Here is a 123,639-nt window from a genome sequence, read left to right as displayed (position 1 = left end):
CACATACCAATGTGTAAAACCCCAGGGGAAGCCAAAAGGACTATTCAAAAGTTGATGTCTGCAGTGAGAAAATAAATTACTTAAATGAATTGATATTACATTTCTTCACAAATCCAATTCTTCATTGTCATCAAAATTGACAGGTGCTGCACAAATTGGGTTATAAAAAAAGAGAATATGTGGGTTGGGGGAGTCCAGGAGCTGCCGTAAGGAAGGCTAGTGGATAAGATCTATATACAATGTATACATGTATGAAACTCACAAAGGATACAATTTAAAGACTGAAGGAAGATCTGTCAGCTGGCAGATCATTGAAACTGCTCCACTCATGACTCCTTGGGAATATGCTCCTGAAAGAAGTATATTAAATAAGTAGTTTTGCTATTACTCAACTTCTATTCCATCTATATCTATATCTATATCAGGTATTTCTTGCAACCGGCTCCCCTCTGCCTGGCTTGAGACAAAAGACTTAACAATGCCTGAATAGTTACTATGTTGCGGCCTGCTCCGCTATGCCTGGCTTGGCCTTTCAAGGGCTGTGATTAAAGGCGTACACCACCACTGCATAGCGTCAAACTGCCTCTCTGGTCTTCGGGTCAGGGTCTAGAGAGAGAGAGAGAGTGGGGATAAGGGGAAGAGATGCAAGGAATGGAGACAATACAGAGGTTCTGATCAACTCTCAAGTCTCTTTTTATTGAAGGGAAATCTGTGGTATTTATACACTTTTGCCACGCCCCTTGTAGGTGTGGGGATATGACATAAGCCTTGGAGGCATGGCTAGTATGTGGATAGCTGCTTTCTAGCCGCTTTCTGCTAAAAGTTGGCTCCCAACAGGTATTTATATCTGCATAATATGTTATATTTTAGAAGGTTAAAGCAGTATACACTTACTGTCTGGTCCTATGGTGTCCAGGCACTGGTCCTCTACAAAAGCAAGACTCCCTTAGGAAAGAAGAATCATTCCCTCACAGGGTGTCAGCATTCGTTGCCTGTAGACCATGGGGCTGGAGGTCTCGGTCTCTTGCTGCCTGTCAGCTAGAGGCCCTCTCAGGTACTCTACAGCAGTGGTTCTCAATCTGTGGGTCACAACCCCTTCGAGAGTCACCCTCATTTTCACAGGGGTCACATATCAGATATCATGCATATGAGATATTTACATTACGATTCATAACAGCAAAATTACAGTTATGAAGTAGCAACAAAAATAATTCTATGGTCGGGGGAGGGGGCACCACAACATGAGAAACACTATTATAGGAAGGTTGAGAAACACTGCTCCAGAAGAAGCTTTCAGAAGCTTCAGAGCCAGCTAATAGGAGTTGCATCAAGGTTATATTATTATGTTTTTTTCTCTCTCCCTTGGAACTCCTCCATGTGTGCGTGTGTGTGTGTGTGTATGTTCGTGTTCCTACCTGGAGTGTGCATGTGTGTATATCAGAGCGTGGTTGTTTGGGGGTCAGAAACCAGTGTCTTCCTCTGTCAAATTCCACATTATTATTGTTTTGAGATAGAGTCTCTCACTGAACCTGGAGCTCAGAGATTTGGCTCAACTGACTGTCTACTGGGTTCTAGGGATCCTCTTCTCGCTGCCTCCCCGGTGCTAGGATTACAGACATGCGCCAGCACACGTGGAGTTTTAACACCAGTGCTAGGCATTGAACCCAGACCCTCCACAGCCACAACATTATTTCTCTCTTAAAGAGATGTTACCAAAGCTGACCCCTGGCCTCAAGTGAACCTCCTGCCTCAGCCTCCTTAGAGTGGGGACCACTAACACCTGGCTTGGCTATGGTCTTATGTGACATCATCACATACACAGAATCAGACAGGACCTAAAACAAAGCACTGCTTTTTAAAGGGAGAAGGACCACAGGGCATGAACACTAGGAGGTGCGGGCCATGTAGGATGAGGACCGTGTGGATCTAGGAATATTTAGTCTCTTCTTCACATTCCCCTTCAGGTGCCCTTTGCTTTTTTGCTTAAGGGAAACTTGACTATCCCCTGGGACACTGCTTCTCTCCATCTCTCAAGCAGTGGGAAGTGTATTTTCTGCCATGAGCTCCTTGTACTGTATCTTCCCCAGGGATAAGTCTCTTAAGTGGTTATTCGATACTAAGTGATCAGTCCTGAAATCATATACATTCAAGTAATACTAAATAGACTGGTCAAGTTGTACTTATTTATTTAGGTGTATATATTATATATTTATTTTATTATATTATTTATTTCATATTATTTATATTATTTTATTTATTAATTTAGGTATATATATTATATTTTATTTTTTATTTTATGATTATATTATTTATTTTTATATTATTTATATCATTTCATTTTTTATTATTTATTTAGGTATGTATATTATATGTATATGATATCTAGATATAGATGTATAATGTATATGTGTATGTATATATTATATTATACTATATATATATGTATATATATATATATATATATATATATATATATATATGTATCAAAAGGATGCCATGAATTCTATCTAGAGGGAACAAGAAAGGGCATGTGAGAACGGTTGAAAGGAGAAAAGAGAAGAGAAAATGATGTAACTATATTTTAATTTTTTAAAATAAATCATCCAAGTTTCCACTTTCCCAGACATGTGACTTTTATTTTACCATCTGAGTCTCGTGAGCCTCGCCCTCCCTCCTAGAGGGAGTGACTGAATTCTAAGGAAGCCGCTCACACACTGGCTGAAGCTAGCTGAGCTCTGAAGGCGGTCCCAACCCTTCTTACCAGGTCGACAGCTACACAGACCAGTGTTCCCTTCTTTCTGTGACATCAGTGTTCCCTCTCCACCAGTCATTCTGTATGCCTACCCACAGCTGTTGTCTCTCCACTCCTACAAAGCCTTCTCTCTGCCCCATTTGCAAACCTTCTACAAGAGTGTTCCACAGGATAATACTTCTTTTTAGTTCCCCCATCCAGAAGTGGCATACATAGGGTATAATACAATACTGTTTCTAGAAAGTCCCAAAGCAAGTGAGGTAATATGTTAAGACTATCACATATTAGCCAGTGATAAGCTTGAGAACCCAGCACCTACATAAAAGCTAGGCATGGTTGCACCTTCTTGTAATTTATCACTGGGAAGTGGGAAACAAAACTATCCCTAGAGCTCACTGGCCAGCCAAACTAACCTAATTATTGAACCCCAGATCCCACTGAGAGGCCTTTTCTCGGGAAAAAAAAAAAAAAAGTACCTCAGGAAAGTCACCAAGATTCCACATACATGTTCACAAATATGCACATATAGCTGCATACACATACGTCTGCAGACACATAAACACACACACATGACTGCACACATGAAGTCATAGATGTACCGTATTTCCGCTTGTCAGCTGAAGTGGTAGCTCCTCCACCCCCTCCACAACTCCTCCCATCATGATTCACAATACAATGCTCTACCTAAGCGACTTTGGAAGGGTTGATAATGAGCTTCATTTTGCCTAAATGCAATGGTTGGGTCCCACCCTGATAGACTTCTTTATGACAGCGGACAGAGCTAATCACTGGGTAGAGGGGGTTTTGGGTTATTATTTGTTTATTTCTTCCAGCCTATTGGTTTCCTTGGTCTCTTTGTCCCTGCCATTTTGCTGGCTCCACCTCTTCTCTCAAACTTTTTAACCTTGCACTGAGTGGCCCCAGGCTTATTCCTTAAATCTCCTCTTTTTTTTTTTTTCAATCTATACATATTTTCTCAGTGATCTCATCCAGTCTTGTGACTCTGAGTACCATCGGAGATATATGATATCATCACACGATGACAACGGTCAAACTTATCTCACCAGCTCAGCCCTTCTCTCTGAATCCCGGACTGTGGTTATCTGCCACATCTCAAACATCACAGGTCACAAAGTGAGCCTCATTCTCCCCTACACCATGACATCATGCCTGAGTCAGGCTCCATGCTGTGCTTTCCTGTTTCCAACATAACAGCTAGAAACAGATCGCTGCCAGTCAGGCATGGTGGCAGACCCTGGATAATCGCACCAATCAGAAGGCTGGAGAGCTTAAACCCAGTTCCTCATTTTGTTGGGAGTGAAGCTCTCCGTAGTTATGAGTTCTAAGTCAAGCACTGCCCCTCCTACCTCTCCTCACCTTTCCCTTTCTCATCTTTCACTCACCTGTCAGTCTGCTCCAGCCTTCCAGGTAGAAGATGCCACACTTGTTCCCCCTGCACAGGTTGTGCCTGGTACACATTTCCCCAGAGACCTGCATTCAAACTCCTTACCTCCCTTGGACAGAAGTCACCTTTTCAATGAGGCCCACCATGACCTTTCTAAAACCACAACCCATCCTTTTCCTTCCTCTCTTCTGGCAAGCTGGGGTTCAGACCCAGGGCTTTGTAAATGCTAGGTAAGCACTTAGACACGGGGCTGTATCCCCAACCTTAAGCCTGCTGTCACTTTGCTCTCCCTTTTCCCATACCACCTATAAAGAAGGTAAAGCTAAATGGCATTGTGTATTGGCATAAGCCCCATAAGACAGGCGCGTCCTTAGCTGTAGTACTTGCTAGTGTATTAAAGTGCCACGGTGCGTTCAAGGACCTGCACGCTCACACCATTGCATGAGTATAGAGGTCAAGGTCAGCTCAGGCTGTTGGGCTTGGTGCAACCTTTCCAGTAACTCTAGACTCTAATTTTAAGCCTATGCCAAAATTTGTTAACCTTACATGATAACAGATGCCTGTAATCCCAGAATTTAGGAGGTTGAGTCTGGAGCTTCGTAAGCTTGAGGCCATCTTGGGCTACATAGCTAGTTTCGGGTTACACAGAGAGACCACGTTGCTTTGTATTTATGTAGTATCATATATTGTTTGTATCAATTAGGTATTAGTGGTGATTTGAATGATGAAGGTCCGACATAGGCTCATGTATCTGAAAATGCAGTCGATACTTATGGTGCCGTCTAGGGAGGTTATGAAACCTTTAGCTGGGGCAGCCTTGCTAGAGGAAGGATGTCACAGTGGGCAAGCTTTGAGAGTTTGTAGCTCACCCCAGTCCCAGTTTCCTCTGCTTCCTCTATGGGGCTAAAGATGTGATCTCTAAGCTTTCTGCTGTGGCAACTGCTGCCACGCCTACCCCACCACTAGGGCCTCTCCTTCTGAAACTCTAAGCCAAAAGAAAATCTTTCTTCCCTAAGTTGCTTTTTGTCATAGTGTTTTATCACAGCAACAGAAAAGTGACCAATATACATTGTACTCATTATGCAATCAAAATGGATTTTCTCGATGGGCATGATGGCTCACGTCTTTTATCTTAGCATTTGGAAGCCAGAGGGAGGTGGGTCTCTGTGAGTTGGAGGCCATCCTGATCTACATGAGCTCTAGGACAGCCTGGGCTACATAGAGAGACCCTGTCTCAAGAAAGAAACAGCACCAATAACAACAATGATGACAATGGGTTTTCTTAACCTTAAAAAACTCTGAGACTCCATTTTATAAATTTTTTTCAAATCAAAGAGAAATACTATAGGTGGATTAGTAAAAAAGCCTTTTCAGCTTGAAATATTACACTAAAATGCTCAGAAACAAGTGTAATAGAAATCCAAGACCAGAGACCAGAGAATGATATAAAATTTCCTTTAAAGAAAAGCTTGTTCCTGTATTTTTAATGGATGATAGATGGGTTGTTCTATTTAGATCCCCCTGGATATACTTAAGGAATGATGTAACAATCTTATTTTAAAATGCCAATACTTAACAATGTGATAGAAATAATAAAGCTCACCATCATTTAAAGTTAAAAAATGAAACATTTCAGATATGACCTTTAAAAGTACAAGAAACATGGTTTCTCAAATTTCTTTTATGAGGCAAGCAAGGAAGTCATTTTCAAGACACTGTCACAGAGAGCCAAGCCACCACTTTGCAGGGCTTTCCTGGATTAGCCACCTCCATCCACATCTCTGACCTGTGCAGACAGAGGCTTCAAAGGGTTGTGCCTCTGCTCTCTCTTAGGGGTCCTCCACCCTAGGAACAGTCCCCTCCCATGAGAACCACGGACTCCAGCCCCTGTGAGGACAAAAACAGTCCCAACACAAGTGTCAGCAGACAGAGCAAGGAGCAAAAGTGAAGGACCACATGAAACAGCCTAATGACTGCCAGCTCCACTGACACATTTTAGTGTTAGCCCATTGTGGTTTTGAGGCAGGAGGCAGGGTCTAGCTGTGTAGCCCAGGCTGGCACTGTGCTTGAGATCCTCCATCTCTGCCCCTCACAAGTGCTGGGATAATGGATACATAATGCCATGTCCCGCCGTTTAACCCAATGTCTTTTGAAAGATGAACCCGTTTGCCCTTCGGTGATTTAACAGTGATTTACCTAAGTGAGAAGTGTTTTAGTAATCTTTAGCTTCGTGTCCAGGACAGTATTTTTGAGGGTGACTTGAATGTACATTTGACTGCCAAGCCTTTTGTTCTTTTAGTTTGAGAGGAGAAAAGAAACTGAGAAGTGGGTGGAGTGAAGGTTCCGTCTTTGCGTTTCCTTCTAAAAGTCTGTAATAGCTGCTATCCAAGCTGGATGGAGTAGGACCTTCATAGGCAGCTGTGGACAGAGTCCCAAGCGAGGAAGGGGGTGGGGCAGGAAGGAAGGAATTAGGAGGGGAGGGGAAAGCCCACAGTCCATCTTTGTCCTGGCAGCAACCCTCAAAATCCACAAGCTCCGCTGGCATCACTGACAGGGAGAGACGGCAGCACAGCATTGCTTCGGGGCCCCTGTCCCTCTTCAGTGCACTGGATGTCATACTTGGTGCCTACTACGTGCCGAATATTGAGAGGTTTGGAGATGAATGTACCAACCAACATTCTGGGACAACTCCCAATCATGTGGGTGACAGTGGAATGCTGGGATAATTCTGAAGGTGTAGGAGTGAATTCTAAATGGAGAGGTGGGGGGAGAGAAATCGAGAAGGCTTCAGAAAAAAAACAAACAAACAAAAAAAAAAAACGATTCTCCAGCTGAGTCTTGTGAAGCAGTCATTGACTGGGAGAAAAGAGGGGGTTTTTCAAGGCAAAAGAAACAGACTTTGAAACATGAAACTGTTTGGTGTGTTTGTGGAATGGTTTTTTAAAATCAATATGTAGCCATAGATATGCTTGCCCATGTTTAAAAAACAAAACAGCCAGAAAACTATTCATAAAAGATTATATAATGGATTACTTGCTATAGTAAGTAGAGACTGATTTTATCAAAGAAAAAAAAAGAAAGAAAGAAAAGAAAAGACTTGAATAAATTATGGTTTATCCAATCAACAGAAAGTGTCAGACCTTAGATCCCAGAGGTGTGACAGCCACTGAAGCAGAGTGACAACAAGGAGACTAGCATGCTGGCATTTAGGCTGTAGGGAGGAGAAATAAGTTTGTCTCGGGGTAAGAGCAGAGCCCATGTAAGTTAGATGGGAGGGCAATCTCACTGTACATTTTCTTTTTGAAACCACGTAAATAGATTACCAGCTCAAAAACTTAAATGTAAACCTGATTCAAACTTGAAATTCAGCACAACCAGAACCTAGACTCTCTGGGACTCTGTGCGTCAATCCTGTCCTTTGGTGGTTCACCTAACTGGGAATCCTCTGTGCTGCAGACAGACCAAGCTGCAGGTTCCCTGCGGCGCCAGCTTCTCAGGTCCTGACATCAGCTTTGAATACAGCAAGTGTCCCACAGTATTTGAGCACAAAGATGTGTGTGAGGTGGGAGATGCACCTAGGGAAATAGATTTGCAGCAGAAAATATGAGAAAAGGCATGCTCATTAACTAAACATTAAACATATGTTGGAGTTTTTATACTTTTATTGAGATATAACTTAGATATTGAAAACTTTTTCAGTAGGCAACTTAATGCATTTCTGTAAATGTCATGCAGCTGCCACCATCTCAAGCAAGTTTTAGAACACTGCATCCTTCTAGATGGTCCCTCATGCCATCCTTACCCTTGGGCCCTTTTGATAAGTTATGTGTTTTTCTAGAAGTTCATGTAAGTAGAATCTCATGTATGCAGCCCTTTATATCTAGAGTCTTTCTCTTAACATGTTTTGTGATCCGAAATGTTACTGTGTGTATGAATGAACAATCAGATCCTTTCATTGTTCAGTATACTCCACTGACACAAATCCAGAGATGACAAAGTAGGTTAGTAGGTTAGTGGTCATCAGGCAATGGGAGGGAGCCAAGGAACATTAGGGTCTCTTGTGGGGAATGGTAGAAACATTCTAGAATTAGATAATGCTGATGATTTTATACTGAATTGACTACTCTAAAGGGTTAAAATGGTAAACTCTGTGTTATATAAATTTTGTCTGAAAATTACATTTTAAGAAGTACCACAAGAGTACTTACTAAGCAAATCATCTCTGAAGGCCAGCTGGCCTGGGTTCAAGTAAGAATTTCCTTCCAGAGTAGCTTCAAGAACTCGGACAAAGAGTCCGTGTCGGTTCCTCCTCAAATTCATCTCACAGAGCTGTGGTAAAACCCACGTGATAGACTTCAGGTAAAGCACCTCACTTGGGGACTACCACGGGCCTAATCAGTGGTGGCTCCTTGTTCAACTACGCACACCTACCATATGCTAGGCTCTACCTTGATTCAGCACTGCAGTCCATCAGCAAGGAATGGTGCTGAGCCATTAAAAAGTTAAGAAGTAGGCCAGGCCTGGAGGTACAGGCTTCTTAATCCCTGCAATTTGGAAGCAGGAAGACCACAGATTTGAGGCGGACATTAGCTACAGAATAAGTCTAATGCAAGCCTCTCATTAATCTATTGAGACATTGTATTCAAGGGAATGATAAAGGCTAGGGTAGAGCATGGTGGCGCTGCTTGTAATCACAGCACTTAGAGGAGACAGAGACGGAGGTTTACTGTGAATTTGAGGCTAGCCTGGTGTACATATTGAGTTTGAACTTATAGCAAGTTCTAGGCCAGCCAGGGTTACATAGCCCCTCCTCAAAGACAAACCTAAAATGAACAAGGTCCTCCTCAGTTCAATCCTCAGTACTGGGTGTGTGTGTGTGGAGAGGGAACTTGTCCCCCTACTGGGGACATGTTGTAAAATAAACTGATTTTAAAATATATATCAATATCATAAAAGACAAAGACCAAAGAAAGGCTCCTTTACTTCCAGATTAAAGAGACTAACAGACACGCCTCTTCTTTTGCTACAGAAGATATTATGGGATAGAGATTAAATAATGATCTTGAACAGATTTTATTTTGGTTTTGTGTGTGTAACCAAGGATTGAACTCAGGACTTCAATATATCCTGAGCACATGCAGAACTACTGAGCTCATATGCCAGCTGTAAGATTTCAACCCTCTATAGCTTCAACATTCTACAGTGTGTGTGTGTGTGTGTGTGTGTGTGTGTGTGTGTGTGTGGTGCCACCCTTTGCCCCAAACAGCTGTAGCCTGAAGCCTGATCCTCACATGACCCAAAAGAGGTCTTAAGAAATGTTTCTGCATCCTTAATCTGTGCACACACAGTTTGAGAACCTTAGAGAAGGGTTTGATTCAATGACTGCAGGGCCAGGCTAGATAAAGACCTTGCTAACAAACTCTCTAATGAGGCTGACACTTCTGGTCCCTAGACTTTGGAGCTCAAGAAGCAAAAGTCCCACACTTTGTGGCCCAGACCTGCAGGGATCCAAGCACCGATTTCATCAAGGGAACAGCAGGATGAAAAGAAACGACAAGATTTCGGAGCCATGTACAGTCATCAACCTGCCCACTCCAAATGCTTTCTGGGAAGTTGAGCTGCCTTCTTTCAAACATGCTTTCATTCACAGACCATGCAGAGTGTACCCACTGGGTGCTTCACTTGAGAATTCAGAGCTGAATGGGATGGACATTCACTCAGTACCCTTCATCTGGTCCATTCTGTCTCCCAAAAGACTCTGAGTCAGCCTTAAATCTAAGCAGTGTTGAGTGCAAGAGGTAAACTTGACATCCGAGTCTCAATGTCACAGGCACAGGGACGACATTCCAGGGAGTGCCAGAAATGTCAAGTTTATCAAAAGCAGGAAAAATAAAACAAGAGCTGGCAGTCTTTTTTTTTTCCCTCTGAGACTCGAGCAGAGTCACACTGGGAAAGTGGGATTCGAACCAGGAGAGAGAGCAAAGGGCAAGGGTTCACCCTCTGTAGCCCGGCACCTAAGCTGTTGTGCCACCACTGGCTTGCTGAGGAGTTGGCAGTCTTACTGTGACATTTTGGTGCTAAAAGTCTCTTCTAATTACTATTTGTGTTGTATGTTTAGCTCTGAATCTTAAACTGCACTACCTAAACAATGCCAGATTCTTCTCATGTTTAACATTTTCATTTTTAATTAACTGTTTGGGGGTGTGTGCATGTGAGGACCAGAGACACTGAATACCACGGGAACTGGAGTTACAAGTGGTTACAAACCCTGACATGGGTATTGGGATTCAGACATGGGTCCTCTCCAAGAGCAGTGGGCGTTCTTATCCACTGAACCATCTTTCCAGCCCTATTCTCTTCATATTTTTCAAACATTATTCTTGAAATAGATGCTTGAGGAAAATAATCACTTTTACATAGGGCCAGCATCAGCTACTGTTTTTAAAGATCCTGGGTTAGGGTGATGTCACTTTCAGAAGTGGGAATTGAACTCAGCACATAGGTGCTGGAGAACAGGATGCTAAGTGCATTTGAGCAGATGGTGCTTTATGTTTCCTCATGAACAATCTGGAAGAATGGTGAACGGGTCTCCCTGCAGAACCCTCACCTCCCTGTAGTCTCCTGGACACACCCACCAGCACCCTGAAATCTTCCTGTCCCATTATCTTTGCAAGTGTCAACTGTTGCCTGTCTGCCTCTGTCTTCTCCTTGTTTCCCAGGACTGACTTTGATTTCCCTGGTACTTCTGAGTAGTTTCATCCAGCTGCTGCCTGGGAACTGCCCCTTTACCCCTCTGCCTCTGGTGGCTACTGCCCTCACCATGGAGGCAGCTTCCTGGGCAGGGCACACATCTTCAATAAAGGGGACACCTCCAGGCAGGTGACCCCTCCTGCAGCAGGCTACCAGCCAGAACTATTCACTTCCTTTCAGAAAAGCTGGTTCCTAGGTCATCTCCTACCTGAATCAAAAGTATCATTGATCATCTTTTGAAGAGATGCCCTTGGAGTCTGGGGAGATGGCTTAGAGGGTAAAGCCCTTGAGCATGAGGATCTGAGCCCATGTAAAGCCAGATACAATCCCAGAGCCCCACCAACAGATGGAAGGTAGAGACAGAAGAACCCCAGGAAGGCTCGTGGGCCATTTAGACTGACTATAAAGTGATAAACAAGAGACCCTGTCTCAAATGAGGTAGAAGGTGAGACACCTACAATCACTGTAGTATATGTGCCCGACCCACACACATGAAAACACACATACAACACACAACACATGAAAACACAACACATGAAAATACAACTCATGAAAACACAACACACACAGAAACACACAACTCATGTGAAAACACACTACAACACACATACCCGTTTTTTTAAAGGAAGAAAGATGCTCTGGGCAAAATCTTCTCTGAGGCTTGCCCTCCTTGTTCAGCAGTCAGACAAGTAGCTTTGCCTGAGAGTTCTGAAGTTCATCTGAACTTGCTTGAACTTGTCCAAAGCTATACCTGTTAGTTAGAATGTGGTCAAGACTCAGTTAACCAGGGTCTAATACAGCTATTTGGAAAATGTTCTTTCCTTACTGCTGTCCTGGAAAGGGAAAACCCAAACAAGATTCTTCAGCCAAGGCCAAGAACACAGTGGACCTTCAATAGCCTACAAGGTCCCGGATGAAGCAGAGCGCGGATGAAGCAGAGCGCTGCCTCCCTCCCTTCCTTCCCCCACCTTCCCAAGTCTCATCTGTCTGAAAGGCCCAGCTCGCCTCCTCCCAATGACTCTTCTCCACTGATCTCATCTACGCAGCCACAAGCTGCTCTTGACTTTTACTGTCCTGCGTGTTTACGTTCTCCTTAATTAGGAGCCAGTAGCACAGCATCTTGGATTATAAATGATCTTTAAAGTCAAATGGACAAGGCATTAAAAATTCTGGGCAAGTTACTAGACAGTTAAATCCTCTACATTAAAAAAAGCTTAAAGAAGGAAAAAGCTTATATGGGGATATTTGTATGTGAGGGGAGGTGTGTTTTTTGTATTTACAGATGTCCCTTGAACTCCTCCTGATCCTCCTGCACCCATTTCCCAGGGGCTGGGATTATAAAGGTTCCATATCTTGCCCTATCAAGTAAAGTATTCTTTTTTTCTTTCTTTTTTCTCTCTTTCTTTTTTCTCTCTTCTTTCCTTCCTTCCTTCCTTCCTTCCTTCCTTCCTTTTCTTTCTCTCTTTTTCTTTCTTTTCACCTTTCTTTCTTTTTTGGTATTGTAACACTGTTTAATTTTTCCCCAAGAATTAAATGAAAATAAAATTTTAATAAAAACGTACCCAGTGTCCACCATCTTTCAGGCACATCCCCGGATGGGATCACACTGGCAGACAAGGCAAGGTCTTTCCCCTTAAAGAGCTCACATTCTAGTGCACGCTACATCTGATGAATGTGTAGCCGAGGGAGGCTGCCGGTGTAATTAAACTGCTTTTTGTTTCCTTCATGATCACAATGCACAAAGAGAAGGCAAGTGCAGTTTCGCATGAGAAGATGGGGAGGCTCCCTGAGGAGCTGACACATAAGCAGGGACCTGAATGATGCTGGGAAGGGAGCTCCGAGCTGGGCATTGTGGCACTACACCTTTAATCCCCCGCACCCTGGGAGGCAGGTCTGCAGGAGTTCAAGGCTAGTCTGGCCCATATATCAAGTTTCAGGCAAGGCAAGGCTATATAGGGGTACTGTGTCTAAAGTGGGGCGGGGAGGAGCAAGTAATAGTGACACTAAAACAAGAAGTGAGCAGTGCACAAATATGAGGAGAGCAGACAGCAAGGGCCTGAAGCCGAAGGAAGCCCAGTCTATTCACAAGACAATCAGGTCAACCCAGGGCAAGGCACAAAAAGCTTTGAATCTGCAGAGGAAACCAGAGAGATGGTGGTGAAGAAGAGACTTGGAATGCAGTGCAAGCACCGGAAGTGACAGTTCTGGGAGGGCTGATGTTTTCCTACTGAAGTTTCACGCTCTGCCTTGGTTTTGTTTTGTTTTGTTTTGTTTGTTTTTGTTTTTTGAGAAGGGGTGCTTGTTTTGGTGTGTGTGTGTGTGTGTGTGTGTGTGTGTGTGTGTGTTTCATTTGTTTGTTCCTTTTGAGACTGTGTCTCCTTTGTTACCTACACAGGCCCTGAACTCCTGGTCTCAAGTGATCCTCCAGTCACAACCTCCCAGGTAGCTGGGACTATAAACACTGGGACTGAGTGAATGTTGTCTTAGCACATTCATTTATTGAGCAAATCTGTACAGAGTGCCTCCAGGTGCTGGGCGTTATGCTACAAGATAAATATGTCACAGTGAGTAGCATGGGTGTGAGGAAAGAAAACCTGTGAGCAGGCTGAGGTGACACAACTGGAGACTGCCGAGGCTGTCTACTGCAACTTCATAAACCAGACCTTGCGGCATTCTGTAGCATAACACCCCCAGAAAGTGCCCCACAAGTCATTACATGAACATCAGGAGGGGGAAAGCTGATGGGAAGTGGAGAAGGGCGTGAGGGTTTATGTTCAGAGCGAGCTTGGCAGGATTCAGAATCAGCCAAGAGAGAAACCTCAGGGCTTGTCTGTGAGGGTGTCTCCAGAGAGGAGCTGCAGGAAGACCCACATTGAGTTTGGGTGGCATGTGGGCTGGAGTCCCAGGTCTGGATAAAAAGGAAGGAGGGAGGGTGCTGGGCACCAGCATTCCTCTCTGAGCTTCCTGACTGCAGACAGAAGAAGGTAAGCAGCCCTCTACTGCCACACCTGCTGCCACACCTGCTGCCACACCTGCTGCCACACCTGCTGCCACATCTGCTGCCACACCTGCTGCCACACCTGCTGCCACACCTGCTGCCACACCTGCTGCCACACCTGTTGCCACACCTGCTGCCCAAGGGAACCACTCACACTGCCACTTTTCACTGGCTATCATCAGCTATATACCCTCAGAGTATGAGACAAAGCAAAGCCTTCCTTCAGTTGCTTTTGCCAGATGTTTTATAACAACTCCGAGAACAGTGAGTGATATACAGGGCGAATTCAGACCTAAAGAACCCAGGGCAGCACACTGCAACATTGTTCAGATTGGGCCTCAACAGAGAAACAACTGATAGAGAAAACTTCATTATACAAATTGATCCAAAAGGCTTAGGGAGTATAAACTGTATCTCTTAAATGATACAACTGTAAAATACACACCAATAGTAGATAGAAGGGTGGCCTGACATTAGTTTAATAAAGTCTCTTAGAAAACTGGTAGACCAGTAGCTCTCCTGGCACAGCTGACTGGAGTGTGGTACTTAAACAGAACTTGTAGTAAGACACTTTGGTATAGGACTGCACATGAAGTTTCTGAGATATAGTCTCATCATGTAACAGAGGCTAGCTTTGAACCTTTCTGCCTCAGTCCCCCAAGTGCTAGGATCACAAACATGTGTCCTTCAATAGTCTTTGTATGTAAATGTAGATAATAGGAACTAATTTCAACCCAGTAGTGAGCTTTATACCCACATCCCCTAATGAATATTCTGTCTTTTCGAGAACTTGTGGAGTAAGGGCTGGGGAATGTGGATCAGTTGGTAGAGTACTTGCCGGACAGGCAGGAGGCCTGGGTTGGATGTCCAGCACCTCAGAAGCCAGATGTGGCATAATCCCAGCACTTGGGAGGTAGAGGCAGGAGGATCAGGAGTTCAAAGGAGGTGAGGCTGGAATACAAGATACCCTTTCTCAAAAACAAGCAAACAGGCAAACACACAAGAAAGAACACACAAACCAACCACAATGCTCAACCAGTTACTTCCTGATCATTAATAAATTTATGAAATAAATTTCTAAGTATTTCTATCATATATACAATATTTACTGGATACAATGTAATAAATTTAAAAACTAATATAAAAGAAGGGATAGCTTAAATTTCCTTGAAGCTCAGGAATGTAAGAAATACTGTATTTTAGGGAGTTCATGTGTGTGTGTGTGTGTGTGTGTGTGTGTGTGTGTACACGTGCACACAGGCACATGCATGAGAGAGAGTGAGAGAGAGAGAGAGAGAGAGAGAGAGAGAGAGAGAGAGAGAGAGAGAGAGAGACAGAGAGAGAGAGACAGAGAGAGAGAGAGAGAGAGAGAAAGAGAGAGAGAGAGAGAGAGAGATTGTGCCTGTGGAGGCCAGACAGAAAAGACTGTCAGACTGTCTAGAACTGGAGTTACGGGTGGTTGTGAGTAGCCCCACTAGATGCTGGGAACCAAGATCCCGGAAAGAGCAGTAAATGCTCTTAACTGGGTTGAGCCATCTCTACACCCCTAATATTTAATTTGGAAATAAATTGGGAATAAATAAATTGAAATAAATTGAAATAAATAATAGTCAGCAGTAGAGTACTTACTCAGCATATGTGTGTGTGTGGGGGGAATAATGGAAAGTAAGAAAAAGCTTCTAACATGAAAACTCCACATGTTTAAAGTAGTACTGAAAGATGTATAGTGTCATATTCACTTACTTAATAAACAAGAAATATTAACAATTAAATGAGAAAGTATTCAGCACAAAAACCTAGAAGGAAAAAGGAAACAAATAATAAAAAGGAGGGCAGAGAAAAAGAATAAATAGGAGCGAAATCAAACACGTAACGAACGAACTAAGAAGGTGTTTGTCCCCTAGAAGAGAAGGGCGGGTGGGAGGCCGGACAAGTCAACAGCACAAAGCAAAAGGAAGAAAAGATTTACAGATAAAGTTTCCACTTTAAAATATCAAAAACCAATGCTTATTATTTGACTATATACATGAAAGAGGGCACTGGAGAGATGGCCTACTGGTTCAGAGGACCCAGGTTCGATTCCCAGTATTCACATGGTAGCTCACACCTGTCTATGACTTCACTTCCAGATTGGACACCCTCTTCTGACCTCCACACCAGGCACACAGGTGGAGCACAAACTCACAGGCAGGCAACATACCCATACAGAGATAAAATAATGTTTCAAGAAAATACAAATGAAAGAGAAGCTGGAGAAAATTTAACTACAGTACAGAAGTCATCAAGACGGCTCAGCAGGGAAAGGCACTCGATGCCAAGACTGACAACCTGAGCTCTGTCCCCAGGACCCACTTGATGTCAGAGGAGAACCAACTGCACAAGTGGAACTCTGTCCTCCACATGTGTACCATGGTGTGTGTGTGCACACAGACACACAGTCAAGCGCACACACAAATAAGTAAATACAAGAAATCGAATATGGCACAAAAGAAACAGATTTTAATGGAATATCAAACACTTTGAAATCTCCCCCATCAGATATAAAGTATACATTTGCTTATATTAAAACATGATGGGAGGAGTTCAGTCTGCAAAGAGGTTGCTGTGGCCTTTACTGAGTTCAATCCCCCAGAACCCACAAATGGAAAAACAAAGACAACAAAAACCAGCCATAGTAGCTGGGGAGCCTGCAGTCTCCTCTCTGGGGAGGCAGGGATAAGCTGCTCCCTGAAGCTCTCTGACCATCCAGCCTGGCCTAATTGGTAAGTTACAGGCCAGTGGGAGATATTGTCTCCCTGAGGAATAATACCCAAGGATAGCCTTACACACACACACACACACACACACACACACACACACACACACACGTGCGCATACCTATGTTCATACAAGTGCACCCACATGACCGTGTATGCTCATGCATGTGCACAAAATAGGCACATCACAGACGTGACACACAATAATGGAAAAAGGCTGGTGTAGTGGTGTGTGTGTGTATGTGTGTGTGTGTGTGTACCTCAGGGATGGAGTGCTAAAGTATAAATTAGTCATGGATGAGGCCTGTGTTTTATCCTTAACACAGAAAAGAAACTTAAAATTAATTATTTGATTCTAGGACATACTCAGGAACAACTCAAATGAATTGCAACCGACACATAAGAGGTAAATAGTAGGTAGGTTGGTAGGTAGACAGACAGACAGATAAGAATCTTAACTACTTTTGATAATATGCTGGTGAAATTAGGGTGTTGTTATTCTGGGACTGTTGTGTGCATAGGTGGATCCTACAAATAAGCATTTACATTGGTATTATTTAAACACTTGATAATATCCCATGTGCTCACTCAGATTAAGACGTCCACCCCAGGAGCTGGAGAGATGTCTCAGTGGTTATGAGCACTTGCTGTTCTTCCCAAGGACCCAAGTTCAGTTCCTAGCACCCATGTTGTGTGGTTCACACAAGGTATACTCCAGTTCCAAGAGATCTGACATCCTCTCTGGCCTTCTTAGGCACACACATTCATGCACACACGGGGCATACACCCAAACAGACACACATATACATAATTTAATTTAAAAAATACCTTTACCCCTGGAAATAGGGAAGCAGATATTCTAAAGTGTGATCCCTGGTCCCAGGCAGCAGAACACCAGCCCTGTGTGTATGTAGTAAATTCTAAGTAAAAGATCTAATTGACAGAGCATTGTAAGGGGATAAAAATCGCCTTTAAAATACAGTAACTTGGTGGCAGCTGCAACCTAATGACTTCTCTGCCTTAGCTGACAGATTGATTGTATTGTCTCTTTTTCCTAAGCAGTAAAATGCATAAATACATTCTGACCTATGTTGACTTGTTTCAAGCCTTATAAAAAGCCCTTCCTAGCAAGTAAGCCTTTATCTGAGGTCTTGAGAAGTTAAGTGTGATATATGGGTACCTTGCATGTCATCATCAGTGACCAGGGCACCCATATCACAGGACAAACTGTCCAGGATTGAGACCAAACACATAACCACCTGAGGTAGCAGGGTTGGAAGAAAGTCTTTTATAAAAGCAATAGACACAGACCTTAAGAGGCAACTCACCTTCCCTGACTGGGTTGTGGTCCTTAGAGAGAAATACCAGTAGATTTAAATACCAAGACAGATTTCCTCTCAGGAGTGCCTGGGGCTGCAGCCCTTGCCCTAACACGATCTATATCCCAGGTGTTCATCCAGGTTCGTCCTGCCAAAATTGACATATTAACAGAGAATTGACATGTGTCCTGAGAGGGAACAACACAGTGGGTGTCAGGTTGCTTATTGCTTGCAATGAATTGACTGTTTCTTGCCACAGTATATGTGTGCTTGTGTGGTACATGTATGTGTTTGTGCGTGCATGTCAACATATGTGTAGCTGTGCATTCGAGGTCAGACGCTGATGTCAGATGTCTTGCTCAGTTGCCCTCCACATTATTTTCAGAGAGGGGTGTCTCACTGAACTTGAGGCTTATCAGTTTGATAGGCTTGCTGGACAGTGAACCCCTGGAATCTACCTATCTCTGCCTCCCGGTACAGGGATGACAGACCTGTAATAACACACCCATTTTGGGGGTGGGGTGGGTAGTAGAACAAACTTAGGTCTTCATGCTTGTGTGGCAGACACTTTACCCTGTAAGCCATCTCCCCCAGTTGATCTTGTCAGCCTGACTAGTTGGCCTCACTTAGGAGACACACCTCTGTGCTTGTGTATGAGCCAGTTTTAGAAAGAAAGGTTTAACTGAAGAGGAAAGATCCACTCTGAACGTCAGCAGCATCGTTTCAGGCTGAATATGAGGGAGGAAGTCAGCTGGATGCCAACTCAAGGGCAGAGTCACAAGTCGAGGACCAGAGGCAGCCAATAGAAACTGAGAAAGGCAAAAAAAAAAAAAAAAAAAAAAAAAAAAAGGGGGGTTCTCTTAGGGAAAGAAGTCACCCTTTACAACACGTTGATTTTAGCCCAGTGAAATTCCTTTTGACTTCTGGCCTCCAGAACAATAAGATCATGAATTAAATAAGTCCATGTGGTTTTGAATTGAATGTATGGTAATTTGTGGCAATGGCTGTAGAAAACTGATATGCTAGGCATGGATGGTTGTTACTGGTTGCACAGGCCTGAGTTGGGAGCTCTCTCTCTTTCTTTCTTTTCTCTCTCTCTCTCTCTCTCTTTCTTTCTCTCTCTCTTTCTTCTTCTTTTTTTTTTTTCCAACCAAATTTCTCGCCACCAACCTTCAACCTTCTAGTAAGGCCCTTCTATCCCCCACCTGCTTCGAGTGTGGAGACTTAATGGAGGGATGACCAGCCCTAGCAATCCATTTCCCTAGTGCTCGAGCCTGGGTGAACTTAGTCCTCTGGGAATGCATACGTGAAGCCAGAAGATTCATTGTGCAGGGATTTGGTTGATGATCCAAAGCTGTAAACGAAGATGGAGCATCAGCCTGTGTGGCAAGCAGACATCTCTGAGTGGGTGGAGAAAGGATATCTGCATTAGGAAAGAAGAAACAGAACCGTGAGGAGAGTTGAGCACCGGGAGAGAAAGGACCCATGTATTCTTTGGAGCCTCGGAATCCAGTTGCTTCTGATGCTGGTGTCACACTTGTCCTTCACTTAATGACAAGTTGATACATCTTGTTATTGTTCATACTCACTGAGCAGGCTTTAGCTCCCTGAAATACAAAGACTTCATAATCACCTTCTGAGCTGTTACCTGCAGTGGCTGGAGAATGGGTCCTTTGTTCATCTGTCTTTCTCTTCATTTCTATGTCCAACACTGTCTCTGCCTTGTCTATTTCACTTTATCTAAGTCATACAATAACATACAAGTTACAAAGAGGTTTTAGTCATTCTTTGTCTACACCTTTTTACTAACACCTTTATGAAATAAGCAGTTCCTACTTCAAACAGAGTCCATTCCCAAAACATTGTATTCTTGCTGAATCTTCTATGTATCTATTTATCTATTTATCTATGTATCTATGTATCTATCTATGTATCTATGTATCTATCTATGTATCTATGTATCTATGTATCTATCTATCTATCCATCTATGTATCTATCTATCTATCTCTCATCTGTCTATGTTAAAACTTTTATTCATACTTTGAAAAATTCATACATGTATCCATTGAATCTTGACCACATTATCCTCTGTTCCCTCTTCCCACTCCCCTACTCTCTCAAACATGTCCTCTTCCCCTACCACTTTCATGGCCTCCTCCTTCTCCTCCTCTTTCTCTTCCTCCTCCTCCTCTCCCTCCTCCTCTTCTTCTTCATATTCTATGAACTGCAATTAGTGCTGATTGCATGAGTCTTACTCCACCTGACACTCCTTTCTCTGGTCCCTGCCCCGTCTCCTCCATTTAATGACAAAGGATCCTGATGCTGAAAACTCTATAGGAAGGACTGCTTTTTTTTTCTCCAGAGTTCCATGTCCAGAATTCCTTCTGCTCTACCACATGTGGCATTTTTTTTTCTGAGACAGAGTCTCACTATGTAGTCCCAGCTGACCTGGAATTCATGGAGATCCGCCTGCCTTTGCCTCCAGAGTGCTGGGATTAAAGGTGTGCATCACCGTGTCTGGCCTGATGTGGGGTTTTGTGGGCATCTTTAACTTAAACTTGTAAGCTTAGTTTTTTTCAAACCCTACTTTTAATAAGGGTTCTTAAATGCTTTAACCTCCCTTCTGGCCCACCACAAACCAGAGGTAGTGGAAAAGAAAAACTTATTAGGAAATGGGTGAAGTGGACCTGCTTAGAAATTGTTCTTTCAATAGGTAGTTTTACCAGATGAACCATCTCACCCACTCCCAGCCATGATTCTTGTCTTTTAATTCCAAAGTTTCTCAGTCCTAGAACATGGTAATAAATGCTATTATGTAAAAATATCAACATGCTGTAATTCCTCACTGCAATGGGGAATGGGACTATACCATTTACAAGGAGAGACAGAGCACAGACTTTGATAAAGGATGACAAGAGAGAGCCACTGACAGGCACTGCCCAGTCTTTCCTAAAATTGAGCTGTTAATCATGGTGAGAAGGTTGTGGGTGTGGCTTAGTTGGTACAGAGCTTGCCTGGCTTGTGTGAGGTCTTGGACTCAATTTCCAGCTCTCCCCAAATTAAAAAAAAAAAAAAAATTAGGGCTGTCAAGGTGGCTCTGAGTGAAGGTGCCCAACCTGATGACCTGAGTTCCGTCCCCAGGACCCACATAATAGAAGATGAGAACCAACTCCTGAAAGCTGTTCTCAGAGTTCCACAAGGCACCTGAACACATCTACACACACACACACACACACACACACACACACACAGAGAGAGAGAGAGAGAGAGAGAGAGAGAGAGAGAGAGAGAGAGAAACAGACAGACACACAGACAGACACACAGAGAGCGACAAACATATAATTTAAAATTAACTAATTAAAACAGAAAAAATTGTAGAAGGGAAAGATTCTTATCACTAACCTCTGTTAATAAAATGGAGAGCAGCAGGAGACCTGGGTGTGGTGTTAGCTGTGCCATTTACTACCATTTAATAAACTCAGGCAATTCAGTTCATTCCAATGTCTTCGTCAGTGAGGTGACATTCATGACATACATCTTCCTGTCTCATTGCCTGAGTGGTTTGGAAGCATTAAGCAAAATGGACCCATGCACAGTACAGATCACCAGATGAAGTCAGGACTGGACACCTTCGTTCAATCCCGGGACTGTGGGATCACGGCTGTTCTACCTACCCGTGATCAGGAAAGAGAATTGCATCTGATAAACCAATTTCTTTTATGAGTTGAGAGTTAAGTCTTCATACAGAATAGTACCAAATTTGAAACATAAGTAAGGCTGCTACTATATGCAAATGGTTAAAGACCCAACATCCGAATGCACATAACAATCTAAACAGACGCTGCACATTCTTGCAAAGCATGCCGAAAACGGTCTTCAACTGATGCTTTGAAACTCTGCCTGAATTATAGCTTTTCAACAAGACAAGAAAGCCAGTGGATTTGTATCGAAGATCTCTGCCCTGCCCCACCCCCACAGATGTCTTTCCTTAGTACTAAACTTAGAGCCCATGGAGGACCCAGCAAGTAAGACAAAGCCTGCCTGCGTCAGCTAATCAACCAATATGGTTGAGCCAGCAGGGAGAAAGCGCTCAAGTGGTCTGTACATCTTAGCAGGACTGGAAATAATTCATCCCTGGGCTCCTGCTTTTGAGGAATTCACCATTTATATAACTCAGACACAGCACTATTTGGTAACATTACTAGGTGATTCCTGGGTACCAGGCACTCAATCGTAAGGGTTTTAGTCTTATCGACTCATCTGAGCTTTTGATGACCCTGTGAAATAGAGATTATCCAGTTTTCTCAAAAGTTCAGCGAGTTGGTCCAAGAGTGCATGGCTAAGTAACCACACAGAGATTTCAGACCGTGTTCCTAAGCGTGATCTAAACCACTCTTCTAGAAAGACACGGGAAGGAGTAGAATACCTTTTGATTTCACTCATACTTAGTATACATTGTGAATTTTTAAAGATGTATTCTATCTTTAATTGCGTGTGTTTGCGCATATGTGTGTGTGTGTGTGTACGTGTGTGTGTGTGTGTGTGTGTGTGTGTGTGTGTGTGTGTACATGTGAATACAGGTGTCTGTGGAGGCCAGAAGAGGGCACTGTATCTCTTAGGCTGGAGTTACAGGCAGTTTTGAGCCACCCCAACCCCTTATCCTTTCTCATCCCCCAAGCCCTGTTACCAAAGTTACTCCTCCCCACAAATTCTCCTTCTCTCATGTCTTCTGGGTTGTGACCAACCTAGTTGAATTAGGGCCGTTTGCATGAACTTCAACAGGAAGTTATTTGCTGGATGGACAACTTATCAGTGGCTAGACCACTGAGGAATGGGAAACCGCTGTCCTCCAGCAACCATTAACAGTCGGTGACCTCCCCAGGACCAAACCTTACGGGGCTCTTGTATGAATAGTAACAGCTGTAGTGACTTCATGAGTATAAGGACCACATTGTGTCCAAAGACATATTTTCGTGGTGTCCCCCTTTTCCCCTGCCGATTATTTTCTTTTCTCCCCTCCTTCTTTCCCCATCACCTCCGAGTTGATGATGACACAGATGTCCCATTTAGGACCAAACACTTACCTTCAGTTTGCCAAATTACATGTTTCCGCATTAACTGCTGCGCCCATTGCAATCGGAGCCTCCCCTTACAAACGTTGAGTACATCATTAACCTATGAGTATAATCGTCAGTATTTAGAAGGTAGATCGACAACATGTCTACTTATAAAGCAATAGCAATAGTTTACCCCTCTTCTCTCACCAGGCCTTAAGGCTTTCTTAACCACAGGCTTTGGCCAGGTTTTCAGAAGCAGGCATGAATCCCCCCTTGTGGAGTAAACCTCAAATTCAAGCATAAAATAGTCAGTTAGCGCCATTACAGTCATGCCACGATTGCACCAGTGGGTACATATTGACTGGCAGCCTGTAACAGTTGCCCTCAGGATTCATAAGTAAGATTGTTGATGAATCTTCTCTTCCTCCTACCATGTGAGTCTCAGATATGAAACTCAGATCATCAGGCTAGACACACTTCTTTAGGCTGAGCTGTCTCACCAGCCCTTGAATGTTTTAAGACCATGAAAGAGCCAATGTTGAACTCTGAGGTGTGTACTTGTGTACTGATGCTGGGACAAGCCAGGAGGGGGAAAGGACTAGGGGTGGAGGTTGTTGCTCAGTGGTAGCACAGATTCAGGAGGCTCTAGATTCACTCTCCGGCACCCCAGGGGTGGGGAAGAAGGGGAGAAAGAGTGATAGGCAGTGAGGTCCAAGCAGGCAAATTGAAGGAAGCTTCGAGTATCCACGAGCTGGGTGGAGGCTCCTGAGAGCAGTATTGAGATTAGGGAGTTTGTGTCTCCAGCAACATGTCTGGCTGATCGCCTCAAGACATATCAGAATGCTGGAACCCGAATGAATGTTGAACATAGACCACTGGGGTCTATGTTCTCCTTTCATTAATGACCAAGTTCATCAGAAATCTGTATTGATTGTGGGGATGGGAAACATGGCTTTGATCACTCACATACGATCTAAGTACAGTTAGGCAAGACTTTTTCTTTCAGGTAAGTGCAATGTGTATCAGTGGGGGATTTTGAGCAGAGTAGTAACACAACCCAAACTGTATCTTTCAAGGACTCCATTCTCCTCTATACTGTATTACTGCCCTATTGTGATTCAAACGGTAATTGTGAATTTTTCTGTAGATGCACTAAACACTAAAAGAAGCTGAGCACAGTGTCCAATAATCTGAACAGTTGGGAGGCTGAGACAGGATAATTGCAAGTTTGAGACAAGCCTGGCTTCCATAGTGAGATCCTATCTCAAATACAACAGAACTATACAAAGATGGGTGAACTCAATAGTGTGTGTGTGTCTGTGTGTGTGTGTCTGTGTGTGTGTCTGTATGTGTCTGTGTGTGTGAGTGTGTGTGTGTGTCTGTGTGTGTGTATGCATGTGTGTGTGTGTCTGTGTGTGTATGCATCCATGTGCACTCAGGAGGAAGCCGAAGGAGGACACCAAGCATGTTCCTCTATCATTTTACACCTTACATCTTACACTTTCCTTGAGACAGGGTCTCACTAAGTCCAAGAAGCTCACAATTTCCACTGATCAGAGAGCTTTCAGAATCCACCTGTCTCTGCCCCCACAACACTAGGATTTCAGGCATGCCTGACATTTATATGGGTGCTGGAGAACAGCAAGCATCCTTACCCAGTGAACCATCTTCCTGGGCCTGAAGTCAATATTAATAATATAACATAACCTAATATGGCTAACACACCATTGTAATGTACAGTCAATACAAAAAATGAATTATATTACTTTTATAATGTCTTTGAATTTCAGTGCCTGTTTTCTACTTCCAGAATATCTTGACTGAACTAGCTATATCTCAAGTACTCAGGAGCCACGTCATGTGTGGCTGGAGGCTTTAACCCAAATGGAAAACAGTATGTCCTTCGTGGACCTCCTCCAGCTAGGGGCCTGTAGATGCTGTCTCCTGAACACTGCAGGCTGGTGGAATTCTCTGAGGCAGCCTCCAAAACGTCCTGAGAATAAGCATATAAAACCTCAGGTTCCACGTTGATAAAGTTGGGTCTCTATACAGCACTCTCTGTCCCAAGCACTTGTCATTGTCATCATGACAGCATACTCATCAGAACACTGCCGCTCCCCCACCCCGTCTTTATAGATGAAGGAACTGAGCCACGAGCGATGAAGTCATTTATCCAGAGCCGCACCACAGACTGCTGTCAACGCCTATGATTTCATACATCACACCAGTGACCCTCAAACTCTTGTTCATACGCCCTCTGAGAGCTTTGGAATAAGTAGACTTCACTTTTCACTCTAAGTCATAGCTGTTGCAAATGGGGCGGGTTTTTTTTCTTGTATCTGATACGTAAACTTTAGTTTCATTGTTAACTATGTTCAATAACCTGGGTAAAGTCATGTATTAATTCTTATAGATTATTTGTTTAATTCTTTCAGACTTTCTACCCATGTAATCAGATCATCTGCCATCAATGACCATTTTATTCTTTTCTTCTTAATTCTTATTTATTTATTTAGATCTTATTCTATTGCACTAGCTATGACATTTAAGGAACTACACTGTGGTGCATGCCAGGGTCATTTAGACACCAAACGAAGAGAGCTATCCCACTTAGAGACGCAGACCATGTGGAGGTCGCGAGCGCCACTTGTGGCATGGTTTCTGGTGTTGGCAGCAGGTGATATTGAGCGTGTCTACAGGTCCAGGCCACAGCGTGTGTACCATGGGGGTGTCCAGAGGCCCTGTCTTGGAGTCCTTTGTGCAGCGTGTACGCCTTTCCTCACTACTTGCAGTGGACACTGAGCTTGAAGCACCGTTCCCATGAGGCCTCTCTCTGTCTGCCACCCTGGTCGGAAGAAGACCAGTGGGTTCACTCTAGGGATTGTGGAACAGCAGCCTGCCAGCCTCCATGTGAAAATGGAGGAAGCTGAATCCATTCAGACCACCACCACTGCCCTGGGGGGTGTCAAGGAGATGCTTGCCACACAGCTGTGAACGAATGCAGCTCTGGAGAGGCCAGTTGTCCCTAGCAGTATGTCACTACTACGGACAACTACTGGTGCCAGTGTTGGAAGAGGCAATGCCCATCTACAGATGAGATGCTCTGCCCGCCCAGGGGAGCCCCCTCCCTGGTGACCCCAAACTGTACAACCGGAATGGACAGCGTGGTGAGGGAGTAGGCGCACAGGCTGTAGTTCTGGGTTGACAAGCTAGAGCAGAAGCTGCAGTTGGCACTGGCCCCACTGGCTACACAGCATGGCCCCTGGAAGCCTGCTGGCCCACTCCTTCCGGCAGCTGGACCATATCGTTCACTGAGAGAGCAAGTCTCCTTCTCGGAGGAGCAGCTGGGATCCTGCTCTTGAAAAGAAAAAAAGATCTGTGATAGTATCTCACCTCTCAGGTTGGACTGAGCTGTCACCCCTTACATCCCTTCCAGCCAGGGTACAGGTGATATCTGGTGGTGCCTGTGAGCAGAGGCCCTGCTTGTCTGTACCTTCCTCAGGGACCTGAGAATGGGGACTGGGGTCCTGTGTGACTCTCCCAGTGGGGCTTTCCAGAAACAAGAGCTCCCTGCCCAGGTGGGGATTGTCCCTATCTTTGTCATAATAAAGCTGGGACGAAGAAAATAAAAGGAGCTATACTATGTATATGGTACCAAGTGGGCATCCATAAATGTTTCTTAGAGACAAAGTTTTTATTAGTAGGTACAGCATTTCCAGATATTACTTATTAAGATAAGGGCATTCCTTAGTCTTAATGTGATCAAAATTCTCATTCTAAACGAGTGTTAAGTTCTGGGTCTGGGGAGACCGTCTTGCCATCCTCTCTCATCTTTTGTTGCTGTGAATACAAGTGATTTTTCTAAAGCCAAACAAACTTTGCATTCCTGGAATGAACTTCCCTTACGAAGATGTCTTTCTTAATATATGTCACTGGATTCAATTAGCTAATTATTTTCTTCAGGGTTTTATGGGGAAGATTAGCATGTAATTGACCTTTCTTTTAATGTCCTTCCATTTTGACATCATCTGGATTATACTGATCTCATAAAATGAGTTGGGACAGGATCGCTTTTTTCTACAATCTAGAAATATCTGTGGAAGGAAGGTGTGTTTCTTCCTTTAGACTAATTTGCTAATGGAAACCAGAAAAACTGGTAATGTTTTTCAACTTTTAAAAGTAATACTCTTATGAATTCTTTGAAATTTTCATACTATGTACTTTCAACTGTTTTTAAAGTAATGTATAAGTGTTGGTAAGCTGTGTTTTGGGTTGTTCTTTTTCCTTTTCTTTTTTTTTTTCTTTTTTTTAACTTTTGAGACAGGGTCTCACTATGTTGGCATTGCTGTCCTGAAACTCGTGGGCTCCAGACCTCCCCCAAGTAGTTGGGACTGCAGGCAAACACCACCACATTTATCTAACAGTTTGGGAAGGAAGGGGAGTTTGCTTTGGTCTGTGTTTTTGTTGATTGTTTTGTTTGGGCTTTTTTTGAGACAGGGTTTGACTATGTAGCACAAGCTGGCCCTGCTTCAGCCTCCCAAATGCCAGGAGCACCAAGATGCACCACCACAGTCAGCTCCCAACTTTTGTTTCCTTCAGAAGTTGCTTTAGTAATTTTACCTAATATAAAAATTATTTATGGGATTATTTTTTATCACATTAATATTTATACTGTCTGTACCAATATCCCCTTTTACATTCCTAATAGAGGTATTCTATAAAAACTATTTCAAAATAATCTATCCTTGATCTACTGAAGAACAGATAAATAAAATGCAGCATATCCACAAAGTATTATTTAGCCATAAAAATAATAAACTACTGATGGGATGCATGCTGAATACATGCTGAATGGAAGAAGCCATTTACAAAGCTTGTGCTTTACAAGTGTATTCATATGAGATGTTCAGAATTAGCCAGCAAACAGATCCAATGTCTCCCATAGCTTGGGGGCTGGGGAAGGTAAGGTGAAGAGTGGGGTTGACTGACTGACAGAATTATGGGATTATTCTGGAGGATAATAAAAATATCTTAAAACTGGTGGTAGTGATAGTTGTCCACTGAATTCTAGCTCAGTGAAGTTGTCCATCTTCAACATAGCACTATGAGTTTAATACCCAGCACAATAAAAATCAACCATCCAACCAAACCAAACCAACCAAAATCCAAACCTTTTAATACTGGACAAATTACATCCTCCCTCAATTTTTTTCTAATCACAAATTGAAAAGTACCCAATCATTTCACATTTGAGCCTCGGTACCAGTGCCTGTTTTCATTGTCTTTGGATACTTGCAAGGTCTCCATGCTGACAGTACCACAGCATTAACATGGCATTGCCTCTTCTGGTTCTCAGGAAGACTGATGCTAGAGTGTCTCAGAAGATGGGATGCCTGTGTATCTCAGGAATGTCTGCTAGTTCCAAGACCATTGTCCTAGGTAGCACTGCCTTGCTGGAGAAATGGATTATGTTCCAGTCTCTGCTAGCTGTACGCAGATGTATCAAGGCCCCTGGTGAGACAGGTCAGCATTTGGGTTGCTGACCCAGACCTGGATGCTTTGAGATGTTCAACTCCAGTCCAGACGTGTGGAAGAGATATAGTCAGACTGACCTATCATCACTGGAAGTCATAACAACGTAGAAAACAACCTGGACCAGATAACCTTGTTTAACTGGGTAACAGGGAACTAAACACTGCTTAGCTCTGCCTCTGGCTGTCTGCAGAGCTTCTGGCAGCTAAGGGGATTAATATTGCTGAAAAACTTGATCCCTCACTTTTCTCTGACACTTTTTTTGGTGTGTGGGTGAATTTAATCTTTGTACCTGCCATGTCTGCTGAGTGTATAATTAGCAGGCTGGATCTGAGCAGCAGGGCTTCTCAGTTAGCTTTATTTAGGGGTGGAATTATTTTTCTTTTCTTCCCCCCCCCCCTTGAGTAAACTTAGGCACCCCAACTTCCTTATAATCTTGACTATAACAGCCTTACTTAACCCTCAGAGTCCATCAAGAACACAGAAATACCCGAGTCTAGGTATCAGTTAGAGTTACCTTGTCCTTTAGATGTGAACGGAATTGGCCCGCTGTGTGAGTTAGTACCCCCTAACCTTCTGATCACTTACCTCTAACTACATGTGATGTAAACTGTTCTCCATCAGAAATTGTCTTGTTTCCCTGCTGCTGGCCATCTTCCCCAGGACATGGAATTAAGAATTTGCTCTCAATTAGTGCTGTGTAGCACTGAGGAGGAATCCACTGAACATGGACCTAGCAGACTCAGAAGTTTAGGATAACCTTTTGAGAAACAAGGCTAGAAATAAAACACACCACTCAAGGTAGCCTGTGTCAGCGCCAGCGTCGCCAGCTCACAACTACTACAAATTATTTTCTTGTTTCCTAAAACAAAACAAAACAACAACAACAACAACAACAAAAAAACAAAAACAAAAAAAAAAACCAAAACAACAACAACAACAAAAAAACCCAACTGGCTGAGGCGGGTAGACCGCTCCTCTACCCTGTGCAGTCTCCAGACTCCGCCTAAGGCTCCCCCTTCCCCCTTTCTTCCTTTGCTCTAATACCCTTATAGACAGCAGAAGCCAGTATCCAACTTTTTAGGTAGAGAAAATCTTTTTCTAATCTTTTCCCTGACTCTAGGGTTTTGTCTCCATACCTTAGAACACCAAACTAAAGTTTCAAACTGTTATTTAATCAGGATTTGCCCGCTGAAGCCATAGGCAGGCATTTGTTCCTCCTCCTCTGTGTCAGAGATTAGGTCTGTACATTTTGTGTGTTTTTAACATGAACCAGGAAAAAAAATCCATTGGATAACAAAGTTCTAAATATTAACAAAATCACAGGACAAGAAAATATGATCCAGTCAACACTCTTTATTGAATGCCTTTGATGTTCCAGGTACTGAGTTAGTCATAAAGGGGAACAGAAGCAGACAGTGCTCTGACCTTGGGTGGCTTACAGAGCTGGTGTGGAGGAGAAACATCACATACAGAGGCAAAACGAAGCTGTGACCGACAAGTGTCAGGAAGATGGGTTGAGGGGCTGAGAAAAGTACACGTCCTAGCAGGAGCTGGGCAGGCCGACTTCCATGAGGCCTGAAAGCAAAGCTAAGACCCAAAGGTTCACTGGGGAAATTTGGGGACTGGCAAATGCCATTTCAGGAGAAGGAAGCAGGCCACTGGGAGGCTCTGTATCATCAGAAGAGCTTGAGGCCAGTACAGCAAACCTGAGTAGCACTGGGGGGTAAGATTAGCTTAGAGAACTGGGTAAAGCCAGACCACTACCAAGTTTCAAGCCTGGGAAAGATGGCAAAAATTTACACTGTGGGAAAAAACTCACACTGGCTGCAGTATAGATGATGAACAGGAATATTACAGAGACTTGAACTGTCAGCTACCTGGAGTATCTATGTGGAGACGAGTTATCCAGGGTAGTTTATCTGTATGAATGTGCTATGATATAACCACTGTACTAAATGGTTAGTACTCAGTTGTACTAGTGATTCATAAAGCCACCACAGAAGCAGTAACCTGTCTTGCTTCCCCTAACTTCTTGCCCCTTCTCTCCCAAAGCTTCTTTCTCCACTTAAAAAAACAAACAAACTCATTAGTACACATTAACTGTACAGAAAGAGTTTCATCGTTACATTTTTAGACATTCTTATAATCTGAATCCACGCTTAACCATTCATGTTCCCTCTCTTCCCCCCTTGTTTTTCTAGGGTGGGGGGAGGGTCAATAGAGACACTGGGGACCAAGCCCAAGACCTTGCTCAGGCTAACCCACTGTTTTATCCTAAGCTACATTCCCAGCCACTTCTCTTGCTTTTTAAAATATAACATGCTTAAATAGTTGTTTTTCATTTTTGCACGTCAAAGAAAAGAAAACTTATACACTATTATCCCACAGTTTCCCCTTAGACTTAGTTCCTCTCTGTCAAGAAAGAATATTCAAAGGTGCACCCAGTGTTTCTTCCTTTTTAGTGTCCCCCTAAAAAAACAAACCAAACAAAAGCCCCACGTACTCAAGCTCTGGGATGCTTGGCAGGCATGGAGTCCTAGGCTCCATCCTCAGCACCATGTAAACCTAGTGTGGGCTCCATCCTCACTACCACATAAACCTAGTGTAGGCTCCATGCTCAGTATCACATAGACCTAGCATGGTGACATAAGATGGTTACCTCAGCATTCTGGAGGTGGAGGCAGAAGCATCACAAATTCAAGTCATCCTTGGCTACATGGCAAGTTCAAGGCTAGCCTGGGCTACATGAGACCCCAATCTTAAGGGAAACAAGAAGAAAGAGAAAGAAGGGGGTCAATACCCCTATTAATCTCCATTTCACTAGCCCTCAAATCTGTCAGTAAAGACAGATCTAGTACAGTTCACTGTAAGCATCTGCCTTTGTGAGATAAAGTACCATCATCATCCATTTACATTTGAGAAGGATTCTTAGTTCATTAATAAAAGGAACAGTAGCAAAATTTCAAGCTGACAGAATATTCAGAGAAAAAAAAAGAGTTGAATTATCTGTATTAAAGATATTTGCACCAGGAGGCAAAACTTATCTTTCCTTTTTATACTACAAATCAAAGTGAAGCAAGTGCTCTACCACCAGGCTGTACTCCCAGCCTAAAAATTATAACATTTTTTTGGGAAAGAAATATTCAAAACATTATGGGCAGATAATAAACACATGTTTATAACCCCAGCTCCCAAGCAGGAGAGCGTTAAGCTTCAGGCCAGTTTGGACTGCACAGTGAGACCTCGTTAAAAACAGGGAGAGATGAAAAAGAGGGTAGAACTTAGGTTTTTAAGTTGACAAAGTCATATCTTCACTAGAATAAAGCAGGACACTCCTGTGTGGCAGTGAAGAGTATGAATGAACATGAAAAATGTTACAAGTCACATTTTTTTCTGTCATTTTTCTTTTTAAAGATAAACCAGGCTTGGATTTTCCTGCCTTAGCCTTGCAAATGGCAAGGTGCCAGGCTTGTGCCACCATGCCTAACTAAGATGTTCTTTAACACAGAGAGAACTAGAAAGAGGAACTACTCGGAGATAGAGATTTGAACACAAGAACCTTGTGTCAGTTTTACTTCTACTCACAGAAAACAACCTCAGTGCTCCGAGATAAAGACATTATTAAGTGATACAACTCTAACATGACATTAAGTCCCGCACTTTGAGAGACTATGTGATTCGAATGAGAACGTGGGTCCGGCCTTGTCGGCAGGCCCTGCAGTCAGTGTCCCTCTGTAACACCCGTCTGGCGGGCCCTGCAGTCAGTGTACCTCTGTAACACCCGTCTGGCGGGCCCTGCAGTCAGTGTCCCTCTGTAACACCCGTCTCTTTGCCCCTTTATGGTTTCTCAACCTTCCAAAATTCTTTTTATTGTGCCAAAATAATGCCTCACAATTTCTTACAGAGGATTTTCTGATAATAAACTCCTAGCTTTTGTTTGTCCAATAAAATATCTTTATTTTGCTTTAGGAAAATAGTGGAGGGATGTCAGCCTTCATGTAAAAATATGCATGCATAAAGTATATAATACACAAACATATATATAAGAATCTATAAAATATATATATATATACCTTCAATTTAAATACATAGAAAAAAAACGACAATTTTTTTTCTCCTAGGCTAGTTCAGTACCCATGTCTTTCAGAATCACCCAGGCAGCTTAGCAAGGCAGCGTCAGGTCCACTCTGACCTCCTATCTTAGTCTCTGGAAGCAGAGGCAGCTGCTGCAGCTACGAGACCACTAGGCCTGAGGCAGGCTCTCCCTGGGGTGGAGGTGACTGCCTCTCACCACATCTATAAGAATCACTAGATGACTCATTTTTCCAAATAATACCTGATGTGGCATCTAATTCTAACATGCACATCCTTTACCTCCTATTGGAGGAGTTGGCTCATCTATTAATGCAATCATTATATTATTAACTTTGGCAGAGAATATTCACATTGGGAATAAAGGTTTTAATTTGTGTCTCTGAACAGGCCTAGAACTTTGAGGTAATTATTATTTAGTACTAGCGCAAACTGTGCAGCATAGATGGTGTTCCTGACCCCCACTGACTAAACTACTGTGCTGTCACCATCTCCCCTCTGTAGCGATGGAGGAAACAGGAAAAACAATCCCAATGTATCTAATTCGCAGTAAACTACCCAGGACCGTGTGTTGAAAGAAACCAGAATGTTGAAGAAAATGCCATAAGATAAAACTTAGTCCAAAGCTGCACTGACTGTTTCAGTGAAACACTACCACGTTATCAATATTGCATGTGCGTTGCCCCATACGTTTATCTCTGTGTCAGGAACACAAATTCTACACAAATCCTGCTACTGTTTTTGTAGCCAAGAGACCCAGTAATGGCAGCTAAGCTGGGCAAAGCTATATCCAACACTGCACAGAGTGTTGAACTCTAGCTGTAGCAATAGCCACAAAATAAGTACCCTGCACAATGGATTACTTTGTCACATCTGCACTTTAGGAAGGATTTTTCATATTTAAAATTTAAATCATTTAAGTTTTTTCATCTTTTAAAAATGACTCATCATTGAAAATCTTGTTCCCTCTCACTACTGAGTCAGCTCAGCAATCCAACTCCACCTTTAGGATTATTACGGCCAAAGTAATTTTAAGAAAAAAAAATCACTCAAAACCAACAACAAAAAAATCTGTAGTGCAGGTCTGGTGATACATCCATACCATGTTCACATTTATGCATTCAGGAGCGTGGTTTTCACTTCTTGATGGGAATGCCAATCACCATAAAATCCTCTGCTAGAGTCACTTCCTGGAGCTCTAACACGGACTCGGCTTGCTTCTTCAGTTCTGCGATGCCATCTGTCCCCCCTTCTCTAGCTAAGGTGGTTGGTTTGTACCTCTGACTGAAGTGAGTCAGAACTAGCCTCTTTGCATGGCACAGCTTTGCAAATGCCGCTGCCATCTGTGGTGTGCTGTGGCCATGCTCTTTCGCCTTGTCCATCTGGGAATCATCCAGAGTGGCCTCGTGGATCAACAGGTCTGCTTCAAAGCACAGCTTCACTCCCCCATCCCCCACAACCCCAGAACAGTCACCCAGGATGCAGATTTTTCTTCCAACCATAGGCTTTTTTAAGACATCTTGGGGAGAAATTGTAACTCCATTGTCCAAAACAACAGAAATTCCATTTTTCAGCTTCCCATAGGCAGGACCTGGTGGCACACCTGATGATAAAATGAATAACATCATATCAAGGATATGGAATTATGATGTGCCAAGAGACACCTTAAACAGCTCATAGCAAACGGCAAATGGCAAAGGCATCCAGGAGCCTGGAGCGAGCTGCTTAGCAGTTATCAGAGCATTTGCTGCTCTTCTGGAGGACATGGATTCAATGCCCAGCACCCACATGGCAAATCACAAATGTCTACAAGCCCAGTTCCAGGGCTTCTGAGGATGACAGGCATATGCATGGTATATAGACATAATGCAGACAAAACCCCCATACATATAAAATTTTTTTTAAAAATTTAAAGGCATCCAATCATTTTCAAAGCTGAAAAAAAAATGCTTTACTACTTGCAGACAACTGTGACATGGGACATTTAAACATTTTACAGGTTCAGTGTTGACTGTTGTTATCAACAGTGGCTTTATGCTTGCAAAACTTTCCAAGCACATCTGTAAGCTCACTTTTAAGCTCTGAAGTAACACTTAGACCTTACTACACTCAAGATACCAGCTAGGATTTTTCTGCTTTGCATGGGATTTTCTGCTTTCCAGTTTTTGAGGATCCTTTATTTATCATAACAGCAAAAAATAGATGTAAACAATTTTATAGTCAATATCTCTAGTCAGAACAAATGTCTCTGAACTGACTGATTAAGGAAGAAACAAGTTAAGGGAGGACTAGTGGGGTCATACGTTTGGGTGGGGAGATGGCAGCCAGTTGAGACACTTGCAGCCAAGCCTGACAACCTCATCTGATCCGTGAAACCCACATGGTGGAAGGAGAGAACTGACTCCTGCCCTTTGACCTCCAAGTGTACACACATGCAACACACACACAAGCATCCAACAAAACAAACACAAAAATAGAGCCAAGGGACATTTAATGCAATTCTGCATGCTTAATCATGGTGGTGGATGGTGGCAATTCCAGATTTTCAAGCTCGTGCTGTATTAGTATAGATTAACACTATAGAGCATTCTTACAATGTTTAAAGTTTCCAGATATAACAGCATTTAGATCACAGAAAATGTCTTTGGCCTCGTAATTTCCTCATTGTCTAGAACAGCATAATGTCTCAGTTGGGAAACAAACTGAATACCTAAAAATTAGACAGAGCCACCACCATTCTTCCAACAGGGATACCATACATAGCATGCCAAGCCAACTGTAGTGCTGAGGCTGGAAATGGGACAGACCTGTCCTCCATCTCTCCAGAAATGGAGAGGTCTCCTCACTGAAGCACCATGGCCTCATAAGGAGAACCACAAAGCCTTCTGGGAACAGTGCCCTTCTTTGTGTTTCTGTCCCACTATGATGAAGCATGGTTTGTAAAACTGGGTAAGGTGCAGTGTTGGGAAAACCAAACTAACTTCATCAAGATTGAATGAGTACGCAAGGTAAATAGAAAAGAAACTCTTGAGGTAGTTGGCTGCTATTATAAAGACCTATGGTAAAAATCTTTACTCCCAAGATGCCACTGAAGGACCAAGGAGATGGCTCAGTGGGTAAAGTGCTTACTTGAGCAAGCAAGCAAGAGGACCTGAGTTCAGATCCCCAGCACCCATGTGAAAAGCGAGGTGGTACTTGCATCTATAACCTCAGCACTGGGGGAACAGAGAGAGGTGGGTCCTCTGGGCTTGCTGAGTAGTCAGTCAGCCTAGGCAAAATAATGAGCTCTGAGTTCAGTGAGAGAGCCTGCATCAAAAAGGAAGGAAGACACCTCTGGCTTCTGCATGCGCACATATGGGTGAGAAGACACACACAGACACACACCTACAGCTCACACAAAGATGTCACTGAAAGCATACCTCAGGACTATGCACACTTCGAAGTCCAACCAATCTTGAGGCAGAGGCTGGAGGATCATGAGTTTGAATTTGAGCTATACAGTGAGTTGTAGGCCAGGCTGGGCTACAAAGTGAAACCCTGGATCAGACAAAAATAAAAACAGAAACAGATTTTAAAAAGTAACTTCAAAAATGAGACAAGAAGATGGGCAGCAGCTTAATGGTGGAGCACATGGGAGGCCATGGGCTTGAACCCCAGCGTGGCCCAAGTACAGCAAAAGGAAAGTTCAAAGATAAATCCTGGATGCATCATCCCAACTCAAACCAACTCATCCCAACTCCTGTCAACTAAGACAGGGCTGGGCCTGGTTGCACAGCCTGCACCCCAGCTCTCAGAATGATCACACATTCAAAGCCACCTTGGACAACTTGGATCAGGTAAAACAAGGTAAAGGGGGTGGAGCCAGCTCAGGGGTAGGTAGTGCTTGCTTAGTGTGCGTCCTAGGTTCAACTCTCAGTGTAGACAATAAGGAAAGAAAAAGGAGTGTGAATCCAAGGAGCTATCAAGAAAAGATTCAAATAGATTACAAATTTGAGTTTTGTTCTGAACAGCATCTTTGGGCCAAGGAAGTGAGCATAGGAAACAGGCTCCCGAGACACCCTCAGTGGCTTCCTGTTGGAAGGTAAAGAGAAGGAAGGGGTGCTTACCCAGATCTCTCAGCTTCTGTGCATTGAGTTTTCCAGCACGCTTCTTTTCCACGACTGAAAAGCCAAAAGATGGAATTCTATGAAAGAGGCGAAATGCTTTTACCACAAACTGTTCGTCATCAACCAGACAGTATGAGTTTTCTTCTGCATCTAGCAAGATAGTTCGTCCTTGTCCTTTGGGAGAGCTGTCTGCTTCATCCACATGTGCAAATTCTCTTAGTTCTTCCACAGGACACTGGTCAGCTGTAGGAACTAGCTCATGAACCACGTAAGGAAAAACCAACTCCGTGTGAGAGAGCTCCATGGTTCTCCAGATAAAGTCCCGAAGCCCGACAGGGCCGTAGATTTCAATAGGCTGCCTAGTGACCACAGAGCCACTCTGCAAGCTGATGGTACAGAGGAGGCCTGGAAGGCCAAAGAAGTGGTCTCCATGGAGATGTGTGATGAAGATCTTGGTAATTCTCCCTTTTGATTGAGGCGAAGAATATATTAGAAAAGTTTTCAGAAATAAAAACCAAGACAACTGTTTTATGGAGCATCCCACCCCAGCTGCATGCTGGATTCACCTTGTGCAGACTAACAGTTGCTCTACGACTGCGCTGCCACCAAGGAACATCCTCAGTCCCACAGACACTGACTTTAAACCAAGCCTAACAACTTACATAACGAGTAGTCAACTGAAATTACATATTCTGTATGTTACTATAAACTTATTTATTCATTTTGTTTTGCTGTATGACTTCAAAGAAGAGAAAAGAGACGTTATTATTTGGTTGATTGGTGGGTTCTGTGTATATGTGTGTGTGGAGGGTGTTCATGGTGTTGGACACGAGCATGCGAGAGCAGAGGAGGGGACTGGATGTCTACCTCTACTGCTCTCTACTTTAGTACCTTGAGACAGTGTCTCTCCTAAACCAGAAGCTCACCATTTTAGCGAGGCTGGCTGAGCACTGAGCTCCCAGGATCTGCCTCCCTGAGTATCCACTAATGCTAGGGTTACAGGCCCCACACAGCCATGCCCAGTGTTTTACACGGATGCTGTGGATTTGAATTCACGATCCTGTGCTTGCACAGTGGGCACTGCTACCCTTGAGACATCTCCCCAGCCCTACTTGGTTGCTCTCTGAGACGAGATCTCATGCTATAGCCCATGCTAGCCTGGAAAGCACTGTGTAAGCCAGGCAACCTTGAATTTGTGGCAATACTCATGCCTTAGCTTTCCAAATGATAGGATAATAGGTTTGAACTACCAAGCCTTGCTTTGGTGGCTGGTTTAAATAGGATAGTATCTTTTTTTTTCCCATAACTATCTTCAAATTACAGTGTTTTACAGCTTTCCAATTGTTTTCTTATATATTCCTTACTTTTTAAAAATAAAAATTTAAAGTATATCAAGATAACTCACCTAACTAAAAAGGCCTCAAGCATCTTTCAGATACACTGTCTCCCAAGGTTCCCTCTGAGACTAGAAACATGTGCCTAAAGCAAAAGGAAATGTTCTTCTGGCTCCAGTTGACTGGACCAGGTCTAAACCTAAAACTGCCGTTTAAGGTTTCCGTTCTGAGCAGGGATTCACCAACTAAGACTGAGATGTGTGTCCCAGGGAAGATGTGGGGGGAAGGGCAAATAGGACAAGGACAGAGGAAAGAAGAAGAAAAGGAGGAGGAGGACTAGGAGAGGCAGAAGGGAACACAGAAGGGCAGAGGGAAGGCAAGCACATCAGATACTGGCTGGCATGCAGCAGAGTAAAGGCAGATCCTGACCATACAATATGCGGGCCCATGGGCCCAGCTCTTGTCTCCAGTCTGAACCTACACGGTAGCCTTTTCAGTGCACACTGTTTTAAGTTACAACTCTATTTAACTGATGGTAAACCGAATTTACTGCTGGTAACTGGCAGGACGCCACATAAGCATTTTCTGAGATGCACCACAGGCATTTTGAAAGTAACAATCATAACCAGCACATTTCCAGTAGAACAGGCTCAAGGGCCACCCATCTGAACTATACGGTACCGTAAAAGTACAGGAGCAGTTTATTGATACCATAAAAGAACAGGAACAATCTATCACACTGTGATTTGTTCTGACAGCAAATGCTCTCAGAATAGTCTTCCCAGAATGACTACACCCAGGCTGCCTGGCCGAGAACAATGGTTAGCTCAGAGGCTGACTTGGGTCCCCCAAGGACCCACAGAGGGGATCTCTAATTTCACAAGATTCTTCTCTCCCTACAGATGACTCCTCACATGCTACTTTTGCTTTTCTCCTCCTCAGGTCTTGTTTGGTAACTTCTGTGTGCTGCTGAGAATTGGCTCCAGGGTGCCACACCCGCCTGGCAAGGCCCAATCACTGAGCTACCCCAGGCCTCTTCCTAGCCTTTTTTTTTTTTAAATTTTAAATGAAGGATGTTTCTTAAATTTCCCCCTTCCCCTTTCCAGGCAGCCTCTCAGTATGACCCAAGGCCTCTAGAGATAAAAGAACTACAGTAGCCACTGAGTCCAGATCCCATGTTGGCCTCAAAGCTGCCAACATCAGACTTTTGGGGCCTTCTCACTATCTCCTGTGATAGCCAAAGCTGAACACAAACAGCCTGGGAACCCAAAGCAAGCAACGCAAAGAAACACAGTTACCAGTGTCAAGGTGGCCAGACATTTCATTTTCGAGAAATGTGATTTCTGAGATACAAGGAATGGCAGCCACAGTTACTGAAGGTATGAGGAAGCTACCGATGAAGAGTAAAAATCACCCGGCTTCCTCTCCCCTAGGAGGAAGGAAGTGGTAGGAAGCACTGCCCACAACAGAGCAGAACACTGAGCATCCTCCTTGGTTGGACATGAGGATGAAATTTAACCTACTGCTCTATAGTATGTGGTGTGTGTGTGTGTGTGTGTGTGTGTGTGTGTGTGTGTGTGTGCGTGCGCTGTTTGGCTAACAAAAGCAGATAACGTCAAAGTGTGGTTCCATTCATCTAAAGTACACATACTTCTATATACACACTCATACCATTATCATGCCTGTATGTACAGATTATATACCTACAGGAGCTAGGAACACTGCTCAGTCGATAGTGTTTGTCTGTTGTTCACAAAGCCCACAGTTCACTCCCCAGTTCTACATAAAGCTGGATGTAGGAGTGCATGCTTGTAATCCCAGCACTTGGGATGTAGAGGCAGGAGGATTGAAATTCGATCATGGCTACATAGCAAATTCAAAGCCACCTGGACTACACAGAACTCTGCCTCCAAGGAAAGAGAGAGGTATAGGAGGTGGGAGGTGTCTATGTGAGGAAGACTTGGGCTTTCTTACTTATACTTTCTTCAATAAAAACATGTGTTCAAAAATTTTATAATTAAGAAATTTTTGTTTGTTTGAGACAAGGTCTTATGTAGCCCAGGCTTGACTCAAACATAGAAGATAGCCTTGAACTCCTAATCCTGCTGCTTCTACCTCCTAAGTGCTGGGCTAGCAGGACTGTGTCACCACAGCAACCTCAGCAATGCTTTCCTCCCTTCCTTCTTTCCTTCCACTCTAGCTTGTATACACACGCACACACACACACACACACACACACACACAACACCAGACCTGGTGGCACAGGCCAATTATTCCAACTACTAAGAAAGCTGAGTCAGGAAGACGACAAATTCCAGACCTGCCTAGGTTACTGTGTAAATTCAAGGAGAGCCAAGGGGTAACTTAGCAAAACCTTATCTCAAAATAAAAATTGTGAAAATACAAAGTACTAAGATATGTACTTTGCCAATTGCACCACGACAATTTCCAGTCGTGCCAGACATATACTTATGTAAATCAGTTTAATTATTTCCCACTTTTAGTGCTGGGGCTAAAGCCTGGCCTTGCACGTATTAAATCCATGCTGTCCTACCAAGTCCCACTTAACCTTTTTAGCACTGTTAAGATCATGCTTTGCAGTGGTTTTAGGGATCCTTTTATAATCATTTCTTTTGCTTGTTGATTTTGGTTTTAGTGCTGGAAACTGGAACCACTGTGTTACACATCCTGAGCAGCTATTCTACAATTAGTGCACCTCTTTCATGCTATATTTAAAAATGCCTCGTTTCCTATATTACATGATAGATGGCTGATCCCTGGTCCCTACAAGTATGTGTCTTTAAATATCAAGTGCCACGCCCTCTGATAAGCTGTAGCAGCTCTGATTTACAAAGACCTCAAAAGTGGGAGGCCCTCAATGTCCATCTGTTCACAATGAACAGTGCTTACTACCATCTGCCAGGCACCGTGTCACCAAACATACCTCACTGTACATCCATGTGCAAACAGAGAAACAAACTACATGCATAACACAGTTCCAGATACCAAGGACACTAAGAAAACAGCCTTTTAGATGAGATTTAAATGATGAAAATATAATAATTGATAAGCTAATAAAAATTATTCTAAAAGATTTAAATGATGACATGGAAGCAGCCACGTAGGATACAAATGTATGTGTGTATGTGTGTGTGGAGAGAGAGAGAGAGAGAGAGAGAGAGAGAGAGAGAGAGAGAGAGAGAGAAATATATAATATGTATTATATATTTCTTTTAGCAATCTTTTTTGAGACAAGTTCTCCCTGTGTACCTAAGGCTGGCCTCTAACTCACAATCCTTTCTGCTTCCTGGGTGCTATAAGACCCAGCAAGCGCCACACACCTGGTTTATAACATCTCTTTTAGGCAGAGTTTGTAACCCTGTTCATTGAGACAAGAAATGCATATTTAAGCTGAGGTCAAGCCTGGGATACAACTGGACCTGATACCAGGTCTGCCTGAGCCCAGCCAGAGACTTTCACCACTGGATTCACCCTCCAGATGCTGCTGGTCTTGGATCACCACTCCATTCCCTCAGGCTGGACTTCAAGTCTCCCCAGGCCAGGAATGATTTTTCTTCTCTCAGCAAGATAAACTTCTCTGAGATGACTACCAGAATAGCAGGGGGAAGCATCCTCCTCCTCCCCTGACCACCTATTGACCTTTGCATTCTCCCGTGACATTATCTCCTGGTGGAGACAAGTGCCGCACCACTCCCTTGTTAGGGCAGGGACCGTCTGCTACACCTGCTGTTCCTCTCCTCATCTTGCATGCCTGGGCCTCCACAAATCCTCGCTCTCGACACAGGATGAATAAAAGGCAAGTAAAGGTGTACTTGACATTCGGCAAGCACTGCTGGGTGCCCGACACGCTTCCAAGTCTTGCCAGACATTGTTCTAGTTATAAGTGGATACAGCTTTAGGCTTATTACTGAGCAACAGGGTTCCTGACAGCCAAGAGCATGCAGCACAACAGAGGGCACTCCCAAGTAAGCTGGATGCACACTAACCTGCTTTAAGCTGGCTTTTCATAAGCTGGGTCTGTGTTCCCTCCCCACAGTCAAAGAGCCAGCACTCGCCCTCACACCGGAGAACCACCGCAGAGGCGCCCCGGGTCGGCGATGGATACGCTGCTCCTGTCCCAAGAAAGGTCACATCCATAGACATCTTCCACCCTGCAACAGAAGCATCACTGAAGGTCATTAGAAAATCACTGTACCAAAAGCTCGCTCCTCTGAGATTTATGATTGGTTGACTTTTGGTGCTGGGGATAGAACCCACATCTTCGTCCTTGCTCAACATGTGCTCTGCACGGAACTACACCTTCAATTCTTGCTTCTACTCTGGAATAATGATTTGTTTGGTGGTTTTAAGTGGTGCTGGTACTGTACCACTGAGCTATACCCCAGCCATGGTCTTAACTGGCTAAAACTACAAGTTACCAAAGCTCGTGTAACCATGCACACACAAACACATATAGCATGAGAATCAGGAGGCAAAGCCACCCGCTACTAAGACTCTCAACCTGAGTTTATCCCTAGAATCCACACTGGAACTGGTGAAGGGAATCGGTTCCAAGTTGAACACACACACACACACACACACACACACACACACACATCCCTGGCATTGCAGCTAAAACACTGTAATTGAATTCCAACCCTATGACAGACTCTAAAAGGCAAACTACAGAGAAAGAAGAATGATGAGTGTTTGCTAGTGTTGTAAGGGAGAAAAGAATTAATAGGAAAAATCACTTTTTCCTTTGGTGTTTGGTTTTTGGAGATAGGGTTTCTCTGTATAGCCACGAATGTACTAGAACTATCGCTATAGACCAGGCTGGCCTCAAACTCAGAGATTCATCTGCCTCTGACTCTCAGGTATTGGGATTAAAGGCGTTCACCACCACCACCTTTCAGGGAAACACATTTTTAAGGAAGTAAAACTATTTTATATGACACAGTATAGAAATGCCATTATATGGAGATGTAACCTGGGGTAAAGTGCTTACACAGCAATGAACAACACTCTGGCTTTGACTCCAGTACCCCATATACAGGCAAAGAAATATTATACATTGGTACACACAATCACAACACAAGAATTCAAATTAATATGTTTCTTTACCAATGAAATGAACCAACTGAAGTCAAATCAGAATTATAAAGGCAGGTTTATTGAGAGACAGCTCTCTCGAGAGTTCACTGATCTCACAGGTGGTCAGGGAAGTCTAAGCCTAGGCGAAGGCAAGGGGGTTTTATAGAGCTGAGGTGAGGAGTGATGACGAGCCAGGTAGGACCTGTGATCATGTCCATACATGGTCAAAAACTGAACCCCTGGGTGGGCTTCTTAAGTGGGTTTCGGGAATCTCAGAGACAAGGGGTAATGACATGTTAGCCTGGAGTTTTCTCTGTGCAGACAGGGTTGAGGGAAGGCGAGTAGATGAGGTTTCCCAGCTTGTGCAGGGGATGAACAGGGGTTCCAGCCTAACCCAAAGAGCATGTGTTTATAATTGTCAGTACTGGCTCATCAACTTACCAGACTAATGTCACTTAGTACAGGGATAAATGAGAATGTGCAGGGTGAGATGCTCTCTGTTTCCATGTGTTGTACTAATTCACTAAGTCCTACTAAACAGTAAGCCCCACCTGGGTTTAGATTTGGCTAAGGGTGTAAACAAGAGACAGCATTTGATCATGCTCATGAAGTGGTGGTCACAGTGGTCCCTTCTGAAGGACCAGGGCGCTGTATAACAGTGTTGCTATTTCACACTGCAATGTGAAGCAATGCAAATGGTGTGCTTCACTCAAAGACCAGTTCATGGTTGGTCAGTTTGCCTTTGCCCTTCTCCCCCCAAGTCCTGAGGCCAAACATGGGGCCTTGTGCACAGATCAGAAGAGCTCCAGCCACGGCTTCATCTCATCTCAGTGATCTGCTACCTAGTGAGTGTGCAGATGTCTGCCAACTCCGGGCACTGTTCTCACTAGATCTAGGTATGGTGCCACCTCTGATCTGTGTCTGTGATGGGAGATGTGTGTCACATGCAACAATGAGGACCAGCTGAAACCTATGAATAACCAGTTCCACATGAGTTAGAAATTTAAATACAAAAAAAAAAAAAAAAAAAAAAAAAACCCTGATAAAATATGTCTTAAAAACTGGTGTCAGAAATATGGTTCAATAGGCGAGCCTTTGCCCGACATGCAAGATGCTCTGTCTCCATCCCCAGCACGAGGGGAGAAAAACCAGGACAGTCTCGATACAACCTTGCAGAGTGCAAAGACTTTCTTGCAAAGGCAAGAAGCTCTGAAACTTAAAAATAAACTCATCTACTTCACAGTACAGCGTTTTGTAACATCTGTGTATCAAAACTCAGTGAAATCACATGAGAAAAAAAGGTTAGCATCTACAAAACCTTAGGCTGAGGGAAGATGTCAAAAGGAGCAGAAGCATTTCTGTAAGAGCCGGATGATTGGGGGGGGGGAGCAGGGGGAGGGCTGTGCCTGCTGCTGGGCAGTGCTTTCTAATCCTGACAGGGAAGTCTCAGTAGTATGGTTGCCTAAACACAGCCTGTAACAAGCAGTCCCACCCTAGATGAGGAGGTACAATCAGTGGGTGTTTAGGGAGGAATAACCAGTTTTCTCCAGACAGCCACCTGATAGATATCTGCTCTGTCCTGCATGGATCCAGGAACGGACATGCCTGAGGTAGCAAGGGAGCAGAGACAAGACTAACACACCAGACTTACACAGATAGCTGGAGTCGGTGGGCTGAGCTCTATCATATAGAGCTGACCGTTGAGGATTGGTGCACACAGCTGAACAAGGAGACAGAGTTGTTGGAGCATTGCTGGATTGAGGAGGCAAGTCTAGCTAACCTCAGTAACTGGGATCTCTGTAGAGCAGTCTGCTAAGGTGGACCTCTCCGTGCCCTGTCAGCAGCACACGTTCACTCCACATCTCACCTAGGGCTTCCTCCACTCCCCACTTATGCAATCCCAACTGATCAGCCCTAAACATATGCACCTGTGAGCAGCACGAGACGGATTCAGTGGGCCGTACGTACACAGATACATGTGTATGTGTGTATGTAGCAACGGTACTGAAGAGGCCATGAATGTGAAGCGGGAGGGGACAGGGAGGAACTGGAAGGGGACAGGGAGGGGCGGAAATGATGTAAACACAATCCTTGTGTGTAAAATTCTCAAAATTTAAATTAGAGAAAGTCACAACTGTTTAAGAGAGTAGAGCCTCTGAAATGGCTCTGCAGTACTGAAAAGTACTTCACTGAGTAAGGAGCTTGCAGCTCAGCCTGAGGACTTGAGTTCAGTCTCTGGAAGACACACGGTGAAGACAGAGAACCAACTCTCACAACTCTGACCTGCACAGTGCCCCTTCCAGCTCATGTGTACACATACACAGTAATAAAGAAAATAAATATTAACTTTTAGTTTATGGAAATGCATTTAATGAAAAATACTGACAAAAGGAAAAATAAGGAGGATACATACCAAATCACAGAGTACATTCAAAGTACAAACAAGCATGAAAAGTGCCCAGCCCCCCAGTAGAAACGCAAACTGAACAAAGAGACTCAATTTCCCACACATCAGTTGCCAGATGCTAACAGAGTAACGCTAGCCAAAGCTGGTTGGGATGGTGGGAAAAGGGGAAACGGGTGTAATCACAAGTTACGATGGGGGAGGGGTGAACTGCTATTACTCTGTGGGAGAATAACTTGACAATAAATATTACCAGTATTGATGATACTGTTGATTACAAATCCAAGCAATCTCACTTTCTGGAATCTAACTATAGGAATAAAAATGTCTGTATAATAATGCTTACTATGGTACTTTTGGATGGGCTAAAATATAGAAACAAGTTACAGTTAGTTATGTTGACAGGAAAATGATTAGTTTACTTCTTAATGTTAATTATTCTGGTAAATTATATTATTCTATAGGTAATAAACACTATGCTCTGTAACTACAAGAATAACAATGAGAAAAATTATAAATGGCCCCAGTACAATCTGATTTTTTAGAACCATGCCTCAGGCCCCACACTTACATACGACAGTGTGGTGTGAGGGGTGTACAATGTACTGTCACGATGACTGGACTCCTGGGTCTTCAGAATGATGGGAGGACAGACTGAGGAATCTCTGCTAACTTCAGTCTTTGGGTTGTTTTCAGTTGTAATGAACAATGTCTCATTCATTTCTGCTTTATATTTAACAGTGATAATGTTTTTAATGTGTCAACAGGACAAATATGCTTTTATAACTACACGTCCTTTACTTTCCTTTCCCCTTTGGGGAGGGCTCCCCACTCACTTCACCCTTCACACCCTCTCACATGAGGCAATTATCCAGGCCTTAAGGTCACTGGTAGCATCCCTTCCATGAGTTACTCCACATTTCTGCCTCTAGACCACGCTTACCATTCAACAATTAAGTAGTTTAATGTACACAGGCTTATTGAATTTTTGTTGTTTATTGTTGTTTTGCACTTTTCAGGAGGTAGAGATAAACAGTTAACTTAAAAAGCTAGTGAAACACAGAAGGAAGAACGAAATGTAATTGTTACTGGAAGCTAAGTGAGGGTCGTGTTGTTTGCCACTCCGCTGTAACACTGGCAGACAGAAACTGAGGAAGGAACTGAGTTTCTTTACAGTTCTGGCCAGAACTGGGGAAAGAACTGTTCTCAATGGGTCTCTGCTTTGCCAAGAGCAATGCTATGATTTGCAGAAAGATGGATCAAAAGACAAGATGATATGCACATGGGAGTTTAGCTCTGAGTCCAAGTCATCAGAACTGAAATAAGTCTCAAGCCAGGGCTCCTGGCTGGGCATTCCCATTCCCAGAAAATACGTCCTAATCGCTTGGCTGAGTCTTCTACCCCGACTTTACTAATCACTTTGCAATCCCTAACGAATAATGGACAAGTGGTTGGGGCATATCAGAATTAGCCAGGGAACTCTAAAACACCAACGATTAGGTCCTACCGTAGAAATATTACACAGGAAATCCTTTGAGTAAGGCACATGCTAAGTCTGAGAGTATGTTTCCCCTGTACAGTGTACACTGAGTCACATTTAAGAACTATTTAGTGAACCAAGCTAGGTGGTGCACATCTGTGGTCCCAGCATTCAGAAGATGGAGACAAGGATCTGGGCTATCAAAACAAGCCAGCTTTAGCTACATAGTAACTTTAAGGCCAGACTTAGCTACATGAGATACTCTCAAACCAGCGCAGCAAACAGACAAACAAAAAACTCCTTGTTAGAAAACTATAACCCAAGGCTCATAACCTGAAATCATTAGTCAACATTTAAAGCAAAGTGTTGTGGGTTTGCTTTGGTTTGGTTTGGTTTGGTTTAGGTGGGGCATGGTGGCACATGCCTTTAATCCCAGCTCTCAGAAGACAGAGTCAGGCAGATCTCTGTAAACTCAACACCAACCAGGTCTACATACCCCAGGCCACCTAAGGCTACATAGAAAGGACCTGTCTCCAAAAACAAAACAAAACAAACAAACAAACAAAAAACCACACTGAAAATTCCAGAAGCTAGAGAGCTATCTCAGCTGAGTAACTTGCCTGACTCAAGAAAAGCTGTTTTCAGCTTCCCAGTGCTCACATAAAGACCTGGTCTGGTGGGCTGCGTATATAACCCTAGGCCTAGGGGAAGCAGACAAGCAGATCCCTGGAACTGACTGGCTAACCAGGCTAAACATCTTGTGATCGAAAGAGCTTGGCTCAAAAACTTAAGGTGGAGAGTGGTATGGAACCCGTGCAACACTGATTCTGGCCTCCATATGCATTTACACACATATATGCATACACATGCACACCCACAAAATTCAACTGAACATGGTGGTGAATACTTCAGATCCTAGCATGGCGGGGGGGAGGGGGGGAGGGGGGGAGGCTAAAAGTATAGGAACTGAGAGTCTGAGGGCCAACCTGGGCTAGAGAAACCTTGTCTTGAAACAAAAACCAAAACAAACAAACAAAGGGAGAAATTTGAAACACATACAGAATTAGACATGTCAGTACAATACATTGGTACAGAGTATTCACAAAGCTTCAAATTCTCAATGCATGGACAACCTTAATTCACCTACACTCCACCTTGACCGCCAGGGCTCCAGAAGCTCTAAGTGGCATGAGGTGCTCCCAACAGGCCCGACTCGGTTCTAGCATGTCTCCTTTCCTGATGTAAATATCTACAAATGATCACTGTCAAGATCCATTGGTATATTTGTTAGGTATAGCCACAAGGTGACAAGTCAACTGCCATAGTTGTTAGCTGGCATCCCTCTCTGTAACTCCTTGGCCAACTATCTGGTTACCTGTTAGAAAGGTCCATGAAGAGGGACAAGATCTTATTTAACTCCCGATGATGCAGTATAAAATACACAGCCTCCATGAAGTTTTCAGGTAGAAAGCAGGCAGGGCCAGAACCAGAAAAAGCTAAATACCAGTTCACTAAAGAATTCCACAGAGACAGAAAAGGCAATGTGCAGGCTGTGGGGAAAGCCATGTAGGATACTTGAACTGGCGTTTTAGCTAGGGGTTAAAAAAAATTAAAGGGGATTGGGCGAGCAAGAGACAGATGTTACTCTTGTAGTATGTGTGTGTAGTTTCTTTGGTTCCTGAGTTGGATAAACTGATACGGGAAGAAGACAACAGGGAGAATGTAAACACCAGTTGGATAATGGACAATATGAAACGCTAACGAGACTGACTTATGGTTTTATGTTCAAAACCAGCCATTGTGTCTTATAGACCAGCATTTAGGATATGAAGTAGTTACATTTCATAATCACTTTACAACAACATCGGGGAAGGTAATGGTAGTCAAACAAGCCTGACCATGAATTGGGAATTTTTTTTTTCCACGTATGCTTGAAATTTTTCCCCCAATAAAAGGCTTAAAAAACTAGACTAAATGATCAAAACCCTCCCAGTAGGTCAGCGGGCAAACAGCAACTATTTAAGCAATGGTATACGTTTTGTGACATGTATCGCTCAGGGAATTAGGAATTTAAAGTGACCAAGCCACATTCGGTCCCTGTCTTCTTGAACAAAACAAACAAACAAACAAAAACCAGCAGCTGCTCGATTTTTCAAGATCGCGATCCACGTTCGAGATAGTGCGCAATTCCAGTCTTGACAATGCTGTCACTTGTCACCTCGGGCCTGACTGCAGATCACAATCTCTGCTGACCGTGGGGACATCCCACAGCACCTGGGGGACTAGTAGAGACCGGCGCTCCTCAGTTTCCAGGCTGGCAGCGCCGGGCCAGGGGTGCAGGCGGGTGACACCGCCGCCCCTCACTTCAGAGCCGCGTGGGCCCGAAAGTGAGCGGCCGGGCCTGTGGCCGCCGCGAGCCCGGGACACCGCGCGGCGCGTCCTCGCTGTCGGGCGCTCCCGGGACATCTGCGCCCGCCCCGCGGGCCTGCGAGCTCCGCGGAAGCGCGCCCGCCCCCCTCGGGCGTCCTGCCCAACTCACCCTCTCCCCGAGGCCCGCCGGAGCGGAGGGAGGCGCAGGCCGGCTCCGAGGCCCAGCAGTGTGCAAGCGGCGACGCGCAGCCGGAAGTGCGCCGCCCGGCGGTCCGGCGCGGACGCTCTAGGCGCACGGGAGGTGCGCGGGAAGTCCGCGCTCGGTGGCGCCCGTCCGGGCGGGCTGCGGGGAGGAGAGGGTCGCAGGTTCCCATCCACTCCTCCGTCTCCGTGTCGCGCTGGCTGCGATGCTTAACCTGCTGGAGCTCCTGACCCCAAAGTGGAAACCTTTACTCTTCCGCCTTTGGTTTGAGTTTCGTGTCCCGTTTTCCAGACAAGAATGTTTTTCCTGATGTGTTCGTATTGTTTTCAGTCTTTGGTTGGGAATGAATCTTTTAACTGAAAAGCCTGAAAGTGTAAGCACTTGGCATCGGACTTCATTATCAGCCTAACCGCGTGCCTCCTGAACCTTTTTATTTAAGGATTTTGTTTGTTTTCGTTTTGAGACAGTGTCCTGCAATGGCCCCGTGGCTAGCTTTGAACGTGCTCTGTAGACCATTGCTGGCCTCGAACTCACAGAGAACCCTCGGAGTCAGCCTCTGCCTCCTGGGGGATGGGATTAAAGGCGTGATCACGTTTCCTTGCTATTTAGGGGTAAACTGTATCACAGCAACAGAAATGAAGCTAGAAGGCTAACTGTGGCTTGCATGTTCATCTTGGTTCTCCGTTCTTGTTTTTCTAGTTGTAGACCTACTTAGTGTTTGATGAGAGCACCAAAGATAGAAATCTCTTAGATTTATCAATGTCCTGTTGTTAAATTAGAAGGAACTTGGTCTGCTCATCCTGGAAGACACGCAGGAGAGCTGATCACTTCCTGTCTTGATCCCCTGCTCACACTGCTGTTGATGTGCTAAGTCCAAATCTAGCCCCCAAAGCCGTGAGTTGGATCTAAAGCCTGTTAGGAATGACTGTTGCTCTACTCTCTCTTGATCCTAAATCTTAGAGGCACTCTCTGTTCTTTTCCTGTGTACTCACTCACTGTTCAGCCTCTTATTTTCTCTCTGGCAAGCCAATAACCTCAGCGAAGGGAACTCTGCCTCCTCGCTGCTGATTTACTGGTCTGCCTTATAAACGTCTTTTCAAAGACAACTCCGCCCGCCTCCTTCCCCTCCTCGGTGCTGGATTGCAACCTGTAACTTTTCCCCCCCTCTAGTCTTCCGTCTTTAATTCTAGAGTTGCACCACATGATGTTTTGAAGGACTTTCATAACTTTTAAGGCTAAAATTGGTAAATTTAGGTGTCACGTGTGCTCATTTGAGTTTGTTAAAACCGCAGCTGCTCTGTGTATCTGTCCTTAAACTTTGCACTGGACAGACAGTGGTATCTGATCCATCAGTTCCCCAGCTTTATCCTAGATGGACCATGTGTCTGATCAACTAGAGTAAAGATAGCCTCTTAAGGACAGAGTGTAACTTTTTCATTAAGGCTCAAGGAGATACCCAGTAAAAGTATAAAAGTCAACCATTGAAGCTCACTACTGACTTAAAGCACTTGTAAGGTGTGCTTTTACAGTTAAATGTGCGTTTCTCAAAGTCATTTTAGGCCAACGTTTGGCCTATAGGGAGTGATGTCCCGTGCCCAGTAATGACTACCCTGGATGGGTCAGAAATTCCTGATCCAGGAGTGGAACCCTTCCATGTTGGCAACTGCCTGGACTGATGTTTGATCCAGGAATCTATATTATTTTATCTCTTCCTGTTTTCTTTTAGATACACAAGCATGTGTAGTTTGGCTTCACTATAAATTTTAAAAGTCAAATGCAGATAAGCTTCCCAGTTTCACTTTTATCCTTTTACTGGGTATCTCCTTGAGCCTTAATGATCGAGTTAGACTCTGTCCTTAAGATGTGTTTCTAAAATAAGACCTAACCTTTGGGAATACAGACTGAAGGTTAAAGGTTGTTTGGTGCTATAAAGAAAATAGATAAACTGGGTGTTGATGGCACATACCTTCAGTCCCAGCACTTGGGAGGCTGAGGCAGGAGGGTCTTTGTGAGGGTCTATAAAGTGAGTTCCAGGACATCCAGAGCTACATAGAAAAACCTTGTCTCAAAATACCAATAAGAAAAAGAAAAAAGGAAAGAAAAGAAACAAAACAAAAACACAATAGATAAGCTAACTTAAAACTGACAAGAGATAAAACTAAATGAAAAGTACAAAATACTTGGTTTTTCTTAACCAGTCTTTGTGCATGACTATGTATATTGCATTGTTTGCATCTGCTTGGTTTTTGTTTTTGTTTATTTGTTTACTATTTCCATGGAATCAATTGGCTTATAAGTTATTTATTAAGTAAAGTAAAATAGTTAAATCAGCTCTTTTTGTTGTTGTTCATAGTATAACTGGAGTTTGACAAAGGGGTAGCAAGGGTCAGAAAAAGGAGATTTAATCAATATGACCACAATGGGGCGGTGTAGAGATGATCTCTTCTGCACTGAGGAAAAGCATTCACCTATCAAGAAAATAGGGAGGTGGAAGTTCTGGTAGAGAGAGATGATTTCAGGGATTGAGTCAAGGCTCAAGGCTCAGGAGATTTGTACAAGACACAGAAAAAGACAGTCATATGACAGCAAGGAGCAGCCATGTGGCATGACTTAGAATAAAATAAATGGGTAATTAAGATATGAGCAAGTTGAGGAACAGAGGCAAAGCTATGGGCCTAAGCATTTATTCATATGCAAGAAGTCTCAGAGTCGTTATTTCAAGGAACTCATGCAAAAGGTAGGAAAGGTCACAGTTACGTGGGAGCAAACGAAGGTGTCCGGTGACCCCAGACCCTTCTCCAGCGTTAACATGAGCTTTTGTTAGGGTCCAGGAATGGCTGAACGGAAGAGCCCAGACTCAAGTAGCATGCAAAGGCAAAGAGTGTTTAATCTGCAGAAACAACCAGCATTCAGGGGCTCAGTCATTCATTTAAATGTCAACAATTCTAGGGGCTTGCAGACCCCCTTTTATGAAGAACTAGAGGAATTTTCCAGAAGGGTTAGATAACATCTAATATGATTGGTAGGGGCAATTGCAGTGGCATTGGTACCGTTTTGATTGGTTACTAAGTTGTTTCATTGTATTTGGGAGACCTCGGAGTATTTCAGAAACCAGCTCAGTTCTGACCTTGTTATGTCCTCCAGCCAGCTGTCCTCAGAGCTGATTCAGCTCCAGACTTATCCTCCCCAAGTCAGGGTCATCAAGTCAGGATCATTGTCAGTGCTCCCTCTGAAGGAGCCCAGTATGCTTCCTGGGAATTGAAAATTTTTATTCCCAGGTTTTTAATTTCTTAGTGGCCATCTCATTTTAAATTTAAATAGAAAAATTAAATCAAAAGATTTATGTGTAATTAATTGGACGGAGACACTGATCTGTGTTTCAATTCTGATTCTGCAAGGTGATCGGAGAAGTCTTGAAAGCTTAGGGGATGGACTGGTTCTCAGGAGATGGATGTTCTTGCTTCAGGATACACCCTTTTTCTCATGGATAGTGCCTTCATCTGGGGGGTAGACTCCTCTAGACTCCACTCTTCCTGGGAAGAGCTCCCAATGACAACTGTCCACATCAGGTTGGCCTGTGGGCATGTCTGGGGGGGGGGCAGATTATCTTAATTGACTTAATTGATGTGGGAAGATCAGCCCACATTCCCTGCACTGTGTAAGAAGAGGGAAAGCAAGGTGAGCGCTATAAACATGTGTGCATTCATTTCTCTCTGTTCCCATCTCTTGGGCTTGCTGCGATTAGCTGCTTCAAGCTCCTGCCTCTGTGACTTCCCTACAGCGATGGACTTTAACCTAGAATCATGAGCAAAAATAACCACCTTCTTCCCTAAGTTGCTGTTTGTCAGGATATTTCATCACAGCAACAGAAACGAAACTAGGGAAATTGAGGCAGTGTATCCTCAGTCATCCAAGGTGAAACTAAACTTCAGTCAGTTGTTGCCCTAAGCTTTATGGTTTATTAGCATCCTGGTTATCAGATATTTAGCAGATGGTTGGCATGATAAAGAGATCCTGCAGTTTTAGGCTCTAACCTCAGTGGCACGCTTTATTGTCTATGTGGTTTAACGTCTTGAGTAATGACATCATCTCTTTCAGATTTCCTTCACAGGACAACCCTTCGTTCTCCAAGCTCCGGCCTCTCAGATGCTATTTTGATCACACACATTGAGATTCTTGATTCCCTAGAAGAGTAAGCCCTGTGTCCCTGTTCAGCACAGGAGCTGTAGGAAATGGGCCTTCCACTCTCAAGGGTCATTACGATGAGCAGATCAACACCTCAGAGAGGGAAACCAAGGCAAGATAGATGATAGGGGAAATTGTCGTGGCATGAGAGCAGAAGAGAGTTCCTTACTCTCAAGTCCACTTGAAGTGTCTCATCAGCAAAGAGGCAAGAATCCCAGCACACTTGATGACTGCTTAAAGACTGCCCCCCTTCCCAGCTGTCACCCTGCAGTTTCCTAGGAATCTCACCAGAAGCCCCACTTACAGGAAGAGGAAGTGTATTAAATCCTGTGCAAACATAGTGGCTCCTGGCTTTGCCTTATCAGATTGTTACTCTGTACAAGGTATCTCCAGAGCCACCCTGTCATCTCGTTGATGAAAGGACAGATAAGAGGAACTTCAGACCTGGCCCAGCAGCTAAGAGCGCTTATGGCTCTTTCAGAGGACCCAACTTTGATTCTTAGCTCTCAGCACCCATAATGAGTGGCTCACAAGTGTCCATAACTCCATAACTCTAGAGCCATAACTCTACACCTTCTTCTGGCCTCCATAAGGCGCGAGCGCACACTCACACACTCACACACACACACAGACACACACACAAACACACACACACACTCAAAAATATAGAAAAGAAAAAGAAATTGCTTAATAACTTTTAAAATATTTTTATTTTATGGGTCAGAATGTTTTAGCTGCATGAATGCCTCTGTACGACTTGCATGCAGCACCCATGAAGGCCAGAAGGGGGCAGCATATCCTCTGGAACTGGAGTTACAAAGAGTTATGAGCCACCATATATACGCTGGGAACCACCCAGGTCCTCTGGAAGAATAGTCGGTACTCACAATCCCTGAGCCAACTTTCCAGCCCTCCTTCATAACCTTTTAAGATATACCTGGAAAGCCACCCAAACAGAATACATAACTAACACGACCAACTGCAGCTCTCCTTTGAGCCCACTCAACATTTAAGTATGCCGTATCTTCTTTCTGACCAGCTCTCTTTCTCTGAGCCCTCGTGTTTAAAGCCTATATTAAAATATCTTATTCAAAAAATCTTATTCATTCATTTGTTCATTCATTCATTCATTTTTGAGATAGGGTCTCTCTATATAGCCCTGACTCTTCTAGAATTTGCTATGTAGACCAAGCTGCCCTCGAACTCACAAAGATCTGCCTACCTCTGCTGTCCAAGCACTGAGATTAAAGGTGTGCACCACCATACTCGTACTGTATTAAAGTACCTTTAATAAGATCTACAATTCTGCTTCATACTGACAAGTCCTTACATTCTTTTCTGCACCGAAGCTGTGAATCTCTGTTGGGCCTGAGCTGAAATCCCTAGAAGATTGTGGGAACTCACCAGACTTCTGACGGTAACAACATGCAGCGCTGGCTCTAGCTGCTCCATCATATAACTGCTGACAATTTTTGGCATCCCCTGGGGCTGTTAGATTTCTCCTGGGGGGGGGGGATCTGTTGTACAAGCTGGGAAGAGGACTGTCACCAGAAACTAACCAAGATGTTCCTGCTAGCCCGTAGCTTCAGCCCTTAGAGCGCTCAGAAAACAAACTCCTGTCATTTCATTGCTGGTCTCTGGTATTTTGCTATGAGTGTAACTATAAACTAAGGCAGACACGTGGTATAAGCTGTTTAGTGTCTGTTTGTTGATAGACTGTTTACTGTTTGTGTATGACAGTTGCTTTAAGGTTTGTTTCCTTAAAGCAACTAAGACTCGTAGTCTTAAGGGGCAGCTGTGCCTCACTCACCTAAAACCTCTTTGGCACTTGTCATTAATTTTAAGTACCTCATTAGGAGCATTTTCCAAACTGGCTGCAGTTGTTTCACAGTCCAGTCATGGGGGGGGGGGGGAAGGGGGGTGGTACGCATTAAGGATACAGAAATTCTAATCACCACACCAACAGCTCTTGACATTTCACGGTTCCTTATCTGCAGACCCATATCCAGAATCATCTGCTGGGCTAGCCTGGGCTTTCCAAGAAACACACAAGAGAAAATTAAGTATGCAAGTAACACAGTAAGAGAAATGTCTGTTCAGAACTGGGGGAAGCCAGTAAGGCTGCGGGCATCTTCAAAACACAATGGAGATGTGACCCGATGTGATGGAGGCAGGCAAGAAAGAAATGGTGGCTATGAAAGCATATCAGGCGGACGTGCAGTTTTGGACTGTAAGACCACCGGGAGGCCATGAACTGATGTTACCCTTTAGAAGAGTCCGTGAGGGGCTGGAGAGATGGCTCAGTGGTTAAGAGCACTGATTGCAATCTCAGAGGTCCTGAGTTCAATTCCCAGCAGCCACATAGTGGCTCACAACCATCTGTAATGGGATCTGATGCCCTATTCTGGTGTGTCTGAAGACAACTACAATGTACTCACATACATAAAATAAATAAATAATTATTTAAAGAGGAGGAGGAGGGGGAGTCAGGAACGGGCCTGCCATACTCTGCGTGCTGCCCGTAGCTGTTGACTGTGAGAGCCCACAGGCAGCCTGACTTTCAACCTCAAAGGGCAGATAATTTTAATAAGTGTAGTACTTGCGGCTCATCCTCCTGATACGATAACGGCATTCTCATGGTTGCCACAGCAGAGTCTCCAGGTAGACAGTGTCAGAATCCAGACAGAACTTGTGGGCCACAGCATTGCTTGCTTGTGGGGTGAAGGGAAAGCCACACGTCATGTCATAGAGGTCAGGAGGGTGTTATGAGCAAACTGTGTGAGAAGACGAGGTGCTTGTAAACCTGAAAGAAAAAAGCTTGTATTCATACCATTCTCACTCAGTTCGGGAGAGACAAATACATGGAATAAGTATTATTACTGTATCAGATGGGAATTAGGTCTGTGGAGATTAGAGATGGGGTACTGGGGGGTCTTGGCTGCAGTTATTAGTGGGTGACTTAGAGAAAGCCTTCTGAAGTGATGTGGGCAGAAACTGAAAAGGATGCCGTGAGAGCTCCAGGCAGGTGCAGTGAATGCTGAGGCTGCTTTTGAGGTCCTGGGGTGACAGGACACCATCCCTGCAACCCACTCCCAGTCATTCAGAAAATAAATTTTATGTGTGGCGAGGGACAAAGGAGAAGGAAGAAGCAAAATGTAACCAAATGTGCTTCTGGGTCAAGGTTGCCAAGTCCTCAGCTTTCTTCCTGCACCTGCCCTTTAACCATCTTCCCGCCCCTCCCCTCCCCCCACAGCAAATAGAAAAGCTGGAGGAGATTAACTGGTCCATATGGAGTTATAAAAGTTTGAAGTTGGCCTTTGATCGGCACCGTGAAGGTCACTCGGTGCCGGGCAGGTGTGAAGGCTTGGATGGCACGGTACAGGACAAAGCGGGACAGGACTGGGGCTGAAGCATTTGCTTCGCAGGCATGAGGCCCGGGATCCAGTCACCAGGACTGCCAGATTGGACCGGAAGACCTGAGGCCAGGAAGAAGTTATCCCTATGCTCTGAGGCAACAGCTGGGGAGGAAGCGGAGCCAAGAGTCTTCTCCGCACGGCTTTTAGGATGGGGGAGGCAGAAGCATGTTTGCATTCGGGTGCTAGTGAACTACCCAGGGAGCGCAGCAGAGCCAATGGCACCAAGTTCTTAGACTGAGAAGAAATGATCCAGAGCCCAAAGAGCACTTGGTCCGAGTGTTTTCTTTTTTCCTTTCCTTTTTTTTTTTTCCAGCTGTGTGGTACAGATGTATGTTGTCAGTATTTTCTGGCCAAAGGCCTCTAGGAATCCGTATGTAGCTCACCAAGTTGGGTCATTGCTTATCTCTGTGAAGGAACGTATGTATATGCAGGGTATTGTAATAAGTTAGTACTTTTTGATCTGAGCTCAGAATGCTCGTCTAGCATGCATGAGAGTTTGATCCCCAGAGTTCATAAATAATTTTTTAAAAAAAACGAATAACTTCTATCTCTTGCGAGATGTGGCTCTAGTTAGGTGATTTGCTGAACCATGGAGGTTGAGGTTCACTCAGGATTGGGTGTGTCAGAAAGCAGAGACATTTCAAGGACCACTAATCTCAATAAACTATCTGCAGAGAACCAGTACTGACCATTCTGACCAGAAGTGTGTGTGTGTGTGTGTGTGTGTGTGTGTGTGTGTGTGTGTGTGTGTATGCGCGCGCGCAGCGGAAGTTCGATACAGGTGTTTTATCTATGTATAGACAAGGTTACAGAGTGCTTCTGTTTTCATCTGGTTCCATCCTGATCATCATGGCCTTATCTGAGGTTGATGATCTATGGAATGACTTATGTGCAAAAGGACACAAAACCCTAGATCAGTTGTAAACAATGAGAATGTTGCTGAGAGCTCTAGGGCGCCCTCTTCTGATCGTCCTCTTTCTCTGTGAGATGGAAGCATCTGAAGAATGTAGAGGTATGAAGAGAATGTCAGAGATCTGAGAGAATGGACATTAGAAATTACTGGACAGGGACATGCCCAGCAACAGGAAAGGTTTCTTTCTTTTTTATTTTTATTTTATGTGCATTGGCGTTTTACCATCATGTATGTGTGTGTGAGAGAGTCAGCTCTTGGAGTTACAGACAATTGTGAGCCACCATGTGATTGCTGGGAATTGAACTCAGGACCTCTGCAAGAGTAGTGAGTCCTCTTAACCTCTGAGCTAAGCTATCCTCTTCAGCCCCTTGAAGTTAGTGATTTTTGATGGACTGACAATGGCTAGTTCTATAGTCATGCTTTGCTGCATCGGCCAGAGATTCCGTTTAGAGAATCCAACTTAAAAGAGGGTCCATCAGACTACGATGGAGAGGCTTGAATCTTGCCATTGCATCTCAAAGACTTGACCCCACTATGCCTCCGAATTTGCAACTGGGTAATTGTTTGTAAATAAGGCAACTGTCATTATGGATGTCTCCTAAGTGTTGTGAAGTAAATTTGCCAGGGAGCCAGAACAGTGCCTGGGTGAGGTAAATGGACTCAGTGGGTGTTACCTATTACAGCATGCACCTCCCCATCATCGCATCGGCATGGTTCTCTAAGTGTTGGCATGGGGCTTGGTTCTCCTTTACCATTGTAATGAGCTAAATAAGGAGATACGAAGAGTAGAAAACAAATCACAAGAAAATAAAGGGCAAATACAAGGAGCACACGTAGTGTTCTATTTTGTGAACTCAAATCTAACACGTTCCCAAGGGGTCAAGTAATTTTGGAAGAGAGCCAGGGTAAGGACAGGCTCACAGCCACACGAAGCTTTAAAAGTATCCTACGAACCCTTTGGAAACAAAGTCAGCAACCAGTTTTAAGCATAAGAAAAATTTTACTAAGAAAATATAAGAACACATCTCATTACAAGGAATATATCACAAAAATGGAGGACTAGTTCACATAATTAACATGTCTTTATAGCAGTCTCGGGACTCTCCATAAGAAGCCAACACAGCATGATATACTCATTTTTTTCATGATATTTCCCTTTACCTTCCTCTTAGGGAATCACCTCCAAAAAAACCTGTCACTCCCCCCACTCTGTCCTACACTCCGTGAAAATGCTAAGCAATGACAAAGAACTTACAGATTCTTCGAGTCAGCAATTTATGCTGGCCACATCACGGATGGGAACACAATGGCATGAACTGTAAAAATAGTTTTTACTTTCTGGCAATTTTAAAGCTTATCAGGCAAAGTACAATTAAAAAAAAAAAAAAAAAAAAAAAAACACTGGGTAGGAATTTTGTCAAATGTTCAGCCAAGATAGCTTTCCGGAAACTCCTTATTCCACAGATATTCCTCCTTCATGGAAACGGTGTGTGCACACAACAGGCTTCACCCAGAGAACACATTTCAGCGGCGTGCTGACAGGACTAGATTCACAAAGTGAATGGCGGCGGCGGCTGCTAACACTGATGAGCAGAACAGTGACAGCAGCTGGGGGTTCTATGAATATTACTAAATCAAGAGTGAACTAGGTACTGAGAATCTTTGGTGTAATCTATCACATTTAAAACAAACAACTTAATATATATATCTAATAACAAATAAGAGGTTTGTAGTGTGTTTGAATAGTTAAGTAGAAACAAAGGGGGAAATCACATGAATTGGTAAAATGCATTCAAAAGAACTCAAAACTAATCTTGTACAAACAGGTGAAGACTTTTCACTTGGCTAGAACTGCCTGCAGCCTGACACGTCTGAGCTGAGCCCTGCTCTGAAGCTCACCATGAGTTCAACTCCTCTGTGACGCTGTCCTTACTTGTAAAACAGGGTCAGCCACACAAGTTGGTCTGTCATGACTTGCCAGCTGCATACATCAGATGCACTGATGACACTCAATGACCACATGAGAATCAGTGATTTTCTAGAAATACTCAGGAAAGGAAAATAAAGTTTCTAGGATGTATACTGACTATTTCAATTTCAGCACAGCTGAGGCTAAGTTATATCAAGTGTCCACCTGGACTAGGTTTCGTGGCCCTGCCTCAAAAAGACAAAAACCAAAAGTAAAAGGCTGACTGCAAGAACACAAGCAAGCAAGGAAAAAAATCCCAAGAACTGGGGATACAGACCAACAGACACCTCCGAGTCTAAGGCTTAAGAGTATGGAATGTCTCAAGGAGCAAATGGCACATACATTTTTATTTGGAAGAAAAAGATGCAAAGAGCTCAGTTATTGGGGAAATACCACCTAGCCAAAGATAAGCTTACTTAATGTATGTGCTAGCTTGGGACTTCCACCAGACAGGAAAGTAAAATTAACCATGCAAGGAACACAACCAACCGTGAATGCCATCTTTTTCCTTCTCAGGGACACAATTTTAAGTAGTTGCTTTAAAATCCAAGTATTACATCAAGTAAATCCTAATAAAGATTAGAAAGTCCACAGGGCTTGTCCCCTTTTGACAATCTGAATGTCTTGAAATTTGAAATAAATAAAAAGACAGTACTCTCTTTCTTCAAGCACGTATTAAGACATCGACTTCAGATGAGGTGCTTTTCTAAGGTTACATTATTTTTGAGTATTTACATAGTATCTAGCTTTAGCTCTTCATCTGAGGGTTGTTTTTTTTTTTTTTTGAGGCAGGGTCTCCTGTAGCCCAGGCTAGCCTTGATCTCCATAAGTAGTTAACTCCTGCTCCTCCTGCTTCTACCTACCAAGTGCTGGGACTAAGGCACACATCACACCTGGCTAGTGGGTTTCATTTTAACATTGTGTACAAGTGCAAATCACAGTGGCTGATGAGACCTGTCTCATGTGTGCAGCCAGCCACATGTCTGCACTGCAGTAATCTTGAATGGAAACAGGATGCCGCTGCTAGTCCATTGAGGATTTCTCTGGACATGGAGCTCCAGTAAGGAGCTCTGAGATCTGTATTAATGTCCTCAAGTATGGTGATTGCTCTTCAGGCTGATTTTGTTTAGGTGCACTCGAGAACAGACAGTCTAGTGAGACATCTGTACTTCCTCCAAGGCCAGGCTCCCTGCACTGTCTCCACTCCCTGTGGGAGCAATGACTAACACTCCACTCCGCACTCCTTAAAACGGCAGTCTGAATCCACTGGTAACTGTGTAAAACCTCTTCAGAAACCAATAATTTAGAGAAAAATCAAGTCCTTCCTCGGGGAATAAAGAAAACTGCCCCACAAATAGACACTGGATAGCTACTCTTAAAAAACAAAACACACACACACACACACACACACACACACACACACACACACACAAAACCTGGTCACTAAATTTTATGAGCTTAATAAAGTATTCCAGATTATATGTTTCCAGAAAAATTGTGTCTAAAGTTTCCTTATTAGCTTACTATCCTATGTCAGTTAAAGACAATTAAAATGAAAGCCATTCCATGTCATTTCAGTTGACTCTTTTCATATAAACGCAAGCATAGTTTCTGAGCACTAAGTTTAAAAATGCAGGTGAACACGCCCAGTTTTGCATCTGCACCAACAGCATGGGTACCGCAAGGAGATCATTAGACATGTGAGGCCTCAGTGGCCAACCAGTAAGACAAAAACAAAACAAAAAAGCCACCACCCACAAAACAATCACCACCACCAAAATCCCTCAAAACAAAACAAACAAACAAACAAACAAACACCCAAAGCACAAAAGCCATGGGGTGTGTTTGTGTTTGGCCAACTACTAGGCATGGGGACTGCCTTAGTGACATTCCTTTTTTTTTTTTTTTTTTTTTTTCATTTTTGTTGTTGAGAAAGAGATAGAGACAACTGAGTAGGGAGAGCTGGGAGAATGAGAAATGTATGAAATCAAAATACACGAAAAACAATTCAATAAAAAAGAAATAAAGAAATTCCAGATAGTGAACTCCACCCTGAAACCGTCCCAGCAGCTCGGGCTAACTCTCTGCCGTGCCACATCATGGTGTCGTCAGCATCCTGGAGATGCTGCTGAAAGAGACCTCCCCAGGCTCTCCCCACTAGAGGTCATTTATGGGTTTGAAGACAAGGATATCTGTTTAAGAGGTTCACAGTGATTCTGAGGCCACCTTCTGGTGGGGAAGCCACCCTTGGAAAATGGCTTAATAAAACTCTCAGAGCTTACCATCTGTGCATCTGCTAAGCCGTCATCAAGTTTCCTCCTGACTGCTGGAAACCCGTCTACAACTGTTCCTCTGCCCAGTAGAGTAAAGCACCATCACCACTCATCCAAATAATGACCTTCCTGTTTGGCAAAATTCCCCATGGAAGGCCCAGGAAATTCCCCCTCCCCCACACTGAATTTGATGCCATTGGGGTCTCCCATTGCCCACATTCTTAGATAATAAGCTGAAATTTACATTAAATAATATTTATAAGTAGGCTATATTTCATCTTGCCATCTTCTCCTTAAAAACGGCTGCTGTGACTTTCAACAAGCAACATCTTAGTAAAAGTGCTTTGATTCAGCCTCTGTCCTGACCGTTAACAAACAGCAAAAAAAAAAAAAAAAAAAAAAAAAAAAAAACCAGCAACACGTCTTTATACTTGTAATGTTCAATATTTAGATTTCATATACAGAATAAAACAAAAACATGAAAAAAAATAAACATTTCTCATAATTTCTGTTTATTTATTTATGGTGTGTGTGGCAAGTGGGGGAGGGGTCAGAGGATAACTTCTGGAGATTGGTTTTCTGTCCACTATATGGGTCCTGGGATTGCACTTAAATGTCAGGGCTTGGGGACAAGGGCCTTAACCACTGAGCCATCTTGCATTCATACTGTGAGTTCTTTTGTAGGCAGTCTGGCTTTGAGCTTGAGATTTTCCTGTCTCGGTGCTAGACTCATACCTGTATATTCATCTTTCACTCAAACTATGATTTATTTCATTATTTTACTAAACAGATTGCTATTTATGCTAAGTTAACCATCATGTTCACCCATACTTAAAACTGCAATGCCATTCCAAGCCTGCCTCTTTTTGGGGTGGTCTTGTGGACTGAACCCAGGGTCTGTGCGCACTAAGCAGTCTGAACACATTTTCAGAACATCAAATCAGTCTTCTTAAGCAGGAGGATGGGAAAGGGTCCCCTTTACCTACAGAGAGTATAAACATGGGCTGCGGTATGCACCTACAAACTGCTTTGTACTGCCACCATTCCAGGGTGAGCATTTTGCAGTTTTGTCCCTGACCATGATGGTTCATGGCTAGGATCTCAGCACATGGAAGCAAGCCAGGGACACATAGTGAGTTCCAGGCCAGCTTGCTACAGTCTCAAAATAAAAACAAACTTTGTCCCTCAAAGCATCTAGACGGGTGAAGGCCAGAGCCACTGCCCTTTCTCCAAATACTTCAGAGTTCTTTCAGAACATGACTCAGGAACACTGATGTCTTTATACAACTCTTACCCTAGGATTCAAAACAGCACTTCCTGGGCTGAGCTGGGGAGATGGCTCAGAGGTTAAAAGCAATGACTGCTCTTCTAGAGGCCCCGAGTTCAATTCCCAGCAACCACATGGTGACTCACAGCCATCTGTAATGGGATTTGATGCCTTTTTATGGTGTGTCTGAAGACAGCTGCAGTGTACTCATATAAATGAAGTATTTTTTTTTTAAAAAAATGGCATCTCCTGCCAGGTATAGTCCAGGTGTAGCAGCGTGCATCCTCAATCCCAGAACTCTGGAGGCAGAAGCAGGTAGATCTCTGTGAGTTTTGGGCCACTCTGGTCTACAGAGTGAGTTCCAGGACAGCCAGGGCTACATAATGAGATCCTATCTCGAAAATACAAAAGAAGGCATTTCCTGGTTTAATTCTACGTTTACCTCCACTAAGCTTGGAATCTATTATCCATTCTCAGCAGAGAAAGACATCACTACTAATATTCAAGGGAATGTATACTAAGAAATCTCTTAGCTGCTGCACAATAAAGAACATGACAGACAGGCAAAAAGGTCTAGGCTGTAGTTAACTCCTTCAGATAAAATCTCCAAATCACATGACGTTAGTCATGCACGTTAGGTAGATGATACTCCCTCACCTGTGTAAGGCGATGAAACTATTCTCATAGTCAACAAACCTAAGTTCCTGTTTGGTTAATAAGATAATGTAACTGAAGCAATTAAATGTAAGGAATTACTTTTATTAATAAAAGTGGTTTTTGTACACTGTTGCAAATGACTGTTCAGTTTGTCTAAAGGCAGCAGTGGCTCCTCCCACTCTTCTAGAATGTTAGTTAGCACTGATTTAGCTCTAGGAAATTGGGCTTTTTTTTTTTTTTTTTTTTTTTGGTATTTCCCCAAGCCTGTCTACTACAACGGGATTTCAGAGCAGAACACGAAATCAAGCGTATAGAAAAGAACAGCTTTAAGCGCTGACACTTTCTTTGGGATTCGGTGAGCACTTGGCTTCTTCTCGACAGTTTGTACTCAAATGTACAGCTGGAGGACTGAGGGAAGAAGTGAGAGATACATTCACGAACAGTAACAGTACTGTGCAGCTCAATGCAGAGCACAGAGGTGACTGTCGGGGCTGAAGCATTCCCGGTACTGGACTGTAGGCAGTGCCGTATAGTCAACATGTCTGTCCCCAGCAAAAGTGACATTCACAGAAAAATTGCCAAGCAAAGTGGTACGGAAGAATAAACCACAGACGACACGGTAACTCAGAGAATATTATCTTTTTGTCTAAAAATAGTGGTTCCCTTAGGCATGGAATGTCTTAATGGGAAAGCTTCTATTCTGTTATCTGAGGAGGCTTCAGTGAAGACTCTGGCCAGTCATACACATCCGGCAGCAGGGAGACATAATTACTCCGCCATATCCTTTCTTTCACATATTTGGCCTTGTCCTCGGGTTCTGGGTATCGGAAAGCCATTTTATTAGCATACAGGTACTCTGTAAGCTGGAAAAGAAACACCATCACTGTTTAGGCTCTGAGTGTCTCTCAGGGAAACAGAATAGCATTACAACACACAGACACACATATAGATGAAGTGTACTTTTTCCAAAATGTAAAATATTACTTTGACTCATTCCAAATTATTTAAAACATGTCAAGTTTGAAGGATAAAATAAAAATTATCCACCATCTCATGAAAGCTCTGATGTGTTCTGGTCACCTTTCCTGATGTAGAAAAGAATGATCAGCATTTCTTTATATCCAACATGCACATCTAAGTTCTAGTATGTCAATCTACATGCAGGATGTACCAGCCTCTATCCCACAGCCCTGCTGAAAGGGGCTGTGCTGTTTAGTAGACTCTAACTCTAGTCAAAACCACCCTAAAGGACAAAATGCCATCTTAACTACGCATTCGCCAGCCAGGTGGTGGCGGCACACGCCTTTAAGTCTAGCATTCTGGAGGCAGAGGCAGAAGGATCTCTATGAGTTCAAGGCCAGCCTGGTCTACAGATCGAGCTCTAGGATAGCCAGGGCTACACAGAGAAACCCTGTCTCAAAAAACAAACAGAACAATGCATGCATCAAACAAACAGAACAAGGGAACAGAGACATCCAGAAGCAGCTGCACTCAGCCACACTGTTCTGACTCAAGCCTTCAGTGGCCTCCACTGCCTCCACAGGGGCTCTTCTGTGCGTGCAAGTCTTCCTGCTGGAAACTTCCTGCTCTTGACTCTAGACAATTCCTCCTTCTTACAATCTATCCATACTGGTGCCCGGGACAGTGCTTAGCTTCTAGGCATCCCAAGTGGAAACAGGCAGGTGTGCACGCCAATGCTAACCAAGGTCCTCAGATCACAGGCATCAGCGTCATGTGGGAATTCTGGACTCTGCCCAAATCTACAAAACCTCTTATGACCAAAGTCTTGTTGTATGGCCCTGAACTCTGTCAGCAAGCACTCTAGGCAATTCTGATGCATTTTCCAGTTTGAGATGTGTTGCCCACTGTGATAAACCCTATTTCTCTCAAACTCTAAACTACCTTATTTTTTTTTTTTAATGCTTTTCTCTTAAATATAAGGGGGAGAAAAATTTTTCACTTTTGATTAAAATGTAAAAATATGCAAAGAAACCCATTAATTCTATCATAACAAGAGTTGAATAAACTAAAAGTTCATAAATTTCTCAGGCCCATCCACTGAAATAACAGTATAAGACAACAAAGAAACTTGAAATTCTGGGCTGGTCCAGTGGTTAAGAGCACTGGCTGCTCTTCCCAAGGACCTGGGTTCAGTTCCCGACACCTACATGGAACTATAATTCCAGTTGAAGAAGATCTGATACCCTCCTCTGGATCCTACAGTCATGTGGTACATTTAATTGTCTACACAATAAAGTGTAGAGGAAACACTTACACACATAAATATAATCTCAAAAAAGAAAAGACGGGGTGGGAGGGAGGAAGAAGGAATAAATAATAATAATAATAATAATAATAATAATAATAATAATAATAATAATAATAGGTCCAATCAAAAGGGAACAAGATTCTTCAAGGGAGGATGGGACACTTTGTCACATGTGTAGGTAACAAGCAGGCAGCTGAAACAGTAAGGTGCTGCCGCAGTCAGTGTAAATTGTATTTAATCTGTAACAGCCACAAAGCCCAGGAACAGAGTGGTTCCCACTGGCAATTTCTCCCCAACAGACAGGCTGACAAAAGGGCTGAGTCAGCAATAGATTTAGACCCTGGTAGGTTATGCATGCAGGCAGGGTGACTAGCACCAAACTGAGAAGCACAGTAGCCCGGCCCTGATGCAGAACTGTCCTGCCTCTGGACTATAAGGCTGGGGTGGCAGGCTCCTGTGGGCACAGCCTCTGGGGTATAAGGTTGGGGTGGCAGGCTCCTGTGGACACAGCCTCTGGGGTATAAGGTTGGGGTGGCAGGCTCCTGTGGGCACAACCTCTGGGGTATAAGGTTGGGGTGGCAGGCTCCTGTGGGCACAGCCTCTGGGGCATAAGGTTGGGGTGGCAGACTCCTGTGGACACAGCCTCTGGGGTATAAGGTTGGGGTGGCAGGCTCCTGTGGGCACAGCCTCTGGGGTATAAGGTTGGGGTGGCAGGCTCCTGTGGACACAGGCTCTGGACTATAAGGTTGGGGTGGCAGGCTCCTGTGGGCACAGCCTCTGGGGCATAAGGTTGGGGTGGCAGGCTCCTGTGGGCACAGCCTCTGAGGTATAAGGTTGGGGTGGCAGGCTCCTGTGGGCACAGCCTCTGGGGTATAAGGTTGGGGTGGCAGGCTCCTATGGGCACAGCCTCTGGGGCATAAGGTTGGGGTGGCAGGCTCCTGTGGGCACAGAGCTGTGTGCATTCTTCTGAGCCTTTTCTCTTGAAAAGGAAAGCCAACCTCCGAAGCCACAGCAGATTCCCTCCCTTCCCCAGCCCAGGAGTGCAACAGCCTGAGCTCAGAATCCTACAGTAACCCGGAACAGGTCGGTCTTCTTCACTGTGTCATATACCACATACTAACCTGGGCTACATCACACTCTTCTTAAACAAAACATCAGAATGTGTACCACATAGATTTTCCTTCTAAATATTGGGAACTTATTCCTAATATGCTTGTATTACTTGGACAAGAAAGTGTATTAGAGTTTATGCAAAGTGTCATAAATTACTTACTTTAATAGCTATGTTAGCAGAAACTTCCTGGATATTAGCAAGTGATGGGTAAAGCCTCCCCTGAGCTAACTCTTCATCTGTCAATTGAGTTGTCAGCGCCTGAAAGGAGAAACAACAACATATTTTTGTGTAAACAGAAGAATCTAGTAAAATGAAAAGGCGTTGGAAAAACAGAAAATTAAAGACAACAGAATTTTTATTTCTTATAGGACTACACTAAACCAATGTAGAAGTGAAAACTGTTCATCATGGCTGGGCATGGTGGGACACACCTTTCATTTCAGCACCCAGAGGCAAAACAGGTGACCTGTGAGTTTGAGGCCAGCCTTGTCTACATTGAGAGTTCTAGGCTAGCCAGCATTTCACAGTGAGAGCCTTTCTCAGAAAACAAAACTAGAAGGTTCCACCAAAACAACACAATTCCCCATTAAACAATAAACAACCAGATCTAAAGAGCTGATGAATGGCCTGCTTCACACACAGAAAGCTGAGGGTAACAGCAGCTAAGAAGAAAATAGACATTATCACTAGTATTCATGTGAGTTCTTCAGAATCCCCTTGGAAAGGTGCAGTGCTCCATTAAGAGGGAAAGGCTTTATTTTATCTATGTTGTAATAATCTATGCTGTCTGCACTACCGTCATATGACAGGTCACATGACACACAGGTAGCGTGGGACCATGAGATACAGGTACAGAATGCTGTAACTACAAACTGATTCGCAGCTTCTACAGTCATTTGAAAAGCTATGATTTTTAAAAATTCACATAAAGCAGAGGAGACAAATAAAAAGTCATGGATTGCTAACTTCCTTTGCATCCATAATGCGGCTTCAACTCTTGTTTTAAGATCTGTTCACCCCTACAATCTGTACTTTATATACAATCAGCAGTATTTAGCACAGTACCTTTGCAGCTTCTAAGAAAACAGTGTCACTGATGTGTCGAGCTTGACAGAGAATAACAGCTAAAGCCACACCTAGAATACATGTTACACAGTTCAGTTAGTAAGGTCACTTTTCAAATTGTGAAGGGCTAAATTCCTAAACTGAGAAAAAAATAAACAGTAATAAGCTCCCAACGCAACTGCCCAAGAGAAAGCAATACTGAATTAAAGTGGTCTTTGTCAATGTCTACTTCTCACCACTAACAAAATCATTTCAGAAATAAGTACAGTTGTTTGGTTTGGTTTTTTACAATTATCAACATAGCAAATATTTATGGGTTTGTGTTAGGGCCTACTTTAGTCTACAGTGCCTGAACGAGAGCAAGCCAGCCAGCCAGCCACACACACACGGGGGGCGGGAGGGGAGAGGGAGAGAGGGAGAGAGAGAGAGAGAGAGAGAGGGGGGGGGGGGAGAATATGAATAGATATTCAGGTCCAAAAGAAACATCCATCAGCCAAGCAGAAGCACACACTCACCAAGCTTTAAGAAAACCACCAGAGTCTGAATCCACCTCCACCCTGATATCAGCAGCGGCAGCTACTGCCCGCTCCTGTAGCTCTGCAGCTCATTATTTCACTGTTTGAGTCTTTAATAACTTGTTTTAATTTCTTTAGATTTTTTGAGCTTTAAAGACTTCCAATTCTTCCTGGTTGAATACAAGCATCCTGCCCTCTTGCTATTTCTAGCCTTCTCTCTCTTCCCAACATGGGCAGAAACATAGCCGGGGTCCATCTACATTCACTGTGTACATTAGGCCTTTGTAGGCACTATTTAATCCAGGCAGAGTTAATGCTATACCGGGACTGTTTCTGCTTTGTATAAATGTTCTCGTCCCCAGAGCGCATGTTGTTTCCCCCTTAACTGTTACTGAGTAATTGACATCACTTCATCCTGGGGCCCTCCCTTAGTTGCCCAGTCTTCCTGTACGTTTGCATCCCGTGGAGCTTCTGGCACAGATCTCTGCAGCAGCTCTGACTGCCCAGCTTACTCTTCACCCTGTCAGTCAGGGACATGTTTCTTTGACTCCAATTACTAACACCCCTTTACCCTCTCCTTCTAGCAGGACAGATTCTCCTGCAGTTGTTCTGAGAAACAACTGATAGGAATAAAAAAATTTTTTTTGAAAATCCACATTTCTGAAAATGTACATGTTTACCTCTTTCTGCTCCTCTGGGCTTAGGATTTTAGCTTGTTTTTCCTACAGGGCCCTGCACCCCCCCAGCTTCGGGCCTTGGCCCCGGGTCTGCCTGGTATGAGGTCCTGTTTAGGCAACTGTCTTTCCATCACTGGGAGCATGGAACTCCTTGACTCTCATTTGTAATCCTGTGTCTTGGTGGGTACACATCTAACCCACTGTGTGACCTCAGAGGTAAGCCTGTGTCTTGGTGGGTACACATCTAACCCACTGTGTGACCTCAGAGGTAAGCCTGTGTCTTGGTGGGTACACATCTAACCCCACTGTGTGACATCATCTTGGTGGGTACGCATCTAACCCCACTGTGTGACCTCAGAGGTGAGCCCTTCCTCTGAGCAATGCTTGTGAAGTCTTTGCTATCCTTCCATTTTTTCATTCTTTCCTTTTGCCCTGAAATGTCCATTTTTTGACCTTGTAATTGTGGAGTGGACATGTGACTTTATTCTCTGTTATCTGCCTCCTGTCCCCACTGTTAAGTGGCTTCCTTGTAAGGAGCCGAAATATAATCTGCCACCCCAAGTTGACGCTAGCCTCGTGTCTTCTCCAGATGTAAACAATTATCTGCGCAGCTGCTAGGCAGAAAGGCGTGCCAAAGTCACTGAATGTTGGGTGGTGAGCGAACAGCCAATCAGAAGTGAATACGTCACTCTAGACTGTATTTAAGCCAGACCCCTTCCACAGCTCAGCCCTTCCGCGTTTTTCCGCGTGTGTGATACAGATTAAAAAGCCTCGTTTTGCAGTAACTACCCGATCTCTGCGTCTCGTGCTTTCTCTCCCACGGATGCAAGGCTCGGGGGTGCGCATTAGATCTGGTGCCGAAACCCGGGAATTTCCAGGCGCGCGTGGGATTTCCTAGGTTCGGCCGGAATTTCTAGGCGCAGCGGAGGGACCCCGAGACTCGAGGAAGGTTGAAAGACTGCGGGTGTAGCGAGGTACACCTTTAGCAGATATGTCTGAAGTAGGGGTCGTGACAAACGGATTTAAATCCACCGCGGCCACTCCATTAATTAGCCTCTTGCTTATATTGCAATTGTTTTATGGCTACTTGGGCATATCAGAACTAAAGTGTGTTGGAAGGCTATAGAGAAGGCCTGGTCATAAAATGGGGTGTTCAAAGGGAACACGGACTGCTGCAGAGTCCATGGGACCACCGGCAGGTGGGGGAAGGTTGGAGAAAAAAGGAATCCGCCTTTATAAAAGAGTCTTTGGAGAAGCGTCTGAGTTCCGCTACATGCGGCAGACAAAGCAAGCCGGGCGGTGGTGGCACACGCCTTTAATCCCAGCACTTGGGAGGCACAGGCAGGCAGAGGATGCCGCTGCGAAACATGCAGCCGCCTCTCGTGGGAACGGGAGGCTGCGAGATTGCCTAGGTGGGTACTGCGGGCCGGGAGGAGAGGCTATTTGTGCTTATTTCACAGGTGAAAACAATTTAATTTGGGTCCCCACGCGGCTGGTGCAGCCGCGATGGCGGAGCGAGGCCTGGAGTCGCCCCCCCCCCCCCCCCCCCCCCCCCCGAGGTGCAGGCGCAGCTGCAGGAGCTGGAGCTGTCTGAGGAAGCTAGGTTGCAAGATTACAGTCTCCGGACACGGAAGTTCCATTTGGTGATGAGTATACCGCTGTGGGCCATGGTCAGATCTTATGTTTATAGAGAAAAGATACAACACGTGTCTTTTAAGGTTTACAGTTTAAATTTAAGGTTTTAAATAAAAGCAAATTCACACAGTCCAGGCCGGTGCCTGAAATCGGCAGGCAGAGGGAGGTTAAGTGCATTTACATTTGAATTAAGACATGCAGGCCGCGGCCACAGAAGCCCAACTGCTAAATTTTGTTCTGAGTCTTCACAGACCAGATTCTAGAAATGTGCTTATAAAATATGGTTCAAATTATTTTAATTCCTTTATATTCAAAGTTGCTAAAAATGAGATGTTTTAGATTCCTCTAATATGTGTAACAATTGTTAAAAAATAAGATCGGCTTTTATCCGATATTCTCATGGGACAAAAAAGATTGGTTATTAAATTAATCCAAAATAAAGTTCAAATTTAAGTTTTATACAGCCTAACTTGTCTTCTCCAGCTACCATTTCAATAAATGTTTATATAAAAGATATTTTTACACCATTCCTTTACATTTCTGATAAAGGTGAAAGGTTTACAGGTAATAAATTTATTCATAATGTTTAAGAGCCCATGGAGCGATATTTGTTAAAAATAATTGCTTCAGAAAATGGGTAATGTTTTATTATATATATATATATATATATATATATATATATATATATATATAAATTTTGTTGTTGCAAAAAGGTAAGAGGTTAAATCTTTTGGTGTGTATTATTCATATGTGATATTTTATCAGTGGATTTCTCTAAAGAAATTTTTTTCTGCAAGCTATTGCTTCAATATAACGAGCTTTAAAAATTTTTAAAATACTTGTTACTCCAAAAAAAGATTCAAAGACAGTGTCTTTCAATATTTGAGTCAATTTGGCTTTAAAAATAGCTCAGCCATTAAAGGCTGGACTTAATTTAAAATATAAAGGCTAAACTCCCAGCGGCCACGTGGTGACTCACAACCATTTGTGGTGGGGATCTAATGCCATCTTCTGGCTTGTGAGTGTACATGCAAAGGAAAATAGTTTACTTTTAATCTTGATTTGCTCTTAGTGATTTTAAAAGTTGTTAAGAGATATTAATTGACTAAAACCTCATCTTAAGCTTATCATAGGAGGATTTAAAACCTCTGTTTAATGTTTTCAAAGGGATGCAAGTCCAAAATTAAATCATATGTGTATTTTCTTGAGTTTATCTTGCTTCAACACAATTAAATTATGTGTTGTAGCCACTGTTTAAAATGTTAAAAAGGGGTATATCTGCCTTTGTCTTGTTAAATATGGTTCATGAAGTGCAGAATGTTTCGGCTACAAGATTTAATATCTCTAGCCATTTAAATAACATTAAAATTAATAAGGTGTTTGGGAATACATCTGCACAACTGGTGTTGGTGTGTGTAGACCCTTCATTTTTCTTTATGTTATCCAACTTTCAGAATAATTCTGATATCTTGGATTGTAAAAATGTTACATGCTTTTAGCACAATGCTGGAATGGATCACTAGACCTAGTCTTGGTTGTGCATGTGCCTACCTTTGTGCCCATCTCAGTACATCATTATGGAGACTTAAAAGAGACTTTGGTCAATCAGAGAGTTGATTGGCTCCAAGCCCATGTGAAGCAGCTCACGGATGTGGTTCAAATAAGCTGTGTGTCAGCAGCCCCACATCCAGGTGTTACACCTCTGAGATTTGTGAATGATGCATTTACTTAAAGCCATAATCTTTCTGCTTATTTAAAAGGAAAGTGGAATGGGAAGTTGGACCAGGTACAGCAGCAATTGCAAATCCGGATTTCCAGCCTTGATGGAGTGCGGATGGAACCTGTTTCCCGTGGAGATTTTACTTCTTAAATTTCTTCTGCCTTTTGTTTCTTTCTTTCTTTCTTTCTTTCTTTCTTTCTTTCGTTCTTTCCTGTTTCCCATGGAGATTTTACTTCTTAAATTTCTTCTGCCTTTTCTTTCGTCCTTCCTTCCTTCCTTTCTTTCTTTCTTTCTTTCTTTCTTTCTTTCTTTCTTTCTTTCTTTCTTTCTTTCTTTCTTTCTAAAGAGCAGGAATAGGCCTGCTTGGTACAGCCCTATGATGTGAATTAGTATTCATAGATGGTTGGTTTGTAAGCTCAGAGCCCAGCAAAAAACGTGACAAGGTAGCTAAAGCCTAAGCACTTGCAGCCTTAGAACAAGCGTCTCCCTGAAATTTGACTATCTAGGCTAAGAAAGTAGCCAATTGACTGAGGCTCTCAGTCGTTGCACCCCAAGGGGCTCAGCCCATTGCACTGGGACGATGAGAGCTCTAAGTCCAGCCAGCTTTTGCCTAAATTATTGTGGTACCTAATAGTAGGTTGACAGCCCTTGCACTCCTAGGAGCTATACTCCATTGCACAGGAACGGGTGTCAATCCCTCTTTACAATCCCCTTAGCCCTTGCACCCAGAGGACTGGTTTCCATTGCACCTGGTTAGGGTAAGGGAAAAATCTTCGGGCTATAAGCTCTTGATCGCTTATTCCCCCAAGATGGAGTTTGCTTGATCGGGTTTGAGTTCGAATCTTAATTGGTACTACATTTAATAGGCAAAAGGCTGTTTCATTTTAATAATTTAAACAGGGGGAGATGTAAGGAGCCGCAATATAATCTGCCACCCCAAGTTGACGCTAGCCTCGTGTCTTCTCCAGATGTAAACAATTATCTGCGCAGCTGCTAGGCAGAAAGGCGTGCCAAAGTCACTGAATGTTGGGTGGTGAGCGAACAGCCAATCAGAAGTGAATACGTCACTCTAGACTGTATTTAAGCCAGACCCCTTCCACAGCTCAGCCCTTCCGCGTTTTTCCGCGTGTGTGATACAGATTAAAAAGCCTCGTTTTGCAGTAACTACCCGATCTCTGCGTCTCGTGCTTTCTCTCCCACGGATGCAAGGCTCGGGGTGCGTGTTAGACTTCCTCAACTTCTTTCTTATAATCTTTCTATCTACTTTTATTTCAAGAATTTGCTGTTTCTAACCTGAAATCCTCTCATTTTGAAATACAGTATCTCTAAGAATATTTATAGTTCCTTCAAACCTTTCCTGCAGGATTGTTTTCTCCAAGACGCCCCTCTTTTTGTTTCAACACTGCTTTATCTGTTATGATATCAACTTTCAAAAACTTTTGTACAACTTTTGTTAGACAAAGACTCTGAAGAGCAGCCAGTGCTCTTAGCTGCTGAGCCATCTCTCCAGCATCTCCCACGGAGGTGTCTTTATTCTAGCACCTCTTCCTCCCCTTCTCTCTGTTGGTGGTCCATATCCCTTTAATGGAGACATTTAAGTCTACTGTTTTGACTGAGAGTTGTCTTGCTCAATGTATGGTTCCTTTTTTCTTTTGTTTTTCAATTGTTGAATTTTATCACCCAATGTTCCCTGACTGGAAATGAGAAGGCTTTGTGGTGTTCTAGTGACTATCCTCAAGTTTACAGCATGTATCCTCATCAAAAAACTTCCATTAGCTTAAAAATGTATCTTCCTGCCAGTGTGAAACCCTCATAACACGTCAGGTCTATTTAACGGAAAGAGCGTTGCCGTGCATGTTGTCTCAGCACATCCGCTGAAATGCGCATGACTGTTGGTGTCTGTAAACCCTTGCTCTGTGCGAGCTGCACGTTCAGACACTTGCTCTGTCTTCCCTGCACATTTACAAGATGCTTTTGCCCATCCTTCCCTCACTCCTGAGCTTCTGGGACTGGATCCACTGGCCTGAGGAACAACACTTCCTGTCCTTTCACACAAGTATGCATGCAGAGAGTTCTGTTTTGCCCTAGCTCTGTGGACTATGAACTGAACTCTAGGCTGGCAAGTGTTTCCTACAAGCAACACGAACACATCACTCCTTTCCCTCTTGGCCCTCAGCGGTGCTGAGGAATCAAATGTTGCTCCTGCACTTGGACCAGCCACCATCATGATTTCTCCTTGGGACTTTGTGAAGCCTCACAGTGAGGGTCTGAGGTCTGGACTTCTGGTCTACACTCCAGAGCTTTTCCTGAGGTACACGGGAAGGCACCCTTAGCCATGCAGCCTATGATGCAGCCTCTCCTTCATTTCCACACTCAACGTGTTCCAGGACTTTACTAGCAATTACAAGTCTCTGTCTTGCTCTTCTGAGTTTTCCCCTTCGGGTCTTCATTTCCAGTTTCTTCTGTGCTGCCCTAGTGACTTGCTTTGGTCTAATCTTCATTCACCCATTGGATTATTGTTGGTATTCAAGTCCAGAAGTTAGTGACTTTGGCTAATGTTCTCAAGCTTGGCTTTCACTGTTGTAAAATAACAATCGTGTTTGTGTTACAGCATTTGTCATCCACGTAGACCTGAACCTGTCTTCTTGATGGTGGTGTCTGCTGGACTTGGGTTGTCAGATCTCTGCACAGGTCTCCTTTTCCCCTCTAAACAAGAGTGGCATTTGTACATTTCTCTAGAAAAACAACTTGAGGACTGGTGCTATGTTTTCAGAAGACTTCTATTTGGCTCCACCAGGCACTGGCATCCAGAGCAAAGGCTGGAGTTTTCTAGAGCAGCCACAGCTATAGACCAGTCTATTCCCAGATGCAGCCCTGCAGGGTTTCAGCCCAGGATGGGTAGCCACTCATAAGAGGAGGAGTCCTACCTGGACAAATGTCAATACTGTCTTTCCTCTGGGGTAAATGCAACTTGTCCCTCAGCTGTTTATCTCCTCATCAGTGTGTTTCTCGTGCTAAGGGGACTACAGACTCCAGCCTCCTGAGCACGATCTCTGCTCTTTAATCTTAACCAGGATCTCACATCTTATCAGTCCACACAGTACTGGCTTTTGATCTTCGAAGGCTGTCTGTCCATTGTTTTCTGACTCTCTTTTAAGGACTTACTTATTTTTATTTTATGTGCACGAGTATTTTGCCTGCATCTACGGGTGTATGTGCACCACGTATGTGCACTCCAAGACCAAAAGAGGGCACTGGATTCCCTGGAACTAGAGTTATACATGCTGTGTGCTGTCATGTGGGTACTGGGAACTGGACCTGAGCCTTGTGCAAAAGAAACAAGCACTTTCTCCAGCCCCTCTCTTCTTAATATGTATGATGGCTTTGAACTCACACTCCTCCTGCCAAACCTCCCAAGTGCTGAAATTATAAGCTTAGACCATTATACCCAGGCTTAAGTTTTAAATATTTATCCAGTTTTTAGAGTGGTAGGACTGGCAATTCAGACAATACCATAGTCTGAAGTTTTAGATTTCTTTTTATAAGACTTTCAGACAACCTCCCATTGGTGGGTCTGCCTTTACTTCCATCTTGTCTATTCACAGGGCTAATAGCTTTCACTCATAAAGCCAGGACTTTAAAAATGCTATATATACAAATAATCAACTGCCAAATTTCTTAAAAGTCGAATATGAGGGTTGGAGAGATGAACAGTGCTCAAGATCCCTGGCTGCTCTGGCAGGGACCTGGGTTCAGTTTCCAGCACCCTCTCAGGATCTGTGACATGTTCTTCTGACCTCCATGAGTACCAAGTATACGTAGACATGCACACATATACATGCAGGCAAAACACTCATACAATAATAAACTAAATACATTTTTAAAATAGTCAACTCTGAACTTAAAAATGGCTTTGTCAAAATCAGCAAGTATTCTCTTCTTTGCTCTCAAAACTTTATGCTGTAAAAACACTACTGTGTAGAATAGGATGATTTAAAACCCAAACGCCACAAAGAAATCACTGATGGTGGAAGTCTTTATAGATGCTCAGTCTCAAGAGACAACCGAAGTGACATGAAGAGAAGGCGGGGCACTCGATGGTCACAGGTAAAATAAACACCTTGTTTACTTCAACAGTGTGACCATGTACTTGCCTGTACCCTGAACTACTGATGACTTACGGAGAGCCTGCTGCCAGGCCTTTAGAGAAGACCCATCAAAGGAAAGGAGACACACGTGGCAACAGAGTTCACGCCAGATCCCCATTTTGTTAGCTCAGTGGTAGAGCACTAGCCTATCATGCATGAGGTCCTGGGTTCCATCCTCAGCATTGCAAAGAGTCAAACATTAAAAGTCCACCGAGGATCAACACAAAGTTATGGCCCCAACACAAGGAAGAAGCATCATCAACGACAGAGAAAGCGAATCCTTAGCTTTAAAAATAAAAAAGATAGGAAAAGGTAATTCTACAATATGGTACTAGAAAGACTGTTAAATTGCACAAGCTGATAAACACACTGCTAAGTAGTTACAGGCTTCTCTTCCATTCTGATGCCAGGGCAGTATCACGACGAAAAAGCCTGAGGTGCCTATTTCCAATCACTGTCTTGATGGCATACTTAACTTCTGGATATACACTGAAGTTATTATGAATGAACTGTATGATGTCTTAAAAAAAACTTGGGACATGCAGTAAAAGTACTAAAAATCAGAGCAGACTGAGGCTGAGTGAGGAGGTAGCCCAGAGGCTTCACTATTACAAGATATAAAAAAGAGGTAAAAGTGAGACCACAGGTCAGGGACAATAAGAGATTCAACTACAAGCAAGCATGAGCTTCATATAGAAGAAGACTAGGAAGGGAAATGAGAGACGAAAAAAGTAAAAGTCCATCACCCACATATGGCCATGACAAATGAAAATAGTGCCACTCCGAACACAGCCCAGCGACCACTATCCATTGGAAAGGAAAGCTGCAAAGACTGTGAGAGAGAAAACCCTTCTATTATGAAAGCCAGTCCTGACTTCAGACTTCCCATCAACACCATGGGCCTAACAAAAATGACTTTACAAATCTCAGTCAAACGATCCAGTGAGAACAAACGAAGATCTCTGAGGTCTGCAAACCTACCACATGTTCACAGGCATTGTTTTTCTGGACAGGAGGTCTTGCTATGCAATCCTGCCTGACCTGCGCTTGCTAAGTGGCCCAGACAGGGCTCAAACTCATGGTAATTCTCTTGCTTCAGCCTCCAAGTACTAGGATCTGGCCTGTATGGCCACACGTGATTTCACATGTTCTTTAGAATTTTTTTTAAACCTTATTCAAAGATATATTCTAGAAACATAGGTTAGAGGATGAGCACCTGTGTAGAAGGTGAGCTCTGAGACGCTTTACTGCAGAGATCAACAAGTGAGGACAGGAAACTGAAAGGGGGCACCATACTGATTCTTGTAGACAAACACAACAATAGCAAATGCTGTACTTACCAAGTAATCTAGTCAGTGAATACTAACTATGTAATCAAGGCTTTTATAATCACAGTTTTGAATACTCAATCTAGACAGAGCACAGAAATTGATAGATCACCACACACTTGAAGAACTCCACAGTGTAGAAACAGCAACTGAGCTTCACCAAGAGTGGGACAAGATCAAAGCCAAACACTAACACAGTTTCCTTCTTCATTTGGCAAGCTGATGAAAACAGCTCAACTCCATAACAGAGAGACAACTCAGTGGTCCAGACAGCTTGTTGTACAACCATGACGACCCAAGTTGGGATCCTAGGACTCACATAAAAAGCCAGGCATGGTCTTGTGTGTGCTTGTGACTACAGCACTGATTTGTAGGCATGGAGACAAAACTGCTGGGTTCACTGTTCACTGGCTGCCATACAGGCTGAGAGAATATGAACTTCAGGTTCAGAAAAGAGACCACACCTCAAGGAATAAGGCAGAGAGCAGCAAGGACACAGATGTCTTCCTCTGCCTCTGGGTGTGCACACATTCATACACAAACACGCACACACACACACCAAATATAAAAACATAAACTTCTAACAAAGCCCTTTGTTGTATACGGTAAAGCTACTGACTTAGGAGAACAAGGCAGACACACAGGGCAGGCGAGGATCGGAAGGAATGTGTGTAGTATTGTGATGGCTCACACTGGGAAAGTCACACCTACAGACAATTTATAAGATCCATGATAAAGGGATACACCTGTTGACTGTATTAAAAAAAAAAAAAAAGGCAAATACCCGACAACAGTTATATTCTAGAGTGTGATAAAAAGGTGTGACAGAGCTGAACACCATAGCTTTTCTCTGTGTGTTTATAAAATACGCACTGTATTATCTCTATAATAAAGCCTAACAATATGATGACATTTTCAAAAAAAAAAACAGAGCAGGTTAGAATTCCTTGTTTCCCTAGACATATCACACTTCAGTAAATACTATCCATTATGTCAACCTTAAATTCTAAAGAATTCCATGGATATCTTTTTTTATTTTATGTTATCTGGATATTTGGCCTGGGTATATGTCTCTGCAGCACTTTTATGCAGGGCTGACAAAAGTCAGGCAAGGCCATCAGCTTCCCTGGGACTGGAGCTCCCATGTGGGTGTGCTGGGAATAGAACCAGCTTCTCTGGAAAAGCCCGCTGGTGCTCTTAGCCCTCTGAAATATTTTTATGCAATTAATGATGGATCTATAACATCTGTAATGGTGGCATTTACCTGGGAAAATATACGCATTGTTTCCTTGGCCTGGGGTGAAGACTCGTCCGTCCTGGAGTTTCACTGGCTCAAATGGGCTGCCACTGGCAAACAAACACCTGCCCTGTTAATGACATAAAATAATCTCAAGTTTTCTGGCCACTTATTCAGGAAAATTCATAAAAGTCTTACAGTTACCTTAGACAACTAAATTACCTGGAAACAAGAATCGTTTACTACGTAACAATCCTTTAATTCTTCTACTGAAATGAAGCTCTGTTTAAACCCTAACACTTCTACTCCCTTCATAAAAGTAAAACTGATAATAAATAGCATCTCAAATAATAAAGACTCAGCAGCAATGTGAACCTCATAAGTGAAGTGAAAAATAGTAAAATTAATTTGCTACCATCTGTTCAACTAGCTCTGTGTTGGGTGCTTTCTATGTGGTGTTCAGTTCATTCACCTTTCCTGAAAATCTTGTTTGATTGTTACTACCTTCTGTTCATTGCTAAAAAAAAAAAAAAAACCCACAAGTAAAGCAGAAACTAGGGATTTGATGTTTTCAAGTAGTTTGTACGTAGCAGTTAAATTTGAATCCAAATTTTTATAAATCTAAACCCAACAGTTTTTCTATTATGCCATGGTCTCTCTCCACAGTTTATTACATGGCGTATGATATAACTACACTACTGTTACAGAACACACTTGCCATGCTGCCTTGTTAAGGAAAGTAAGTCTCCCACATGTTTTTTCTTTATGCAATTAAATGTACACACATATATGTGTGATGCCAGTGGAGCCATCTGTATTTCCAGGATAAATCAGATGCTCTTATGATTGAATGGGACTATAAGTTTAATTCATAAAAACTGTTTATATTATTATTCCCTTTGCCTCACCAAAAGCAAAAAGCAAAACAAACCAATAGCACTCAAAACAGGGCAACTTACAAGATGTGGGGAAGGGGAACCTCTGAAAAGTCCCAGAGACTTGGAATGGAGAGGCTCCCCAGAGTCAATGGGAATGACCTTAGCCCAAATGTCCAACAGTGGGAGATAGAACCTGAAGAGAACACCTCCAGTAGATAAACATGGCCTCCAATTGATGGCCCCATGGATGGGGCCACCCACCCATCTTCAAATTTCTGACCCAGAATTGTTACTATCTAAAGGAAATGCAGGGACAAAAATGGAGCAGAGACAAAAGGAAAGGCCACACTGTGACTAGCCTGACTTGGGATTCATCCCATACACAGGCACCAAACTCTGACACTATTACTGATACCACGTGCTTGCAGACAGGGAGCTAGCATAGCTGTCCTCTGAGAGGGTCTACCAGCAGCTGACTGAGAAAGAAGCAGATACTTACAGCCACGCATTGGATGGAGGTTGGGGACCCCCATGGAAGAGTTAGGGGAAGGACTAAAAGAGCTGAAGAGATTGCAACCCCAAAGGAAGACCAACAGTGTCAACTAACCAGGACCCCTCAGAGTTCACAGAGACTAAGCCACCAACCAAGGAGCATGCACGGGCTGGTCCTTTGCCCCAGGCATATGTGTAGCAGAGGACTGCCTTGTCTGGCCTCAGTGGGAGAGGATGAGCTTAATCCTGTGGAAACTTGATGCCCTAGGGAAGGGGGATGCTGGGGGAGGGGGGGTGAGGTGGGGGTAGGGAGGTAGCAGAGCACTCTCTCAGAGGTGGCGAGGAGGACAGTGGGGTGAAGAGCTAGGTGAGGAGAGACCAGGAAGGGGGCAACATTTGGGATGTAAATAAATAAATAAAATAATTTAATAAAAAAAAAACCGAGGCATGTTGGAATGTTTAAAAACAGCTAATGTTAAGTAACATTTAAACACCCAATTAAATTAGGTTAAAAAGTGCTTTGCAGAAAACTTATCTATCTCAACACACATGGATAGACATAATGCCACTGCTCTAGAACATTCAACAGCTGGCCTCCAGCTCTAGAGCATCAGGATTACAGTATGTATCACACACCAAGCCTGGGATCTAATGCGGCTTTGTGCATGTCAGGTAAGCCTTCTACCAACTGAGCTAAGTTCCTAAGCCCTAACAGACTTTAGAGTAAATGCCAAGCAATCTAAAGCACCATGTTACATTGTGTTACTTTAGTGACACAATTTCAAAATAGTACTAATTCAAAATTTAATTTCCAAGTGGTACAAAGTCTAAGTGTGGGAGCAGGCCGACTACGCTAATGGCTCAGGTAAGCCTCTTGGACATTTGACTCCATATGCTAAGTACTTTCCGTTTCCTCTGCAGTTATCAGCTGCTCCTCACCATCAGCTCCTGACAGTAGCAATCCCATTCTGCAGTTCAGTTTTAAATGGTTATTAAAACATGAAGACATTACTCAAACAGTCTCCTCCTGCAACCCCGGATGTTCAGGAGGCTGAGGCAAAAAGATAAGGGGCTCAAGGGCAACCTGCGGGGCACTGAAAACTTAAAAGGCAAAGACAAAACTTAACACTATTGTTTTGTGTGACTGGCAGAAAGAATTTATAAGCTACGATTCAGTGGCTCCATGCTGTTTTATTCTGGTAAGACTTCCAAGTTCCGAAACTGAAGAGACGCACATCTTACATTTTTTCACACACGTGCTTGTTTACACATTAAGGTAAAATGGATGACCTAGGTAGTTTGTTCTTTCCTTCCATGTGGAACCTGCAGGCTGAACTCAAACACTAGTCTCGGTGGTAAGTACCTTTACTGCTGAGCCATACCCCTAGCCTAAAATCTGCACTTAAAACTGATTGATTACAGTTTATCAAACTATTCTCCTTGGAAAATTTTGTTCCTTTTAAAGATTATCTGTTTAGTTCAATAATATTATTCAGTTCAATAATGTTCAGAAATAAAGTTCTCAAATATCTGAGCAGCATTCATTTACTTTATAAAACATTATATGTATGTATATATACATATGTCTACACACATGCAAATATGTGGTGTGTGTAGCTGTATATAATTTTATTTGAAAATGGCAGAGCTAGTGATATACTGGATCTGAGCCTTATATTCATTGTGCAAGAGAAAGGCTTAATTTGGAGAACAGCAGTCATCAACATTTCACATTTTACCCATATAAACTAGGTCAATAAACCCAATAAACTGGAGACAGGACAAGCAATGAAGCTAATGATAATAATGATGGTAAAAGCATAATTTTAAAAAACAATGAAAACTTTCTGTGTGTGTGCTTTGCTGCATGCATGTCTGCACGTACGACGTGCCGCCTGGTGCTTGTGAAGGGGAGAAAGGAAGAGATGAGTTAAAAAAAACTTTATGTTCATTTGTGACTGACTTAGAAAGAAAGGATTTCAGTCAGTAGGATAGGTTAAAATCATTACCTCTGACAGATATTCACAGAATGTACTTTTTCTAACAGAGCAGTGACAAGAAAGCAGAAGGAGCTGAGCGATGAGCTCTCTGGAACAATGAGAAAAGGAACTGGAACCAAATCCAAAACCTTCCCTAGGCTCTGCCTGCCCAGTGACATCCTGGGCTGTACCACACTCATGCCCCCTCTGGTGACAGTAAGGAGTAAGGACTAAGAAATGTTTCTTAGAGTTTTATAAGAAGCAGGGTGTCACAGAGCAATGGTATTTAGGGCTGGGAGATGGGAGGAAGAAGGCTCCTGAGACCCACGCATGACCCCAGCAGTGGAGCCTTGGAGAGTCTCAGGCCAACACAGCACAAATGAAGTTCAAGGAGCACGAACCAGAAAGGCTGCTAAGAAATCCCTCAGGGTGCATTTATTCCCGAGGAGCTACCCAGCGGGAGGGGGTGAGGACAGGCTGGAACTGGAGACCACACCTGGCTGAGCCAACTGAGTTATGACAATGAAAACCAGCCTAACAGCCACTGGAGGAGAAGGAAGGGCCCCAAGTAAGATGCATTCACCCCAAGCCTCAAGTAACTTGCCATCCACACCACCCAGCATTCAAGACACACAAACCAGCAAACAACTACCTTACAAGAGAATTAACAACTAATCACTAAGGCGGGAGGAAGGGAAGTAATAAAAATGGATTTCCAGAAAGTGAGAGTTTGTTACAATCAGAAACTTTAACTAGAATTCACATATTCAAGAAATTAAATAAAAAAACAAAACAAAAACTGTCAACAGTTAGATGTGGTGGCTGCTGCACTCCTGTAGGCCCAGCATCTGAGAAGCTGGAGCAGGAGGATGTCACGGTTCAAGCCTGGGCTACATACACAGCAGGACTTCGTTTCAAAACAAACAACAAATCCACAGAGGGAAAAGGATATTTAGAAGAAAACTGAAAGCTAGGGCAGAGGCTAAACTAAGTATTAAACATTACAAGTGGAGGGACAGTGAGCGAGCTCGGTGGTCACTGTGCCTGCTGCCAAGCTGGATAAGCTGAGTTTGATAAAGGAAAGTGGCTGCCCCAAGTGGTCCTCTGACCAACACATACATGACATACTGTGTGGCATGTGTGCCCACACCCATACACACAAAATAAATAAATAAAAATGTTCTTAAATTTAAATATGGTGCAGTACTATTTATAATTACACATTTTAATCACACATTTGTTTCCTGGAGGGAATGTACAAGCTCCTGCAGGCACACATGTAACACTGAGGACAACTCGTGGGACTCAGCTCTCTCCTTCCACTACACGGAAGCTGAGCAAGGCTGTCAGGGCCGGTGGCAGAAGCCTTTACCTGCTGAGCCTGTATATTATTTAAGACTCAACTTGTGAGAGCTATGTCTACAATGGATATCTAAGATCTTTAAAATCATCCGAGGAGATATGAAAGAAACAAAATTACTGGTGACTTATTAGGGTGAGAATATTAAATACTTACTACATTCTTTATTCTCTAGAGCATAACCCCAAAATTATAATCATGAATATTCACATATTCAAGAAGTTAAATGAGAATTTGATATATCATGGTAAATAGAACTGTAAGATTCACTTCCTAGGGCCTAGGAATATAGTTTAGTTGTAGCTTGCTTGCCTAAACGTGTATATCTGCAAGGCTGCAGGTTCATTACACAGAACAAAACCCAAAAGCTCTCAATTCCTGAAATCACTCTGATGACCTACAAGAATGCGAGAAGTGGTTCGGCAGTGGACAGTAGGGCTAAGACACCATCCCATGGAGCAGTAGGGCCCCACTACATAACAGCACAGAAGCTAGTGCCTGAAGCTGGACGCTCCACAACAACAGTGTCAAAGGCCCAAAGCACTCACTTACTACCAGTCTGGGTGAAAGTATAAAATCCACTCCAGACAGCCATTGGTTTAAAAACAAATAAAATAAAATAAAATAAAATAAAATAAGAGCAAGAAAGCAGAGTTTCTGATTATTTTTGAATTTTTATGACTGAAAAATATGTAAGAACTGAAACCAAGAACCTAAGGACAGATGAACAGAGTAGGAAAGTGACTGCCAAGTGGAAGGCCTGAGGAAGTCAGAGCAAAGCAGAGCTAAGTGGACACCACACCCAAAAACACACACACTCAACACTGGCAATGGAGTCTCACAGGAGAAAACATGGCCAAAGCAGAGACTCCAGCCCTGTTTCCAAAACCAGACCAAGCCTCGGCAGTCAGTCATCAAGTAGAGACTCAGGAGTGAGTCTTCTATCTCCAGGGAAACTAATAAACCATACGTGGGTCCAAACCCAAAGGAATGGCAGCAAGACACAATCCAGAAAACAACAAGCTATTTTTAAAGTACTGAAATACAGCAACTCCCAGTTGTTAATTCCAAGTGGGGTGAAAATGTCCTTCAAAATGAAGGCAAAATATACTATCAAGAGAAAGAAGCAAGCAAGCAAACAAAACATAAACTCGGGCAAATCTAAACGGATACTTTCTATAGAAAAAGAATTAAGAAAAAAAGAAGCATATGTGGTTTCAAAACACACAGAAAAGCATTAGGGGCTTAGCAGAGCTGGGCAAACAAGTGAGCGTTCAGTAACTGCTCTCAGGGCTGGCATGCTGATTTCAAACTTGGTGACCCACTGCCATCTCCACTCAAATAGTGATGAATAAGTGTGTGAGAACGTGCAACAAACAAGCCAATGAGACAGAACCAACTTGCATGATTCTCGCTGACAATACCTCTGTAAGTGTGTACGCGTCTTCGGCTGTGCACTCGGCCTGCGCTGTAGGATTACTTAAAGCAAATATCACAGGCCTCTCATTGACAGAAGCCATGGCTTTGATTACACCAGGAGTAAAAAGTGGGCCAGCACCTGCCACTCCTGCAATAAATAAAGGAAGAAAACAACTTCAGCACAGGTAGAACAAACTGGTTCTTACTAACAGTGTTTCTGCAAAACATTTACCATAAGGAAACCACAGGTTTCATTACACAGATGGATTCTGTTTCACTGAGAGAATACTATGTGAGCACAGCTTCATTATGGAAAGGGAAACAATAAAATGCTGAAAATTTTCCCTTACATATTTATTGTCTAGTAAATTTTAGGAAAACCTGTCCAGCGTGTGACTATCACCATCACTATAACCAGTGACAAGGTTCACAGTGTTGTGTGAACGTCTACTCATCTGAGGGACCAGAAAGAGACCCCCAGAGAGACAGACTGCACCAACCAGGGCCTGGGGAAGTGCCTCGGTGTTCTATGTTTGAGGTTCATCTGGTAGTGGACACTCTTTATATATAGTTAACGTCCTGACTGCAGTTGGGATTCCTGAGTGGTATTCTTAATTCTTAAGTGGTCAGAAGACTGTCCTGACTAAACCAATCAACTCCTGATGCAGCTGATTTACGTTTATTAAGTTCTCACCGTGTCCCAGACACTAAATTAGAACACTAGGTACAAAAGCAAACATAAGAGCTGGCTGTGGTGGCACACCTTTAACTGCAGCACTCGGGGGGGGGGGGGGGTGCGAGGTAGGCAAATCACTATGAGTTTCAGGTCTACATAGTGAGACCTGTAAAAACAAACAAGCAAACACAAAACAAAAACTGGATGTAGGGACTGGGGATTTAGCTAAGTGGCAGATCACTGCCAGGCAAACACAAAACCCTTACAGGTCTCTAGCAGTAAGAAAGAAGAAAGAATGTAATGCAGCCAGATATAGTTGATGAAAGAATAAACTGGAAGTTTTTCTTCAGCAAGTTGTTAAAATAAATATATACAGGGTTATAAAGATCTGTGTGAAGGGAGATCACTCAGGCCTTGGTGGGATCTGGAGGCAACTAAAGGAGGCCTCTGCTGAGAGCAGCCCCTCACCTTCTTCTGTTCCCTTGTTCCTCTGCAGATAGACAATGAGTGACTACATTCTCAGGTTTTAAGAGAAGTCATGTAGAAAACCCTTTAAGATCTTCTTGGTGTGTGTGTGTGTGTGTGTGTGTGTGTGTGAATGAAAAAACACAGACATATTTTTCTGAGCATAGGATCGATCTCATTGTGAAGATTTTATAGTTAAACATTAAACAGAGTTCCTACATGAAAACTACTAAAAGCTCCTGATTGTAAACTCAAAGCTAACGCTACAGAGAATCAAATAGCCCTGCATCTGTGCTAAGAACTCAGGGCTGGGTCAGCACAGATGTCAGCAACAAGTGCTGACAGCATGAAACACATGGAAAGTTTCCACTCTGTTTTCTCACTCTGTACTGGATTTTCCTGGTATAGTCTGTCAAACGACCTTGGCCTTTGAAAGCTGAGTTTACCTCCAGTCACAACAGCTCTGAAAGCAAAACACCAGAAAGAGCTGGGCTTGTAGTCCAGCCTTGGGAGACCCAGGCAAGACAAACACTGGAGCCCAGATGTTCAAAGCCAGTTTACAGGAGAGCAAAACAGCTTCAGTTTTGTTTTCAGTTAAAGTTAAGATGTAAGTGCTAAGCTACATTCAGCTCCTTACTGTCTACATGTGTGAGTCTGGGGTGCCGTACATGTACATGTAGAGAGGACAACTTGTGCGAAGTGTTCTCTCCTGCCATGTGGACCCTTGGGGCTCAGTTCACATCATCAGACTTTGAGCAGCAAGCACCTTTACCTGCTGAGCCATCTCGCTGGCCCCATTTCCAGAATTTTAGACATTTGACTGTGTAACCCAAACTGGCCCTGAATTCATAATCTTGCCTTAGTTTCTCCCGTGTTGAGATTACAAACGTGTATCACATGCCCAGCATGGAATTCTGTCCCTTAAAACCTTTATGCAGAGAAACCAAATATTTTAATTTGAGTCAGCCCTCTTTATCTGTGAGGTTCTGTACATGTACTCAATACATGTACATTTTTAATACAGGACAACAATGCAGAAGGAGACAAAGCTGTGTATGTCCTGCGCATGTGCAGACCTTTCTGTATCATTCCCTAATAATATAGCTGCAGACCCACTTACACAACATTTACACAGCAAAAGTCACTAAAGGTGTGCTCAAGTACACAGCAGGATGTGTGCAGGTGATGCACAAGCCCTACACCTCTTAGCACAGGAGACTCAGGTGCAGCAGGTCTGGGTGTGTCCAGTGGGCCTCAACACCAGTCCCCTAAAACACCGAGAGACCGCCTGCACATGCTGAAGGCGAGGTAAAACACAGCAACTTACGTTAGTAATCCTGTGAGAGTTATGACTGACAGTTAAATAACAGGACTGTGTACAAACAACTTCACTTACCAATTATAACTGAAGGCTTCAGTTGATTTACTGCATCTTCAAAAGTTGCAGGGACGTTCTCTGGGACCACATGAGCATATGGTTCCTGGTTACTATCTATGCTAGCAGTCCGGCCCTGAATGTTTTGATAAAGTACAGTATCAGTAAGTGCACAGTAAAGACGAATTAAGCATATGACTTGTCAATTAGATAAATTTCGTCCTTGTAACACAAACGTCTTTTGATTTACCTTTTTCTTCAACCTCTATCTGCTAATTCTAACTTCACAGAATCCAGAAATAGTTCATCAGCTGGGCGGTGGTGGCACATGCCTTTAATCCCAGCACTTGGGAGGCAGAGGCAGGCGGATTTCTGAGTTCGAGGCCAGCCTGGTCTACAGAGTGAGTTCCAGGACAGCCGGGACTACACAGAGAAACCCTGTCTCGAAAAACCAAAAAAAAAAAAAAAAAAAAAAAAAAAAAGAAAAAGAAACAGTTCATCAAGTCAATTATGTCCAGAAACTTTGCCATGTCTCTCAAAAATTCCTTCCCTCTATGACATCCTCCTAAATTCCCTATTTACTATTAAGAATCTTCAGTATTTTAGAAATGTGATATAGCAATATAGCAAATATCATAAATTTGCTCACCACATGTGAAGACCACAGCCTAACAAACTTACGAACAGCCACATCAAAATGTTTTGGTATTATGAATAGAACCCCAGGGCTTGAACATACTAGGCAAATACTTTACTGTTAAGGCAAACTCCCAACTCCCCTTCCCCTTTAAGAGATGGTCTTAGGGGACCTAGCCTCAGCTGGTCTAAAGCTTGCTACATAAAGCCCGCCCTCCCCCTCCCCCCCAATTAAAAGAAGCTAAGGCTATCAGAAAGCTGGCTTCCTACACTGTCTTGGCATCGTCACAGCTCTGTAGAGCGGGAATTTAGTGAGGACACTCAGTGTCTTCAAAAGGACAACAGGTTTAGGATCACTGGAGGAGACTGAAAGTCCAAGCTACCTACACACCCTAAAGAGCGAGGCAAGGACGTGCTTTCAGGTCGGAGGTGAACAGGGATTCTCGGCTGTGGGGAAACTGCTGTAGCTCACCAAGGCTGCAGTTATTTTAGACCCAGACCCTTGACAAAAACCAGTGCTACAAGGTGAAGGTCAGAGCTGAATGCCAGCAGAGACATATTCCCCTCCAGGTAAGAACGTGATGTTTACCACCCTTCTCTTCTACACAGGCTGGCAGAGACTTCAGCCACGGCACCGTGGGGACAGCTTCATGATTCAGAGCATGGGCTTCATACTCAGGCAACACGCTTAGGTTTGGTTATGCCACCATTTCTTCAAAACTGATGTCTGTCTGTCTGTCTGTCTGTCTGTCTGTCTGTCTCTCTCTCTCTCTCTCTCATTTCTTTATTTTGAAACAGGGTTTCTCTGTGTAGTCCTGGCTGTCCTAGAACTCACACTGTAGACCAGGCTGGCCTTGAACTCAGAAATCCGCCTGCCTCTGCCTTCCAAGTGCTGGGATTAAAAGCATGTGCCACCACTGCCTGGCAACTGATGACTTTAAAAAGGCAAAACCTCTGCTCATTAAAAAAACAAAACAAAACAAAAAGATCCTCTGCAACAAGTGCTCTTAACTGCTGGGCCGTCTCTCCAGCCCTATGATCATTTTAAACTTGTTTCTGTGATTATAATATTTCTTAAGAAAAAAAAGCTAAAAAAATTTCACAAGGAAAACAAAAACAAAATAAAAACACAATGTCCACTCCCACCCCTCAGCCTCCCAGCCTCCCAGCCTCCCAGCCTAAGGACACAAGTTCTGACAGGACTAAAGGCAACAGTACATTTAATGTTCATATCTGGTTACTGACATGAAGAGAAAACAGCCAGGACGAGAGCCATGTACATGCTTGATACATACAAGTGCATGTGGAGACAGCATGCATAATGCATGTGCATGCTCGATACATACAAGTGCATGTGGAGACAGCATGCATAATGCATGTGCATGCTCGATACATACAAGTGCATGTGGAGACAGCATGCATAATGCATGTGCATGCTCGATACATACAAGTGCATGTGGAGACAGCATGCATAATGCATGTGCATGCTCGATACATACAAGTGCATGTGGAGACAGCATGCATAATGCATGTGCATGCTCGATACATACAAGTGCATGTGGAGACAGCATGCATAATGCATGTGCATGCTCGATACATACAAGTGCATGTGGAGACAGCATGCATAATGCATGTGCATGCTCGATACATACAAGCGCATGTGGAGACAGCATGCATAATGCATGTGCATGCTCGATACATACAAGCGCATGTGGAGACAGCATGCATAATGCATGTAAGTGGGAAGGAAACGTCCCATCATTAGATCATTGTATAGATGTGGGACACTAGGACAGCAGTGCATACTGGACAAATGGAACAGGCATGTAATGTATGCCCCGTGAAAGTCATTAGGTGACCAATAGTAGTGACAATGCAAAGGCAGGCAGGCAGGCTCAGGAGGTGCAAACCTCATCCAGGGGAAAGAATTACCACACATGGACTGACACCGGGGATTAGGATCGAAACAACATAGGAGTTTCTGTTCAAATATTAAATAGATGTATTGCTAATAGTTTATGCAGGAGGTTGAATTCCAATTCAAAACTTAAGCCCAGTGAGAGGATGCTTATGTCTGACTGGCACATAAAGCCTTGGGATCAATCCCCAGAATACTTTAGTTTAAAAGAGTCAAATACAGTCAGACATAATAACTATTTCATCTCCTAAGAGCGTCAGAACAACGCGAGAGAGTATGTCTGGTGGCAAGCAGATTATGATTTAAGTATAAACTAAGAGTCTTTATATTAAAAAAAAAAAAAAGAAAGTGTTATCTGTAACTGCCAATTTCACACAACAACCTTATCACTTATCACTTGCTAAAAGTCTAAATGAGGAATTGTTTAGACCAGGTTGGCCTTTGGGCATGCCTAGTGGGAGTTAGACACTTAGGTGTGAAGGGTGTGTGTGTGGGGGGGTGAGGAGGTTGTGTCTGGATTGCTTTAATTGCCTTAATTAAAGTTAGATGGAAAACCTACTCTGAATGTGGATGACTCCGTCTCACCAGCTAGGCCTCGACAGCGGAAGAGTAACAGAAGCTAGCCGACAGCCAGCACTCACGCCTTTACTCTCTCTGCTCTTGCCTGTGGAGTGACAGTTTGCTTCTGTCTTGACTTCCCCATAGTAAAGGATTATAATTACAATTATAAGCCAAGTGAGTCCCCTCTCCTCGCTCCTGTACTGCTTTTGGTCAGGGCTATTTTATTACAGCAACAAAAATGAAAGCAGGACAGCCAGCCAGGTGGGATGATCAGGCTGGCGACATAGTGGATGCCAGCTCCTGCACACTGTGGCATCAGTGAGGGGTACAACAGGAAGAGATGGTATGGTCAACACCCAACTTCAACACCACAGCCAGAGGCTCTGCTGCTTCTCCAGGTTCTACACCCTTACCTTAACTAGCAAGCCGTTTTTGTCGAACATCCAGATCTTTCTCTGTGCCTCCTCTTCTGAGAGACCACTTTCCATCATTGATATAACTATAAGATTCGCGATTCCAAGTGCAGCCTGCCCAGTAAACACATTTAAAAATCAAGACTAGATTATGAGGTGATGCCCATTTGCTTTGTTCTCCCTGTAGAAATCATATGTAAGTAGATTCTTTGTCAGTGTCTCTGCACACAAATTCCTTACTTTATAAGAGGTCACGATTCTCGTACCATTTCAGTGAATTATAAATTCCTTGTAATCTTCAGTAAGCACCAATATGCTGTCTTACTTTCTTTTCAGACAATCTATATAGCCCTAGTTGTCCTGGAACTCATTCTGTAGTACAGGCTTGCCTCATCTCACCTCTGCCTCTACCTCCTGAGTGCAATAGGATGAAAGGCAATGTAGCACCACCCCTGGCCAGTCTTACTTTACAAAAGAAAACAGAGTATTGGCTTTAGATTATAAAGAGCTTTAAAAACTTACCTCTCCTGCTCCAAGAAATAAGATTTTGTGTTCTGAGACTGGTTTATTAATAACTCTTTGGGCCGCAAGAAGACCAGACAAAGCAACTGCAGCTGTCCCTGTAGGAAAACCCAACATTTTAAACATGAAACAAACAAACACACATTATAAATGCTTTAAAAGAGGGAAAAATCCTTTTGTTTTAGCTTTACCTTGAATATCATCATTGAAGGTACAGTATTTGTGTTGGTATTTTTTTAAGAACCTGAATGCATTATGATTTCCAAAGTCTTCAAACTGAATGAGTGTGTTCCGGCCGTATCTAGAAACAGCAAAGTCTTAATGACTCTGTTGAAAGCATCACTACAGAACAGACTGCCTACTTACTGCTTCTATTACTAGAATCTGAATGTAAGTTACCACACTAGCTCAAGACCATGAGTTCCAGAGCTTGTGAAAGTCGAGAGCCAAACCGCAGAGACTGTTACTTCAAGGACCGGGTAGTACAATGAGCCTATGGCCATTCCCTGTATAAACTATTTCCAAAGGCCCAGGAGGGTGTCCAGTGCATACGAGCACTAAATAACCCCCAAAAGGAACTCTTTCTGCAAATTAGAGAGTAAACCTCTGAAATGGATGCATTTGGTTATATAACAGGAAGACACACTGAGAAACAACTGCCAGCTGAGTTTATTTTGGTGACCTACGGTAGTAAGAAGGGAAGGCCACTGCAGGTAAGGCAGCATACATGTGCATTCTGACACCAGAGGGGCTAAGGCAGGAGGACCATGGGTTAGAGGCCAGTCTAAAAACACAGAAAGACTGACTCAGACAAATAAACCAAGGAAGAGAAAAATCAGAAAAGACCTGAAAGGAGTTGCACTGAATCTTCACCTGGGAAATGAAGCAGCAGAGAGGGGCTAAACAAGACTTTGAACTTTCAACAGCCAGTGTATTTATCAGGGTTCACACTGAAGGACAAGGAGAAGCTGGCTAAGCCAAGTAGGGGACAAGGGACTTGTGTGTCTCGTGTTGAATTCCTGAAGGCCGTAGAGGGGAGAATTCACAAGGATAACCTGCTGGTGATATCACGTGCCTGAGCTGAGGAGATGAGAAAGACAGAAGCAGCCACTAAGAAGTTTACAGTGACACAGGAAACGTGAGGCACATGCCACGGGATACCAGAACACACAGACTGCCAAGTGAGGAGCCAGACCGGTGCTGAGGCAGTCAGCATAGCTAAAAAAATGCCACCTTGTCCAGGGAAGGCAAGTGAAGGAAGAAGGACCAGAGGACAGTGTGCGAGGAGACAAGAGCTCAGCCCTGAATCTGCCATCATCTTTACCTAGAGGAAAAAATTCATTTCTGAGTATTTTGTTGCCTGTAATTTTAAAAGCTGAGTTTGCAAGATGGCTTCCAAAATTTTACCCCCTGAGGTAAAAGTGCTTGCCTACTAAGTGTGAGGACTGAGTCCAAATACCAAGAATCCTCATAAAGCTGGATCCAGTGAGCATATGTAACCTAGCACTCTTACAGGGAGATAGAAAACAGAGCAGTAGAGTCTCTGGCAGCTTGTGAGGCAGCTAGCAGCTTAAAAAGTATGCTATACAAGGGTACACAGTAGAAAAAACAGTGAAGAGACCCTGATTCAAAATAGAAGTAGGGATGGACACCAGAGGTTGTCTTTTGACCTCCACATGCTTGCCTTGGTACATGGGCCATAAACAGATGCATATCCATGCAACACACATACACACACACACACACACACACAGACACACTAACCACAGACAGGCCATAAAGATGAAGAATCTGGGTTTTAATCTGTGGCTATAGAAAACCATTGAGATAAAAAGTATGTAAGGCAATGCACATTTTATAAGATGAATCCTAGTATTAGAAGGAAATGAACTAGAGAAGGGCTCACAGGAAGCCAGGAGAGCTGAAGGAAGGCAGTGGAAACAGAAGACGCACACTTGCAAGGCATGCAAATGTATATCAGACGATTCTGAGGGAGCGCTGATGGCATGGCTGGCTGGTGAAGAAGGGCCCCAAACAGCCCCAAGATAAAAGGTCTGGCAATGGGTGAACGCTACTGCCATTGTTAGCGCTTAAAAATACAGAAGGCAGGCTGTTAGGAAAGAATTCCATTTGAGAGAGAAATGGGATGCTGTAACCGAATTTCTCAAGGCAGGAGAGCACAGCAGCTGGAAGCGTGGAGGCCACACAGGTGGCTGTATAAGTCACATATGTGAAGACCACAGCTTATGAATAAGACCACGTGTAAGAACCGACAGTCTAGCTCAGCCACTCAGTGCTAGTCTAGCATGTATGAGGTCCTGGGTTCCCTTCCCAGCACAGCAATCCCTAGATTATATGCATGTAGAGGATCCATTCATTAGGGTCCAGGTAAAGTGCTTGCCTAGCAAGCCTGGCAACCTGGGTTCAACCTGCAGAGAGGTAGATGGAGACAAAAGTGTCCACAAAGGTGTCCTCAGACCTCCCCATGCACATCATAACACACATGCACACACCTCCAGTAAGTAAGTAAGTAAGTAAGTAAGTAAGTAAGTAAGTAAATAGGTCTAAGAAAACAGGAACAAGGAAGATGCCGATGCTGCAGGAGGGTTCTGGTGGGGTGGTGGGAATGAGGCTGCCCACGGAAGACTTATGGGAGGCGTGCACTGTGAGAGGTTAGGAGCGGGGAATGCATACTTCCTTCCAGATGTCAGGTCACCCCAGCCGGCAATGCAGAACAGAAGCTCGTATCACTGGGCATGAAAAGGCCCACAGTTTAACCCTTCCCTTACAGAGGTTCTTTCACAGCCATCAGCTTCATGGGATACCTGTCAGTAATCGCCTTCATAAACTCATCCATCAGATCATCATAAAGCTGGGAGCGATCTCGCTTCTGATACAAGCCCATGTAAAACGGATCTTTTAATAGTGCCTATATAAGAAACCGGATGCAAAAATAAAGCCTTTTATTACATTTATTTACATTAAACATATATAAGATAAAATCTTTAAGAACCTTAATAAACTTGATTCACTGTTACTCTTATAAACATTAAAAGCCAAGCTTAAGAAAAAGATTAGCATCTAAAATTACAAGATCTTTCCCCTCATGAATCATCTGCCAGCAGGCGGCGGGAAGGGGAAGACGCACTCACCATGTTATCAGTGCCCACGTCGATGCACACAGGCAGGCATTTCTCAGGCTGAATTCCTGCACACGCTGTGTACAAACACAGCTTCCCTACTGGAATCCCCATCCCATAGACACCCAGATCTCCAAGACCCAGGATCCTCTCTCCGTCAGTCACCACAACGGCCTTGATTACAAACAAAACAAAACAAAAAGTGGGTTAACAGCTGCCGAAAGTAGGGCGGAAATGAGCTGTACTTTAAAAAGGATGGATTCTTTTGCTATATTTCTACTTTCATCACAAAGGAAGAATCAGTAGTCTAATTTCCAGTATAACCCATGGAGCATACCTAAACTAGGCTTCTGCCTATTATGAGGTATTAAAAGAGAATTCATTAGAGATGTTCTCCATCTGACTTTGGTTTGGAAACACAATGAGGGACAGGAGAGCCAACTTAAGTATTCTTCCCATAAATGAAACATGGGAGAAGTGAATTAAAGTCCGAGGTTACCACAATAAAAAGTCCAGAAACAGTGTGCCCTACTAACACAGGCCAATCAGAAAACCCTTAGCAACAGTAGGGAGAAAACAACAGGCTTTTACAATACATATACCTACACATAAGTTTGAAAAATGATATTATAAATTTAGTTATTTTACCAAAGTTTTCCTTAACTATGAACTAATGATTTTGGAAGGAGTGGGGAAAGGGAGAGAGTGTAAAGTTTAGCACAAGCTGGCCTAGAACTCCGTGTATCAAAGGGTCACGTGATCCTTCTGCCTCCACCTTGAAAGTGTTGGCATTGCCCCTGGCTGAACTCATGGTACGAACGTCATGGTTTACTCTGGTAAAAAAGACATTCATAATAAAGGCAGACAGATTGCTGTAGTGACAAGCACAAACTGCCCAAAGATCTTTAAATAGGTTATTCAATTTGCTTCATAAAACAGTTACATTGACCCTGGCTTATATTTGCTACATTAAAAGCTCTTTTGACAGTGTGGTATTTGCCAAGGATCTAAATCTACATTAGAGAAAGAGAGAGAGGTTGGGGGTGGGGACACAACTACCACCCAGAACCAAAGTTCCTCTGTCATCTTTCCTTTTTGGAGGCAGGGTCTTATGTATCCCGGATGCCTTACACTCAAGCTTCTGACCCTCCTGCCTTTGCCTGCCAAGGGATTAAGTGTGTCATCAGGATTAGGTCTGCACCAGCACACTTGGTGAAGCATCTGATTTTCTCTACCAGAAAAGTAAAGCTGGAGGGGCTATGATCAGTCTCGCCTTGTACACTGGGGTCAATGTCTTTCTCAGGGCCGAGCACCGTCCCAGTGATCCACCTCAGAATGATGCTGCGCTCAGCACCTCCTTAGACACAAAGCATACATTTGCATGTACATAGTGTAAATAAGCAGAGCAACAAGGGAAGCTTGTCCTTGGCAATTTAGAGTTAACTTACAAGGAGAAAGGAGACATTGTGAAAAGGAGGGTGTGCTCTTAGTACCTTAACATGATTTTCTGGCCAGTTATCCACAATTGATCTAACATGACCTCTGTCTGAGATTGAAATAAACAATCCCCTGCAATAGAACAAAAACACCTTTGCATTTCATGACAGTATTTTGGGTTTTTTTCCTACGTTTTTGTCCATAATTGGGATATTTAGATATTTAGATAAAAATTAAGATATGGTTTAATTTCCAAGCACTGATTTATTTCCAAACATTTCAACTCTTTCAAATGATAATTATGTTGCTTACAGAACAGCTATAACAAAGATTATTGTTAACTGATGTGATTAATATCCCCAAAAAGAAATGTGTCCACATTATAACCATCTGAGTAGAAAATAAAGTAAATATTCCTACATTGGGTACAATGGATTAATGGTGTGATCCAAAGCTCTGCCCCATAATGCCTCATGTCCTGTCAGTACTCATCTGTGGTGCATACGACAGTCACAACAGGAGCTTTCTGAACTACACCTGGGCCCTCACCTGCCTGCCTGAACCAGACTCCGAGGGGGAGGTGTGGGCTTCGTGTCTTCCAGTTTCCTTTACTCCTTTAACTGAGTTGAAAAACACTTTCCCATAAGAAAGCACACACGTGCTAGGCTATCTCCTAAAAATGTTTTACGTACTTTGGTAACAGCACCACATGGGTTAGGTTAAACGGTGCTCTTCAGGGTCTGCCAGGGAGTATCTGCCACAGAAGCAGAGGGTACTCACTAACTTCAGGCTGCTACATCTTCCTCATCGGAATCTTGTGGGGAGAAAGCTGGCAGGGGTCAGCCTTTTAAATAACTCAACGGGTGCATCCTATGAACTCTGAAGCTGAGAGGAGCCTTCAGATGAGAAGCAGGGGCCAAGAGGCATGTTCAGTCCTGTCTGAATGCCTACACTGATATCAATGCATAAGCTGGCCGTAGGGAAAAGCAAGGGTTAAAGTAAACAACAGATTAGAAAGGGCTGAAAAACTCAAATAAAACTAGTCTTAGATCCAGCACATCACTTCCTCTCACTGGTTTACAACAGGATCATACACCCTTGGCTGACAACCAGTCATGTGCTCACTCAAGGACTTGAGGTAGTGGCTCTGGGAGTAACTCTTCCTACTAAAATGTTTGATAAAGTTAGAACAGTCTAAAATTTAAAATTCATGAAAGCTAACTTTTCTTTTAAAGGGGAGGAGGAGAGGCATCAGAAATTAAAGCTGATAAGTGAGAAGCCAATCGCAACCTGGCAAACTACCAAGAGGCTTAACAGTGATTATGGATTTAGGGGAGGAGAAAAGTACAGCTACCACACAACTCCTCTGCTACCACACAACTCCGCTAACAACGGCAATAATTAGTAGGAGCTGAGTCACAAAAACGGGATATGAACACGTTGACATTTTATTAAGATCTTTTAATACAAATTAGGCTTTTATGAGGCAAGAAACCTGGCTGGATAATATTGTAACACACAGAAATCTAATTAGATGTCACAGAATGATTTTTCTTAACACCATAATCAATACATATTTGTATTTAAAACTAAGTCTTACTTAGGTCTCCTAAAGATGTGTCCATATTGACAACAGGCAAGACCAACTGTTGGTGTGTACACAATTGGCATCAGACTTTCAATATCATCTTGCAGTATTCTATAAAACAGTTTTTCATTTCTTTCTTGTATGCCCATTATATAGATGTATCTGAAATTAAGCACAACAAATTATGTCCAAGTTAGCCTGCATCACACTGAAAATTCTGACTTTGAAAGCTAATCTAAATGTTTAAAACTGAGCTGGCAAGCGCGCACACACTCCTCACAAAAGAAACCATGCCAAAACCCTAAGTTATAATTCTGTAACACTCAGAACTAACAATTAGCAAGACACAGACATACTTAAATGTTAGATTATAACAAGAGAAACAGCAGCCACCCTTTGAACAAAGGCCGGGAAATGCTAAGGAGTCAACAGAAGGTGGACAAGCAAATGAAGCTATGGAAGTGGTGACTCCACAAGCCTGGCCCTGGGGTCCCATGCTAAAGGGTTTAGAATCCAGTTGGGTTTTAAGCATTCTTCCAACATGGAGCAGAAACAACACCGAGACAGCACACGTCAAACGGGAGGCCATTCTTAGTTTCTTCTCCTACCTTTCCCTACCACAGTCTAGTGTAGGTCATCGAGCCCTAAAGCATACACCTGGAAGTATCCTTCCAATATGGCTGCTGCTTCTCCCCACATCCAGTCTAAACCACTAACTAGTCTGTGTACAGGTTTCCTTCCTTGCTCCAATCCGCCTCATTCCCTCTATACTGACTTAGGCTTACCTAGGAGCCCAAGCATCTGATGGCCTCAGAACAGTCCCTTACTCATGTCTTTTAAGGTAGCTCAGAGGCCTGTCCCCTCTCCTACCCGCCACTTCCACACTCAACCTTCCTGGGTTCTGCTCCCACACTACCCTATGATTTCTTGTGTACTCAACTTCACAATGCTTTTATACTGTTTTTTAAAAAATCCTAACCTGGCCCAACACAAGGGAGTGATTATCGGTAAAGAGGGGATATATGTGTAGGCTGTATGCAAATGTTCTCCCTCATGCTGGGCAGGTACAGTGTGCCAGAGCTTCCAGGCAGCCGTGCAGCCAGAGGTCAGAGATTCGCTCTGAAATGGATCGGGCTGCTGAGCAGTATCTGATAGGTTGACTGTACTAAACACACATCCACCTTATAATATCTTCAATTTGCAAATGGTTTGTTAGAACATAACTCCATCTTAGACTTCTGTATTTCTGTATTTTATTGAGTGAATACGTAAGCAAACCATTTATGCAAATGAAATGCATTGCTCCTGGGGACACAAATGACATGATTAGGGAGAATAAGATAAAGAGAAGATTTCTCCTCACTGTTGGGAAATAACCAAAAGCAATCAGGCTATGAAATGGAAAAACCAGCTTTCTGAAAGAAAAGTACAAGAGGGTCAAAGAAAGAAACAGATGATGCATCAGGCGTGGAGGGGAGGCTGGGCCACTGCTGGTCCCTCAGGCCACCACTATGACCTTTAGTCACACTGCTGCTTGCCGCACACTGATTTTGCTTTACCTAGGGCTCCTAAAGCCTAAGGATGACAGCTGCCCTGAACTCCACACTGACCGCGGCCTGACTATTTACCTGACTGTCACTAACAGACGAGCCTCACTTCCTAATGTTCTGAACTCTCTACCTCCTTCAGCAGGTCAGCGGCTCCCACTTTATCTGGTTACAGCTCATCTACTACTGTGAGCCTCAGGGTCAGTTCTCACTCAGCATTCCCTCACCATCTGCTGACGGCTGCACACATCTCCAGCACTGCAGAACCCTACCACGGCATGTGTTCCTGTCCCAATCTCACACTCAACTCCAGACAAGCCGGCTCAGCCTCACTCTACAGAACCCTGGAACGATGCCAACACCTGGGCCAACGCTATAGTTCTCCTTTTCTGTAGAAAGGAACACTGCTGTGCACAATGGCACAGCAAATGACATCCTTACACAAGGCCTCCAGGGGCTGCTTGCTCTCACCCTGTGTGTTCAGGCTGGTTCTCACTACGTAGACCAGGCTCGTTCTCAACATCTGATCCTGCTTCTTCTGCCTCAGTTTCTCAATGCTGCAACACGTGAGAAGTGAGTGTTATGTGCCACATACCAGGGTTGCTTTCTTCTAACCTATCTTTGAGGGGCTTTACTTCATAATTGAGTGTCTCTTCCTAACTGAATAGGCTTTCTTGGTTTGACCTAAGCCCTTCCATATTTTAACTGGGACGTTCATATTCTGTTTCACAAAGAAAACCCCTGTCAGCAGTCCTGTGTTCCGAGCCATCACTAGTACCTTTAAGATCATTGCCTACCTTTAACATCTGTATTTCTCTCCCTCTGGATTAATGGAGCCTTTCCACCTCTGCAAACTTGCTGTAGCAGTTTCTTGGGCATCTGTTCTGTGCAACTATGAACATATTCAACCTTTCCCTCAAGTGTGACTATTTAAAGCAGAGGTCCACATGTTTTCTAGTCCAATGTCTTTCCTTCTTCCCACTGGAACTTCTTCAGGGTAGACTACACTTCTCCTGCCCACCCGCTACTCAGTGCACCCCTCCTGTCCCATCGCATCGCTGACACCACTCTCACAGGTCAGCAATGTCTACACTTACTCCAACAGACAGTCTCCTGGATTCCGACTGCTCCCCCACCTGCCATCCCTTACCCTTTGTCATTTTGATGCTTTGTTAATGACAACACACTTTAAACTTTAGCTCAGATATTGCATCCTTCAGCAAGTCTTATCTGATTCCTCAAGCTGGGCCACATGCCCGTCATGCTTTCAGAATAGATTACATGTGTGCAGTTTTTCTACTGTAATACACACTGTAGTCCAGTCACACAGAGGACAGTTACAGCTTAGCTATCTGCAGCTGAATGCCTGCAAGGCAGGCTATATGCTACTTACTGGGTTAGCTCCTGGGCTATCAAGGGAGCAGGTTAGCTGTCAACAGACAGAACCTATTTGTAAAAGACCATTCCTTCACTATTCGATGTCCTGTACAACCTCAAAAATGTACGGTCTCAGGGCTGGAGAGATGGCTCAGCGGTTAAGAGCACTAACTGCTCTTCCAGAGGTCCTGAGTTCAATTCTCAGCAACCACATGGTAACAGAATCCAATGCCCTCTTCTGGTGTGTCTGAAGACAGTGACAGTATACTCATATAAAAAATAAATAAATCTTTTAAAAAATATATACAATCTCTACTGGCATACGTAGCCACGTATCCCTGGATTCCATCTATTAGCAGAATGTCACACACAGAATGGGAGATGAGTGAATAAAGTGTGAGCAGACGAGATGAGACCTTATGTTTTCCAATGTTCTAATCACACATAGAATGTGAATGCAAGTAATTATCGCTGGTACAAAACTTACTCCTGCCAAATTCTACAACAGTGATTCCTGGCAAGGGCACCCTAAAGTGACAAGGACACAACCATCACAGGAGGAAAGCAACAAAAGGACAAGCGCCACTGTGTGACATCACATCACTGTGTGACGTCACTGTGTGAGTGTACACATCTTGTGCCATCATCACATTGATTCTAAAGAAAGACTGCCAATATAAAAACCAAAAGTCAATCAATTCTTACTTTTCCAAAGGGCTAGTCATTTTTTTCAAGTTTCTATGGAATCGTAAGGCTTGAATATCCTGTGTCTCTATTTTAGGAGGTAAAAGTCCTTGAAGACCAAGCATTTGTCGTTCTTGTAATGTAAACGCCATCCCCTAAAAACAGAAATAAAGAATTAAAATTAGTACTAACCATAACAGCAATATCACTGTCCTTTAAAATACAATTCAGGTGCAAACTCTGGAAAGTAAAATATACTTTCCAGGAATTTCAAAATGCTTTAAGATGATGACATCACATACGATGAGCATATATATGTAAAGAGTTAGCTCTCTTAGGGAGATGTGACCTAGTGTAAGCTTCTGGAAACCAGCCTAAAGTCCACAGCCTAAATGTCTTTTTTGTTTTTGTTTTTTTATATACAGAGTCTCTGCATAACCCTGAAACTTGTTCTATAAACCAGGCAGACCTCGAACTCGAGATCCACCTGCCTCTGCCTCTCTAGTGCTAGGATTAAAGGCTTGGCTACACTTAAGTACTTTAATGCACACATTTGTAATTAAGCAGTATGACCTGCACGTCACCATTCCAGAAAAATATCCAGATAGATGGGGACTGCAGAGGCATATAACAGTGACCAGTCCTAACAGTGCTCCCTAGATCTCTTGCCTATCACAAACTAAAAGTCCATCTCTATGTAATAAGGAATCTACGGTATATCCATACTATGGATACTTTAGAGTTGCCAATCAAAGCACACTGTTAATCCATTTATGCTTAGAAAACATTCATAAAACCTCATATTATGTACAGATGCATGAAACACATAAATGAAAACAACAATATACAGCTAAAAATCAGTCTATGTCAGAACATTGAATTTCCAGTTTTAAGCTGAAGGATAAATTATATTAAAATGAACCCAGCAAAAATGCTTGGGTATGGATTTCTAAAAATCTTTCCTCCATAAAAGGGATGAAAGCATTGTCCAAATGATCAGAATCAACTTTTTTTCTTAGTTCTGGAAAATAATGAAAAGCTTACAACAATCAAGGAGCATTTAACCAAGAAAAGTGGCTGGACTTAGTTTCAGGCAACTGCTTGAAACACTGTATAACGCCCTGAGTAAACAAGAAGCTAAACAGAAAACTGAGTAGGAAAAGCTTAGGTAATAAAACGCCCATAGGAGTGAGGCACCGAAAAGCTCTGCCGCATTTAGGGGATGACATCCTGGAAAGACTTCAAAGAGCTAGAAGCAAACCTGCAATCTCCGAGGGCAGGAGCTACAAGCTGTGTCTCAGTGGTGCAGGAATGCAAACACCATGCAACAGAGCCCTTAGGAAAGCACGGGGGACTAAGTGGTTCTAGCTCCAGACATTTAAGTCTTTGTCTAATCATTAGCTGACCTCCAAACTAACCGGAGACTTCATTAGATACACGTAACAAAAATACACACTTAAATGTTACCATAAAGTAGAACTTGAGACATAGCTCAGTGATACAGGCTTGCTTAGCATGTACAAGGTTCGAGTTTGATACTCAGAGCTGGGATTGGAAGAGAAAGAGAAAGAAAGAAAAGAGAGAAAAGCAAACATATATCAGTTTAATTGGAAGAGAAAGTGAAAGAAAGAAAGAAAAGAGAGAAAAGCAAACATATATCAGTTTAATAAGCCAGGAATAGTGTGCTAGAGATGGGTTAGCAGCTAAGAGGACCCGCTGCTCTCCAGAGAACTCAAGCTCAACTCCCAGGCCCCATACCTGGAGGCACAGCCACTTGTAACAGCTCCGAGGATTCTGACACCATTACCTCTGCAAGCACCTACAAACACATGCACAAACCCAGACAGACAGACGCACGCACACACGCACGCGCACACACACACACACAATAAGAAAATAAGTAAACCCAACAGATTCACAAAATGGCTGCCATAAGACATTTAAAAAGATACAAAGTAGAGAATGGTGTTGCCACAAAGAAACAGAGAATAAAAAGATAAAAACTCATGGAAACATGATCTTAAGATATGAAAAGCTGCAGAACACGGGAAAAAACTGGTGATGCCATAGGAACAGGGACTAAAAACTGCTGCCAGGTTTCAGAGGAGGAGCGACTCTCTACACTGGTGTGAGAGGTCACTGGTGTTCAGCTCTGGCTTGCTCTGTACTGTGTCTAGGCATTGGATCCAGAGTCTCCCGACATGCTATGCTAGTGATCTTCCATAACACTACGTCTCTGGTCCTGAACTAGAAATGAGTTACAGGTTAAAGAGCAAGTGATATTTGGAGGAAAAAAAAGGGGGGGTGGGGGTGGGATCGCCTTCTCTAAGCTTCCTTTAACCGGTGGCATGTGCAACTCTCTGGCCAGTGTCAAGCATGCTAACAAGAGCTCCTAGCATGATTTGCAGCCTGAAACTCCTATAAACACGTTATACTAAACAGCTCCTATTCTTTTATCTTATAATAATAATAATAATAACAATAATAACAACAACAACAGACTGGCAAAGTTTCTTATGGCAAGTCTTTTAAAATAGATCACACCTTTAATCTCAATGCACCACTTCCCGAAAGACATACTTCATATATCGTGATAACCTCTATGTGTCATCAAGCTTGTTCTAAGAAATATCCTTTCAGAATTGTATTTCAAAAACATTTTGTGTATATATTTACCCAGAGCTGCATTTTATTAATGTTGTCTTTGTGGTGCTGAGCGATGACTCCAGGAACACGGTAGCATGCACTCCGCCACTGAACCATTCCCAACCATTACTGCCAGACACCTAGCCACATGCCAGGTACGATGCAGAACATGCCGAAACCCGTTTCATTCGAAAGTGGCAGCAAGCAGGAGCCGCTGCTCCGCCATTTTTCAGAACACATGAAGTGAGTTGCCAAGAGAGCTTATTCAGATGCCAGTGTCATACAGTAAATAAGGCTCAGAAATGGAGTCAAACCCCAAAGTCCAACCCTAAGCAGGATTCGCCTGCTGAGCCCAGCTTACAGAGATGAAGGCATGCCTGGCTGGAATGATATGACTTCTGTCCTATGAGCAATAATCTCAAAGTCAAGGGAATTTCTCCTTTGTAGCATTTGCTGAATTAAAGGCCAAAAATGTGTACAATGATTTGTGTCCAAAACGATGGGTGTGAAATGGAGGGTTAATAAAGGTTTCATTTCACAGTTTTACCCAACCATCCAAAGGCCTAAACATCCTGGGGTGAGTCCCTGATTCAAGCTGGGTAAATCTACCAAACCCTCTTGCCAAAGGTCCTGGCCATACCACAGCTACAGAGCTATTGAATGCAAAATGTTCAAGCCTAGTCCGTCTAAAAGCACAGCCCTAACCAGGAAGACCACCATGTTAGCGAGGTTGATGTTACTAACCTTGTTTGTTCTTGGATTCAACATGAGTGGCTTGCCTTTCTCCTTCAGGTGCACTCGGCGGCAGGTCAAAGTGCAAGGAATGGTAACAGCTCTTAACCGGGAAAACATCTTCTCTCTCCTGGAAAACCATGCAATGGTAAGAAACACAGCACCACACACCTTAAGCATTTTCAAAAGCAAATGTGGACGCTCACTGCATACTGAAAAATGCTTCAGTGTAAAGGCATTGCCGAGAGAGACCTACCAGCTGTATGGCCCATCCACAGCGGGAGCCACTGTTTTATTCAAGTATGTGGTGGTGGTATGGTTTGTATATGCTCAGCCCAGGGAGAGGCACCATTAGAAGATGTGGCCATGTTGGAGTAGGTGTGTCACTGTGGGTGTGGGCTTATAAGACCCTCATCCTAGCTGCCTGGAAGCCAGTCTTCCACTAGCAGCCTTCAGATGAAGATGTGGAACTCTCAGCTCCTCCTGTACCATGCCTGCCTGGATGCTGCCATGCTCCTGCCTTGATGATAATGGACTGAACCTCTGAACTTGCAAGCCAGCCTCAATTAAGTGGTATCCATATAACGGTTGCCTTGGTCATGGTGCCTTGTTCACAGCAGTAAAACCCTAACCAAGACAGGTGGAGAGATAGGAGACTGAGAAGCAGGATGGTTTCAGCACTACGAAGAGAGGTGAAACTGGAAACTCAAGGGTGAAAAGGAACAGCCTCATGTGAGAAGCTTCCCCTGTCACCTGAGGCCATGGTGAAATACTGGCCTGTGTTGAGGGCCATGTCTGGATCTGAGTCCAGACAGTAGTCTGTGTCAATACCCACAGCCCATATTACCACCGAAGGTCTCTGGATGTCCCTGCTGCCTGGGAACATGTTGGTATCTAAGGGTAGTGCAAAGCTGGCCTGGTCCCCCATTGGCTGCAACACTTGGGAAACTGTGCCCTGCACCTTGCCTGAGCAGGCCAGCAGAGCTGAGCCTGGAGGTGTGGGTGCTGGTGAGCCACCAGAGGGCATGAGAGCTGGCCTCATCCGGGCAGTGCTAGAGACCCTCCCCTCCCCGGTGCTGTGAATGAGGAAGAGCTGGTGGGCTGCCCAACTCGGCTTCCACGCAGGCCCAGATCCAGGACTTTGAGTTGGGCCATCCCAACATCTACCCCATTTATGTACTACTGGAGTTCATTACGAGGCCAGTCCTACAGATCCAAAGCTGCAGGATCTCCACGACACAGCAACAACAGGATATCTGAGAAGAGTCCCCATGAGGATCCAATATTGATGGTATAGCAAAAACCACAGGTCTCAAACTAGACCAATGACTCGATGCAATGGACAGTTGCAAAGATGCGTAGACAAAAGGAAGGGGATATACTGAGTAGCTGCAGCATCCACAAGATGTCGGCTCTCATGTTTTTTCTATTTTTTATTTTCTTTGGGGGGGTTTTACGATGGCTAAAGGCAGATACAAAGGACAGGGAGATGAGTGGGATTAGGGTGCATAATGTGAACTCACCAAGAGTCAATAAAGAGTTTTTTAAAAGGGCATCACTGAGACAGCTGACAAACAGGGAGCTACTACTGACAGAAGAGATTTCTATTTCTTGACCTTGGTAACTGAGCCACACTTCACTATCAACTTGACTGGAATTAGAATCACCCAGGAGACATACCTCTAGGTGTCTGTGAGCCCATTTCTAGAAAGGTTCAGAGGGAAAGCTCTACCCTGTGTGGGTGACACCCTGGCATGGGCTATGGTCCTGGACCAGGAAACAAACAAAAAATAGCATAAAAAGATGAAAGCAGCCTTCATCTTCCTCAGCTCCCTTGGTCCCAGCCACAAGTTCCTCCTGCTGTCATGAACTCTGCCATGTTTTCCTGCCATGATGGTCCTAACCCAAGATAAAGCCTTCTCCTTATAAGTTTTGGTTTTTTTTTTTTTTTTGCGGGGGGGGGGGGGGGTGTCAGGCTTTGATCACAGCAACAAAAGAAAGCAAATATACAGTAACCATAGGTATCATATTCCACTTCAAATGCATGTTACAAAGTTACAGGTAGAAAGAATATGATACATGTGTAAAATACATCTTCTGAAATTATTTCAAAAAAGAAATGTAGCAGTGTTAAATGTGCCAGCGAATGCTTAATAACCATCGATTTTCTTGTAAGACCTTAAGGAAAGCTGAAATGGCTCTGCATGCAAAGCTGGAGTTATGAAGCTACAGGGAAGGCTGAAACATAGAGCTCTTGATTGTCTGGACGGTGATGCTACAGACAGTCTCTTCTCTTCTCTACTTCTCTTTTCAAATCAAACAAAGGCTTCTACCAAACAGGAAGAGCCTTTGCTAAGCAGAAGTTCAAAGCCAATGGAGCACTTAACTCAGCAATAAAACAAAAACACAGCTTGACCAACATAAAAATAATTCCTAAAGAACAACCATAAAATACGACATTTAAATAAAGCTCTTGTTCCAGTTTTCACAGATGTTACAGGGACAGTGTAGTGTTCTTGGATTTACTTTCCTCCCAGTTTTTGGTTTCTCCTCCTGCTTTTCACCGGAGATAATCCCAAAACAATAGGAATTCTCTAGTGAAGAAAAATGCATTCCACACTTTAAATTTTACCATTAAAGAAGACACTGGCTTCAAAGTGTCGCAGGACTATACTGTTTTATTGGCAAAGCAATACTGTTTTACGGTATTTAGTATAGGTTGGCAATCAAAGATGCTTTTCTAAAAACAACAGGCTATGCAATGACCTGTTCGTACAGGGTCCTTAACCTAAGAATGGGCTTCACATTTTTATAGGGTTACAATACATATATGCAAAATAGAAACATAGAACACAAAGACGACACATGTGGCTAAGAAAGCCTGAACTATACATTCACTGATCCCTTACCTAAAAATGGTTGCTGGCCCCCTACTGCAGAGGCTACAAACCCTGTCATCTGGAGGACAGAAAGTTTCCCTGGAGACTGGAGAGATGACTCAGTGGGTAAGAGCACTGACTACTCCTCCAGAGAACCTGGATTCAATCCTCAGTACACACACGGCAGCTCACAACTGTCTGTAACTTCAAGATTGGACATTCTCACACAGACACATAAAGGCAGAGTGCACATAATAATAATAAAAATAAACTATTAAAAAAAGAAAACCTCCCACGTTTTACTAGAACATAACACTATAGGTCTGAAGTCAGCAGCACTTCTGAATTCTTTCTATAAATATTTCCATTCAGAGTTGGCAAATTCAAATAAGGTTAGTTTTCAAAGTAAGGTAGATCACTTAGTCTTGTACATTGCAATACTGCACTTTGCAAGTAACTCTTTAGAGGCTGTTTTCTGCCTTGCACCAGAAACTGAAACAGAGGTGGGATACAGTGCTGCCAGGGCATCTGCTGAGGCCTGCAGTCCCTACCAACACACTCCCATCCTGCGGGAAATGCTGATGCAAAGCCGAAGGCTTGCAACAGTGTTTCCCTCACTTCACATAGCCACAGATACAAGTAACTTTAAAACAAAGTGTCAAAGGGAATGGAGAGAAAAGAATGTGTGAATGAGGTTTTCTTCTTGAAAAAAGTGAAAAATCATTGAACATAAACCACCGAGGGAAACAGGAACCTGTTCAACTGTAGGGAAGAAATTTAAGCTGAGAAAAGAGTCAACCATGAGAAGAGAAAAACAGATGATGGAAGAAAAGCGAACAATCAAAATCTTCATAAATGACCCGTTAAATCCCTCAAAGACATCTAGGATCCAATTCCAGGTGTCATTAAAATGCAGCCGTGGATTCTTTTAAGTGAGAAAAACTGGCGACAGTTTCAGAAGGAAGCAGAGTTCTATGTTTAATGAAGACTGTACACATATAACATCAACAACACACTGAAAATAAATGTACGAACATAAACACATAACTAAGATCTGGAGAGACAGGAGAGCAGAGAGAACACAAGACAATTTGACTTTCAATTTTTACTTCACATAATTTTTTATCATTCCTAAAATTTTAACTTTATTCATACATGGCCTGAATATCTATAAAGATATGTAAGTTTACTGTCTGAAGATCACAAAGCTTGGGATCCAAAAGTCAAATAGCCTCATTTCTTCAGATTTAAATTTACTTTTCATTTACACATTGGAAACTGAAGACAAGACATTAAGAGAACAGTGAATTAATTTTTCATTCCTCCCATGCAGCCCCCCACTCCTCTGAAAACAAGTACTGTAACTTATTTCTTATCCTACAGAACAACTAAGGAACAAAACTATGTTATTTATTTATAGAAACTTTTTATTTTCCTTCCACATTCCAGTCACCAATTCTGTGAAGATACAGCATCTCTCTCCTATAAATTACAACAAATGACTGAGCAGATATGGACTTACTCCAATACAAACAATTCTACAGTAGATAACAGGGAAGCTCTACAATCCCATTCAACAGTGATACCACACAGACATAGTGGCAACCAACAGGTTAAAGACCCATGCCTAAGTAGACTGTCACCTGTCTTTCTCATCAAGCAGCTTCCTTAAGGGCTTAGTTTGTAGAATGGTTCACAGTACTCAGAGGAAGACTTACTGCATTTACTGTTTAATTATAAGATATAGGAAGGCTGCAGATGAACAGCAAGATGAAGAGATGTGCTGGGCAAAGTTCAGAGATGCAGCCTTCCCTGCTCTGCCACGTGCTTGGCAACCCAGAGGAGCATGAACCCTTCAAAGACAGGAGGTTTTACAGAGCTTAATGTCCAGCCCCACCCTTCCCAGAGATCATGGGTGAGGCTGAATGTTCCAGCCCTCTAGTCCTTGTAGTACACAGTCCCAACCTGGAGCTCGCCAGGAACTTCACCCAGTTACCTCATTAGCATAAAATGGTGTGATCAAAAAGTCTTACCAAGAACAAGCGATATTTCTGTCACTCAAGAAACTTCGAGAATTGTAGCTCTCAGCAAAGAACAGGACAAAGATCAAATACCTGTCATATTCATAGAATATGTAAATGTAACCCTGGTTTTTTTTTTTCTTTCTTTCTTTGACCTTAAAAAAAAGTACTGTCATTTTACACATGTATGTGATACATTCTGGTAACACACGCACACATCCCCTCTCATCCTCTTCCCATCCCATGACCCCAACAAGTCCCCTCTGATTACCATGTCTTTTGGAGAGGGGGTTGTTTTGTTTTCTGGTCTTCCCCCCCGCTTTTTAGGGTTGAACTCTGTACCCCCCAAATCAAGTAAATCTTTCTGCCGAAAGCAAAAGATTATAGATACTTAAACCAAATCCATAGCCTTAAAGTTAACTATGCCCTCATTAGTGGATTTACAGACTTAAACAGATTTTCCTGGAATCACACCTACAGTTCCACCTACCTTAAACTTAATTTATTGGAAACCATGACAGCTCAATGACAGGAACTGGCATGTGCACTATTTCACCCAACTTAACACTCACTGTCTGGATTTCTGGTCTGGCTTTCCCTTCATGTTCCAAACTATAGCCCTTGAAACTTTGGTTAGATCTGCTTGTTTCTTTAAACTTTATGTAGTTATTTCCTTTCCCTCTTAATCCCATTCTCCCAAATAAAATTACTAGTTAAACAATTTCCCTATTGTAAATTTTCATAGATCTTTTGTGCTCTGTTTCTTTTCTTTGAGACAAGTCTCATCTGTCAAATCTCAAGCTCGAGAGCTTCTGGCCTCTACCTCAAAGGCTTGCACATGGTTAGCTCTCCCACGGTGCACACTCGGCAAGCACTCTACCAACTCAACTACATCCCCAGCCCTAATTACCTGGTTCTGAAGGACACTCTTCCCACTTTATTTGTACATATCTCTACTTGAACCTTTCCTATTATTTATAAATACTATTTTAATTATTAATATTAATATTTACATATTAATATTTTATAGCTTGAAATCCTAGTTTCATTACATAATCTAAGAGCTTTCCAGGACCCTTCCATATCATTTGAATGTCTCTAATACTAAGATACAAATTTTGGGTTCTTTCCTGGCGTAATTTTTATCCAAGATCATTTTCTTTTGAAAATAGTAGACATCTTTGACTGTGGGCCGCTATATGTTTTATGCCACCTTTTGGAGGCCACTGCAAGTTTGCTTCAGTGAGATCCAGAGTTTACAGCCTAAAACCAGTTCTTAATTAGTTCATATTGTAAATAGGTGCCTATCTCCAAACCCAGATTCAAGGGAGCGGAAGATGCTTCAACTGTAAAGCCATTAGCCTAGCCTGGAGACAGGAATGAGAGGGTCACCATCTGGAAAGGCTATCCACTAGGGACCAGAGCTTTTCACACTATTCACAAGACAGAGGTCATGATGTGGTGCAATGAGCAAGTTTGCCAGTTAGAGACCTGAACTTGAGTATGGACTCAGATAATTACCAGTTTAGCATGAGCAGTCCCTCTGGAGATCCAAAATGGTCTTTGAATTGGCATTGGGGTTAGTCACATTTTCACTGGCCTGTGACCACCTAAGGAGAAGCTAGGACAATATAATAGCATTGTTCATAATATTACATGTATCCTTTGTTTTTATGTTATTAAATATGTATGACTTTCCTTTTCTGATCGGTAAATCCTATCTTTTAGGAGAGAATACGGACAGTGGACTTTTCAGGGAGTTTTGTTATTGTCTTAAAGACACCGTTTTGTTATTTTCCAACAGGTTAGTCTTAAAGTCACTAATTAGAACAGACAGGTCTCAAAATCACAGCAGCCCTCCTGTCTCCAAACGGTAGGATTTACAATAGTCTTTAAGAAAGGTCTTAACTTAAAGAGACATTGGCAATTTCATGTCTGGTCCCAAATATCTACATAAATCATAACAATACTATCTCTACATATATACTAACAACAACAAAAACTATTGTTGAAGTTTAATCTAGGAACCAACCACTCCATTAGAACGCTCATTTTTCTGCTTCAATGAGTAAAGCGTTCCCTTCACAATCATGAGGACCCGAGTTCAAGTCCCTAACAAGCTCATATAAAAAGCCAGTTAAAAAGCCAGGTGACTGTAACCCCAGTGCCAGGTGGGGGGGGGGGGGGGATTCAGACAGCAGATCTTGTTTGAGGACAGGCCTGCTAGCCAGTCTAGACAAGACAATGGTCAATTCGAGGATTAGTGAAAGATTCTCAGAAAATAAGATGGAGAAGTAACTGAGGAAGACAGCTGAGGCCTCCATACTAAGTGCACACAGATACAACACACACAAAAGGAAAGGGAAACTCAACTGTCAAACTCACGTATGTGCACACGTGGCACTGTGATCTTATTACAAGCTTCACTGCCTGACTTGAAGGTTTTCCCAATAAGAATGGTCCTTCAGCAAACTCCACAGTCAACCTACTGAGCTTAAACCCTTGGTTTGCCATTCACTTTGTTCACTATTTGGTAGTTAGTCACACCCTCCCTGAGTTTCAGTTCTCCTGTTAGCTCACAACAGGAACTACTCAAAGAGCTTCCTTCACTCCCTCATGATTTAAATTAAGATAGTTTAAATTTAAATTAGACCCAAAATGCTGTATAAAATATTCCTTATTAAGGATTGCCACCACTACTAGCTAACCTGGACAGAAGTTGCCTTGTAAATGCAGGGGAATTTCTGCATCAACATTTTTCAATGATTAAATTAAGAGGCTATAAGGATAAGCAAGATTAACACTTAAAATACCTCATTCTCTATCTGGGTCAGGACAGAGAATGTAAATAGCATAGAGATCCAGACAACTGAAAATACTAAGCAGTATCTGCAGAAATTATATGTTCTTCACTTTGAAATTTGTAACCATTGATCAGTTTCAGCCATATGAGCATAATTCAGCCATAAGCATTTACCTTCAAATGAACTAGTTAACTTTCAATAAAATAAACTTTGAGCCCAGGTTTTTGTTCCCTAAGATGAGCAGATTTTAGTGTTTTGTGTCTCAAATATAACTAGTTTGCTCACAATCAATGAGGTATAATTTTAATTTAACATAATATAAAAAGTTAATACAGATGAGAATTTTAAAAATGGAATTAAATACAAATTAGGCATAAACAGAATCATGAAACTTTTAACTTAAACAATGACAAAGCTTATAAAATGAGCAGGTATGGAGTCTTAGGTGTTCATGTGCTTGGGAATCCAGGCAAGGGTCAATTCAAGGCCAGCTTGGGCGATGTCAGACCCTGTCTAAAAACCAACCAAATAAATAAATAAAAACACAACAACCCTGAAATGGTGAGTCATTATGACTCTGAAATGCACTTTTCATAAGTATACTAAACTCCTTATAAGGATGTAACTCAGCTACTTCTTCATTAGCAGCTTGAGAATGAATGAAAACCGCCTAATAAAAGCAAGCCCAATGATGAGAAAGCATTAGCTCATTTCTGGCCTGTGTCTAACTTCCAAGCTTTCATAACTACACAAAAGAGCCAGGCTCAGCTTGCAAATCGAAGCTCAAGCTGGATTTCTTAGAAGTCCAGTATTAAAAAGTTAAACTGTTTTCTTGGATCTCTGGAAACCGTGCAGCAGATATATAGCCAGCGAGTTATAGCGGTTATACACAAGATCCCTGTACTTTTGATTTATTCGGGAGAGGTGACCGACTGTTTCTCCTCTAACTCCCAGAATAACTGGAAACTAAAAATAAAACATTAGTTTGCAAATCCCTTAACAACATAAACAATGCGTAGGGAGTATGCATGGTTAAGCGTACAACTATGAAGTCAGCTTAAATCTAGTCCTTTATTACTTAAAGACTCTGGTCTTGAAATAGTTACTTAACCTTCTGAAGTATCTGTTGGGAGACAACAGCACTAACCTGAAATGGTTATTCTGGACACAACCTGTTCAGACAACAGTGCCCCGACCATTTCTAACAACAGTGCTGCTACGGTTACTAACAATTCCTACACCAGCAGAAGTAACAACGACATTAACTGCTTTGCTTAGAAGTAATTGCCACAAGCAATTAAGAGGATAATTCCAGGCATCCAACGTTACTAAGGGTGCACTTAGGTTGAGGTCAGTTATTTTGATCATGCTTCTCACCACAAGCAATACTCACTTTCTAGAATGATCGTCAGTACCAAAAATAAAAATAAAAAATAAAGTCGAACCTAACGCCACAAACGCAACACCCGACTCTGGGTTGCTTATGAAAAGCGTTGAAAGTCACCTGCCAATCCCGGTGCACAGATGCCATTTCATAAGAGTGGACAGAACCACGCCAATCTTGGAACTTTCTAGCCTGCAACAACTCTTTCTTTTAAAATAAGGAACACACACATGCACACATCCCAACTCCCGTGCCTCCCTGGGCTCGGTTAAGAAAGAAATCTTGCTAAGAGGGTTTGAACCACAAAATAAGACTTTCCCAAGCGCAGGGAGAAAGGAGACTGGGATGCTCCAGGTCTGGGAGCCACCTGGCTGGAGTCCTAGGAGGAAAGCGGGATGTCCTGGCACCAGCGAACCCAGAACCCCAGAGAGCGCGGCGCCCCTCCCTCCGCCCCGCTGCCCACCAGCCAGGCCGGCCGCACGCTCGAACACAAGCGGCGCGCGCGGTTCCCGGAGCGGAAAGGCCCGGGGCCACCCCCCGCGCCAGGCCGCCCGCTCCGCGCCTTACCGGACGCCCGGCCCGTGCCAGGTGGTGCAGCAAGCAAAGAGGCCGCGGCGCTACAGCCGGAGATGCTCGGCCCTGGCGCCGCCCTGCCGGCCTCCCGCGAGCTCCTGGCAGCCGGCGCCGGCTCCGGCTCGCTCTGCCGGGGACCCGCCCCACACGCGCAGAGGTAGCAGAGAAAGAGGCGCGGGCCCGTGCCAGGCTGAGCGACAGGCACGCGGGCCAACGGGAGGCTGGGAGCTGGCGCGGGGCGTGGCTCAGGCCCGGTTCCACCCTCGACTCGGTTCCTCTCGGCGGCACCTCCCTGCGCCGGGTTCCTGGGTGTTAACTGTTCTGAGGCCGCGTGTATCGGCTCACGTGCGACCCCGACGGCGGGAGGAGGGACGTGCTTCGGGGGATCAGGGTAGAACTCGGCTCCATGGGGTAGCGCAGGGTGGCTTATCCCGGTCACCGGCCAGGTCCGCAGGGAGTCGGCGGCTACCGCAGGGCGTTCACGCGAGAAGACGTTGTGCGCAGGCGCGGCGCTGGGCCGGCGGGTACCAATCTCCTCGTCCTGCAGACCGGAGAAAATAATGGTGTGGGTTCTCGTGGACCGGTGGAGGAGGGAAGAAGCGGACAACACAGGAGAATAAAGAGTAGAGACCACAAGAAACGCAAGCTCCGTTGCTTTTGGAGCGCCGTCTTTTTCTGATTAGTATTTATTGGTGTGTATAGATCTGTAAAATTCTGTGCCGTCGCCCATGGCTGCTGGCCCAGTTACTGACCTACCGGGAATTTACTAATCACTAATGCTGCCACCGTCGCCGCAAATATACAGTGTTCTTGGGAAAGTGCTACAGGAGTTCATCTTCGCATCCTTGAAAGCAGCAAGGAACCTACACACACACACACACACCTTCTTACATCTGTTCTCACTCTCAACTAGGATTTTGGAGAATATTTGTTTTTGTTTCAGAAACCGTAATCACTAGAAATTATTCACTGTAATGGAATCTATTTACACTTGGTAACTAGGCATAGGTACAGTAATTTTAAAAAAAAGATAAAAGGGTAAATAAGAGGCAACAAAGAGTAAGAAAATTGAAGGTGATGGAAATGAATAGGAAAAGTTGAAGAGAAGACAGAAAAGTGAATTGTTCCCCTCAAAGCAGTTACACAGCTCTGAACGTTGAAGGGCGGGGCACGTGAGGAGAGACTACAATTAGATGACCGATGATAGGTGACCATGCCTGCTATGGTCACCACCGCAGTAAAGAGGAAGTATATATAAATGTGACCTGACATAACCCTGCCTGGCACAAACTCGAGGTGTGGCTGGCTGAGTGATGGAAGCTGCAAAGTGCAAGTGAATTCATCAGTGAAGTTCTGCTGTCCACAACAGAGAGCGCAGCCTCTGTCCTCAACAGTCTGCCCTGGGTACTCCAGGTTAAAGAGTTGCAAAGAACTGTCGCAACAGAATTACTTTTGCCTGAGGTCAATAAAGTCCTTATTAAATGCAGTGTCTGCTAATGTCAAGAAGATAGGTGCCCATTTGCCTGATGTCCTCTGGCTTGCAGATTTTCCCAAGAGATTGGTCAAATGCCTTCCAGTGAAACCGAAATGATTTTTTTTTTTTTTACTATACAAACAAGCCAGTCTTTCTGCTGTTCTCCGTGTCCCCCCCCCCCCCCCCCAACACCCCATTCACTCTCGGAAAGGGCTGGAATGTGAGGTGGTGATAGAGAATTACCCAGACACAGGTCACCAGTAAATACCAGGCCTGGTTTAAAAATGTGCCACCCAGCTATGACATCGGTCACAGTATCATAAAGATGGTGATCCAGGATGAAGGCCTGATCTGAAGAGTACTGAGAGTCTGAAGAGCTGGGGTTTCTCACCTGTTTTGTGTACACAAACATACTGAAAAATGGTGACTTAATCCTTAGAACTCTTGTTTCTGTAGACAAAAATTACATTGAAGGCTCTAATCCCTGAGTTAGTATTGATCATTACTTTGTAACTGACAAATCATAAAACTTACACTTTAGAAAATTCTATACTCTTGAATTTACTGTTTAGCAAATACCTTATCTATTCAGTGTTGCTAGGATCGAGCAATTTTATCCTCATATTACTATTTTTGATTCTATAGTAGTTGTAGCAAAACAATAAGATAGCATATTAATATTGGCATTTATTTATGAATCTGGAAGGCATGGCCACATGCTTTGGAAGTGAGAGGACAACCCATGGGAGTCAGTTCTTTTCTTCCGCAATGAGAATTTGAACTTGTCGTCAGGTTTTCCATTGTGTCTTTTATCTGCTGAGCCACCTTCTTAGTCCTCACTCGTTAATATTAAAAGGTGAAGATTTGTTCTATCTGGAGAGAACTAGAGTACGCCGGTTCATATTTAAACAGACAAAGGAATCATACACATCTCCGCATCTCTAGGAATAATGAAATAAGTGGGCATTTTTGTTTTCCATACAGATTTAACCTAGGGCTTCAAGCATGTTAGACAACCATTCTGGTGCTGAACTATATTCCTAGCTGCCTTTTTTTTTTACTCAAGACTGGCTCTCATGGGCTGGCCTTGAACTCACTGTTGTACGGTGGTTTTTCTAAAGGAAGACAAAACACTCTGTCATGCAGACTGCTACACTAGGTCCCTCTCCACAGGTGCATGTAAGCAATAAAGATGGAGAGAAGCTCTTAGATAAGCCTATCCGTGTAGCAAACTCTCAGATAAACTGAGCTGCCTAGAAGATGCTTGGACCAACTAAGCTGCCTGGAACAAGACACCCTCCAACTTACTGGGCTACATGGCTGGCTGTGTGGTGTATTCCAGGTCTCCTCACCTGTCAACCAAGCTTGTCTGGAATTTTGTCAGCTCAGCTGTCTTGGAGTCATTTTGTGCCTGTGTGTAACCTCAATAAAACTCACTGGTTCACCAAGTTGGATTTTGTGGTGTCCTTACTTAGGTGGGTCATCAGATCTGGATCTAGAGTAAGTAGACATTGGTCTTAGTTAGGGTTTCATTGGTGTAAAGAGACCCATGACCACAGCAACTTTTTAACTTTTTGAAAGGAACTTTATTTGATATATTTTGCTCAAACTTTTACAAGAATATAGAGGAAAAAGAAATTTGACCAAAAAAAAAAAAAAAAAAACCAGTCAAAACACAGCACTACTGAATGTACCTCATTGAGTACATTTGTTGTTATTAATATAACGATTTTACAATCGTGACCACAGCAACTCTTATAATAAAACACTTACTTGGGCCTGGCCTAGAATTCAGAGGTTTAGTCAGTTATCATTGTGGTGGGAAGCGTGGCAGCATGCAGGCAGACATGGTGCTGGAAAAGGAGCTGAGAGTTCTACATCTGGATCCACAGGTAGCAGAAGGAGAGTGTACCACACTGAATACAGATGGAGCACAGGAGACCCCAAAGCCTGCCTCCAAAGTGACACACTTTCCTCAACAAAGCCACACCCACACCTACAAGGCCACACCCACACCTACAAGGCCACACCTACAAGGCCACACCCACACCTACAAGGCCACACCCACACCTACAAGGCCACAGGTCCTAATAGTGCCATTCCCTGTGGGCCAAGTTTTCAAATACATGAGTCTATGGGACCATTCCTATTCAAACCACCACAACCTTTTTTCACATCTTCCCAAGAACAGTGTCACAACGCCTTCTTTGTAGCTGGTACAGAATTTTAAAAATACAAATTAAAAGGACTATAGTCTGTGACAATGGGGTCAGGGCACACAGAAAAAGTGTGATTATTATTACTGTCCTATCCCTGGTATTATAGCTCTTATATTCTCAATTTCATCTAAGAGATATTTGGATATATTCTATGAAGGAATGATGATTATTATGGTATGAACAAAAATTTTTTTGTATATTTGAACAGTAACTGTTAGAAGCCAAACAAGGCTTAATCACTTTCCGAATGACTAAAAGACTGAAAGAACTTCCAAAGAAGAGCCCTAGTGAGCGGAGCTGGAAGCTGACAACCCTGACCAGAAGCATGGCTCAACTCTAAGCAGAGTGTGGATGAGGAGTCTGCGGCACATGCCCTAGGTAAGAGTCACTGGACTCCGATGTGTTTGACTGTTGGGGTATGTGTGCAAATGTTCCTGAAAAACGCTTTAATCCAGAGACTGTCTTTTTAAATGCTTGCTTGTTTACACTGAAGGAAAGAGCTCATTTGGTAGTTTGTCTATTGGAGTTCTGGTGCCCTCTCTTTCACACACACTTTTAACCCGGCACCAAGGACAACCCCTTTGTCTTGTCAGACAGAGATAGCTACATTTCCCCTACCTATCCCAGAAGGCATTGACAGGAGGAATTGGGGGAACACAGTGCAAGGGAATACAAATATAAGCAGAGAATTCTCACTTAGAGCCCCTGCTTGGCATACAGGTAATATTCAGGAAATAATATTTATCTTTTGTTAGGCAGTTAATTTTTGCTGAACAGTGCTTTTTAAATCTCATTTACATACTAAAATTATTTCACTGCATTAAAAAAAACTGTGAGGTTGGAGTAACTATTGTTGAGTTTTATTTCTGGGAACACTGGGGACTAGAAGGCCACTCTCTCCCAAGGCACCACTAGTAAGTGGGAAGGGGAGCCAAACTATACTGTAAAACATTAGTTTTAGTATTTTTATGCACAAGTTGAAGATTTGTTGTGTTAGAGAGATGTAACAGCCCACACCCTGGACCCAGTGAGTAAAGAAACCTGACAGTTTCGGCTTTGGGTGTTTGGTTTGTTTGTGTTTTGTGTCTTTGTTTTTGTCATTCTGGGGATGGAATCCAGGGCTCCTGGCATGCCAGGCAAAGCGTCTTCTACAGAGCCTTGCCCTGGCAGGTGAGTGGGGTACAAGCTGAAGTCCACTGTGCATCCATCAAGGAACAGAGAAACAGTCACTACAGACACAACCCCTCCCTCAAGACATCCCTATTATAAAATAAGGACAACGCATTTACTCACAGGAGCATCATAAGACAGTGTGTTGTTAGATGCATCTTCTCATACACGGATTATAGAAAGTAGTGTGGTGTGAAATGCTTGCAGGTGAGGTATATGATGGCAATGTTTGCCCTCTGGGGAAAATGGAGATAAACGAAATAATATTGACAAGGTTGGCTGACATTTTTATGAGGGATTATTACACTCGAATTTCTACTTTTGTGTTTAAGTGAATATTTTATTTTGAACAGGCATTTTTATAATATGCGAAGAATAAGCACCAAGTACTGTCCTTATTCAAAAGAGGGATTACCTTAGAAAGCTCTGCGGGGGGTATGACTTGCAGGCAAGCCTTGATCATTACAGAAGTTCCTTAAATGACACCTTGTCGGCTCCACAAAATGTTATCAGCAATTCTCAAATCCAAATGTTTCAAAAATACTGGTAGTTTAGGAATTTGTGACAATCAGAGTATGTCTCAGGGCCCTCTCTGTGGTTCTTGTTTTTCCAACATAATATAAGTAGTTATTGATTTCTCTTCAGAAATGTGAGTGCCAGGCTGCTGGGATGGCTTAGAAGGTAACGCGCTTGCTTGCTGACGATCTGGGTCCAACCTCTGAGAGTGCACACAGGCGCACACAGACACACACACATACACACACAATGCATAAATGCAGTAAAAAAAAATTTAAAGTACTATGAATGCATTTTTTGAGGTACAGCCTCGGATCCCATTGTATTGCATAACGTGCACAATACACACCTCATATTTTTCTGAATCCAAAGGTTTCCAAACCCTCAACCCTAAGGCCTTGTCCATTTGTATAGTTGTTCTTCTTTTAAGGCTATTTTTGTTCCAATGCAAAAAAGAAAGGAAAGGCTACAGGCAGCTCTTTCTACTTACTAGGATTAAATAGATTACTTATTGGCTTCATGTTTATGTGCATGTGCACAGCCTCTCCTACTGTGTGGGTCTCCAGGGCTGCACTATCCCCAGACGGCTTATGATAATACTTTAAAAGCTTAACTTATTGTAAATGAGAAACAACTATTTTGATATTTTACGGGCTTTTCTGAGCATAGAAATATCTGACTCGTTGAGTTACAAGATTTACTCTTAATACTATGCTGGTCAGTAGTGAGATGTTAATTTAACATCTGTTCACTGAAAGATGTAAAAGAAATTTCTGGAAGCTAAAAGCATTACATCACTCAGGCTGGGCAATGGCTATACAGGTGTGGACTTATTGAAACGAGTCTTCTATACACACCCCTCTGTATGACTCTTATATCTACCCTGATATCAATACAAGATAACTCAAGTTAATGAATTGTTCCTTATATAGTGAATGCCCTCTGGTACTCTGGTACTCTGGTGTAGAACTACTGCCTTCTGGACCGGTTTCCTCATTGCTGTCCTCTGTTGGACCCTCCAATAGAACAAAGAGATCTCTCCAGGTCTGTTTATAGCTAACTGGAATACAACTCACCTGGCCTTGCAGGCAAATGCAAACCACACTGGGTCCAGAAAGAGGTCAGAGGCTCTTCTTCTAGGAAACGTGGAGTCTGAGAAAAAAAGGTGCCAAGACCCAAATCAGTAGGAAGTCCGAAGGAGAAAACAGTTGTCAGACAGGTCATTGAACAAACAGAAAAGCCTGTGGATCTGTTCAGTTTGAGTTCTGAACTGCTGGAGTTTAGCCTGCAACCGGGTAGGGCTGTGTGTTCCTTTTGCTAGGTTTGCCTGTGAAATGGGAGGAGTGTTAAAAGGACAGACAGCTGATACATACCTGGTCATGGAATTTCTCTGTAAAACTCTTCAAATTGGTAGGGTTTAGAGTGATGTGTTAGTGGGAAGGACATGGAGTAACTGGCATGCCTGTAATCCTAGCACTCAGGAAGATGGTGAGTTCAAAGCCAGCCTGGACTACAGAGAAGCAGCAGGAACCTGTGTTTCCCAGTTTTCTCAGGATGACATACTTCCCAGCTTTTCTCAAAAATTGAGGAGAATGCCGGAGGAGGCCTTTGTATTGGTTGCCATGGAAACTGAGCAGTTTCATGGCATCCAAACACCCAGAATGTGTTTCCTTACAGAAAATCCATATTGAGTTTTCTAAGAATTCTGGGAGGTCATTTTCTTTGCATGAATGGGGTGGTTGATTATAGGTTCCCACTATCTATAGCACCAGCAGATACAGTGTGCTGATCACATTTTGAGATCATCCTGCCATGACCAGAGTCCATGTTAGGAAAACCCATCTGAGACTGTAATCTTATGCCTAGGTGGTTCTCTGCACCTTAGCATTGGAGAACATGGAAGACCTCTGCTATTCTATATACTGAGAACGCACATTGTAATCAACAGATTCTTATTTCTGGATACTGAATAATGTAAAAGCCATTAGCATATATTACAATATATATGTTTTTATATATGCCTATATAATATATGTAAGATAGATAGATAGATAGATAGATAGATAGATAGATAGATAGATATCCTTCAAGGCATATTGATAGAGTGCTTGTTTAGCATGCAAGAGGCCATGGGTTTCACTATGAGCACTGTGTAAATTGGGTATTGTTGTGCACATCTGTAATTATAGCCCTCAGGAGGTGGAGGCAGGAGGACCAGAAGTTCAAAGTCATCTTAAGATACCTAGTAAGTTTGAAGTCATCTTGGGAAATGTTTTAAAAATGCCTTGTGGCAAGACAAACATGCTTGCTCTACTTCTTTGACACACTAAGAATATGTTGTGGTGGGGCTGGTGAGATGGTACAGTGGTTAAGAGCACTGACTGCTCTTCCAGAGGTCATGAGTTCAAATCCCAGCAATCACAACCATCTATAATGAGATCTGATGCCCTCATATGGGTGTCTGAAGATAGCTACAGTGTACTTACATAAAATAAATAAATTAATTTAAAAAAAGAAATCCAAATGTAAAAAGAATATGTTGTGGCATATTATATCAATATTAATTAATATTATATGATATATTATGCTATAGTAAGAATATAATACATGTTAAATCATACAATCTTTCTTGTTCATTCTTGTGTGTGCAGTGATCATAGCTCCTAAGAGAAGGTTTGCAACAAATACAACAGATGCAAGGTCTCTCTCTG

At 43.3% G+C, this 123,639-nt stretch overlaps 2 protein-coding genes and 1 pseudogene across 2 annotated transcripts; 1 reads left to right on the top strand and 2 right to left on the bottom strand.

The window, feature by feature from the left end:
- The first annotated feature begins 25,663 nt into the window (after nt 1–25,663).
- Nucleotides 25,664–26,704, top strand: LOC117720087 (epidermal growth factor-like protein 7 pseudogene; annotated as a pseudogene).
- A 3,202-nt stretch (nt 26,705–29,906) lies between these two features.
- Nucleotides 29,907–49,709, bottom strand: Elac1 (elaC ribonuclease Z 1). The gene is made up of 4 exons (XM_034518690.2): nt 49,623–49,709; nt 42,113–42,277; nt 36,772–37,236; nt 29,907–34,268 (listed from the first exon to the last, which is right to left on the bottom strand). The coding sequence occupies exons 2-4, from the start codon at nt 42,267–42,269 to the stop codon at nt 33,802–33,804; spliced, it is 1,089 nt and encodes a 362-aa protein (XP_034374581.1). The 5' UTR covers nt 42,270–42,277; nt 49,623–49,709; the 3' UTR covers nt 29,907–33,801.
- Nucleotides 49,710–64,421: 14,712 nt separating this feature from the next.
- On the bottom strand, nt 64,422–116,051 carry Me2 (malic enzyme 2). The gene is made up of 16 exons (XM_034518090.2): nt 115,544–116,051; nt 105,901–106,018; nt 102,532–102,665; nt 98,915–99,064; nt 97,371–97,446; nt 95,890–96,051; nt 95,563–95,666; nt 92,929–93,038; nt 92,738–92,835; nt 92,216–92,329; nt 88,709–88,823; nt 86,177–86,319; nt 80,071–80,173; nt 68,784–68,854; nt 67,878–67,976; nt 64,422–65,198 (listed from the first exon to the last, which is right to left on the bottom strand). Exons 2-16 carry the CDS (start codon nt 106,006–106,008, stop codon nt 65,031–65,033), a joined length of 1,755 nt encoding a protein of 584 aa, XP_034373981.1. The 5' UTR covers nt 106,009–106,018; nt 115,544–116,051; the 3' UTR covers nt 64,422–65,030.
- Nucleotides 116,052–123,639: the final 7,588 nt, after the last annotated feature.

Source organism: Arvicanthis niloticus, chromosome 14, assembly GCF_011762505.2.
Source record: "Arvicanthis niloticus isolate mArvNil1 chromosome 14, mArvNil1.pat.X, whole genome shotgun sequence".
NCBI lineage: Eukaryota > Metazoa > Chordata > Mammalia > Rodentia > Muridae > Arvicanthis > Arvicanthis niloticus.
The sequence above is the reverse complement of the archived record's forward strand: the minus strand, read 5'-3'. Positions and strand labels throughout refer to the sequence as shown.

What these genes read in the sequence shown, in the direction of transcription:
- Elac1 (XM_034518690.2), bottom strand. Translation starts at nt 42,269, where the DNA reads ATGTCTATGGATGTGACCTTTCTTGGGACAGGAGCAGCGTATCCATCG. An exon ending in GAAAAGCCAGCTTAAAGCAG is followed by an intron (nt 37,237 to 42,112) that starts GTTAGTGTGCAT and finishes CTCAATCAAAAG; the next exon opens with GGAGAATTACCAAGATCTTC. An exon ending in ACAGAAGCTGAGAGATCTGG is followed by an intron (nt 34,269 to 36,771) that starts GTAAGCACCCCT and finishes TTTTATCATCAG; the next exon opens with GTGTGCCACCAGGTCCTGCC.
- Me2 (XM_034518090.2), bottom strand. Translation starts at nt 106,008, where the DNA reads ATGTTTTCCCGGTTAAGAGCTGTTACCATTCCTTGCACTTTGACCTGC. An exon ending in GGCCAGAAAATCATGTTAAG is followed by an intron (nt 96,052 to 97,370) that starts GTACTAAGAGCA and finishes TTTGTAATCAAG; the next exon opens with GCCGTTGTGGTGACTGACGG. An exon ending in CTTCAATGATGATATTCAAG is followed by an intron (nt 92,836 to 92,928) that starts GTAAAGCTAAAA and finishes GTTTTCCTACAG; the next exon opens with GGACAGCTGCAGTTGCTTTG.